Genomic DNA, 107,384 nt, shown 5'->3' on the forward strand with positions numbered 1-107,384 from the left:
AATTGCTGACAGCAGGGTAAACAATGTACAGAACTTCACTCAATCAAGGTACTCATAATGTAATTATGTTTTCGATTGGCCCCCAAACCAATCATTTTGTGCTAAAAACGGCTTCCAATTCCAAATCAAATGACTGTGATTCAGACTTTTATGTAATTAGCTGAACCTTGGGCCACTTGATTATGAAACAAGGCATTTAGAAAAATGTCCCCAAAATGCTAATCTCTCAGGCTAGTAAAACTGATTATCAAAAGAGCACATTTGATTAAGATATATGATGCTACAGGACAGCTACGAAATCCAGATGCTTTGTGCTTCCTTGAAAAGACACCACTGAAGAGGGCTGCAAATTGGAACCCTAGAGCATTTTCTCGTTTATCCATCAAAAAATAATCAAGCACAAGAGTCATCCTGTCCTGTAACAGTGTACGAAGAGGTGGGAGCATCTGTACCAGTTTCCAAATCAAACGTGTTGGTTGATAAAACATCCTCCGGAGTGTCCAGAGATTCGGCCACACGTCTTGATGACAATGTGGAGGAATTAACAATCTCACACTTGTTTCTCCAGAAAGGTTTGTGGAAGCAGAGCTCAGGATAATCTCTCTTGAGCCAGTACTTCAACTTGTCAATTCTGCATTGGAAGAAATAGTTAAAATTAGATGGGTTAATCTTTGATGAAAACGAGTTACTGTGGAATGACTGGAGCAGAAGAAAGAGTGAATTTATGAAATAGATCATGCACATGTTCCTGAACAGCTCATTTTACCTTCCATTATTGATGTCCATGTATAAATATTCTTAGCTTGAGAGTAGGCATCACAGACTGTCAAAACAACACCTACTCTTTCCAAATGCAATGTCACAGGTTGTTGATTTGAATATTTTATAGAGTCAATTTTGTAAGCACTGAGCAATATGAATAACTGTCAACCTATCATATCGGTGCAAATGAAGGTTAGTTCTGTCGTGCTTTTGATCACTGTAAAAAGTAAAAAGGTAAAATGAAAAGACATCAGTTTTATTAAGTTATATTTGCTTAATTAGCACAGAACTTCTAAAACAGTTCAATTCAGTGCCGCCAGCACACTGTTTCTACAGACCTTTTGCTTTAACCAGCACAAGTTTCATATCATTAATTTCAGTGCTTAGTTCATATGGTATAAACTTTAGCTAAAGAGTCTGCATACATGTATATCTGTGCAATGCATTTTGATATTGGTTTTTCTGTGTTGCTGGGACTGCTCTTCAGAAGAGGCCGCATCATTTCTTGGGGGTTCAGAGCACAGATCCCTTCTAAGGGCATCTAAACACTTCAGTGGTTGTCCTCTAGCCTCTACAGCTAGTAAAACCTGCTGAAAGTAGATCACAGTACCGTCATGGGCCTTGTTTCCCAGGCTATCTGGATTTGAGGGGTGTGGGTGGGTTTGTTTCTGCATTCAATTGGGGACCTTGAACAATAGAGGACAATAAGGTACCCGATTGACAGAGGGTCCGCGATTGACAAGTGTGTACAAAACATATTGCTGTACTTGTAAAAAAGTTAAAGTAGAAACAAAAGAGGAACAATAGGGGGTCCCCAGTTGCAGGCAAATACGCACTTGTGTGTGTGTGTGTGTGGGGGGGGTCTTGCCATGTGCCAGCCAAGCCACAACACCCCCTCCACCAAAGTAACACTTCAAAGACAGCCGCCACAAGCTACTGACAAGTTACTGACAGCTGTCACTGATATTATATGCTGGATAACATAGTCTGTTAAGGTATACTAAATAACAGAACATAAAACTTGTGCCAGTCGATTAAATTGTAAACACTGTGTGATAAAATTATGGGTTAACTTCCATTTTTATGGGTAATGTTTTGTCCTTTTTTGTAATGTGAAAAATGTTATGATTGTCATAGGTTGTTTAAAATAGCGCTCTATGCACAAAAGCTCATAACTTGCACTCAAAGAGCATAAATGATAAAAAAAGGTGTTTAAATTAAAATGTGAAGTGAAAAGTGACTTTAGTCTTTCTGTAGACTTGTGCAGTACGCCACTGGTAAGATACCGAATGGTGGTGCGCTTTGCTCCATTCGTGAAAAATAACTGCAATAAAAATATCAAATGATTTTTGTGACGTCACTCTTTTGTTCAAAGTGTAGACTATTTTTGTTTTATCTATGGTTACTGTAGATCCGTAACAAAGCTGCAGTTATTGTCGTTTCATATTAACGAGGAGATTACCCACATTGCCCCCCCCTATTTCAGTCAAATGCATTGTGACCGGAAGGGTGGAGTATAATGGCTTGGCGGCGTGACTTTCATTCTACCTGGCCGAGACGCTGATTATCCTAGGTCCTGTAACAGGCACAGTGGGCAAATTTCAGGGATATGAGGAACACCCACACTCCAGCCGTGTGTGTGTTTGCCTTTCTCCACAGAAAATGACGTTTATTTACCTCTCTTTTTTTCAGGATCAATGCTTTATAAAGCAAGATTTTCAACAAAGATTTGAACTAAATGTTTTCTATTTCTGTATCCCTTTAAGGTAAGCGTCGTCCACATTGAGCGCACAGTCTAAACTCCGACTCATTTATCAACGCTCTTTGAAGATTTATATCCATATCCATGGGAAACCAAGAAATATTAGAAAAACAAAGGGAGAAAAGTACATTGAGGCGCATGAGCTGTGTGAAAGCTTAGCAGACCAACCAAGAAAAGGTCAATGCAGCAGCTGTGCAGTGAGTTCATCTTAATAATTATGTCTTCATTTACTTTTTTATAATCTTTACTAAAAACTTTAAAGGCACAAATTTAGACTGTTTAATACGAATCATTTCTAGCACTTTATTTCATACTTAAGGGCAGAGACTACCTTTGTTTTTTGTTACACATCATGCCAAGACCTTGTACACAGGTCTGTCAGTTATGAGCCTTGTGTGTGCAGGCGTGGCATACTGTACACTGTACCTACATGTAATGTCATGTAGAGTGGACCTCTGCACAAAAGAAGTCCATGCTTAATTCTTGAGGCCGAAAAAGTCTCCGGTTTCTGGTCACCGCGTGCGTCGCCGTAGACCAGCACGTCGGCAAAAATAAAGATTTTTTAAAATTTGCATAAAACAATTTCCAAAAGCCGCCAAACTTACTTGATCGTCAGGAATTCTGTGACCGCGTAATTTTAATGTGTTTTGATGGGTGGAGTTGAGTAATATGTCAGTGAAGGAATCCCCCTAAGCTCCATACATTTAAGTCGGACACTCTTATCGTGTATCTTTACACGAAGGCCTTGTCCAAATGGGTTGGCTGCTTGATATTATGCATGATTCTATGGGAACTAGTAGTGGATGCATGCAGTGGCGATGGACATGCATCACGTTATGACAACTATACATGTAACAACTTATGCATTGTCACTTGCCACTTAGAGTGAGAGGAGATTTTATTTTCCGAGCTTAATCTTTTCCCCAGTATTTTATATGCAGCTTGTGTCTTATAAGCTAAAACAGAAAACAAGTGCACAGTATATCATTTACCTTCTTCATTTTGACTCTGGAGCTGAACTCTTTCATTTATATTTTTTCGTAGGCTACTTGACGTGCAATTTGTTTCCTCAAGCTAAAGAAAAAAAAACAAGGTGCAAAGAATGTCGTATACTGCTTTCTCGTGAGAATTTCATTTCAAACCGGAAACTGGAGCTGAACATTTATTTTTTCACATTTAATTTTTCCATGGTTGTGCTATTGTATTTTATCAAGCTTAATCTTGCCAAGCATAGAGGCCTCGTTTGAGTGAAATGACTGAAGCCATTGTCTCTCGTCATATTTTACGGTCTTTTTATTAATTCAAAGTTGTTAATTGACACTTTTCATTGTAACAAGGCCATCCGCTCTGAAGTATATGCGCATGTACACCCAACTTAAGGGGAAAAAAGAGGGGGGAAAAGCATCACCGCACCACTTTGGACTAAGCCCATGACCAGAAACCAGAGTCTTGTTTTGTGCTTTTGCTTTAACTTCATGTAATTTGAGCGTCATAGTGTTCTAAATTGTCCAAAGTATATTAGATTTCTTGAAGTCAGTCATCCTTGATAGAACCTCAGAGAGCCCGATTTGGTGAGCTAATTTTGCCCATTTTATTATCTGTTAATCTGAATTATTATTTTGAGAGCAAAGTGACTTTTGAGCCCAGTTTCTGCAAAGCTTTTGTGAAGTTTTGTCACTTTTTTTATTACTTTTGGGTGTTTTTATGTATTTACAGATTGCTATCTCAGTAACTTTATCAGTTGCACCCATCCTAGTCACCTGGTAAAAGTTACAGTGTCAAAAAGCTCAGTCTGCCAAGTGAGATTGTTGATTGTGAATATCAACAAGTTGGGATTTTTGAACTTGCACTGCACCTCATCTCAGAAGTCTGAGAGGTTAACTTCTTTGTTAGTTAGCTGTCAAAAGTTTGAATCACTGTAACTCCTCTAGGGCACAAGTGAGTCCAGAGGTAGCCACAATAGCAACCAAAAAGCAATCAAGAGCATTATAGAAAGTAGTGGACTACTGATGCAGTTGATACAGTTGTGGTCATCTATTCCTGGATCCAAGTCGGGGAGCCCCCCATCTGATATCCCACTTTGGATAGGATAGTCAAAAGACTGTTTGGTTTATTATCAGTATTTCCTCTTGACGCATCTAAACGGTTGTCAGACAGCTTTGGGCTTTGATGTTGTCTTGGTCTTGAAACTGCTCAGCATTGGTTGAAAGAGCTGATACGTCTGGTACTTGTGAGCAGTTCCTCTGTGGCTGTCAGCTTATGTTGATATTCTTCCAGCACAAATCTGGTGAAAAAAAATAAAGGTTTTGTTTTGCAGCTTGTTCCAGCGGTCTTGAAAGGATCTCTGAAGGTCCAGACAGTAGTGCAGACGTGGAGGTCGTACTCTGGTTTCTATGTATGACAGAGGTGTGGAAGTCTAGATGACCTTGGACAGGAATCAATCTTGTCAGGTGGGTGGTTTGAAATTACTGCATGGTAACACTACACACACTTGTAAAGTTGATGGTGCTTTAACACAGCTCTCTACACGCACTCAGGGGGCCAACTGTAGTCTTGCAATTGATGAAATGTCTGAACTCATAAGTAAGGTTGATGCTTCTTATAAAGAGAAAAAATGAAGAATGCTAACTAATAAAACATTCAGAAACTTTATAAACCCATCAAATGATTCCAAACTTGACAAATTGCTGCCTTTATTTTGCTGAACAAAGAAAGAAAAACAGTGACTGCAGTCATTAGAGGGTACAAAAATGCTTTATTCAGGCACTACATAAACAAGTAATGAAGGTTCATATTCTTGCAATGAAAAGAAAAAATTGTATTTGAATGAAATGTTCCAAGTCATCCAAGATTAATTTTCACAGAACTCAAGTTCAACAGCAGTTACTTCACAAACTGTATACAGTAGAAGTATTTTAATTCAGAGAAGACAAATGGAATGTGAACATCTGTCTGCCTTAAAAACCCTTAAACTATTCTGCTGTGAAATTAACCCCCAAGTGCTTTTTACTCAGATATTTTCAGGGGATAAAAGGGCTAATCCTGGGAGTTTTCATAGGGATTTACAGAGTACTGAAGAGTGACATCATTAGAAGTAGGAAGTTCAGTACAAACAAATGTAGTATGTGCACGTATTTGGTCACATTCTGTTTCTTGCACTAATGGTACTCTTTAGCTTTGATCAAAGTGTTAGGCTTAATGTTTTATCAGCCAATGATAAAAAATTCCTGGACGATACCTGTTACCACCATAACCTGCCAACTCGCACTGTGTACATGAGTGCCTTGGGTAGTGATATTTTTTCAGCGTTTTTTACGAACCGCCGGGCAAAAACCGACAAATTGCTTACATTTTTCGATTCTCACTTTTTCACATATAACATACTTATTACAATGTAGCATCACATGAAACTTCAACCCCTGAAATGCCATAGATTTTCAGATACAGAGCATCTTTAAAAAGTCTTGTGAACGAAATAAATCAATGTGTCGAAATTTCAACATTATGAAATGGCAAAGCAATAATATGGTCAGTTCATGAAACAAAACTGTACTGTTTCTCAGGGATGCTGTGCTTTCCCAACTGACAAAGTCACTATCAAACAAAAACGATTGTATATTATATAGATGAAGTTATCTAAAACCTGTGAAATGTGGAGAGAGAGAGAGTTTATTAATTTTATTTTAAAAGTGACTTTTACTGTGCCTCATCATCATGTGATAATATGATTCATAATGTTGCTGTTGTACAAGTAATAGATTATGCACACATTGATCCTTGTGGTAACCTTAAGCCTAACTTCTAACCTGATTAACAGTCGCTAGCCTTACCACTGTCTAATACTGAACCCCTTGAAAATAAGTGGCTAGTTTGTAAACTGAGGGAAAAATGCTTGAGGCGCATGCAAATCATGAGTTGTTTTTATACTGCAATCCAAATGATGTGCATTTCTACCTCCTTAAGAATTCCTGTTACACTACAAATTCATGAATCAAATTTATCTTGTATGTTCCTTTCAAATGACATTATTTTTAAATTATTTAAAAACAGTCGTGAAAGTGTGTGTAATGTGGACAGTCTTTAAAACATTTTGTCTTTTTTTGTGAGAAGGATATTCTTGCCTGTCACTATAGACATCAAGGTAGCAGCCCAACGAGAAGATAGAGTTCACCACTCCAGGTTGGTTTATTTTGATCTTTTTAAGGCACAAGGAGTTCCATATAATTATATTGTTAGTTTGCCATGTTTTTAGGAAATGGCTTCATTACAAATCTAAGCAAATCTATCCGTCTTAAACTAGTTTCAAATAAGAATTAAGACTTTGGTACAGAAACCAAAAAGCACAAAAACAAAAACAGAAAATTTTCTTAATGTCCTTGACTGTTGTATCTATTGTCCCATTTTGGAATCAAGCTGTCAAGTAAACATAAACATGTGAACTGGTATTGTATGGCTTTAGTGGATCGACTTGAAGATGTTTGTTAACTCCAGTTTCTTCTGTATTTTTAGGTTCTATATTATTCTATGCAGTTTGTTTACAGAAGTTTTAATGTCACTGAACATAAAACAGATGATGAAGCTGTGTCAATGTGGAAACTACATGTAATTTACAGAGCAATTTCTCCAGGCCATTTTTTTACTTTGGTTTTACACTAACTAGAAAAACAATTAGGCTTTTAGGATTACTTTAACAGCCATTAATTTTATTTTCTGTCTAGGTTCAGTTCCAGCCACACAGAGATGACGGTGACTATCAAGAGGCCTTTCTAATTGATAAACCCGTTCCAAGTGATTTAGTGCTTTTGTTTGAAAAGCTTGATGCCCCTGAGGAAAATGATATTATGCCATTTCATTTACTTAAGTAGAACCATTTCAAATTTATAACCAAAGTTTGGAAAATTTGCAAAATCCTTACTTGTATCTGATAGGCATCGCCATCTCTTGCCACCTCAGCATTACTTATATTTTTCACTACACTCAGGAATTCATACCAATTGGAACAGCTGAAAATAAGGACTCGCATATATGAAACTTCACCAATTCCGTCAATGATTTGCTTATTAAATTAATTTAATTTCATGTTTTTAATAGTTATTTTTTGACCCTTTATGTCAACTGAAGAGTATAAGTCTCTGGACTTCTTTTTTAGTGGTGTTTTATAATAAACCTGACTTGAATTGAATTGAAATATCCTAGAAATATCCATGAAATAATCGGCTTTGAAATGTCCCAATATCCTAATGGGAAACTCCTAAAATTCAGAATATTATGATGGAAAAAAGTGTTGGAATTTGGATGAGTCTTGATATATCTTACACCTGCAGCTCAAAGTTTTGGACTGCACGAAAATAGAGTAAATAAAAAACATGAGCAAAAAATAAACTGGAGGAAAAAAATGCAGCTCATTTTATTGAAATTATAACAGCTAAAATGAAATTATTACAGGCACATTTGGAAATTCCATTGCTCAAATAAATTATTTTAGTGCAAGAAATAACTCAATTGTAATGTTCTATACTGGAGTAAATAAAATGACATGGATATAATTACTTTGTCTGTTTATGTTTTGATGTATGTTAATGTTTGCTATATGAGAAGGGAATATATGTTTAGGCAATACACTTTGAAATTTTTCACCCAGTAATTTTTACGATGGATGCTAATGGTGGGTTGTAAACAAGAATTCAGCACATGAAAACGATCTGGCTGAATTTTCACTTGCATTGTCAGTTCGTAGTATATACCAGCATTGCATCACGATGTTAACACTAGTATCATATTAGTTTTACAAAGTGACAAAATAGTTCATGCGTCAGTTTGTAAAACAAACTATTGTGCAAAATTTTAAGAAATGGTTTTGCGAACTGGAAACCTTTCTTTCACTTAAATATCTTCCCTTTAACAACATTCATGAATCAACACAGATTTATTTTGACACCACATTTTATTACCTGCGAATGTGAACATTACCCGCTAAAATTTTTCATTTGAAAACTCACAAACGTTTCAATTTTTCTCAAAATCTTGTTCTCGTACTTAGTGCATGTTTTGCCGGATCATAAGACACCAACGATTTTACAAACAATAAACGTGCATGCATGTGTATATAAGACTAATCCAGTATGGTCTTTCAATTGCTAATTTCAATGAATAGGCTGGAAAATCTGTTAAAAAAAAGGAAAAAGTCTAGAAAAATTCATAACAAGGGTTTCCAAAGGGGAAATAGTCAACAGTGAGTATTGACAAAAATCTATTAAAGCAAGTAAAATGCAACCTATACATGTAATGAGGAGTGAACTGTCTGTAAGGATGAAAATTTCTCAATTGATTTATTACAGGTCTATGTACCAGTGTTGACAAAGTCAATTGTTTTACGCTGGGCTTTTCAGAAACTGGCTTCTGCTGCTCTACTGAAAGGGCAACTGTTCTGACTTGTGATAAGATGATCCCTATGCATGGAACATTAATAAAGCCTTTGAAAATTGTTTCTCAATTATGAAAACTGGAACTGGCAAACAGTACTCAAGTTTACTTTGAAATGTTCTAATACCTCCCTCCTCCCCTCTGAAACGATGTTCAATGAATCACGCTAAATCATACTGGTGATGTTATCAAGATTCATTTGATTCTCTTTCTCCCTTTGCTGCTGCTTGAACCTTGCTGTGTTGTGTCCAGCTTGGTTTTCTTTGAAGGTGGTTGACTCTCATCTTCTGAAGAACTTTCCTAGAGAGCAAACAGTCAGTATTATAGATCAAAATACATGTACATGTAAGTGCACGGTAAGACAATCTCCGTTAGCCACACTGTGCGGCTATGGGACAGTTTGAGAGAATATGCACTGGTATGAGTGATTTAGAGATTTAAACACGTACATGTACATATACAGTAATCATGAAACTTAACAGAATTGTGATGAGGCGACTTGTTACAGTTTGGGTTCATGGAAGAGTTGGTAATGAATGTGATTACTTGTGCAACTTCAAGCGTTTCAGAAGCTTAGTTTGCCTGTCACTTTTGTCGGGTACTAGCAAATAATTTGTTGCACTTATGGGGAAATAATCTCTTTCTTGGGGCTTGATAGGGGCTCTGGTGTAGCAATTATTACTGTGTGTTTACAGTATTTGTGACTTGGGCAATTTTTAAAAATAATTCTGCATGTTCTGAGTGCTTGTCCACATACCTATTTGTGTGCATTTTACAAATTGTATTATGTACCTTTCATGGTTTTATTTTCGTATTCCGGTGACTTGGCACAGAAGACAAGAAATCCATATTGCCTGATCACCTTGTATTTGTAACTATAACAAACACATGTAGTGTATGACCTATGAAGCTTTTCATGGTGAAGGTAGCAAGTTACTAATAGAGGTTTGCAGTAGCACCATGTGTGGATCTCTTTCTGGGCATTTCAGAACCACACATGCTCAGAAAGAGATATCCTTGCATGATACTACTGCAAACTTCTATAACTATAGCCTAGTATTTATTTTATTTGCAGAAAAGCCAATGGGACGAAATTTACAGAGGCAGTATTGTGGGAGTCATTCACTCACAAGTAACTGAAAGAGATACCCAAATGTTTTAGGCATGTTTAAGTTTTATTTTTAATTAGTCAAAAGAGGAGAAATTCTGTTGATGACACATTGACTACCCCAGTACATGCAAACTTCAAAGGTTTTCTGATTCTTAAGGATACAATTCAATTTGAGGGCAAAAGGTTACATTTGTGATTGACTGCCCCAAATTATTGCTAGAGACTAAGGAATATGATGAACATGTTTCTTGATGAAATACCTTGCACAAAACAAAATGCCCCAAAGATGCCGCAACATGGAAGAGTGACGTAGCCCTCTCCTACCAAAAGTTGAATAAGCTGCTAGACCCCAAACCTGGATATATGCAACTGGTTTGAGTGGTGTGGTAAAACTAACCTCTCAAAGAGATCTGTTGAGCAGATCATTTGGAATGCTGAATAAATCATTGATGGGGGATCTAATAGGGGATAGTTTTACAGCATCACAACATAAAACAATACAATACAATGCTATACTGAAGACTGCTATATCAAATATCCGGGTGTACCTTACATTCCCCTTGGCCCTCAAGTATTCCATACATTTTTACTAAACGTTGGAAATTTGCTTTGAAATAAAAGAAATATAAATGTATGCAGGACTAATGATGATGACTCAGAAGTTAATTACATGTGTAATATTTCTTGTGAAGGATCAAAAGCCATCACGTGGGGTAGTCAATGGGTGCATGCACAATACTTGTGCATTCATCTACAGGTGGCCATGTAAACCAGCTGCAAAGTATGTGCACCGAGGGTGACTCTTAGGCAGGAAATTTTGCTTCATGCCATTGCTACATAGTAAAAGACTACTACCTAAAAAAAGAAAATAATTAAAAAATAAAAAATGAAAAAATGCACATGCGGTTTGACAGATTAACATTCGTAATATAACCTCAGAATTCTTTGTTAAAGTTTTGATGGGTGTCATTTTAACCCTTGCTGGACATTTGTTGCATTTCTAAATTCCAACATGTATCACTAAACTGCCAGTGCTATTATATAAACCAGTCTCTGGTCAATTCATTAAAGCTCCAGTTTAGCGGTGGGAAACAAGAGTCACTATATAGAATGTCACAAGCAATGACTCAAGGAAAACTTATTTCACCTCATGACTAGAGAACACTCCACAAGGTGGAGAAGGGTAGGAAGAGAACATGAACTAAACCGAATGCACTAATTCCAGTGCTATCACTTCTTTACATATAAGCTGGAAGTTCTGGCAAAAAATTGCCACAATTTGCCACATCATGAATGGGGCAGAGCCAGGTGCTGGTACACCGCGGATTGAAAATCACTGTACCAAAAAACCAATATACAAAACACTTTGTGTAGATCCCATCATATTTGTTATACAGACATTGTATTCTGCATCCATGTTCTGTAAAACAGTAAAACCTTAACTGGTAGGTTCTGCAGAGTTTGAGAGAAACCGATCATATTGGTATTTCTATAAAAATGTTTTAACTCACAAGAGCATGCACAAAATATCCAAAATCCTGGGTGTTCATGACAGTAATATAAGATAATATAGCTGCTGAGTCTGCATTGGTAAAGCCATTTTTGGAGTTCACAGCATAATTGTGACCCACTCTGTGACTTAATTTTTCATAATTTTTTTTTACATTTTTTAAATTGTTAATCATTTTCCATACTCATTTTATATTCCCTTCTGCTGATATGTGAAGCCTTTAGATTATTGTAAATGGGATTTTATCAGCGACCCTGATGTGGCTTCCTACCCTGTTTATTTCAATTGAATAAACCAGAATAAATAAATAAATAAAATGAGTCACAAGTCCCCAGAGCCACTTTGGAGTAAAAAGTCCTTTAGAATAACTTTGCACAGTGTAAATCAATAGGAACCCACAGCGTTTTTCACCATGGTGTATCCACTTTCATCAGGATGCCAAACTGAGTGATACATCAAAACAAAAAACTCAATTTGTTCTTTCCAATACAAAAGAAAACTCAAAAAGTGGATCTGGCGACTTATGACTCATTTCCACAGAGCGGGTCACAAATAGTCAAAACCACACAATTTGCTTGTGGTATTTTTTAATCGGTACAGAATCTGTGGGAGATAGAAGGTAATGAAATGTTACTATTGCTGCAAAAGCCATGACACTACAGTTATGTAGATATAAGGAATACATTCACTTTTGTTGTCAGCTCGCCTGGTTCAAGGTCATTAACTTCTGTATTCCACCTCACATACATGTATGCTCAGCCCCTCACTTAGTTGGTGTGCATACGTACTGAATCCCACTACACTGGCAGAAGCCAGTAAAATGGCTCTTAACTCAGACAGGTGGACCCCAAGAGTAATGGATCAACAACAAGCTCAGACAAAGTTCTTTGCCCCTCTTTTCCCTACCAGTTAGAATTTAAACACTCAAAGTCCCTTTTACTAACTTGCAAACTATAAAAATTTATTTTCTGCCAAACTTTTGGCCGTCTTTGTCAGATACCTCCAAAGTAACAGGGTCAAAAGTGAAGGCAACATTTGTTTCAGTTTAGCAGGATTTTTCCTGACTATTCTCCACTTGTGAATGGAGAGGAATATCATGAACGCTCTAATGAGAAAGTATCATACAAGAAGGAAACCGTATGAATGAAAACGGAATATTTTTGTTTGTGCCTTTTAGTCGGGCAATTTGACGTGATTATACACATTTGTGCTATGCAGTAGGCCAAGTCATACCCAAACGCACACAGGGGTGTGTACGTGTACATGCACGTGTGCACCATGCCCAAACTCTGGACATCTCTTTTTTGACCGCTGCCAAACTTTTTCCAAGGAAATTTGAATCTGCATGAAAAACGAACCACATTTCAGACAAAGGGCTCTTGATCTTGAAAAAAAAAAAAAACGAGCTGATAGATACAAACAATTTATCAGTCTTCCAAACATTATCACTGATGATCTGAGGGGAATTCGACACAAGCGTGAAAATTGGGCACTAAGTAAGGTAAAGAACACAGAAAATGACAAAAATGGGTCCCAACGAAAAACGGAGTAAATTTCAAAAAAAAGTTTCCTTCCTAGAAGTGATAACCCTTTTTGTACATAAGAGTTACTAGTCATTCATGTGGCATCAAAGTTACTTGAAGGTAAACTCGGCATAATTGTGAAAATTAGACACAAAGCTAGGTAAAAAAACGATATTTTTTTATAATTATACTTTGATCTAAAATTGACATTTTCCACTTTCTTTGATTATTTTCTGGCGATCTTTCTTTCCAGAAGCTATTAAATATCATTGTTCGATAGACTCTTGGTAATGTATTCACACATGAGGTCTTCAGACCTCCAATTCGGACTTACATGAAATTACATAAGTCACGGCTGAGAGACCTTGAAAAGAGAATCTTGCCTGTGCACCATGCCCTTAATGCCTCAATACATTTTTCTGTGCCAGAGTAAGTCACATTGCTGTAACAGTGCTCTCACTACTCTGATGCTTCTTTAGACAACGTGTCAGTATGGAGCTACGCAATACACGTAGTAGTGTACATTTATCCCAATGATGCCCCCTAGAAGCTGATGTCCTGGAGCTGACGGCATGACAGCTCAAAACAGTCAATGAAATGGAAGCCCAGCAGCAAACGAATGGTTCCCAGAATGGTTTGTCAAGTGGAATGAGGCACTGAGAAATCGCAAACAATTTCTTGGCAAGAATTTGCCAATACGGATAAACTTGCCATGGCAAAAGCATTGGAAACTCTTTATATCAGCCATCCTCAATCCACCAGCCACAAAGAGATTATCCATTAGAGTGATGCCACAGGCCAGGAGGAGCAGCTGTTTTACAGTTTTGAGAAATTGAACTGGAGAATGCTCCAACTGCTTCTGCAGTCAATGAAAAACTGGCAATTGTCATAGACGAAACATCGTACATTAGTATGAAACAAGCTGCTTGAAGTCAAGGCTGCATAAAAGCTTCAAGCCCTCCAATGCCCTTTTAACGTCTACATCCTTGACTGTATACAAGTCAACCCAGAAACATGGAGTTTGTTAAAATCGAAGACCCAGTCACAGGATACTTAACTTCAACAAGTTCAGCAAGAGCTAATGAAGGGCGTAGTGCCTATTGTGGGCGTCATTTATTCCCTAATGGCGAAAAAGGTGAAAGTATCAAGTTACATCAGGCTGCTGCCATGCTTGGCCACACAAACCCCAAACTTAACATGTGATCATGGCGACGGCAACTGATTTACAACTTCGTGGCGGGTCTTTTTCAGCGTTGATGATGCTGGGCCGGTATGACTATCATTTTTTCCGTTTTCAAAATCCTTCAAAAATTCATCATTCCATTTAACAGTCGTTTATAGCCACACAAAGTAATCTTTAGGCACTACTCTAAGTTGACTGGTGACCTTCATTGACGCCCGAGTATTTCAGCCAGGCCTGCAGCCTTGTAAACAGAGCCCAGATTGTACGGTGTTATACAACTGTCTTTTGTTCACGAACCTGGCTCAGTGCACTGCTGACCTCTTTTCAATAGGGGCCAGATTAGTGTGCAGCGGTGCTGTGTGGCTCATCGCTGTGGTGGTGGAGCACTTTTGTCCCCGGTGGTAATCCGCTTGCTCTCAATGCCCCAAACCCTGGTATACGGTTTCAAAATAACGCTGGATTATCACCACTTTTGAGAGTGAAAAATGCCGGTAATGCCCAGCAGTCTGGTCTTTTGTTCGGAGTACGGTCTTTCATTATAGGGCCCTGTTTCCTTTGTCCGAGTTCAGAGACCCCGGCCACACATATAAACCATACGGCTCCGATTTCGGAGTCCCCGGCTGGTAGTGGTTAAACTGACCTCAATAGGCAAGTTTGCAGTCTTTGCTCTCCTCATGTCCAATTTCAATTTCTGTGATTTGAGAAATTGCACGTCAAACATGTATGTGCTTCAAGACATGAAGACTAAACAACGTGTGCAAGTTTATGAGATGTGCAGGACAATTTACAGGATAACATTATTATTGTGACATCAGTTTTCCCTATGACACATCCCTGTCTACCTACAAACCAAAAAATGAACCCAAGTGAATTTACAGCCCTCAAGTTATACAACCTTGAGAAGTGCACCTTTAAGATGATCTAACCCTTGATGAGGGTTTCATCACTTCAACTCGATTTTCACCAACACATCCACTTGTACTCACATGCTAAGATTGAACCCAATCAGTCTTTCAGTTCTCTAGTAATAGGACCTTACATGATCTTCAATATGTCACATGAGACAAAATGATGTCATCAAGACATCACCTTCAATTTAATCTATAATACACCTCAGCCTGCCTGCAAGTACATACCAATGAAAGAACCAAATTGGACAGACAATTCTCTAGTTATAGGACATCAAGTGATCACCTTTAAGATGACATCAAATGACCCATGAGAACATCATCATAACATAATCTTGATTTTCATCTGTAAGACATCCCTCCCTAGATACAAACAAAATTGAAACCTATGCATGGTTGTCTAGTTATAGGATACACTTTTGTCACGTGACCCCTGATGACATCATAACTTAACCTTAATTATCATATGTACAATGGTAAGACTGGGGAATATAAACTACTCACGAAATGATCACAGGAGGTTTTGAGAGCGCCACAGCAGTGTAGGGTCTATAGTACACATTTGTGTTTTCCTGAAGGTACCCCTCAAACTACATATTCCTTGTGTTCTATATCAACCTTTATACCGGTACATGGATTTTCAGGATTTTAAAAGAGATTTTTTGAAAAATCCTGAAATCAGGACAGTTTGAATGAAACTATCCTGAAATACAGAAAAATCCCAACAAATCTCAACCTTGTCTATAGAGGCTATGTGTTGCTGGAATCTCCATGGTGTCTCAGAGGCTGTATTTACACAGACTGCACAAAGGTTGACTTGAGCCTATCATAGTGATACAAAGCTCTTGCCCTCTGAGGAGGCTTTCACATGTTTAACTCATAACCTCTATATCGCATTCCCGTCCACATACATTCAAAAATAGAACCAAATAGGACTGCATTTCATGCTCCTGCACTTCACTCATCTGCATGAAAAGGAGTTCAGTTTATTGAATGAATACTGAATGGACAACACAGAAAAACAAAGACTTGATTCCATGTTTTATTACATTTCTTTAGTTCTTGATCCCATTATGTCATGTGACCCCTCCCCATAATGTCATCATGACGACACTCCAATTTTCACCCAGAGTACCTCACTCTTTGAGTCCATGCCAAGTTTCATCCAAGTCAGACTTATTAGTCAGGAGATATTGACATGCAAGAATTCAACATAGCAGGCTTGTCACATAACCTCTGATGATGCCATCATGACCAAACTATTCTAGAATAATCTATGTATAAAGATCATTCCTTGATGTAACTTTGACGGAGATGAAAGATTGCAGAGTGGCTAAAGTTGCCCATGAAAACTGTACAATGTCAATGGGTTTAAGTAATTATCCAAAATCTTATAATAAATTAAATGATGAGGCAATCACAACGTACTTGCACATGTCATTCTAAGAACAAGTTGTACCTACCTACCAATTTTTATGTCAATCGGAGATCAACTAGTATGTTATAAAAATTGTCAGTTTTGATCAATGATTTTGTCATTATGTCAGAAAATTGTTCAAACTACACAAACATCTATTTGGCCTACCTGAGTTATTGCAAAAGAATTTTGAAAAAACTTTCTTTCAGAAGATACACTGAAAAGAAGGTTGAATAAAGAAAATTAAAAATTTAAAAAAAAATTAAAATAATACTACGATGTCTAAGGGGTTTGTGTCTGTGGAAAGTTTCATCCCTGTCAGGCATATATGTCTGGAGATATAGGCTTGTAAAAATTCAACTTGAGGACATGTCACGTGACTTGTGATGATGTCATTAGGATGTCACTCTTCCATGAGGTCTCTTTAAGGTCTTACCTGGGTTAAGCTTCATTGGAATATGGGTTTGTTTACAGTTAGAATTCCAGGGAAGAAAAACATGTACACAGCAAATGAGTTTTGGGGGAGAAAAAGAAGGAAAAGGAGAAGGATCCTCATCTTGCAAAAAGGAAGGCTTTTCAGAAGTATGCAGAAATGCCAAAAAAAACAGAAAGCCATTTCAGCAGGAAAAACCTTTAAATTTCAGTAAAATACAGGAGCTAAAAAAGAGATAATCTTTGTTAACTTGTGTAACATTGAGACAATCCCATGGGCTTTTACATGTTCAGTAAGTCCTTTCTTACTCCTGGGCTTCAATATCAACTGCCTATGTACTTACTTCTTCTGAGGTCGAAGAGGCTTTATGTAGGGCCTCCTGCAGTGTTTGCTGGTTGATACGAAAATCCCTGGAAGTACTTAACTTTACATGTTGCATTAGGTCAACCTCAAAAGAGAAGACACAACATTCAAAAACTTTGACAAATTAAAGGCATACAAGAAATGACTGGACTACACAATGACTCAGCTACATGCATACTGTAAAAATGTAACTTATCATTCTAGTATCACCAATGCAAATGGTAAAACCCAAATTTCTTTTATCAAAGAGAACTCAACATTTGCTCACATTTATTTGTCAAAAAACTTATACTTTTATTAGTACAAAAAGCCTTGTAGGCCTGGGTATCGTCCACAAGCAAATAAAATACCACTTGCAGTGAATTTACAATTTTAGGAATATAATAAACATATTCAGAATCAAAACAATTATCATGACTAACTACAAGTATGAAAGGCAGTCAGATGAATAAACACTAGATGACTGTCCTAAAATCAAGGGGGTCATCTCAGCATAGTTTGCACTGCACTAAAAAACATGCCTGTGCACTGTAATGGTAAACCAAGATTTTCCAGATTTTGAAAGAGTTGGTTGAAAAAAAATCCTGAAATCAGGAAAAATCCCGACAAAAAAATCCTGAAATAAGGAAACATCATGACAAATCTCAGCCCTGATGAACAGTGCCCAAGGACAGAAAGGTGTGTGGCTGGGAAACCACCTATGACTACCTTCATGCTTGATCTTCCTTCTTAAGACAAGAATAAAGAACCTAAATGAAATCATGCTAGTTACACTCAGGTCAATGTGCTCCCTCTTTGTCAACTGCTCATTTTCTTAACTGCAAGCATCATTCCCGCTGATCCCTAACCACCAGCAAAAAATAAATGCTAGATTCCTTTTGATGGGGTGTATCTGCGTGTACTTACTTTGGATTTCTTTGACAGTTTGATAAGAAACTGTTCAAACTGTTCAATTGTAAAGATCAGTGCTGGAATTCCTCTGGTCTCTCTCATCACTCCCTTGGCTTTGCTATCACCCTCTCCTCTCTTCTTGTCCTTTACTTTGCCTAATTTCATTAGTCGCTCACTCTGCGATGTCTAAAAGATCACAAAAAACTTTAACAAGTCATATTACACATTTAATATTTTGATGTTAACCACTTCGGACCGGGGCATTTGTCAACGTTGAGGATGCTGGGCCGGCATGACTATCATTTTTTCCGTTTTCAAAATCCTTCAACAATTCATCATTCCATTTAACAGTCGTTTATAGCCGCACGGAGTAATCTTCAGGCACTACTCTAAGTTGACAGCTGACCTTTATTGACGCCCGAATACTTCAGCCAGGCCTGCAGCCTTGTAAACAGAGCCCAGATTGTGCGGTGTTATACAGCTGTCTTTTGTTCACGAACCTGGCTCATTGCACTGCTGACCTCTTTTCAATAGGGGCCAGATTAGCATGCAGCGGTGCTGTGTGGCTCATCGCTGCTGTGGTGGAGAGCTTTTGTCCCCGGTGGTAATCCGCTTGCTCTAAATACCCCAAACCCTGGTATACGGTTTCTAAATAACGCTGGATTATCAACACTTTTGAGAGCGAAAAATGCAGGTCATGCCCAGCAGCCTGGTTTTTTGTTCAGAGTACGGTCTTTTGTTACAGGGCCGTTTCCTTTGTCCGAGTTCGGAGACCCCGGCCACACATATAAACCATACGGCTCCGATCCCGGAGTCCCCCGCTGGTAGTGGTTAAAACTTGCAACCTTCTTGTTACCATAAGTGAATTTAAGTAAAGGAATGAAAGTTTGATGGGGCAGTTTTAAACTAGTACATTTAAAACTGAATAAGATCCATAAGATCCTGGGTACGCTAATGGACTGAGATGAAGGATGAAAAGTACAAAGAAGTCAAAAATTCATTTTTTTCAAACAATTTGTTCAAGAATTTTGTATAGTGTCTGGAACAACCGTCTGGCCACATCTTTGGTTTGTGCCTCATGAACGCAGCACAACCTCCTTACTTGAAAATTGGCATGCGCAGTATTTCAAGATATGAACTGAGGTAGAGAGGAGTTATGACTATGAAATGCAAACGTTGACATGTAGGTTGTCTTACCCATAGGTATATGTCAATGAGTGCCAATGTATAAAGATCAGAGTCCATAAATTAGGAATCCAAATTTCAAGAGAAACCAGGAAAGTATTCAAGCCAGTTGGTATCTTTACTGTCTGTTACTAAATAAAATGTATTTACAGGTCTTTCTTATATCAAAATAATTTCAGTATTATGCATGTAATTTAGACCAAAAAAGGCTAAAGAAGGCTAAAGAATTAATATGAAGTCTCCAAACGGATTACTTGAACCCGCAAATTTAGGCCACACCTCACTACTTTTGTGCATATATGCTTAGTTGCTTTACTTCAATTTTCTGTTTCTCTTTATTTCAACATTTGAGGATTTATAAAATTGATAAAATTCCCACTTTTGAAATTTGATACCTGAATGAAGTTGATCATCCCATATGCATGTTGTGTGAGAAGTGTTGCTACTGACTTGATGAGTTTTTCAAACCTTGCAGATATGTGGCCGGCTTGTTGACTGTACACAGCCAGATACTAAGCAAAGAAAAGCACACACTAGTAACTTGCTGAAATCGAGTTAGACAATGAAACAGAATTACCACTCAGACTTGGCAGACTGCCTAAGCCAAGGAAGCAGGATATATGCAAATTATAACTTCTGTTTCAAATAAAGTCTGTTTGACAATAATTCGTGTAAATCCAAATGATTATTTTCAAATAATTCAAATTTATATATACTTTAAGAAGTTTAAAAGTGGTTTTTGCTTCAACAACAAAAATAGTTTTTCATTTAGCGAAGTATTGTACATAAGGTACAAGAAGTAATATACAAGTATTTGTTCCCAGTAACAATGCCATCCAAAATTGCATTGGAAAACGCTTTAATCTTAGCTATATAAAACCTGTTGTTATTATTATTTATGGTAGGTAGGGAGAGATTAGTTTGAAAAAAAAAAAAAGACATGTCCTCATAGGATTGAGGTTATGGAAAATGAAGAATCTTTTTCTCTGCCAAACTAAAGGCAGATCATTACAATTTTTTCCCCAAGAAGGAAACAGCAGGCATACACCCATTGTACATGTGCAGAATATCTCATTTCGATCCCAGACCAAAGTAATGATAAAACTATTCATAAACACAATGAAATGGCTTTTTTCAAATGAAAGCTAGCCATTTGTATTCCAACTAATGTTGCTTACCCCAAATGTGATCATGCACTGACTGACATGGCAGTAAAGTATAGTATGTGCAGTACATGTATAACCTTGATATTACTTTTGTCAAATAATCCTCTCACAGCAGTGTAGGACAAGTCTACTAGAGAAAACTTACCCAAATAACATCTACCTGTGCATATTTCCCTAGTGCCCTCAGGCCATTTGCTAAAATTTGAGTAACTGCACTGTGCCTTTTATTTACCACAATGCATAACAAAGCCGTGCCCATAATCTCCCTCCTTTTTGTAAGCGCTCATCCTGCATCAGAGCCATATTGGGAGGTGGGCGGATTGCTACTTGGGTAGGTATTCTGAATTGGATACTGCTGTGAGGGAGGGGAGTCTATGATGTTCATCTTACCCAAATAGCATCTACCTATGCAAGCAGCACTATTACTTGGTGATGCTGGGGTACTGATGAAAATGCAAACCTTGTAGTTTCAATAAGGGTAGTCCTTATTGTCTCGGGGGGCATGCCTTGTTGAGGTGGAACCTTGTGATGTGGGTCTTCCTACCTTCCCGCTAGAGATGCCACCTGACTGTACGACATCTTATACATGTAGGTAGCAAGAGGAGAAAGTGGAGGATGTGTTCCGATATGCCGCCTTGCATTTGTCTGCAGTCAGTATGCCTTTGAAGAAGGCCCATGAAGTGGACAAAGCCCTGACACTGTATGCTCTTATCTGTCACAAACCTGTCTATCAGAAGGGGATGGCTAGTAAAGTTCACAAATATGATGGCTGTCACTACCTAGTGTGTTACAGTGTGCTCTGCTGCTGACCAGTGAGGATGAAACAGTGTCACAAATAGTAGGGTAGCTCCTCCGAGTTCTTTGGTTGGTGAAAAGGACCACTTTAGGGTCTTTACTGTGCATAAGAACTTGTCGGAGAGGACCTGAGAGTGAGACTGGATGCTCAGGACAAAGATGTTAGGGGGGGCAGTAAAAGGTGAGAATCTGGTTCTTTAAGTGTCCTATCAGAGAGACAAGGCACACCCCAACCTGCAATTCACTTCCTCAAGTTGATATTACAACTATCAGGAAGAAGGCAAGTTTCATGCAAATGTGCACGAGGGCTGCTTGGCTGATTGGTTCGCCTGGACGGTTTGATTGGTTGCATGTGGCCAGCATGTACATAAGGCTGAGATACTCCAGTTTTGGATGTAGAATCCTCGACAGCAGTTGTATGATTACATGTATATCCAGCGGGTGAGGCAGGATGATGCTGGCTGGATCAGGAGCCTAGCCAACCAGGGTAACCAGGCTTGTCATGGCTGGAGAAGGTGTCGAGAAAGAAGGTGGTATTGTTCTTGCTCTATCTTGGTTAGTACCCTGAGGATTTACAATATTGAAGGGAAGGTGTAGGCAAACATGCTGCTCCATTCTATCATCAGTGCATATGTAGCTCATGCTAGTGGGGTTTGGATATTTGGTGCAGAGTACTGCTATTCTGGCATTTTCAGTTGATGCGAAAGGGGCGATATGTGGCCTGTCCATGAGAGCAAGCACTGTTTGTGCCACTTCAAGATGTAGGGTAACCCAATAGTACTGAACGTAATCAGACTGTACAAGCATGGTTTGGCTAAGCTTAATCATAAGTGGGTATCACTTTTAAGTACAGTAGAAATAAAATAGGTGATCATGGCAAGAGGGAATTAAAAATTACGAGTTTCTTGCAAGCCCTAAGCCTAAGTTTAGAAAAACTCTTAGATTTAGTGACTGGAAAAAGCATTTGCTTTGCCAGTAGTTGTTCAGGGCTTAGTTGCTGCAGTGACATACAATGTAAATGTACATGCTGCTAAGTTTAAACAATCCCAGCATGTACATGTATGGTATGTTCAAACTGTACACATGTATATGTATGGGACATGTGCCTCAGTGCCTTAATGACATGGAAATTTACAACATCACTAGCACCTTGTTTCCTTGTATGGCCTCCCACCATTTCGTGCACATTTAATTTCAATGATAGCTTTCTCATTTTTATTGGATAGAATGCTCAAAGTATTAATCAAAGATCGTATAGCACCGCGTGCAAGATGGAGAACTTCACTGTGAATACACGTAAAACGTTTTAATGGCATGGGCGCCATTTGAGCAAGCGATATGCCTGCGCAGTGCACATTAATGCAAAGGCGCAAGTGCAGGCACGTACACCTAGTGCACCAGCGCATTACTGTGAACCGTGCAGGGGTATCGCTTGCTCAAATGGCACCCATGGTAATTACACCTTTTGGGCAGAGCTATCCATCTTGTGCCTTCAGGGCTATATGATCTTCGGTATTAATATAGGTTCCAGATATCTGTGCAATGGAAATATGTGAAAGATTTAGGGCAAAAACTTTGATTTTTGAAATTTTTTACATTTGATACATCATAAGAGTTTTATAAAGCGAAGTGATACATGATTGGTGGCGTTACTGCTCATGGCTATCTACTTGGACTGACAGTTGTAGCATGAACTCAGCAATTGTCAGACGGAAAAAGCATGTGACCATGAAAAATATTAGTAGTGACACTGGAATAAAGATACAAATGCAGTAAGACACATACACAAGAAAGAAAATAAGAAATCTCTCTGAAAGTTTTGATTGTCTCAAACTTTGCGAAAGCTGCATGTTGTAAACATTCTGTTACTGGACAAAGTCACTGGTTCTCAGCACTCCTATGTCCTTTGCACTTTTTTGGAATAGGAACCAGCATTGTCACCAATGTGAGAGACGAACTGGTTCCCTTTTCGGTTGTGCACCTGCAGATGTGAATCTACGTGAAACAAAGTGTATACCACACAATAATTGGAGCACTTGCATGCATGCAAACATGGTGCACTATCGCTTGGATGTCTGTGTGTCCTTGACCCCTTGACGACAGGAACTTTTTTCTGAAAGTCGATTCCAAGAATTGCAGCCTCGCTTGGCCACCTGCCAAACCGCAAATTCTCGGTTTGTGGCCCTGCGTGCTCTGCACGCTTTGAATTACACAGTGAAAAGGCTGATTGTTCGGTGGCATGCGGCTCTACTCACGCTTCCACATTCCTGTTGCCTCTTTTCAAAGTGGGGACTCTTGTGAGGCTTGTGATTATGATGCAAATTCGGTCTTTTCATTTCTGGGCTACACACAAAGGCAATCACCATATATACAAGAGCCACGGTATGCCTTCTTTCACCGTATTCGCTTGAGTGTAGGCCGAGAATAATAGCTGAAAAGCGGGCTGAGGATCTCAATTTTTACGGCAGCTCTTACCGTCATCCATCGCATAGGGGTTAAAAGAGAACTCAAAAACATTGAAGTTTGACCAACAATGGATCAACTTTTCCTTTTCAGAGAATAATCTATTGAATTATGCTAATGGAATTCCATTTAAATGAAGCACATTTTAACAAGGCTTTGATTTGAAGCTCTGCTTGAAAATTTTGCCCCTACTTTTTTCAAAACTGGCCGTGCTATCCCGCTTGGGATCCCACTTGGGATGGTAGTATGTTAACAGCACCGTGGAACTTTAAGTCCACAAGGCTTGGCATCAACCCCACTTAGTGTAGCCATCCTCTTGCTGGCACAGCCTGAACTGACAAGACCACCTCTATACAATGCTGAAGATTGATGATGCACTCCCTTTGTCAGGGATGCTACAGTACGCCCTGTGTGAGGTTAAGGACTGCCCCAACAAAGGAAGAATTTTGAGATGGGGTAGGGTTTCTTATGGCTTACAGGGAGTCGTAAGTGGGTGCATTGCTTCTGCGGTTTTGGTTATGGACTGCCAACCTACTAACCAGTTCAAGTGTTGAAAAAAGGATTTCTTCCTTGAGGAGGCACACTGTTACCACCTAGGTCACTCAAGTAAGAAACCCTTGGTAATGTGGATAGCCCAACGGGGAGGTTGGAGAACTCTTTAGAGTTTTGTACATGAATTGCAGGTATTCACTATCCTGTGGATGGACCCAGATATGTAGCCAGGCATCCTTCAGGTGTACAGACGAAGCCATGCTGATTCCATGAAGCACAAAGTGCGTCCATTCTAAACCTTGGTTGGTGAATGAACTAGCAGAGCAACCAAAGTTGATGACTGGCTGAACCCCTGTGTTGTTCTTTGCAGTTAGAAAGGAGGTTGACAGGAATCCACGGTATCCCTTTTGCTGGTCTGACTGCCGTGATAGCTTTCTTCTGTAGGAGGGAGTTTCACCTTCCAAAGCTGGGCTCTTTCCCCTTCCGATGGGGGTTGCAGTTGTGCAGAATATAGATTCTGGAGGCATGTTCATGAACTCTTACCAGAACCTCATGTAAGATCTTAGGTGGCGCCAAATGGTTTTGGAACAGGAGACCAAAAGGGAAGCAGAACAATCACTGTCACTTTTCCTTATGTATCAAGGGTCAGCTGCTTGTTCCTTCAATTCCATGTTGTTCAGCTGGGGATTAGGCCATGAGTGTTGGGATAAATGCTGCCATGGTTTCACCACTGCAGTCTTTGTGATTGGTGCGTGGGGTTCTGAAATGGCTTAAAATGGTTAGCGAGCCTTGGGACAAAGGCTCAGTTCTAGATGCATGCTTGGATATTGGATGGTCTGTGGCACTGACAGCACCTTTTGTAGGCTGAGTGTCTTGGGGTTTTTTTTTTGCCTCCGCCTACACATTTCTTGGAACTGACTGGGCCCTCCTCAAGCAGTGGCAGAGCCTGTAGTAGTCTGGCCTTGACTCCCTTGTATGGGATGTGCATAGCATCCAAGATATTTGTTTGTTGGGAGGAGGTCACTAGAAGCAAATCTCAGTGAATTGGTCAAAAGTGGTGTGTGTCCTTTGTCGAGGTATCTGTATACTGTATAACTAGTATTGCCTAACTAGTTCATCCATGACCAGTGACTGTTCCCTTACAAGTGCATATCAAGTACTCCGACGAGAATACATTTGTTTAGATTCTGAAGCAGAAGCCTGGTCCAGCTTTGCAAGTGGGTTGTCAATTTTGGTCCTTTGTTTTTCGATGAAACCTGACTTGGTAGAGGTCTTTCTGTTGAGCACATAAAGAGTGATCAAAATCTACCCTTGGAAACTGCAAATACCACAGTGCTCATTGCAAGTGAGGTTTCCATGTCTTCACCTTCACAAGATTATTTATTTGTTTGACAAAGAATTAGTTGAATGAAAGTTGAGGAAAGATGGGGCCTTCACTTCTGACGGGGCAATACAGTGCTTGAAGGACTGATGCCCTGAGTCTCCTTCGGGTTATGCTATAAACAACAACTTCAGCTCCTGTACCACATCTTGCTATAGTAGGTAAAGCTGGGTTTCACAAGAGAGACCACTCATGTCCAGTGTGTCTTCACAGTCTGAAGGGGTACTGAGTGAAAGATCCAATGAACAAAAGATCTTGCAGTGTCACTTCCATTCTTCATTTTTCTATCACTAAATCCACTTGGTGCTGAACGATGAATGGATATTCCGAGGCTCCCCAGGTACATGTAAAGGGGTGCATGTTCTCCACTAAAAGGAAGGAATGTTGACCACTAAAAGGAATTAACAGAAAGACTACCCTTCTTGGCAAACTACATATTGCTGCATCACCTTGAGGAATAGTAAAACATAACATCCACAAGTCTGCTAGTTTCACTCTTATGGTGGCGAAGAACAGACATTAAATAGCTATGCTCAAAGCTCTCCAGCATAACACTGCACAGTTAATATATAAAACAACAATCAGCAAAGCACAGAAACTTGAAGAATTTGAGGGTGTAAAATTACACATCCATTCATTTTGACGCTCAGAAAAAAGAGGGAAATTATGTGTGTGGCTCTGCTATGCATTGTGGTATGGAGACAGGGCATGTTAGGGTTGATCAAACTTTAGCAAATGACCTGACAGTGCTTGGGAAATATGCGTGGGTACATGTAGACGTTATTTGGGTAAGATGAACATCGTATGGAAACAAAGCTTGCACATGCTTTCGCTTAGGGCATGTGCATTCAAATGACCTTGGACGTGCTTCATTTTGGGAACGTGCTGATGGAATACCAAACCGGCTCAAAACAAAACACCTAAACTTATCTAAATCAAAATCAATTCTATGGGTTATGGCACATATAGAATAGCTCACATATTTGCAGAAAAGGGTGAGGGTGGTGTACATTCTGGTGACAGCTTTTAGAGTGGCATCTACACACGGGCCAACAGGAATAGCTGATTGGATTAGTTCATGAAATGCATTGGTTATCCTGCAGAGTCTTATACACACGGCCTTCTCACAGTCCTCCTGTTGGGTCAATTCACTCAAGTCACTGTCTGTTCAAAGAAATCAAACAGGAAAATAGAGCCCCTGAACCAAACGGTGGAATTATGTAAATTGACAGGTGTTCATGTCAAACCAGTTTGGAACTGATTGCTTCCATACTATGTAAGATCAAGTTGTGGGTTTTGTTTTCAAAGTCAGATCATAAAAAGAAAACTGACAGTCCATCTGCAACCTTCATTGTGACAAATCAAACTGATTTCAAACTTCTGCTACTTGGCTTTATTAAACATCTTTGTTAAACGATATTTTAAAGTTGATGGTGCTTATCTTCAAAAAAGTGTAAAAACTGAATTTTGAATTGTGACCTGATATACTTTATGTCACATTAACTGACCTGGTGCACAAATAGAGTATATCTCAAGGTAGACATTAAATTTCAATAAGGCATCATCATTATCGTGGAATAGATGAATATAGATGGAACCAGCCACTATTTAAGGTGGCTTCTTTTGTCTGCAATAACACGTTTGGCCTATTAAGCACACAATTCAGCCAATGAAAACAAGTTATGGTCGCTGATCATCTGCTTGCCTGCAATGTCTCTGGTGTGAAGTTTTTACTTGTACATACATGTAGCATTCTTTTGTCTGTGATCTCATATCATTTTTGCTATTGTCATTTACTTATGCTGCTAACATACCTTTATCAGAACTACTAACAAGTTCTGCTTTCATGCGATTTAAGACCCATTCTGTTTCTTCCAAACTCCTGTCAACCTGAGACATCAGCAGTAACTACATAACCGGATTAAAAGACAACATAGAGTTGGACCTTTAAACTGATTACTCTCATTAAAAAAAACTGATGTGGTACTTTTGGGTAGAAGCGCTAGAACATGGAGTCCGAATAATAAAAGCGAACTTCTTTGCCAAAAAAAACCCCCAAAACAATGGAAGACTTACATGTAAATTGCCGGTTTATAATGTTCATGTCATGTGTTATTATTGTCAAAGGTAAGATACAATGTGACCAACTGTAGAAACCCAGAGGTAAATTTACAAATGCCAAAAAATGACCTTCTCTTTTTTTATTTACTGTACATATATACACAATAATGTACATATGTTGGTGATTCGAATAGACTTGAGCAATAAATATTTTACTCAACTCGACTTTTTTGCCTAAAAAACTAAAAAGAAGTATGTAGTTCCGGAAATATGCATATCAAATGTCTGGTGCATTAGTCACTCAATAACGGCGTACATGAAAGTGGCATTTCAGTAGACTTTGACAATGTTGTGAACAGAAAGATGGCTATTCCAAGAAATCAGTGTTCTCTGATTTGGATTTGGCAGCATTTGAGAATAGTGCATTTTTTCCCAAGAGAACACTTCTTATTCTGATCAAGAGGCAGTCATGCTCTAGTTCTGCACATCCACTGTCCTGAACACTTTTTGTCTTTGTAAAGAATTGTGATTGGAAGGACAGTCCTACCAGAACTGTTGGAGCTGCAGTCCTTTGGCTGACAATGGAGTAATGCGTGCTAGATTCAACTTCCACATCCTGAAAACAAATTGAGATTTAGAAATACCAGGGCATGTATCAGCAGCATTGAAAAATTGCAAATGGGACATAAGGGATGAACAAGCAGGTAGTCCACATTTTGATAATGCAAAATAACCTAGCACCAAGAGAAATTAGACTGATAGCTGGAAAATCATAACAGCAATGACTGTGCATGTATGCTAGACATTCAACGTGTGTGAAATGTACAGTGGTACACAGCAAATACAAGTACAAGTCAAATCAACAATTTGATAACCACATGTAAACCAGTAGTCATTGGTTTCCATTTAGCAGAGAGGACTGTTGTAAGAAGCACAATACTGAACATCATGAATGACGATTATTCTTGCATGGCTGAATGTATTAGAGAGCATAGGCATAAGATTATATTGGATATTTCCCAAGACTTCTCTTTAGAAATAAAATTTCGCGATCCTCTGACAGATGTAATTCCAAGATGGTGCTCGTGCAGACTTACAACTAATAGGAAACTAAGTGACATGATACAGTGATACATTGCACGCCTGCCAACATTGGAAACTCAGAAATACAACACAAAGTGCAATGTAAATGTGTTGTCTCACTCATTGCTGCAATTCACTGAATGCATAATAAACATAATCAGGATCTTTTAGTCTGGAAACCAGACAGTGAAAACAAGTAGATGCCAACGACTGTTTTATCAGTGAATGGAGATGCAACTGGACAAGTGCGACGAAACTGTGTATTTATGCAGTGAATGTATTTAAATGAAACAGCTGTTGAGTGGTTTGTATCTAGTTGCGCATCAGTGCGTGCCTGTGCAGTCATGATTTCACACCTAATCCCAAGGAGTACATGTACTGCATATCACTAATGTTTAGTGTTCTTTGATATCACCATGCTCTGGGGATCTACATGTACATGTTCATCGGGGATGAGCAAACTTCCAAAAAGGTTGTGCAGTGTGCAAGACAGTTTTGTATTCCTTCTAAAAACAGAACATCTGATTTCTAGGTCTTTTAGAACTACAAAATATCAGAAAGGACCTGATGATGGAAAAGTTGGCATGCATGACACTGGGATCAGGATAACGATTTGTTCCATTTTTCACGCAATATCCTTCTTAGAAGAAAATCCACATAAAATTAACACAGGGCACAGTTCTTATCAGAAGTCACTTTATAATTTTTTCCTTTAATGCTAATGAATCTTTCAAGCTTACTAAAAAGACAACTGGTTTTCTGTTTCATTTTCAGTTTTCACCTAATGAATGCCAAAAATAATTTTTGTAAATGTTCATTTGTGTAGGAGTGAGTGAGAGGCCACTTTTTGGCATGGTATTTCACTTTAACGTCAGTGTCCATGATTAATAACTATTAACTTTTTACAAAGGCCTTCTGCAGTGATTTTCATAAAAGAAAAAAATGAACTCAAATACCAGTAAATGCTAATTTTCCTATTAAAGGGCTCTGGAAGCGCACCACCACAGATCAATTTCCAGGCTCTGTAACATTTACTGTGTTAAAGTTGGTTGGTCAACAAATACTCAAAAGGCAACTTTATGGATCAACATATTTATTTAGAGTAAGACCAATGGTTGACTAAAATTCATAAATACCTGGGAGAGTTTTTCTATTCCTATTGGTCGAAACACATCAAATGACTGTGTATTATCATTTGATAATGCACACGGAGAAGTGATCATGCCCACCATAAATCACATGCTGGCACATCATGGACCATTTAATACCCAGGGATGTGCAACTTAAGCTCAGAGCTGGTTCAGTGCATGTTACGGCTGGCACAATATCAAAGCAGAAATTAAATTGGATTATGTAACACTTTCTCTAATAATAAAACATATATTCCTGTCTACCATTTTGTTTTCTTGTAATATTTTAAGTCAGGGTACATCCTTTCTAAAAATATGCTGCTCAAGATATTTCATCCTATACATTCTGAGAAAAGTGTGCCACAAAATTTTGGAATTTTGCCTCCAACCAAACGGTCTTTTTCAAGACTACCATCTCTAAAAGAGAATATTTCTAGCCACTGCTGTCTTAAATAAACATGACCTAAATAAAGGAGTATAATCACAACCCTCAAGTATTCCCAAGACTTTTGCTCCACATATATTGAATTGAGGAATACAACCATATACCTGAATGACACTCCTTTATTACTACCAATCCAAAGTCAAAGCAATGGCTGAAGGAAAACTACACAAATTAAGGAAGAGAACGCACAGCCAACGGAAAAAAGAACTATGTCTCCACAACATGCTGAACTAAAGCCAAGATCACCAAATCCAACCGGATAAACCTATTAGCAGAACAATTTGAAGCCTTCGTAACCAACCTATCCAAAGCGACACTGACAAACACCGTAAAGATTGCTTTTGGAAAAGGCTTCAATCCCGTTTCCACTCCCACTGAACCATATGTCTGCCCCACTACAATATATGTCCACTCTTGGCTCACAAATTTTATCTTGAACCACATGCAAGTTCGTATGATTCCGTCTCCGGAATCACCCACATTGCAACTGATGAGTCCTACACGAAGGGACGAAAGCATGCTCTTGCTATCAAGAGGATTTGAAAACAGTCCTCTACTTGCACCACCAGTCAACCGACAAATGAACCAAAATGAATGATTGGTCTCATTCTTATGTCCGCTCATAATCCAACTCTCCGACATAAAAGGCCAGATTTCACACACTCCAACCAGGAGTTATTGCAAGTCACCAGAGAAGAAGTGTCACTGAATGGGAAAGTACCATCATCTTTTCACACTAAAAATATGCTGGTCAAGATATTTCATCCTATACATTCTGAGAAAAGGGTACCACAAAATTGGGAATTTTGCCTCATTAAAACTTCATTTCTTCTTCAAATCGATAAACGAGGAAGACTTATTTGTCAAAACGAATAGATTTAAGCACCACGTCGGCTTGTCCTCTCAGCATAACCATGGCTGCACTGTACATGCTGCATGACGCGTGTCATGTGGTCGCAAGTTTTTTCGAGAAAGTTGAGAGAGCTCCTGCGGGGGTAATAACAATCTGTAACACGCATAGAACCAAGGTTGTACATGTGTTTGCACTGGGGCCACTCGCGGTTGCACATCCCTGGGTAAATGGTCCGTGGTTTAATCGAGTCTGATTAGTCAGGGGTCCATGTGCACACGATGCGCCAGGCACAAGGCAAGTTCATTGAAGGGGATCCTATTGGACAATTTTCAAAAGGACATACCATAAAATGGACGGGGGTGTTCGGAAAAATAAAATAAAGTTTTAGAACATAATCATTGGAAATCCATCATATATTGACTTCATTTGACTCTCTGAAATGAATAAAAGATATTTATGAATGGGAATAAATATGTGCTTGGCCACATTTAAGACCTTGCTCAGGAGAACGAACGCTGATAATGCCCAGCCACGCTTAAGACCTGCCAAGTTCATACTGTATTTATTCCCTTATTAATAATCTTCTCTGGAGACAGAAGAAAACCTTTGCCATGTGAAATGCGATTTTAATTTGATACATGATGGTAGATGTAAGGCATAACAATCTTATTTACCTCATCAACATCACCAATTTGACTGTGTATATCTTGGGCCACATGAAGTAGGCAGCTTAATGAGCTGGTACATTGCTGAGTCAATGTGAATAGCATGTTCATCAGAGCCTTGACAAGTCCTGAATCCTCTGAAAAACACAAAAGTCAACAACCAAATTATAATTTGGATGTTAAAAATATTTCACACCAGCAGCTTGTTACTAACAAAAACATGTTAAAATATGTAAATGAGTCTCATTGAAAAAACCAAACTAAAGAAAACCCCTCAGTAATTCAGGCATTTCTTGCAAAAATCAAAGGGTCAAATTACATAATAGGTATATTGAAGAGAATTTAAATGCACATCACCCGACAATGCAGTGGCACTACAAAACGACATTTATACGTACTTTTAGTGACTCTTTACAATTTGAAAAAACATGAAGAAAATCTGGGAAATTTCTGGTAAAAAATAAAATGTGAAGAACAGGGATGAAATCATATTGAAACTTCACCATGACAAAAGTAATACTGACAAAACAATATAACTAAACTCACCAATATCTTGTTCTGCACATACTCTAGACACCCAGTCATGCAACTGTGCAAACTGGAATACAAATTGAAACAATCTGTTATTCATGTAAGGCCATGATGGCAAAACATTAACTGCAATCATGAACTGCAATGAAGTTAGATTTCTTTCAGAGTTAACCACTTCCCACCAGGGGACCCGCTTTCGGGTAACTTATGTTCGTACGCAAAGCCGGGGAGCCCAAAATCAGACAAAGGAGCCGGGTCTTGCAACAAAAGACCGCACTCTGAGCAAAAGCTGCGGGGGCTTGAAGAACATTTTTCAGTTGTCAATAGCGGAGGCAATCCATCCTTTTTGTTGAAACACTATATCACTATTTGTGGCATTCAATACAAAGGATTACAACCATGAATAAAAGCTCTCCAGCGCTGCAGTGCTGAGCAACACATTACCACTGCATGCTTAACTGACCCCACTGAAAAAGACGCCAGCAGCGAACTGCTCGAGTCTTGAGAACAAAAGAAAATTACGCAGCACCGCACAATCTGGGCTCTCTTTACAAGGCAGCAAGCCTGGCTGAAATACATGAGCATCAACAGATGTTGCCTGTCAGATTAGAGTAGCCACCAGACAGTTATTTGTGTGGGTGTAAACGTCCAGTAAATGAAATAATGAATTTTGGAAGAATTTTAAAAAGGGAAAATCATGAAAAACACCTGTATTTGTGCATGGCCATTTTAATTGAGCCCGGTGCCAGCAGGTTAATGTTGGACATCAGCAGGAACATGTTATTTAAAATGGTAAGATTTAATGACAAACCTCACAATGGGTCATATGAATAAAACCTAGCAAATGTTATGAGATCCAAGCAAGCAGCATTTACTGAGAAGTCAAACCATTAAGAATATTAAGCAAATGCTTGAATTTGTAGGAATAAAATATTTCTTTTACTATTCAGTATCTACTAGTGTAAATATTAGTAAATGCTTTATGTTTGTGGCTGACTGCACAGCCAAATGGTTTTGTACAATACGGCTTCCGTTGTCTGCACACTGCAGCAATGTGCTGCATTTTGAGACCTCAGTATGGCAGACAAGCACGATGGTAGTAATTTTGATCGCAAAACCTTGAAGAAAATTGCTCTGCCACTTCAAATTGGTACAACTGCTTGCATCTGGTTTCTTGAGATTCCCTCCTAAAGGCATACAGCTTTTCCTTTCAAATGACATTCATGAATGCTGTCATTTTGAATATTAGTAAATGCTCCTCGCTATTAAGCTTGCCCTGACCCAGTCTCGACAAATGTCAAGTAAATACTCCAATTCTGTAGAACTTACTCTTTTTTATTTATACAAAATGAAGCAACTGCTTATTGTCAAGCACAAGCGTTAAGAGTAAACTTACTTTTTAGCAAGTGCACTATATAAGTAAAAGCATTTGCTTCATTATTATTCATACAAACACGAGTAAATGCTTCAAAAATGGTAGTAAAAGTAAGTGCTACTTTTTATTCATACGACCCATTAACAGTTAAAGTTTTACATGTAGTACTTGCTAATCACATGGTTGTTTGGCATGTACTTCTCTTTTTGACAAGTACCTGAGCTCCATTTGACTGAAGATGCTTGGACAGAAGCATGATGATGTGACACAGATGCATGGCATCCTTAATACAGGAATTATCATGCGCAGTCAGCTGGTTCATCACAAGACGCTAGTGAGAAATCAATATCAGACAATAATTCAGTTGATTAACTTGTTAATCTCAGTAACAAGTAAAGAAAAATGGCATTTACTGCTGACTTGGGTGTACAGTTAAACTTTGCACTCAGAATTCAACTTAAATTGTAACAATAAATCCTACAAACACTACTTAAAAGAGGCACAAAATCAGGAAAGAACACAAGATAATGAAAATGAAGTACATAAAAAAGGTTTGATGTGGCAGTCATGGAAACTTATAGGTCAGCAAGTTCTGCTTACTTTACAACATGTATGATAAATGTACATATATTTGCTTTTTGCAGCAAGGTAGACTGCAACATTAGCTTAAGAATGCAGCACTAGTATGACTAGTAACTGCAATTCTTTGACCTGTTGAATAATACCATTTATGAATATCATGGATATGGATGTGCTTTCAAATAGACATCAGCATTATAGATTTCTAAGCATCTTCTTAAATAGGAGGTAGATAGGAATGTAAATTTCAAGTTAGAAAGCACTGTGCTTGCTGCAGAGACATTTATCATTTCTATGCACCTTGCAAAAGACATGCGCTTAGCATTTAGGGTCACTTTCGACAAGTGAATATGTTGAGAGACCCTGCCTTTATTTTGCTTGGAACTGTGTAAACACTTCTGTTGGTTGGCTGAATGGCCAGTAACCCCATATGGCTGCTTTCCCGGCTACATATCTTCCATAAGGGTTGTTATACCATGGTCATGAACAGTGAATTTTTATTGGTCGCGAATTGATCACTTAATATGCCACAAGCGCACATGTATCACTTAAGATTGAGTGGATTGGTGATGGTGTACTGCTACAAAAAATGATGGATAACGGTGATGTTTCCCACAGTTGATGTGTCATGTCCACTGTGTTGTAATTGTGTAACCTGGGGTATGATGATGGATAGATGCGCTGGTATTAGGTTTCAATTAATTTGTGCTGTGTGGGGGAAAGTGAAGCACTCTGTGCATTCGTATGTGCTACTCTCTATACTCTGACCATGACAAAGACCCACGGGTTAGACTTCTGTTCATGCGCCCAGCTATGCCCGCGCGATATGAGTAATATGCTTTCTTGCTCTAAGCCCTGTTTCTGCTGCGACTGCCATTGTTGTCTATATAAACACTTATTTTGTTGTCTCTCCTCGGCTACTCTTCAATCTTGCAGATATGTTTAACTAGAATTTCGTGTAAATACATGTAATGTCTTGAAATTCAACCAATCGACACAAACCCCAGTGCTTTATGAAATCCAAGTTTCTCTGTAAATCAGTTTGTTACAATTCCTAGATATCCCCCTCTTTCCAAAAAACAAAAACACAGCTCAACAAAGGATGGCACAATCAATTTTAATTTTCCTTGTCATTTAATATCTTATCTACTGCGCAAGTGTTTTGATTTATTGCTCTCTGGGGAAAATGGCACCTTTGGCTTCACCTTCAGTGCCATTTGCCCCCTTGGGTGTACAAAACCCCAATGACCCCTACATAGCAGGCAACAATGTTAAATGTTGTCAGAGAGGAAACATGAATTACTGTCGTTTTTTAATTCTAGTCAGTGTCAGTCATGTCAGTTTATCACATTTACATGAATTAATTTTACATTTTTGCCCCTTTCCATTGCCATTTGACGCCTTTATAACTCAATACTTCATGCAATTCCAGCAGCAAAATGCCCCATCATGTCCCATCAGCTTACCCATCAGCTTCAGCCCCCTTTAGAACAGTATAGGAAGATGTCACAAGATAAGTGATTCATAAATCATCTTTATGGAGTTTTATGTAGAAGTTGTTGAGGTAAAAAGAGCCATCATTAGAGATTTGTTTCCTCTTTTTCTGTCAACCCCCACTTTTGAATGTAGGGGACTGTTTAAAAGCAAATCTCTCTGGAGAATAGTCGTGCAATACAATGTTATGTAAATTAAGTATGCTTCAGTGACTTTGGTTCAAGGCACCAATGCGTGTGTGCTGATGGGCACTACCATTGCAGTCTGAGTGGTGTAAAGATGGGTAGTCCACCTGTGTGGTGAGGTACAAAATACTGAGTGTATTGTACCTAGGGCGTGGCCCTAAAGGAAAGCCAGTTTGGAAAACTGTATGTTAATTTCACTTATTACAGTATGTTAGTAATAATTTATTTTGTATTAAACAACTATGGAAAAGCTCAATCTTGAGATACATTTCAAAAAGAAAGGCTGCGTTTTGGTATGAGTTTGATCACAAACGTAAATTAACCCTGGGTTAAATGAAACTGGTGGGAACAGCCAAACTAGGTTAGTGTTATCACAACAGGGGTTACATTATGAATTATTTGGATTTTTCTTCAAAAGGCTTTTTCCCTGGGGGTAATCCTAAAGTCTTGTGGGTTCTGAGTGAACCATTTGGTTCTGCGTGAACAAGTCACAACTACTTGACAGTTCTAGATGAACCAGCCAGAGTGAGGTGACACAGGCCATTCAAGAGGGTTCTCACGCCCATTCTAGAATTTATGGGAACATATGCTCCGTTGACAGCCTGGAGATTGACCCCTGCTTCAGGATTCATCGGCTCTGAAGTCAAAGTTTTCACTGACCCAGGGAACTGGCAACAATCTGGACATCTGTCAAGGACATACAAGCTCTAAGGGTGTGGCCATCACTGTCACCATTGGACTGATGGACATGGGGTTCCTCAAGGGACCTGCATAATTGACTGGTTGGCTCGCAAATATTTTTTTTTCTTTTTTATTCTCTCCTAAAAACAGCCAAATTGTATACACATAGGGATACTGCCGATGTTTAAGGAAACTGGTGGTTGAAATCAGCATAATAATAAGTATTGGAATCTTATAAATCATTACATTTTGTGAAATTATACAGAAAAGGTTAACAATTTGATATTTTATTAGGTTTGTTTAGCCCCAAACTTGTCTGCCTGCTGCTGTACTATTTAGAAGACTTTTCACTGTTGGTCCACTGGGAAAATGGACCCCATGGTGCAACAGAGGGTCTATATGGCTCTTTATAACGAGTATTAAACATCAATCATGTGGGAACTTATATGTAATTCTATTAATTACTTATGACTTTTTTAAGTATCCGAATGAGTTGAATGTAAAATTTTATGAATGTTATAATGTACAGGTATATAAATTGGGAGGAAATGTCTGTCAGTCTGTGTTTTTTCATGTACTTTGTTCTACAATATGAAAAAAAGTAAATAAAACAAGTTTTACCACCATGAAAAGTAATGTCAGTGACATCGCGAGTGTCATGTGAGTGCATGTCGTGAGGCCTGAGGCTCATTTGCACTGACTGCAGCACCATGTACAGCCATTTTCCTAATTCTGGATCACAAAAATTATTCAATCAGATTTCATCTACAGAAAATCCTCCAATCAATCAGATTGCATCTACAGAAAATCCTCCAATCAATCAGATTGCATCTACAGAAAATCCTCCAATCAATTGGATTGCATCTGCAGAAAATCTTCCAATCAATCAGATTGCATCTACAGAAAATCCTCCAATCAATCAGATTGCATCTACAGAAAATCCTCCAATCAATCAGATTGCATCTACAGAAAATCCTCCAATCAATCAGATTGCACCTCACTGGAATACACAACCAATTTCTGGTTTCTCAAAAATACTGGCATTCTGGGTAGATATATATCATAGATTGACCAAGGCTGTTATTTACTTCCTTTCAAGTACTGGTATGATTCAAGGATTATTTGGCAGGTCCCCTTTTTGCGTGTTTTTTTTTTCAAACCAATGCACTGCAATGGTGTACCTTATCTCTATTTACACTTCCCTCACGTCAGTGTAATGAAAATATACTACAGTTGTGTTTGTTCATTGATACACCGATGTACCTATGATATACAAATAATGCAGTTACAGGGATCACCAAGATGACTGTACATGTACATTGGGGTGGTGCTGGCCGTAAACTTCACAAACACAAGAAGATATTTTAATTATTTTTCTCTATTTTTGGAGAAATTACATGTAGTCATTTTGGAATTTCCAACAGCAAGGTGCATGACCTGCATACTGGTTTGAATATAGAGCAATTAAAATGGCCCATGTGGATGCATCTCGGAGTTTTTTTCCTAATGTCATTGTCCAGGAATTAATGAAACTGAATTAATTACAAAGTCTTGCAGCAGTAACAACAGTGAACAGGGATCATTGCAACTGCCATAATCTACATGTACCTGCAATTTCTTGATGTGTAGATGAACAATTTCTTCCTCCGTTCTTGTGTTTCTTTGACTGCGTTCAGTACTGAGGTCAGTGTCAATCAGTCTGAGATAATCAGCCACTCGATTAGGGTAGCGACTACAGATCACATTCACTGCTGAAGACAGACCTTCCAGGCACAACGATGACAAGGCTTTTCCCTATTGTATGTATTAAGTACAATCAGAAAAAAATCATATGCATGTAACTGAGATCTAGTTGGAAGAATGAAGTGATTACTCTGACAACTAATGGTAATAACTCAAAAGTGAGGAAAAATCTTACTCAAGAAGGAACAATGGCCAACATGCAGTGTGGTCCATATCACTCATGGGTATATTTATAATGTACAGTGCATGTGCATGCATACAAGAAGGGCATGTAGTGTGGCCACTGAATAGGCCTATGTACAAAAGAAGAAAATCTTGCTTCATGTCATTGCTACAAAGGCAAGGATTTTTGGAGTGAAAAAAGTCATCGAAATGGAGATACATTTGCAAATAGACAGAATAACTTTTATGACTCAACTCACAGAAATCTTTAATAAAAATTTTGCTAGTTCGGAGGAACTTGATTTCACTTCATGATTGGACTTCCAGTGAGAACTACTTGTACCTTGAAATGAAAGGTAACAGGGAAAGAATATACATCGCACACAATGCACAAAGTGCAGGGTTCTTATTCTGATATTGAATTTTTGTGTGTACATTTAAGTTGGAAGTGTTGGCCTAATATCCTCATGCAGACACATCTATGAAGCACGCCACTACATGTTAGCCTGGAATGGATGCATTGATTCATATTTGTAACGGTGGTATTGTGCTGTATCATCTTTCAATCAAATTCAATCCTCGTTCAGTAGCCAGTTACAGGTCAGTGCACCCAGACTCCATCCTCTATCATTTGTTTCTGGTGGCACAGCCTGCTAAGTCATAAATTTTTTCAATTTCCCCCTTGATACAATTTCAAACACTAATGGCAAGAAAAGAAACTGTCCACATACATGGTGTATGTTGGCTTAATCTGAGTTGGCTACTGTCTCTCAGCTATCAGACATTTGTGTAAAAGCAATCTGGTTCCCGATCAGGGCAACATTGGGTCACTCGAGGCTGAAGTTATCAGTCATGAAAATGATAATACTGCTTCCATTATACAAGATCTGATCTTCAGCCCATTTTCTGCATTTTCAATATATTAATCTTCTTTCATGATTCACTTTTCAGGTAGTTTTCCAATGGAAGTAGAATCTCAAAATGAAATCAAGTTTTCCTTGACCTTGAGTCATTGCTTAAAAATTGCATGTGACATGTAGGAATGGTTTCACTGGTTCCAGTGGATAAAAATGCACTGTAATTAATGGGCCGTGCCAGGAACCATTCAAATACAGTAGCACTGGAGGTGCAATTATGTACAATACATGTCCAAAGTAGGCAACAAAATGTCAGGCAAGCATTTTTGAAATTCATCAAAATTAGCAAGACTTTAATCAAAGATTTCTGTGAGTCAAGTAACAAATGCTATTGTTTTACCAGTCATCACAGATAGTGAAATTTATCTGTCACGAATTGACCATGTGATATTATTCCAAGAAAATTAACATTCAACCTTGAACTAATTGCTATCGAAGGTTTTTCCTCAAAATGCATTTATGCTGCGTACCCAAAATGACCAGAAAAAAGTCCGAGCAAATCCGAGTTGTGGAAATATGCCTAATTTGCATATATTCAAAATGGCCGCCACTTTGACAGAGTTTGACCATATCTTGAGATAAGAGACTTGCAGGAGACTAATTTTGGTGTCTATGCCCATGTTTTCAAGGTCTCTGAGCACAATTATTACAGTAAAATTCTTGCTGGACATTTGGTACATGGCTAATTTGCATAAATCCTAATGGCGGCCATTTTAATGGATTTTTTTATAATATTACAAGATAGCAGATTAACTGGTTAAGAAATTTGTTACCTTTATCCATATTTCCGATGTTTCTGATTACATTTGTGTCACTGGAAATGTTGAAAAGCATTTTCCTCAGAACTGATACTGATATAAGTACAAATCCAAAGTGGCTTTCATTTAAATGTGTTCAAACGTTAATATGATGATGATAGTGACGAGGGAGGTTTCTTTAGTTTAATCTTCTGCTTCAAGATCAATAGCCGAATTTGATGAATTGCTGCATGTTGTACCATGGCATACAAGACATGCGCCTGTACATTCAATCCCGGAGTGTTTGCAGCTACATTTTCGTGTTGAACAGTCTGTCTTGCATCCACATTTCATGACCTCTAGTAGCTCTGTTGGTGCAGGTTTTCTGTCGCTGAGCCTTGAAACATACTGTATTTCCCATTCTAGAGAATCCAACCCCAGTCTTCGGGTAAAAGACCTGTGGACTGCTCTTTCCACTCCTTAATCTGATAGTACAACCGCAGACTATAGTACTGAGCTGATGATGATGTTGATGGCAGTAATTGTGCCGAAACAGCCATGATTCTAGCTGCCACTTTGGAACAAAATTGTTTGTATCAAAGCTGATCCAAGGATTCTGTCTGACATCCCTTGTACATTAACACAGACCTTCTCTCCTGCTTTAACAATGTTGGCCTTCTCATCTGACGTTAGTGCGTTGAACATCTCAGCTTGTTCACAGAAGAATTGGTTATTCTTCAGTTTCTTCAGAGCAAGGCCTTTGACCAGGCCAAATACCCTTGAAGTGGTCTCACACCCCAGGATGGCATGTATAAACAATATATTGCGGCATACTGATGTCCCAAGTTTGGTTTTCAACTGCTTTATGTCCCAAACTCTCTTCTGTTTGGAAGTTGCCTTCGGTTCAAGTGCCATGAATATATTGCAACCATTCATCTCAGTGTAGTAGATAAGGAGCACCAAGAGATCAGTGTTTTTTTTTCATTTGTTTCAGATCTTCCTGGAAATTTGCCAAGGAGCATTTTGATCTTCAGCTTTGTATGACTTTCCTCCTGGAGATGATTCTGGCAGTGTTTACACTCTATGCAACAGAACCTCAGAACAGTTCAAATTTCTAAAAGCACCAATAAAGAAGAACACTCTCTGAAGTATCACTGATGCATTAACCTATCATCAGATGTTTTGTCTCACATGGACACGATAGGGGTTTATATGACACATGTACCAGTTGAGATGTGCTTCTACTTGAGAACCAGTAAAATAACCCATGTAAGAGGTCAAGACAGCAATCAACTAAATGTACAATTGTTTCTAAATTTCCTTGACAACCTGCAGCTTCAGATTTTAATGCAATAAAAGTCTTACCTTTTCCTTCTTGCCTTGCTCTGTTGATGTAATGGTGTCGGTAGTAAATTTGTGAAGAAACGTTCTGAGGAATGACAAATATTAGTGTTGTTTGAAAAAGTCCTCATGGTATGTGCGTGCTAAGCAATGTTTGACAGAAACATAAATTGTAGTTTCTTGCTGGCAATTTAAAATATTATATGAAAGGAGACATTCATCAATGGGAAATGGTTGATTTGCATCAATCCTTAACACAAACTTTGCAAACAACTAAGAAAATAGGAATAGAGACCACAATGCAAGTACAACTGATCAACATCATAATAAATGTACGTAAGATTAGCATGTTTGAAGGTTTCAACAAACACACAGTAAACTATCAGTATACCCACAATTTTCCCAACGATCTCTTGTCATTTGTAGGTAAGTTTTCTTGTTGGTGATAAATGGTGCATCTACAGTACATCTAAGCACTTTTGTATTAGTTCTACATTTTGATTCAAAATGATCTCTCTTTCAATTGAAGAGGATAAAGTAGGTCTCCTTTATAACATCACGTGTCCCCTGGTTTTTGAAGTTCAAACTTATGACAGCAGATTTGATGAATGTGAGTTGATGAGTAGATAAAAATCACAGCTGCAGCCCACAATTTGAAACTTCTGTTTATACAAACAACACTACTGCTAAACTCCTGCTGCAGCTCCTGGCCATAATGTAATATAATATGATTATTGAAGACAACATCAGCTGAGCTCCCAGTCATTCTTTTCCACACAGAAAATTGCAACAACATGTACATGTAGGTTTGGGGAGGGAGTTACAGTTTTAACATACATGAACAGGTATACAGAAAGCAAGAGATAGGCAAAAATGCAATACAGGTACTCCACAGCAAGCTTACTTGGAGATTGAACAGCACAAGGAATACAATTTTTCAAGGTTACTTCCTTCTGGACCATCACAATGTCCCTTGTCACCCAGTTGCTGTATCTTCTGCACTGCGATACTGACTACATAGCGAACAAAGTCAGGTTTTTCACGCAGCATGTCGAGACACTCCTGATGGTCTGGAGCATCATCACTACATACAAAAGAAAACAACAAGATGCCAGTGGTTTCACGATGTGACAAGTCTGTCCACATGGAAAAGTTCTGAAAATTTATGTTTTGCCCTTTGAAAACATGCAAATAATTAATTTCTCTCCTGGTAAAAATTTGCTTCATTTCTGGGTTTTGTTAAGTATTCATAAGCTTTTATCTTAATATTTCATTTTGACCAAATTTGAAGTATTCCAGACCCTTGAATAGTTGATGGTAGCATCTTAATGCACTGTTTGATACACAAGGTTATTTCAACATCTTTGTAACAAGTCTGATGAGGATATGCTTTTTAAAAGTACAACTAAACAAAGTCCTGACTTTAAAAAAATGAAAAAATGTCTTTGGAATTTGAGTAAAACTTTAAACTTCCACAAATATCACAAGTTAGCATGAATGATGTTTTAGTTTTCATAAAGACAGGAATCTAGGTTTAATTAGGAAATTATTGATCATTGTTTCAGCCATCATAGATGTCACTGTCCATTCACATAGCACACACGTCAAATCAATGGTGTTTTCTCCATATGCCATTATTTTGCCACTAACTGCCATTCCTTACATCAGGTTGACTGCAACTTTTCAAAGACAAAAACTTCACCAGAGATCTCAAAAAAGTTTCACTGAGGCCAAAAAAATTGAACACCTATGACACTTGACATTTTAACCCTTGGCTCATCTGATTGATGGACTAGGACATCCATGAGGCAGACTGACTACTGACTATACCACTTTGTTGGACCAAGGACTTACCTGAATAGTGCCTCCATCATGGAAGCAACAAACTTGATGGAGAGAAGGCTACGTGTTGCCTTGTGACTGGCTTTGCTCTTTTGGCTGCTCTTCTCTTTCAGTATCTCAGCCAAACTGTGGTACTTGGTGAAGAGTTTCAGTAACAGCTCACCATGTGCAGTGCTGATAAGGAAACATCAAACTACTTAGGAGCTTACAGCATGGTCCAAGGAGAAAAATCCCAGACAAACCCATAAGTCAGCTTGGTAGCTCAACTATTCAAAGGCTTTCTGCAAAACTGCTGATAATGCACAGTTTTACTAATAACAGTCTCGGAAGCCTTCTTACCTTTTTCAATCCTGGGCTATTTGTAAATCCTACGAATGTAGAAATACTTGTTTTGTTGTGCTTGTTATCTACATGTATCTGGCTTTATGTTTGTCATTGCGGCTACATATTGTTGTTATGCCCACCTTATTGTTAAAGAGGCACAAGGTATTAATGTCTTTTTATTCTCTTTTCCCATATTTTGAAACAGCTCTGTAATCAGGCAGTTCTGGGTTCAAGTTACACTCAGAATTTTTTCTCAATATTGTAACATTTTGTTATGTCAGTGCAAACATGTTGTAACTGCATATTTTGTGAAATTGTTTTTTTTTCTAAAATTTGATTCAGATTTACCGAATTCGGATTTATCTCCAAGGCTTTCAGTGCATTTTTTATTTACCCAGTTGAGATTTTCGCTGGAGTAGTCTAAAATTTACAGGTAAATTTATTGAAAAATATTGCGTAATTATGTATCTTTATTAATTATGTGCCTTCGCATTCATGCTGAATGTCATATCTCAGTACACTCCACACAAAGTCCCATACGGCATGTATAGTCGTGTTTGTGTAAAATGTCAAATCTCAAAATTCATTGAAATTCATATTTTCCAGAAAAGCAAAATAAAATTGTATTAATGTTTTCCCCCTTTTCAAGGTAACTGATCACAATTCAAAACTAATCCCAAATCGTTCAAGTTTATAAATAAAAATGTGTCTAAATAGAAAATACAAGAAACAAACGTAAACTTTGTGGAAAATACAATACAGTATAAATGACCATTTGCCACTGATTCAGGTGCTACATGAATATCCAACGACAAGCTTTAGTCAGATGAAGGATATGTCACTCAAACCCAAGATGATATACTGGTAGGGCTTTGACAGTAATATTTTTGACTTAAATGAGATTTATCTATGTCCTCAGTAATGGGCCATCACGGTGGGTTAAAGCAAAAACATTGTATCTTAACAAGTAATGACATTCTGACCAGATTATGTGTAGAGGAGCAGAAAATGAGTTGAGATTTTTGTACAATAACATGTACTTTATAACCCATCTTTCTTTTAAGGTGTACCCCCTCCTCCCTATAAGTGTCCAACCTACCCCTATTGTTTATGCTGGCCCCAATTTCCTGTACAGTTATGCATTACTTTCATAATATAGAGGTCATTCAGCAGACCATCTCCATACAGACAAGACATTTCCTTGCTCCATTCTCCAACCCATCCACTCATTACAAGTGTCTGCTCCATTTTTGGTTTCCTAGTCTTTTCTTCTTTTTGAGAAGTCAACATTTAATTGATTTTTTAAAAAGTCTTTGTTTTTCTTTCAAAGTAAATTGCAACCTAATCGTTAGAACAAGGTTTTTCTTAAGTGAGCAATTTTCTGCCGCATATGCATAGCATGTCGTTTAAGAAAAACCAGTTATGTTGATCTTGTTCCTTTCAAAGTTCATTTGCATAACAGGGGTGGATCTGAAAATTTTTGGAGGGGGGTGTCAGGCTGAAGTTTGTTTTTAATATATAACTTTTGCAGACAAGTGGAAATGATGATGAAACATTCATATATGATATACAAGTACATTGTTCACAATGTTATTGGTATGCTTACTTGAATCCTTTCATTATTCTATTCCTTTTTACCTTTTTTTTTGTCTAAGAGTGTGTGTGGTTGAATCCCCCTCCTCGGATCTGCACTTGTATAAAGTAAACAAGATGCCAAAGCCTAATCCTGCGATTAATTGGGCAAACAAATTTACCGTGAGGCCACAAACCTATTTATGTATTTTTATCAAAACTACTGTACTCAAAAGCAAGACACAATGTTTTTGCATGACGATTTATTTTTAGACGGTAAAAACATAACGAAACAAGGAATTACACACTTTCTTTGTCATGTTTACATAAAAAGACAATTACTATCTCATGATTAGTGTGAGAAGCTGTGTAGTTGGTTGTTATACAAAGTGTGGGCAGTGACGAGTGAAGCAGAGTGTGGCTACATAAGGCACTGGAATGATGAAAGGTTTATTTGTAGTCACCACACCGCACAGTCCGTTTTTCTTCATTTTCAGAGAGAGGTAACTCTTAATAACTTTATAAGACATTAGCATTCTTTTGCAAAAACTAAGAAACAAACCCTGGAGCGTGTCATGCTTGATCACCATCAAGGGTCAGATAGGAATTTTCCTGAATTTTTCCCATATATTATGGGATCAGGTTTTATCTCTGTTCTTTTGGCTGTCTCAGGGTGTTGAGACTTTTTGCATTTAAATCAGAAGATGATGAGATATATCTATATAAATTTGAAATTGTTCCTATTTTGTGCAGCTTCAATGTAAACAGCATTTTAAACACTCACAGAGAAGCTTCACAAAGAGCGTGGGTGACAGTTACCACTGCAAGAATAAAACAGTTTTGAAATACAAATGCATTTTCCTTTTATTTGTATTCGATGAAAATGATTTGTCGGGGCTGAGATTATACATTTCCTTTTAAAGTTGGCATTGTTAACAACTTATCAAACTAATACAATGCATTTCATAATTTGGCTGTAATAATAACTGTATCAAACATTGCAGTATTTCAATGCATCTTGGAAATCCCTAGCTCTCTCCCCCAGTGTTTGGGCTGGCTGTGTCTGTGTCCTCTTGGGGAACAGGACAGAAGAAAGAAGGAGGCAAACCTAAAAACATCATGTCATGGAATATTAACAGTGGCTTCTGAAACTTGCTATGGGAATTCAAATTACCATTTTTTCTTTTTTAACCTGTGTTATTTGTGGTAGATGTATTTGCTCCAGTTTGTGCACAGGTTCATTAGCATGGACACCCTCTCAGATATCACAATGTTGGAGCATTGATTGTTTTACTCCTCAGTAGCAATGTCCAACACATTAAGCACATGTAAATTGCGGTGCTCACCTTTGACAACCAATTAGAAAGCTGTAACTTATGCAGGAGCACTGTTGACATTTTGGTAAAATGCATTATTCCAGTAGCTTGCAGTGACGAACTTCACAGTATTTTTTTTGTTTTACAGAGTTGCAATACACGTTGGGCAGGGCAAAAAATTCATTCAAGTTCATTAACTTCACAGTACATATAAGTGTACACATTGGCTCAATGCTTTCAAAAGGGTTAAACAATCCGAGAGCTTCAAGATTTCTCTTCATATTCACAGAAAAATTACAACTACGTATTTAATACCATCAGGTGCGTGTGAACATAACATGTGACATGTTATATACATGCGCAGTGTTAATCCAATGTAATGTTTTCTAAGTATGGCGCAGCCAATACGCGTCACGAAAATTTGATATCCGAAACACCAGGGCACATGTCAATCTGTAGGAAGTGACATCATTTACGAGATATGTACTGTGGGAGTAAATTACATATACATGTATGGTGCTTACTTCGTGTGTTGACTGGCCCAATCTATGCTTACAATTAAGATGAAGATAGGTGTAAATAATTCCAAACAAAGTGGTGGACAACTAGGATGAGGTTAAGTATATGTATAACCACATGTTAATTAAACTGGACATGCGACAATGGTATAATACATGTACATTGTCATAATGGTGTGATATTGTATGTTACCTTGTTGACAGAATGGGCCTACTGGTATTAGTGCACCAATATTAAAGCGACTGAAAAAAATGCTTCCAAAACAGCAAATGAATTTTTAGACTAACTTAATTCGTTTTTGATTGGTGTGAATAAATAAGTAATTCCATGCTGTTGCTAATGACAACCAGTGTCCCTTGTGTGTTATTTAATTCTTGTATCAGTTAGTTATCCTTTTACATCAAGAACTTAAACATCAGCCAACTTTACTGGCAGATGGGAGGAGCAATAAGGGAATGACACCTCCAAAAGAAGCAAGAAATGTTTTATTAAAAAATGATGAAATAACAGTTTTGTGTGTGTCATTTCTATTTCTTCTGAAATCGTGTAAAAAGCCTATGAATTAGCCTCACCCCTAAAGAAAGCTTTTAAGAGTAAACATAAAATAAAATAAATTATATCCCAATTTTTGGGCTGGTAAGTAACTCCCAACCCCAGAAAAGTTGGTCTGGGATTCACCTTTGGCCACTCTGTCCCACAGGATGTGTAAATTGTCCAACAATTTTCTTTGATAATTTACACAGAGGAATTCTAAAAATTTTCCGGCAATTTTTATTCAAAGAAAGGAGTAATGCATGTAACCCACAGAAGTCTGACTAGTCCACGGAAGACGAAGGCTCTGTGTGGTACCCTGACTAAGTGTTATGGCCAGTTGTCATAGCAGGCATTGGCTCAAGACTGTAGCAAAGATGTTACAATGAGAAATGTCAGACACAAACTTTGCACAAATTACTCTCAATAGAGAGTCAGCACTTCAGGTTTCCAATCTACATGTAGCTTTGAGAAGTAGCCACAGTGCAGATCTTGACTTTCAACCAAAATACCACCACACCCTTGTGCTCTTTTGCTTAGAAGTGGTTAAGAGGAACAGTTCCTTCTGCGAAATTTTCCTAACTTTGTTACAAGCAGTCTGCCATAAGAATTTTAAGCAACTGGCCCACTATAGGAGAGTCAGCTTATGCACAGCATTATGCATTTACATGTACAGTGTAAATATGTTCCACATTGGAGTGACTTGGACTGGAAACGTTGACAGTTGTCCTGCTTTCTCACCTCGCATAACAGAACTCCTTTTTCTTCACCACATCTCAAAATTTTGTACGGAATTATTCAGTAGGATTTTTGTTACTCATTTTAACTAAAGAGGAGTGAACATTCTATAGTCATTCTACACCACCTTTGCAGAGGTATTTTCCAGCATGTCATTGGTGTTTCTGCCACGGCAACACCTTTTGGGATTCATCTGAACTTTAATTATTACAACGTCTTTGTGCTTTGTCGTTGTCATCTTTGTTATTTTGTCTTTGTGTGTTACTTAAACAGGACAGAAACAGTAGGCATGGTGTACGTGTAGGCTAGAAGCCTGATGTACACTAAGTTAAGTCTAGCACTCTGCACTTATCATACAGTCCATGTGGATCTCTGGGCCCTGTCCAGCATGGACACTTTTACTGTGGATAAGTGTGTACTATTTTTGTCTATACTAAACTTCCACGACAGTCAACTTTAGTTTCTGCCTTACCTGTAATCAGTGTCAGTGAGGTTGTATTCCATGAGCACTTCATACACACCTAAGACTAAGATGGCAGAGATGGTATTTTTGACTCCCACTGTACCAGCCTGGGAGAAGTCAGCAGACTTGTCCTAGTGGGAGAAAATTGATATGGAAATGACTATGACAGTCAGTCAGTTAAAATGGAAGGAATGAACAGAAAAGCTCTCTGAACATTCACAGGGTCTGTGTTTGAAAATAAAATATATATGAGCACCATTTTATATGAAATATGATCTGGTGAGAATCACTTAATATCAAGCTGTGCACAATTCACCCAAAACTTACATGCAATAATAACCATAAGTATCATGAAAAACAAAACACAGGATTTTTTATTCCAGGAGGCAAGACTTAATGAAACTAAACTTCCAACTAAAATCTCTTAAACTGGCTCTTCATTCGGGCAAGTAAGAACTGGCAAACATGGAAATGCTGGCAATCCGAAACTTCCAAATCTTTGCAGATATAAATCAGATGCAAGAACTTTTTTTCAATTGATGAGATGTATCCAAATCCATAACACTGCTTCTGACACTTCACAAGTAAAACTACCAGGAAACAAAGTCATCTGTAAGTTTGTGGGCACATTCCGAGCAATGTTCAAGCATTCAAAACAAAGTAGCCACATCAACATAATAATGATAACAAGCTCAAGGCCAGGTAGTGGTAATCACATTGTTTCCCTTTGGCAATTTGATATGGTTTAGTGCTACCATGGTCATCCTTCCTGATTACGGTGATTATTCTTTAATGCAATGCAACTTAATCATAAGTGCTATCCCCAAAATACACCCTCAGCAAAGAGAAATTGTGCCAGCAAGGATCAAATCAAATTGCTGAATAAACCTACCAATTCAAAATCTTCCAAGTCACATTTGATCATGCGTCGTGTGAGGGAATCAAACATCTCCTCTTGTAGTTCAATAAGGTTTTGCATGTGAGCTTCAGCCTCGTCATCTTCTGCCTCATCCTTGTCATTAGAGGGCTCAATCAGTTTCTTACATTGCAGAACACAATGGCACAATGACAGCAGCAGGTGTGACTTCCATCAAAAAAAGGGAGTAAATTTAGTATCTTATTTACAGCGACCCAGCATCAACAAAGAATAAGGACTATTGCTCTATTTAGAACATGATGTAATTTTTGTTAAAATAAACACATTGAAAATGCCAAATTCTGCAATGCACCATGTTTGTCTGAAAAGTCGAAGTATTAAAAGCATGGTTTGTTTCTTCAGAGTATGTACATGTCATTTCATAAAAATGGCAAAATATAGCTAAACTTCATCTATACTTAGTGATTGTCACTGTGCTTCCTTTAGTGCATGTACATTGTACATGATTAGAGTGAGTTCCATGAAAGTTTTGTATAATCATACAATATTCAAAACCAGTTGGCCTTCACATTCTTTACTTTTCTCAAGTCAGAGATTTCCACCAATGAAATGTGCCGTTCCATGAGAAATATTTCATATGGGGGATGAGGCATGTTGCGGGGAAGGGGGTGTGTGTTTCTTACCAATGGTTCTGTGAGGGAAATCTGATCTGCCTGTCTTACGATGCACTCGTTCAGCTTGATTGGTGGATGTTTGTCTTCATCAGTTTCATAGTACCGCATCCACTGCTTGCTTAACATGTCTACAATTGTATCTGATAACTTGGAGTTGTTGCGTAAGACTTCATACAAACCCTGACAAACAAAATTACACAAGCAATGATTGATGGTAGGGAAACTGATGGCTTGCATTCAACTGGCAGTGTAGTTGTGTTGAACAATAGTAACTGTACGACAAACTTTTTTATGGGGACAAATTTTTGTCACAACTCAGTCCCAAATTTCCTAGCAAGAGAAATTGTCCCCTGAATGTGGAGCTAACCAGGGCATACAACACAGAGATGGACAAGGCAGACACAGAATACTTCTCTGGCTCCAACTGTGAGGTGTAAGTACTCAACTTGATGGTAGAACTGTTTTGAAATAATGCTACATGTGGGTTTTACTTCAGATTTCAGCATCCTATCTACAATTTCTGTCCGTCAATTTTCCCTGTTGGTTTCAAAGTTGAAAACATGTCTGCAAATACATGTGGATCCTGCATGTATGTTAAAAGAACCAAAATGAATTTAAAAAATATGGTATCTACAGTAGAAAGGTAAATGTAATACGTAATAATCCATAGAAACTGTAAGTAGGTGGGCCCAATAGGATGACATGCTTTGTGTCTCATGATCTCGTGATTTTTACACTTGATTATCAGCAGGACTTATTACCTCCCAAATCTATTCCGTGATCATAGTCCCAGCGGCCAGGGATGAGGCTGGATGGTTGTGATAAGAAACTGCTTGATACTGCCTTGTAAGGCAGACTGTGAGTAATGCACATGTATATATTTAAGAGTTCAGATGGAGCACAACCATTTCATCCTCTTCCACAGATGAAAGTGATGTCAAGCTTGACACGAGAGTATCTAGGGAGAGAAATCTGGTTTTTGATAAGAAAATGTATCTTTGGGAATAAGCATACACTACCAGATTCCTTGTAAATGTGGTCTGGTTCCATTGGTAAGGTGTGGAGCTCGCCTCTTGGAGACACTATAGGACTGGAGACACCATAAATACTCAGACACAATCCTGTAGAGTTTGGCAACAATCCTAAGTTGGAGTTACTTTGTCTATAGCCAAGCTGAAAACTGTCCCAAGGCAGGTTGTTGTTCAGGTTTAAGCTAGAAGATTCCTTTGTCTAGATTAGGAAGCCCAGTTTGATTGTTAATTGGACTGTCTGCTGGAGGGCCTTAACTGTGTCCTAGCAAGTAGGGTCAACTATAAGCCAATCATCCAGGTTCATAAAAAGCTAGACATGTCTTTAACTCAAGAACGCTGCAACAACACTGGTGATTCTGGAGAAGACTCAAGGAGCAATGGTAGTCTGAATGGTAGGCAGCAAAAAAGGTGCACAGTTCCCTGGTACACAAACTGTTGGAACTTCTGATGATCCATGTCGATAGACACATGGAGGTTGGTGTTCTTGAAGTCAACAGAGGTTGCCATCAACCAATAGTCAGAGACTGGTGAAGAATTGAAAGTGTCTACATCCAGAAATGTTTCAGCCCTATGTGATAGTTGAGCGGTAGCAGGTTGACAATGGGTCTCCACTCCCAAAACTTCTTTGGGACGAGACACAATGTCGAGGTGAAATCGAAGGCAGTTTCTTGAGGGACTACCACAGGCATTCTGTTCCCTCAGAGAAAGGACTTCCCTCTCCAAAGCAGCCTGGCAAGTGGGATCCATGGGGGAGGGGGTTGCTGGTGAATACCAGTCAATACCCTGATGAAATTATCTTAAGAACCCTGTTGTCTGAAGTTATATGGAACCACTGGTAACTGAACTCTGAGAGGCGACCACCTCCTAGACTCAAGGGAAGGGGGAAGAGCACTTTGTAATCGTCAGAAGCCCTTCTTGGCTTGAGACCCCTGGGATTTAGGGGGCCAAACTATCTGGGAAGTCTGTCCCTTAATGTAGACCGATGAGATGAAGACTGGTCTGTGTCCTTCTTGGGTTGATAAAATGAACCCTGGTTGGAAGATTTATTTCTTGGTCTGTCCCTTGCAGTTGTATGTTAGGTGGTAGTAAAAGGGCACTTGGCCAAATGCAAAACACCTAATTTGTTTTCTGTCTTTAGACATTTGGCTTCCTGCACTATAGCCTTGCTAAAGTTGTCAAACAAATCACCCACACCAGAGGAAGATCCGTGGACCAAACTGATAGGAGGAACAAGCTGTTAAAGGCAATGAAGCCCCACGAGTCATCAAGAAAATGAAAAATCGGTACATTACTCACACTAGTCAAAAAGATTTTTATGATATAGAGCAAGAGCACTGGACAATAAAGGAAAAACAATGTTGTTTGCCTTATGACATACACGTAAATAATAATCTGAGGCTAAAAGTCTTTGCCTAATGCCTTGATATTAGCATCAAATAACTGAGGTGAGGATTTTCACATCTAAGCAGATCCTTGGCCTCTAAAGTGGAGGTTGGAAAATACTTTCAGCATCAGATTTGCTTCAATTAAACAACTGGCCTGCCAGACTGCTTTCTTGCTGGGGTTGTCTGTTTATCCTGCACCTGCTTTAAAGCCGAATTCATAATATCTCCACACATTCTATCAATTGGAAAAATGGTTGGATGTATGTGTGTCCTGGGAGCCAGAGGGTCGAGACTTGCTCAAACGAGATGGAGGGGGAAATTGAAAGAGCTAATCCGCTTCTGCAAAGTTAAACTCGTCTCTGGAAAATGGAGAGGCTATCCTCATCAGTGGATGGATTCGAATAGAGATATGCCTCTGAAAGTGATCTTGAATGGGTATGTACTCCTGTGCCTCAGTGGGGACCAGGCCTGGTCACAAGAAGAATGAGCTGAGCTCTAATGAATGGGACAGGCACGTGTGTAGCATCAGAAGGCACCTGCTGCAAAATGGCTAGGGGCCATTGTTATTCTACCATGTTGGATACATACTCTTTGATACACCATACCACTTTGGTACACGAATATGATTGATTCCCTACTTTATCTACAGTGAAAGTGAAATGCATGGAACCAATAAAGTGTGTTCCTCATGGACTGGATTTCCACCACAGAAATATAACTGTATGAGTTTTGCACCTATGTATAACCATGCTTTTGAAAAGTATCAGCAAACAAAGGGCAAAATGGTGGATGGCAGCATGTTCAATGCGCATTATACGCAACGCACTTACATGTACATTGCCTGCATTTGTTGACATGTTCTCCCAAAATACATTCACTTTATTACTCTTCAGTACTGCCATTTCTTCTTTTCAAATGTTGCAACTACATTGTTTTGAGTCTACATAAGCTAGATTAAGTAAACAGAGGATTTTCTTAACGAAAAATGGCTTCACAGAATTTTATGGCTGGAATTCTTGAACTTTGTCAATTCCCTATATATATACCTACATGTAGGGGCGAATTTGCCCATACACGTAGTTTCGATTTTAGTCGGATGCCATGCAGATCATGAAATATTCATGTAGTTTTGAATGCAATGTGGCAGTCTATGCTTTTATATGTCTGTGATTTCCACATGTAATTCAAATGACTCTGCTTAATACATTGCCCTATGTTGTCTATTTCGAATTGTACACCTGTATTGTGGTATACATGTATGGTGAGGGGAAAGTGCTGTATCCTTTGAAGGTTTTAAGCAATATTAGGGTTTCAGTGTTATTTCCCAAAATTTGATAAAGCCAGAATTCAAACAATGGTAGGAAGTCTGGTATCCCTTAGTTCGGTCCTCAAGATAAGGGAACTCATGTCCGAGAACCATTCATACACTGTATGAATTGCATGTCATGTACATATTGTTGCGGACCCGCAAATCCTGGAATTCTAGCGCCCCCTAGTTTACTCATTCTCGGTCCTTGCATTCCTCAGGATCTATTATGTAGCTCAGCTACGCATTATGGACATGTAGCAGAGACTCTAATTTTGTATTAAGTTATTCATGCTGTACTCTGGCGTGATTGCGTGTTCCTTCACTCCTTTATCCTTGTGTTTTCTCTGCTCAGTTTTGGCATGTCGAAATTCCCCTCCATGTGGCTGCGTGGTTGGGCGTGGTAAGGTTCCCTGAAATGCTAATGTTCAGAAACCTCAAACTTTGTAACTGTCAATCATTCGCCACAAATGACCGGGTAAGCACTTTCACGCACCCGGCTCTACACTTAGTACACGTGACTTCTTATTCTGTATTTTACCTTTTACACTTAGATTCTTGCACACGACTCTAGCAGGAAGTCATGTGACCCTTTGAGATGGAAGATTTTCATTAGTTGAGCTGTTCAGTGACGCTCACATTTTATTAATTCCTAAGCCTCTAGAATCCTATAAATAGAGCAGATTTCCCTTAGCTCCCTTATTGCGAGAGCAGAACCTAACGTAGTGCGGCGGTTGGACCCTTACCGAGAGAAGTGCGATAGTAACCATTCTTATGGTGAAGAAATGTAACCATATGAATGGCTGGCTAGCTTAGCTTGGACCAATGTGAGAGCGGTACGAATCAGCCCAGGGTGCTCGTGAGAGTCGTAGCGGCCCGTCACCGCTACGTCCAAACCGATTGCCGGGCGAGACAACCCCGTGTCCCTCGCCACCCATGTCCTGCTAACTAGCCCAGTCCTCCCCGTCTCTATGCTGAGCCAATGGTACACATGGTGGCGATCTTATCATTGCACTCAACTCATTGTGGTCTGAGCGGCAGTGCGGTCGGTACATACCGGCGCTGGCCCTGTCCAGCCCTTGCTAGTCACCGTGGTGGTCCGGGACAGCTCCCACCATGGCCCCGCCCGATGAGTGTAGCCTAGTTGTGCGATGCTACACACACGTACCGTACCCACTCCGTCTGATTTGCATTTCCAATGGTCCTGCCAAACCGTAGTTTAGTTACACTCGTATACAACTTCGCCTTTCTGTAACTTTCCTTTTTGTGTGTTGTATTATGTCAAGCTACACCTTCTTCAAACCCACATTGAACTTTGATGAAGAGAAGTGAGAGCAATAAACCAACCATACAGTTTGACTGTCACCCAAACCCCTTGTTTCACGTCCACCCTTTAATAAATTGTTGACCCCAAATATCACATGCCGTAGACACTATTAAAGTCCATGCTACCATCCACTTGATATTTAGGGAATGCAACAATATGTATATATGGGCGAAGTAAATTTATTATTTAATGTTAATTGCCAAAAACGTGGTGCATACATTTTGGCATGAGGAAATTGATTTGGTACCCCACCATCCATTTTTTTCAACAGATTTACATGATTAAGGCTGTTTGACTTTTGAGGCCCAAAAATGGAATTTTGGGGCAAATGAAAACTTTACAACCTACACAATAAAAAAAAATACAACTACATGTAGGATCCGCAGCTGTGATGTTCAAAAATTGATATGAATTTGCCGTAGGTTATCATTGAAAGCAATTGAAACAGTCTTTCACAAACTGCAGTTAGCCACTCTGGTAAAGTTCTCAAAATATTTTAAGATAAGGAATAGCCAACTAAAATATTGAACAGAGTTGAATTTTGTTATGAGTTCATCTCATGATTTCCTGGCAAAAGCAAGGTGGATACTCCACTTTCTAAAAAGCAATTCATGTACCTCATACAAGATGAGTCTAACATCACCTTGTTGAGTAAAGCAACGCCTCAGGTTGCCTAGTATCTCCAGACATACCATGGTCTCATAGTTGTTGACAGGGTGGCTTCTGGTGTGGATGTCAACCAATGTCTGTATTATTTAGATTAAAAAAAGGACAACCTTGTATTTATAAAGGTACAAAACAAGATTTATATATTAACCAAGTTATGTATTTATCTAGTTCCTATCTACCATAGCACCCATGCCGTCACTGTGAGAGTAGAAATCTTCCAAGTTGAAGCAAATGCTCATCTTCATGAACTATTGGATACTTTATCCATTAACGTTTGACAAAACTTTTATTGGTGAACACAACATTGTATGACCATAGAGGAAGGACACTGGAGTAGCAATAAGCCACTTGCGAGTTAAATTTGAATAAAATCTGGTACACTGAGTTATCTGATTGCAAATGAACGTAACAATTTGAATTCCCCAAACTAAAGACACTGTTGCTATACCTCATGATTTGGGGCAAGCTTTTGCATAGCGACCACCATCTCTGGAATAGACTGGTTCCTTTGTGCCCTTCTTTTCCATTGAGAACAGTGTTTTGTTGCAAGGCGTCTCTCATATAACTAAGGAAAAGCTTTCCCCAAATCATGAGGTATAGCAACAGTGGCTATAGTATGGAGAATTCCAATTGTTATGTTCACTTGAATTTAAAGAACTCAGTGTACCAGGCTATTCAAATTTAACTCGCAAACGGCTTATTCTGGCTCAATGATCGTCGAGGCCAAGTCAGACAAATAATAGAATACATTCCAAAAATGCCCAATTACTACCTGCATCTCAGCTAGACAAGCGGGACCAATAATTTCCTTGCAATACTTGTGTTTTGCTTGCAATCAAATACAAATAAATGCTGTGACTAGGAAATAGAGAGAGAAAAATCCCTGATATTAGACCTACCTTTGCCACCGTGAATAACTTTTTTAAAATTTTGATACACTGTTCCATCACCCATGTAAATTTGTAATTTTTTTCTCCTCCCTCCAACACATCAGTTTTCAAAAAGGTGCCAATTTGGCTAAAGATGGCAAACAAAATGTTGACCACTACTGGGAAGCTAAGTACACAAGGAACAAAATGACTGAAAATGATTGATTTTCCAAAATGATTTAAAATGGGATAATACAGTTTTTCGAAGCTCGTCTCCGAAGAACATCATTTGGGTCCAGGGGGAGTGAGAAGGGCGTTGTAACTATGGCCCACACCAATCTGGATCAGCTGGTATGCGGATCAGACCAATGACAGGCTGGGCTTCCTCGAGCGCTTTCCCAGTTTGCGTGGGAAGGCCGTCACTTTCTTGGTTTTCCCCACCATACGTGTTCGGTTCACATCGCAATTTGGTCAAAAATCCTGCCTATCAACCTAACTTCTGGATTTCTTGATGGTGAAGAGCGGCAAGGTCAGAAGAGAAAGGCTCCCGAGAGCTCCGGAGCGGCCGCAAAGAAGAGAAATTCGGTCAACACTTCACGTCCTCCAAGTCAGACTCGGTCACAGACTTGGGCTATGCAGGCTTTGCTCACCCCATCATTTTTGGCTGCACACCCCCCAGATGTATGTGTTCACAGCAGCCCCGATGACCCCGTGGTGACAAGTCGGCCGAGCCAGATGATCGTAACAGTGCCCTCTTGTGGCCAGAGTTCGCAGAGCGCGAGCACTGCAACATGTACACCATGCCATCCTCAGCCAATCTCGTCGCCCGTTCCGGCCCCAGGTGTAGCGTCTTCGTCGGCCCTCTGAGCTCTGTTCAGCCTATTCCAGTGCTGGTATCTCAGAGGCCCCTTCCTCAACGTTCACTCAGCGCTCCGCTGCCAGAATTAAGCCAACTTGGTCCCTCAGGAACTTGCCAATGCCAGTTGCAAACGAGCTGTCTAGAGTGCCTGCCAGCCATTCCAGCACTGTCAGCGCCAATCGCTTGGCCGATTAGTCATCAATCAACTCATCCCAACGGGCGCAGTCATGATGCTCTTCCCCTTCAGCAGGTCGTTTCTGGAGCCCCAGCTATGGTGACATCCCAACCCACAGGCGTACTGATGCATGGAGCATGTGAGGCTGGATCCCCTCCAAGTTCAGTGGTGCCTGGCTCGAGTCACCGCCCTCTTGGTGAGTATGGCATTCCTATTCAGGGGCCTCCTTTTGCTTGGCACAATACCCTCTACATAAGGGGTGGACGAGGGTCCCTTAGTTTTAGTTTGTGATCCCTTGGGGGCTACAATTCTAGCTAGTACTAGAGAGAAGATCATAAAAAAGTGAATTCATTGAATGAGATCTGCTTCTGGAGCACCACTTTCACAGTTCCCCCAATTCAAACCTCACGCTTAGTTTTGACAATTCTGGGCAGTTACTATTGAAAGACACCAAGAAAAAGCCCCGAATTACATCTATTTTGGGCTGGACGAATGCCTTTCTTGTCTTTTCCTCGATAATTATCGGTGTGCACCCCGAGCGGGCCCAAGAACTCCTTAAGTACATACATGTGATTAGGATGGCCGCAGCGCGATTTGCGGGTAAGGGCTGGATAGAATACAATCACCAATTCAGGTTGCGCCAACAATTCCACCCTAATAGATCCTGGGCTATCATTGACGGCGAACTGTGACCGCCCCCGCTGGCCCCAGCTTCGGCCTTTGGGCCCAAAAAGGGATCAATTCTAGCTTTCCCAATCAGCGCCCTTTCAACTCCTTTTGTTGCAGGGCTTCGTCCCGTGGATCCGGGTTTTGTTTCACATTCAACCGCACAGGGTGTACCAATTCCCAATGCAAGTACGCCCACAAGTGTTCCTCCTGCCAATCCCCCGAACACGGGGGTGCCTCATGCACAGCACAAAACAGCAAATCTAGCTTCTCCCACCGCTAAAGTGCTACTTCCCACTCCTAGTCCTTGTAACCCGAACATCTCAACAACTTGCATTAATAAAACCCAATGTTTATGCTGCCTTGCATATACTCCAGTACTGGCCCGATCAAACTAATAACTTCTTGGTTCAAAAAATTAGGGAGGGATGCCGCCAGCAGCCTCATCAGTCAGACAGCCGTTGTCCCATCACAGTTGGCCTCTTGCAAAAGATCTGCACCATATTAGGCCACATCACTTCATCGGATTTTGAACGTTCCGTGTTTTGTTCTGCTTTCCTTTTAGTGTTCTATGGGTTTTTACGGGTAGGTGAGTTTACTGTAGGCAGTAAACATGCCGACAGCTCTCGCACTCTGGGGCTCAATGATGTTTGGTTTAAGGGCTCCGATCCATTAGTCATGACTGTAAGACTCCGTTTTTCTAAAACCGATCAGCGGGGAGAGACTGCAATTCTCCGTTTTCATAGTACACTCCCCCTTCCTTCTGCCCAGTACACTCACTAGCAGGCTATCTGCACAAGCGGCCCACTTCAGGGGGCCCTCTATTCACCCACTTCGATTGATCTCCCCAAACCGCCTTTCAGTTCCGTCACATGCTTAAAAAGTCATTGGAAGCAGCAGGAGTTCCCTCAGCAGGCTTCAGCGGTCACAGCTTCTGCATAGGAGCCGCCACATCCGCGGCCCTTAATGGTATTTCAGTCTCAGAGATTCAGACTCTGGGTTGTTGGAAGTCCCCAGCAGAAAATCTCTACATCCGTCCCCATAGGGTCTAGTTAGGAAAAAATTTCATTCCTTTATTGCTTAGTGCAACACATCGGGTATTTGACTTTAATGCTGGGTTTTGGAAAGGCCTTTGCTCTCATTCCCTTATTTTATTTATCCACAGGCACTACACGCACATGGGTAATTGGAGACAGCATCGTCTTCAGAGCCAGTCGGTCCAACCCTCGATGTTCAGCTACACAGTGCCTCCAGTGGTTTGGCGTGAGGGGAGCAAAACTGATAGAGTTGGTTCCCATGCTCAACCGTCATTTAAAATCAAGGCCAGTGCCAAAAACCCTTGTCATTCATCTGGGTACAAACGACTTGTTCTCAACCCCGGTCAGGGAACTACGTCGTAAGATTAAAATGTACCTCTGTACTGTTCGGGAAATACTCCCGACCACTCGTATTGTTTGGTCAGATATCTTATATCGATTGTTTTACTATGGGGAGACAAAACATGGTGTTGGCAAGACCAATGTTCGCGCTTCAAACAAGTTTGCTTACAGGGTTTGCCACCAAATCGGCAATGCCAGTGCAATCATTCATGCACACAACATAAATGCATCAGATCCATCCCTATTCTGGCGCGATGGCCTACACCTCTCCGCTGTTGGCAATATAAAGTTCTGCGAGAATTTGTACAATGCACTGGTCTTCTTTCACTCTATCCAGATGCACCTTGTTACCCAGCTTAATGTTTAGAGGTTTCACACCCCTCCCCTGGAAGTCAGTGCCAGTTTGGCCATTTAGTCTGGTTAATTTTTGGGGGTTTTTTTGGAGGGGGGGTTGGCAAGTTTCCTGAATGTCTACTTGATTGGTGGTACGTCTATTCAATTTGAGTAGGAAATGCCCCTTCTCAAGCCTGGGGACATCTTCCCGGGGCTAGCCTCCCTGTACCTTGGGGAGGTGGTTGTGGGAAGGGACCCATCCGTTGGGAGGGGGAGTCAGCCAGATCGCTACAGGTTAGCAATTTTTCCAAATGGGACCTCTTTTGTTTAGTTTTCGTTGAAGCACAGGGCTGTTCCAGGCGACAGAGCATTCCTTGTTTTGACCAAAGTGTTGCTTTTTTGTTTCAAGTAGAACCAGAAAACCGGTAAATCTGATCATCAATTAAAGCCCAGCTGGCAGTTTAGTTCGAACTTCATCTGATCTCTTACAGATTTTAATACTTAATACTTACTTTTAAAGTGTAATTTTTTTTATTTTTCTTCAAACTGCTCAAGGTAACTTCTTTTTTATTGTAAATCGAACATTGTAAGTCATGTGACTTTATGTCTGATATTCTGAATGAGATAAACTGCAATGAATGAATGAAGGGATGATCATTCCTTTTTAATCCCTTGAGGGTGCATTATTTTGCACATTATAACATTTGAGTGTAACAAAACATTTTGTTTAATATTGGTGTGTTTTGCTTGTCTTTTCAATCCTTTACATGTACGTGTACCTTGCTTTTTTACCCGTTTTCAAAAATTCGAGTGAAATTTGGTGACACAAAAAAGTACATTTCCAGCACCGCTACAGGAATGCGTGTCCTACAAACAGGTTATGATCAGACAGCATGTATTGTGAGTGGCACAAGAGTGCTGCAATTTGGCAAACGGCAGCCAGGCTTTAGGCGGGGCATTCACAAAACTTCTTTCAGTGCAGTCACATGGCCACCATAAAGAATTAACAACTGCAAAAATACAAAGTGCACTTTGCAGAAATAACTCTTTTTCCACTCATAGTCAGTGATTTGGAGGCAGTCTTTTTGGATTGGCCCTTCAAAAACTTGGAGTTAAGCAGATTTACATGTGGTGGTGAACCTTACTGTGGTTACAGAGGTGTTTTTGCACATACATGTAAAAGCCTATTCGTTTGGTGGGAATGGAGAATGTCTTTGAGATAAATGAAGTTTCAAGTTAACCAACAATACAGACACACACAAACCAGCCATGCTGGCATGACCAGCCCAAAACGATTTTTCTCTCCCTCAGTTCCATGAATTTTGCCCATTTTCTCTTTAATGCTAAAATATTACACTCTTATGATCAACTAAATAGCTGACCATCAATGAACTGCATGTAACTGGAGTACAAGTTTGGTATCATGAGGCAGTACAGTCAAATCACAGATTTTCAGATGCCATTTTGTTTTAATTTTTTGGTGAAATGACGTTCTGCACTGTCTCTTCCATTCACTTCAATCATGTGGCAACCAGGCTTAACAGGTGGGTACCTGTAATCATTATCAACATAAAATCATAACATGGCAGTCGAGTAGTTTCCATGGCGTCCCCACCCACTCTGGCTGCCAAACTGCTGGATCAAGTGCTACACTGGCATGCTCACTGGAGAGCCTTCAGGAACTTAAAATGCACTGATTACTTTGCAACTTAAACTTTATAGACTACGTTTCTAGTGTGAAATAAAATACAGTAAACTCTTGACAACTCGAACCTCAATGGGGATGGATTAAAAAGATTTCAAGTTACATGTAACAAAAGTTCCTGGGTCATGGATTCATACCAGGCCTTCACATGAAATATATAATCGAAATCAACTCGCTCCATGGTGGTACATTTTTTAAAAATTATTTCCCTTTTCTTTGTAAACTGAGTATAGTTTTGTTAATGAACTCTTTTTTCTAAGATTTTACGTTGTTACTTAACACTTCGACTGTCGCCCATAATTTCAGAGGGCATTTCCATTTGCCAAGCATTGTACACATGCGCACAATTTAAAAGGTACATGTACCTTTCAGGTGTCTATCTGAACATGAGCACTTCACAGACGTACGTCCTGAACACTGCCAGTAGCATATTTGTTGTATTCTTTAGTGATGCCAGTGTTACTGTATATTCAATTTACAGTACATCTGTTACTACGAGTATATTCGTAGTCAGCAGTAAAGGGTTAAAGTTTCTTTTCTACTGACAAAAACAAATAAAATCAACAATCTCAATTGTTGTTAAATAGACTCAAAACATATTTTACTCAGATTTTTCCAACAACTTATTGCCAAGTAAGCAAAGGAAAAGGGTGCATGCCTTTCTGAAATGTTGTGTTGATATTTACAGAGGCAGTTTCAGGTAACAAAATTGACAAATGGAACTGGGTATCCATAATCAGTGGTTGAATTGTGGGTACCTAGGTACTAGGCATGGCCCTAGGAAGGTGTGATTTCTTCTCCTGTGAGCTGCCCAATGAAAGCCAGTGGGCAAAACCATTTGTGCTACAAGCCCATGTTAGGCCCATGAGCACCTGCTTGATTTTGTATATTGACCTTGCCAGAAACTGCAGCTGATAGGCTGGACAGCAGGTTGATCATATGTCCAGTACTGATGACTTGTTTGGTTGATTTGTAAATGTCACACTAGAAAGAAATGCACCAATTTATTTGTTCCTATTCCTTCTTCTCTTCTCAAAGCTAAATGAAAAAACAAGCAATGGAAACAAAGGGGACTGCTTTAACCACCCCCCACAAAAACAGCTGGCAAGACTAGCCTGCTATGTGGTTGAACACAGGAAACCTACATGGCAATGAACGATGTAAATCTAATACCAAACAGATAAAAATAACTGACAAGTAACGTCAAAAACCTATTTTACTCTTACCAATTCCCAAACAGAGCAACTGAACAGTGCCACTTGATTCTGTAAAGTTTTTATGCTAGGGTATGCACTTGATCAATTATTGTAGATAACATGGTAATACTCAGTGATAAATGGAAACAAAGAATTTGAGAGCGTAAAGATACAAGTCAGTTACATGTAGATCTGATGCTAAGAAAAAGAGACTGCAAAGCATCATGGCAAAAAGCACAGACTAAGGGTGCATTGCAGTTGATTAAATTTAGTGAATGGTCCAATGGCAAAAAAGAAATATGCATAAGTAGATGTTATTGGGGGGATATGAACCAAATATATGGGCAATTTTTTCTGGTAAAAAGATACAAAAGTATCTATACCATTCCAGTAAATACAAACATTTTGACATGGCTACTTGATAACTATTTCTTCTGGCATTTGACATCTTACCTGACTTGATGATGACATGTAGGACTGGCTTGACAGCTGACAGGATTGTAAGCACTTATCTACTTGAAAACTTTTTAGAATCAGTAGATATCCAGATACAGCAATTTTACGAGCATCAACTTGCCTGTAAAACAAAGCAAACATGAGTTTCTCTAAAGAGGCAGCACTTTTGATTTCCTGTAAACCGTTATACTATTCAAAGTCAAATACACATTCAGAAAATAGCCTGTAGACCAGTACAGCATGACCAGCCACAAACATGAAAACAAGTTTCTTAGACCGAATGAAGACCACATTTCCTTCCAAGAGTGTACATATTTACATTATCACTGATAGCACTGAGCCTTCCTTTCTCTTAAGGAGTGTGCCCATTGCAATTATCTCTGTATTGGGGAACTGAAACATTGAGGAGTACATAGTGGCTTCTTCAATTTTGAGTTGTAAAAATTATCATGCAGACGTACTTTTCTTTGTGCCATTTCATCATAACAAAGATCTTTTAGTATGCAAATACGCACCCCGTGAAAATAATCCCTACGACCAAATTATGAGTAACAAACTACTGTATCGTGTACAACATGCCATAAAGGGGTACAGCAATTAATGGTATTTTGTAACACCAAACTAATTTAGTACAGACAAAAAACCACTTTTGATTCTTACACTCTGACTGATGGACTGATGGAATTAAATTTAAACCATATGACTTTTGTAACACATATACAATGACTAGAGTGGACTCAAATTGGAAAATACTTTTTGCTTCATTTCTAAGTTTCAGACTAAACGTATGATTGGTTACAATGATTACAATATTGCAACAGATATTCCGCCTGTCCAGTGACATGCAGCGCAAGCATATTCAGGAGTGATGATAATGACTCAAAAGTTCATGAAATTCTTACTTGTGAAGGAACAATTGTCAAAACATGGCAAGATCCATAGAATTTGTGGCTACACATACATGTGCGTGCATGCAACTGTAACTTTGGGCGGCCACGTAGACCTGCCAATACTATGGTGTAAACAATGAGGGTGATTCTGATGTGGATAAACTTGCTTTGTCATATCGTACCAAAGAACTGCTCCAGGAAATCCTCAGCAATATTTTTGCTAGTTTTGATGGTTTCCAACAATCTTTGCCAACTTAACATTGCTGACTTCATTCATGTACATGTATCAATGTTACTCCTGTCATAAAGAATTGTTTTTGCCCTATCTATTATAGTCCCAATTTAGCAGTGGGAACCAGTGCGGCCGTACTGCAGGCCGGCAATTTTTTAAGTGAGGAGTGAAGCAAAAACTCAAGGGAAACTTTGCTTCATTTTGCAATTTGACTTCCGTTATTTTGGACACAAATCAATCACTCTAGACCTGCAAACACAAAGCTAAATCACTTTGAATATGGTTAAGATGACCCTCCCCAATTTCCACTAAACTCCCTGTAGTTGTTGTCCATGTTGCTGTTGCTACAGTTGATTGAGATCAGTGGAACTTTGAGATCAGTGGAACTTTCCTTGTTTTGTGACTGCACTGATTGCTCATTGTTGTTTTCAGCACTGTTTTCATTTTAGTAACAATTTGTGATAACAATATGACATAGAATTATTCTAATAGGAAAAAAAATATTGTTAGACCAAAAAAGTCTCCCATGGCACAATGGGTGGTCACTGAGAGACACCTTACATGTCCCATTCTCCATTTCATCCGATGTAGCTACATGTATCTTCCTCTTCAGACCTCCAGTCATTCCATTTCCAGTTACAATATGGCAATGAGCATTCCATCCTAATTTATTTCATAATAATAACAGACTATAATCTATTTCTGAATCCTATCTAGAGTCTCTATTTTGCTGTTGGGCATATCTGATGCCAAAAAGAGTCTTGAATCACCTTAACCCCATAGAATGTGATTTTTGTTTACAAAACAATGACTTTTCTCCCTTCGTTTTAATGCATTCTGCATTCAAATATTCCAATTTGAAAAAAAAAATTGAAATTTGATAATCAATTGAGTATTTGGCACAGCTTTAGACTGAGACTGACCTTGAAAACATTGCCTTCCGCAGTACCAACATAAGAGAATCTTTCAGAGACACACTGAGTATCATTAATGGTTGCACAGCTTTCAAGAGACCTTCTGCCGAGGATGGAGGTAGGAATGCCAGGTAGTCAAATGCTTCTCGCACCTTGGGTAGAGAGTCCAGAAGAATCTGTGGAGCAGAGTTCACTGTGTTGGCAAGAAGACCTGCAGGGAAGTGTAAACACAACAAGACACATTTTGTAACCGCTTACAAAAATGTAGCAAACTCTTTATGATCAAAATGCAACGTGATGTTTTCGTCAGTCTGTGTTACATTTTAATTAAATATTTGAACCGGCAAAAACTATTCAAATCTTTGGTTGATGATTGAATATCCAAACGCTTTGCATAATCACAGCACCAGGAGTTGTATTACACTCACTCTTGACCCCACAAGGTCTTGGATGCTTTCTTCAGCAACGCTTACCTTTTTCTTCATTTTTGGCAAATGTGGGAAGAATTTTTGAGGGATCCCATCAGCAATTGAGTTTGAACTCAATTGTAAATTATTTATGCAAGGTTAATGACATCAATCGACCAAAACAGAAAACAACATGGCTTCTGAAATTCAAAAAATGTTAATGTAAAATGCTGATGTAACATTTAGGTGTTCATACCATACATGTTCATATTCAAGCTATTAACTGGTAAGCTTTTATATAAACTCTGCTTGTGGTTTTTTGATCAGCAGTTTTATGCTTTCACTTGCAATTCAGACATAGATAAAGAGGCAAATGCTTAGTGCTGAAACAAGGGCGACATCAGTTGAACCTACAGTAATGTGCCACAGTGCAAATGTCTATGGGCCTATCCTCAGGACTTGATGCAGATGGAAAAGTTGAAAATAGTACAATTTTTCCCACTATATGCATCCTTATTTGTGTCAGTCAAGATGTTTTCATGTATTGTTAGGGACTCCTTGGCGATGCTCTCATCAATTTCTTAGCATGATGTGCATGCAAATGTTAAACAGCACAGTGATTGTGGGCACTTTTCATGTGCTGATTATACAATTCAAAATGACTTTGGGAAAGTTTGGCAGGCTCACGGCTCCACTTTGTGAGTGATGTTTAGTGTGTGTGTGGTCAATGAAAAGCATCCCAGGAAACCATGTTGTAATTTGATGAGCCAAAGTCGTTCAATATACTACAGATGACAATTGGCATAATTACCACTGATTGTCACTCATGTGATATGACTGTTACATATCGTGTATCTTTTCCATAATTTCCACAATCTGGTCCCAAACTTTAAAAGAAGTTATCCAAGATTTTACCACAGAACTGTCATCAGTTGAAGCCCCTTCTGGTTGATTTTATAGAGGTTGACAATGGAGATAATTTGCATGAATATAATATGGTAACATTATGGCCCTAGACTAGGACACCTAGGGAAGCAACAGTTGTTTTTCATTGTGCAACCTACTAACAGATCATTCAGGATACTGAAGGATGTTTTCCCATAAAGTGCAATACAAGTACAAAACAATACAAATATGTTGCATTCTTTATAACCTTGTTCGGAATACATGAATTTTGGCAACCAAAACTCATCTTAAAGGCAGTTTTAATCAGTGGATGGCAAGGATACTGGACACTTCCCAAGCACCGTACTCTAGATTTTGAGTGCTCTGCTTATATGTAAATCCCAGTTGAATTTGTTAGTCTTAATTCTTAGCACTGCTGCTATTCATTCAAAGCACCCAAATTACAAAAAATTAAGCCATAGAGCTACAAACTGGTCATTCACTGATTTGGGGTGTGAGTGAAGCACAACAAATGCCAGAAACGGCAAGTGCAAAGCGCAAAGCACGTATAGCATGGGGCCCAGGGGTCCTGAACAAAATTTTGAATTACATGATTACATGTAATCTTGCATTGATACATGTTTTTAGGTAACTTTTGTATTCCTACTGGCTTGAAACTGTCTGAAATGAACAGCTGGTATATAAAAACTGTGTGAAAATTGAGGTTTGTGGTGTGAGCCAGCCATCCCCCCCATTAAAAACCCTTCTTCTCAATCTAGCTCTCACTTAAACTTTAAGTATGTCACCCCAAGACAAGTGTCATACACACTGCTAGTTGGTAAACATAGTAAATGCCTGCATTAATAACTGAGCTAGACTGGCAATCATACCCAATAAAATCTGACACACTCAGTAAAAAAGCGTAAATCTGCTAAAATCAGAGATTTCCCTCCCCTGATTTATGAAGACTTACCGATGTAATGAGAGACTGGTGCAGAACTCTTTGTAACAATACGGTTCAGAAGTTGCTCCAAGATGTCTGGGCGTACCATTTCATGAGCCTTGAAGGTACTGAGAAGGATCTGACAGCCCAACGAACATGCCTGATGGTTGGGACTGTCAGTACAAGTTTGGTGCTCTGCATGAAAAGCGAATCAAAATGAAACACTCAGAGAATGAATGCGCATTATCAACACTTTCACATAATTGAACCACACCAAGAATCAAACTTCACGCTTGATAAAAAACTGAACTGCATTTAATATACTGTAGATGTGCCCATCAATTTGAAAATTTCAGAGTGAAAGTGATGAGTCACAGAAGCAAGGTTGATAAAAATTTGACTTGAGAATTTCATCAATTACATGTATCATTTGCCCATTATGTTCCTTTGATGCAACAAATTTACTAGAAAATCTAAACAAGGGAGTCAAAGCTAGAACCATCCTGATGAAGTTTCAGCTCAGTGAATACCTTATATTCAGAGAAAAACAATATTCTATGATTTTGATTTCAGATAAACCGTTGCTCAGGCATGTTCTAAACTGCACCTAAATTCAGCAACTGGCACACGTTCTCACATTCACTTTGTTGCAGTATTGGGACCCCCCCCAATTACATGTACCTCTCCCCCATTTGCATGTTTTTATTCTGTCATACAGTGACTACTGTTTCATGCGAGGTATCCCATTTCTACATGAAACAGCTGTTGGGCATATGTATAAGGAGATGAGGCAACTCCCTGTGGGACACTTCAGGGTTGTGCGGTGGCCTTCATTCTTGGAATCATTCTGATCTAAGACTCTGATGACTGAAGGGTGCAGTCTATTAATTTAAGTGAGTATTTCTGGCCAGCTCATACGCATTAAAAGTGCCCCACAGTATCTTTTGAAAAGGAGATGCAGGCTCCAAAAATGGAGTGAAATTGTGTAAATCGTTGCCAGGATCAACTCCCTGGGTCTTTGGGCTTTCATCTGGGAGCAGAATGGCTACATAAATACGGTTGAAAATGGTCTTAAGTGCCGGAGAAAGTTGAGGGTTGCCACTTGAAAAATGGCTGCAAGCAGACTTCGGAAAAAGCAGTTTTTGAGGATGGACTGAATGAAGCCTAGGAAAGATGGATTCCAACTGGCTTTTACCTTAACAGAGCTTAACCCTAACAGAGGCTCACCCTAAGGGGGGGTTCAATATTGGATCTTGGATGGTCAAGTATAGCCTGCACACATCAAGCCATGGAAATGCCCAGGTGACTAAAAGGTCCCCAAATGCTCTCCTTAGTGATTTGTTTCACCTCTGCTGGAAGTGCCCTATTTCAGGCTCAGGTTTTCAACTCTTGGGCTGGAGCCTGTCAACTGGGGCAACTTCTACGGTCAAGCTTTCATGTCAATTCAAAGCATGGCTGAAGTTGAATGTCCTTGTGCACTTGGACTCTGTTGTTTGCAGTGTCTGGCCAAAGGGGGCAACCCTCACTTATTGATAGGAAAGCTAGTTGAAGCTATCGGTACTTCTGTGTAAAAGGGTGATTTTCAGATGCTGACTGCAGAATGAGTTTGCACTAGCAGTAAGTACAGGCACATGTCTGTAGTAGTTTTTTGTGTACAAAGCTATTGCTGACCTTCAGCATTTTCTTCGTACATACAGCCATTGCACAATTTTTTTTTCTCACTTTTTTTCTCTGGAATGGAGATTTTGATACATTCTCAAACATTCATGCCAAACAGTCAAAAGTAGGTGTACATGAATATAAAGGGTGCAGTCCACTAATTCAAGTGTGAATTTCTGGCCAGCTCATTAGTATTAAAAGTTCCCCCACAGTATCTTTTGGAAAAGGAGATTGTATGACCCCCCAAATGCTGACATTGTGTAAATCTTCGCCAGGACGCGGGTAGAGCCGTGTAAAAATTGAGATCCTCAGCCCGCTTTTCAGCTATTATTCTCGGCCCACGTTCGAGCGAACACGGTGAAAGAAGGCATACCCTGACTCTTCTATATATGGTGATTGGCTTTTGTGTGTAGTCCAGAAATGAAAAGACCGAATTTGCATCATAATCACCAGCTTCACAATAGTCCCCACTTTGAAAAGAGGCAACGGGAATGTGGACGCTTGAGTAGAGCTGCATGCCACCGAACAATCAGCTTTTTCACTGTGTACATGTACAGTGTATGTATGAAAAGCGTGGATTGATCATGCATGTGTACGTATTTGGTTGCAATGTGGTGACTGCAATCACTTCACTGCATGATGAAATGTTTACTTGACAAATTTCCAGCGTTGCATTGTTGGAGGAAACACAGAGCCATGGAAAACCTACATTTTTGAGGGCCACAACCGGTCTGCAGATCGACCTCACCTGTGCATTATCTAGGCTCTCAGGAACATTCTGTGGCACACAGATTTTTGCGAGACAAATTACATGTACATGTACATGAGCTACTGTTTGAGTGTTAAAAATGAAAATTATTTTTCTTGATTCTTCTCAAAGCAGTTAACTCAAAAATGAAGCAAGTCCATGTAATGAAACACAAAGTGAATAACAAATTCCTATTGTCTGTCTGTCTGTCTGTCTGTCTTCTCTCAAGGCATTTCAGTACAAGCCCCCTGGCTTTTGATTATGCCTCTGTAGTGCATAATGTCATCTTAGTTATTATCGTATTTATTTGTATTCTTTTATATCCTTGATTAATTTGTATACATTCATATGACCTGATTGTTACATTTGCACTATCAAAATAACTGTTGCTTGAAATTGAAAATTGAAATTCCCGGTGCATGTACTTTTAAACTAAGCAGAATCTGCGGGAAAGGAAATAAATATTGACTGCTTTTTTGTTACAATAAAACTAACCATAGCCTTTGTTGGTGATCCATGGAGCATTCCTTTTACCCTTGGCTTTTTAAAAGGAACAAAATGCTCCATTCATTGCATCACATCAACAGGCCAGTTTTACTACACCCCTTGATGTAATCAGTATACCGTCTGTATGTGAAACTAACAGAGGTACAATGCAAAGTCTGGTTTTAGAGGTTTCTGCATTGCAGTTTGGACTGTAGCGTGTGAGCTAGTCTGTAGTATACATGTACATTTAATGATGTGAACATGGCATCACTAATGTGTGATATCCAATAGTGAGGGTAATATGCATTTGCATACTCTACATGTGCATGTAGCCCAATCACATGATTGTTCTGTGTAGCATGGATTTCTCTATGATATCACGATGTGAACATGACATCACAACCGGTAATGTGTGATATCCAACAGTGAGGGTAATATGCATTTGCATTTCCCGGTCACGATTGTTATGGGCCAATGAAAATACAGTATACTAGAGGTTTAAAAAAGCTGAATTTTTACATGCACACTGTTTTGTAACAAAAGATAAGAGCTCAGGTTATATTTTAATGGTGCAGGCACAGTTACAATATTCAAGGCCTGGCATTGCTAAAAAAATTAAGGAAAGAGAACTCCTTAAACATTCCAATTTGAGAAGGGAAACAGATGTTGTTTATAGCCTTTCTGTGAACTGAAGTATTAAAATTTCATGACTTTTACGTGGGATGGAACCGAATTCTCCCGCACAAACAATGACCATTCTCTGATTGAAGACAACGGTCCTGGGAGGGGCAATGGATGGCCCAGGTTTTCCCCTCCTCAGATCTGCCAAGGTATCGGTACATGTAGCTCCCAGGCAGGAAAATGGAATGCGAGTCACCATGGAATTGCTCTGATCTCTAATAAAAGCTATTTCAAAGTCAATTAAATAATCCTTTTTTATGAACATTGTAGTGGATTTCAGAATCAACTTGTAACCTGGTCACTCTCTACATGTATGAACTGAAATGCATTATTATAGTAGTTCCTTGACCTCCATTATACTTAAGATAAACTTATTATTGCTAAATTACTGACCGTGAAAATACATAATTTATGCCTGTATAGAGGGGTACTTGTACAAGTATATAAAATCCAGTGTCCATTGCAGGTACATGTAATGACTTTGAACTAACAAATGACCTACCTGTTGATTTGCCAAGAGGTCCTGCTCTAGGCCCAAAAGCATCCATAAGAGTAAAGCCAAGCTGTACCAATCCTTGGGTGACATGATCCCAGCCATATGAACTATTCCAAACAATTGAAAAAATAAATTGGTCCTTTATGATTAATTAATCAGTGCCTTTTGACATCTCATGGGGCAGGATGGCATAATCACACCCTGTATATATGAAGGAAGTAAAGAAAGAAGAGAAATAAGCTCATAACAGCAATGGTTTATACCCAACTAAGGAAAGTCTACATTTCATTTCAGTAAGTGAACCAACAGCTTTTACACGCAGCTCACTGTTAAAGTGTGAGCCTGCTACTTTATAAACTTCGTACAAAAGATGTGTGTCAAATCAAATGAGAGGTCACTCTGATCCAAGATCTTCAGGTGAAAATTCAAATCGGATCCAAATCTTACAACCTCAGTTCTGTTTCATCCAATCCACATGACCTTTGTGACTTAGGCTGAATCTGATTTGAAACCAGTAACAAATGCCAAATCCAATCCAAATCTGACAAAATCCAAACTTAATCAATAGGAACCTAAGTCACTAACTTTTATTGTAACATCGATAAACTGTACAGTGCTTTTTAAAAACCTAAACATACATGTTGTTTGTCAATGGGGTTCAGGTCATAAATGGAGTCGTAATGGAGGGAATTGAACATCTTTACCTCATGGAATGGATAAGATTCAGACAAGGATGGAAGTGGACATCGGGATTCAGACAAGGATGGAAGTGGACATCTTTACCTCATGGAATGGATGGGATTCAGATAAGGATGGAAGTGGACATCTTTACCTCATGGAATGGATGGGATTCAGATAAGGAGGGAAGTGGACATCTTTACCTCATGGAATGGATGGGATTCAGATAAGGAGGGAAGTGGACATCTTTACCTCATGGAATGGATGGGATTCAGATAAGGAGGGAAGTGGACATCTTTACCTCATGGAATGGATGGGATTCAGATAAGGAGGGAAGTGGACATCTTTACCTCATGGAATGGATGGGATTCAGATAAGAATGGAAGTGGACATCTTTACCTCATGGAATGGATGGGATTCAGATAAGGATGGAAGTGGACATCTTTACCTCATGGAATGGATGGGATTCAGATAAGGATGGAAGTGGACATCTTTACCTCATGGAATGGATGGGATTCAGATAAGGATGGAAGTGGACATCTTTACCTCATGGAATGGTGTTTTGGTCTTCAGTACCAATTATGCCACATTTTGATTTATGTGGCTATGTTCAGACAGCGTTTTAGCTAATACTGTAAGAGTTAAAAATGGATGCTTGCCACAGAGGTCAGGGTAATCTTAAAACAAACCAAACGTTTAGACACCATTTTAATACTGCGAGTTCCACTTGGAAATATTCATAACCATTTCCTGCCAGGTAACAAAGAAACTCAGCTCATTTATGTGTATACATGTAGTTCTGTTATACTCTGAAATATACACAACTGTGTACTTGTGCCTTTCAACCCATGAAGTGTTTGTACCGCTGGAAAATTCTTCATTTTTTTGGAAATGAAATGAAATGTTGATTACTGATTCAGTACTTCACATATTCCATAAAACTGTTTTCGTATCAAGTTGCAGACCTTCAAGTGTGACCAGTACAGTATCTTTCAGAACTAAATTGAACACATGAGATCAATTTTAACTGTAATTGCACAGTAAGACAATTTTTTACCAATTTACAGCTCACACATTTGTAGTTTTAAAGTGATCTAGGTATTCATTAAAGCAAATTAATGAATAAGGAGCTAAATTTTCAGTGTTACAATATGAGACGACATGTTTTCATGGCAGAAGTAGAGATGCAGCACATGATTGCTCTGCCAGAGTTTGCCTAGGGATTGCTGTTTGCTCAACATAGTATAGACCCGTTCATCTTTGGTATTAACAGAAGCCTTGGCCATGATAAAAACTGTTTTAGAGTGATTCCTATAAGTGCTGTAGTTCACCGATCAACAAATGAAAGAGGAAGCGGCTGCATGCAAATACCAACCAAAAGAGTAAAAATTAAGTATTGGCACACGTACAGGGTACAAACTCTGTATGACAAAAGCACATGGTAGCCCTGTCATGTGGGATAATGAACACGCTTGTTTACATACAAAAGTACATGTATGCCACAGAAAACTCATAATGTAACACTGGGTCAATGACAATGGAAGCATTTTAGTTACAACCATTCAGACACAGTACTAAGTTGTACTTTCCTATGGTGCTCAGTGGACTGCTCCCCCCAACATGTCAGAGGGTAACTGTAACAATGTGATGATCTATGGGCCCCTCAGCACGTGGGATGTGAACACTGATTTTTCACTTTGTGTTATGCCATGGAGGAAGAATTTTCCTTCCTCCATGGAAATGCAGAGCATGTGTGTGTTTGATTGAGAACATACATGTATGCAAAAGGCAATGAAAAGCACAGTGTGAGGCACGACAGGAAGAATGAGTCATGTATGCCGTTTCCAATTCTTGCACTTTCAAGATATCTCTTACAAATAAGAGGAATAGAGAGGTATTGTTGATAACTGGATACCTCATTAAAAGGTAGGCCCAACTCTATCATTTTGGCCAAAGAGAGTTACCGGTAATTGATTTCCTGTGCAACCTCTCCAAAAGATTTTCATTGCTTTTCTTTTGAAAGGTTTTGTTGGAGTTGGGTCCTTCTTTCAATAAGGTACTGAATTGTCAGTAAATGATTGAATGGTAAACAATGTACACAATGCTCAGAGCGGCACTGAGTCTGGAACATTTTATGCTATAGTTTATGTGAAACAATATGAAAAGCTCCTGACCAGCAGAAATGGTTAAACAGTTTGAGCTACAGGTATAACAATGAATGAAATGAAGCAGGCACTGGTATTCATAATAGTATGACACAAATAGATTCTTCACACATGTAAATACTTACCTATTCTGAACTGTATCCAAGATGAGTTCACTTACATCCATTGACGAGGGGGCTAATTCTGTTTAGAGAACAGAATGTAAATCATTCAAGTCCTGAATGTGAGTTTAAAGTCTAGAATGTATGAAATACAATATATGGAAAATAGCTGTTTGAATTGCCTACACAGCATACCCGGTATGACTGCTCCTCTGAACATTCATTCAGGTACATGTACACAACATGGGCACTTCCAAGTTATTTCTTTTATAGAAAAGTCAAAGCATGAAAATCATTGTTGATTGTTGTTAATTTGGTGGTACAGGGACAGCCACCTGCAAAGAGACGAACCTGGGACATGACGCTGCCTGGGAGGTCGTTTATGTGACACAGAAAGAGCAAGGGCCCCAACACAGTTCCATCAGGGACTTCAGAATCAAAAGGTACTTGCTCTAATGCTATGCCCTTCAGAATGACTTGCATTTTGCATTGTGTGAGAAAGGAGGTTAGCCACTGGTGTAGTGCGCCCCCCGATGCCATAACTATGGAGTTTGTGAAGAAGTTTTCTGTGCGGTATGGTGTCTAACGCTTTCGAAAAATCCAGGACATCAAATGATTAGTTTAAAAACGACCTGACTTGCAGACTTGACTCAGCTTTCTGCCAAAAGTTGATGCTCAATTTTGCTCCATGCTTTACAGATCTATGTTACAGAAATGTATTACTTTAAAAAAAAAAAAATTACCACTATTAACCGGTAAGTAACCTCCGACCCAAATCTGCCAGGACCCTTTGTAGGACTCCACACAGATAATCACCTGACCAAATATGGCTGGAATCAGCTGAAGAATATGACAGAAGGAGCCGCTTTATGATTTTCACCAAATGACCACAAGTACCACCACCGGTAGGTACCCTTTGGGTAAATTCTAAAGCCAGTTTGGTCAAGGGAATTTTACATGTATGTACTGATACATGTAACCACCTAAGTTTGGCTTTCTTCAGACGAAGACTGAGGAAGAAGCATTATTCTGTAATTTTCAATAAAAATGACTGCTAGTGACTGCTTGTAACTGCTTGGTGACTTTTAATCCTGGTCAGAGTGCACCACAAATTAAGCCAAACAAAAGAAAGTCTCCAATTTCTGTTCAGGGACTGGCTCCAAAAGTGGTGTTGCAACATATTTTTCTTTGGCCTCACTTTTTTCCCCTAGAAATGATGTATACTGCACGATGTTCATTGCGACTGCATGTGTACACACCACCACAACCAACACTGAAATAGATTGGCCCCCTCACTGTTTACTGTTTAAAAGTAATTTCAGCATGTAGATGTACGCAAGACATAAGACCAGTGCATTTGTCTGGTTCCTAGATTTAATACAAAATGACATCATGAAAAAGAGTGCGCGACTAATTAAAATGAATGGGGGCCTTTACTGCACATATTACTAGACCGTACCCCATCTAAAACTGTTAAAATTATGCAGTAGCAGAATTCCATTTGGCAGCTTTTTGACATCATATTATGCCAAATAAAAAACTTGTTTATTTTGCCGATGAGCAGGTCTACAACGATGCACTGACCAGAACTTCCTTTGCACTACGATTCTTGGTTGAAAATGATATCATAGTACTCTGTAACAATGAGACATGTCAAAACTGGATACAGTTTGATTGCATTGTTGCTAATGCTGGTCAAACATGTATCTTTAAAATTTGTTGACACTGTTAGATAAAATGTGTGCGAGATTTTTAAAGTGCTATCTTTCAAACATTGTGATTTTCACTATCCGCTGCTTTGTTCAACTTGTACCATAAGGGCCAAAAAAGACAAAGATGTGAAAATTGCACCGTATGAATAATCTGTAAGTAATCTCTGACATGGTACAGAATTCTAGTATCTATCCACATTACCTGCAATCCAATGAGATGACTTCTGTCTTGCAGCATCTTTGAAACTTTTCAAAATAGCACTCTTCAAGAAATCATAGATCTGAAATTACAGGACCACAGAAATAAAATATATTTCCTGTCAAAAACTCTTACTGCAAACAATTTAGGAAAGGTGTCAGAGACTTCTTTCTCTGAGGATGATGATGATATTATTAAACTGGTAAAGTATATAAAAGTCTAATATGTTGCAAAAATATGTTTACTTTTACAAAACGTAGTTATAAAAAACAAAGGTAAAAAAGTGTCAACTTGATATCTTAATTGTTTCCTTGTTTGAGCCTCTAAATATTTGGGTGCAATGCCGATTTTTGGTACACTTTAATTGCTCGTTTTGGTAGCAGCTTTGAAGACCTATTTGGAAGGCTGAAAACTGGTGTTAAGGCTATATCTTACCCATAGTTTTTTAGCTTTTATGATGAGATTTTAAAGTTTTTTTATTTCAGAAGAAGTGGCCCCATCAGGTCCTAAACATAAACATGGATGCTGTTTAACTTTTTTTCAGATTTTCACAACATAAAAATTGACCGAGGATTACCAATAGTTAATATCTACATATTTAGGAACTTGACCATGTATCCAAATGTACAGTACCCACAGTACCCAGACAAAAAATGACCTGAAGGATCTTTTTCAGGCCACTGTTTGACCCTGTGGGCACGTATTGAGAATGTCAAGTTTTGAGTTTCTGAAGTACATGTATCATGCTTTTATAACACACATGCACTTCAAAGTGAGAAAAAAAGTGATAAGGCATCCAGCTGAGGCTGCTGCAGTAAAACAATCAAAGACACCAAGCTGATACTTTGTGCTTGGAATAGCATTTTGGAATGATCTATACTTTGAATGGAAATTTCAGGTACTAAAAATAGAAATGAACTGCCCCTTTCCTGTGGTGGGAGTGTTGGTAAAGTGGGAAAGAACAGCAACATTTTGACATTTGGTGAAAACACAAGCCATGCAACTGATCCAGAGTATTACAGGCTGTCAGGTTTGGTATAATGAATGCTTTTTCACCTTGGAAGAACAGTATTGACTAATACATGTATGCCAGGTATACATCTCACATGATGAACAAAACAGGATTTTAAGATCACATTGTGATTAATTCTAATTCAAGTGTCCAAGGTACCACTCCTTTTTAACAAGATATTTATATACTTACTGGTTCTTCAAATCTATGAATCTGTGCAATGGAGAGTGCCAATGCTACCGTGAATGGTGAAAGAATGGCCGTGGTATCACTCATCAGACCTGCCTGTGACACACATACAGATATAGAAGACAATGACAGGCCAAAAGGACATGTGAGGCAATGGACTGTGGTATATTAACCCTAACCCTCCTCAATCCTCCAACAGGTGAAGGATTCAGGAGGGTTAATATAATCAAGTATTTAGTTTCACTTGAAAACTGGAGTATTTAATTTCCTGTTTACAAAAAAAAAAGCTGAAGCATATGCTAAACATTAGCTTCATGTATCTTCTACTCAATGTATGCAGTACTTGCTATTAATATTGCTTTTACTCTATAAGTAGGGCTTACTTCAGTGCATAATACAAATGGAGTACAAAACTGGAAACATAGTCAAGATTATCAACTTTAAGCTCCAGACTTATAAACCTTGCATGTCAAATACATTGGATAATGTGCAAGCTGGAAAGACATTTGGCATCAGCTTAGGTGAAGATGTTAGGAAATCAATTATCAAAGTTGATAGTTTTGTACAGGTTTTACGCAATGGCATATCCCATGGAGGGGGAGGGGATAAATTTGCCCCCTCCGAGATTTGATTTAGGTTGGGTTGTTGGTTGGTTGCTTTCTCTATGGAACTAAAAGCAGTTGGAAGGGATGAGGATTGTCTTATGGGTAAAACTAATAGTCATGTTTGAAATAAATGTAATTTGCCCCCCTCCCCACTTGGACCCAATACCGTTGATATGCCACTGGTTTGATAAGGTAATAGTGGTATGTACAGCTGAATGTTTTAGTACCTACAGTCATTTTAGCTACTTCGGGAAGTTGATAGTTGCTGGGAAGTGCACTGTTTTTTCAGCTTCTATGTTCTGCTTGTCAAAAGTTTCTTTTCTTGACTGTTTTGGTTCTACCCTGTATATGTATATTTCCGTACAAATCTCTGCAGTCTGGAGTATGTGAAATTAATGCCCACCGAATAGTCCTTAAAGCTAGGTTTACACTATGCTAAAACAAAGCGGGGGGGACAGGATGGGCAATTTATACCTACATGTAGGGTAAAAGTATGATGACATCACTGAGGTGGAATTGCATCTGTTTCCGATATTGTGCCAACATTTCTAACAACTTAAGGCGTGCATAATGCTATCGTTAAATTTTGTGAAAAAATGTAAAATTTGATTCTGCTAAAAATTTGGAATTAAAATGGAGTTACTCTTACAAATATTACAAACACCCACAACCTGTCCCCCACAACTTTTTTTTTTACTTTGAACAGTCACATTGATAATCAGTAGAGTGACACTTTAGGCTCATTTTGTCATGATGGGTCACAGACAACAATAGAAATGTGACATTCTGCTGTTACCTTCAGAAACTTGATGAATTCACGGCCCAGGTCTTGATCTTGCTTGACAGTAAATGTCACATGAAAAATTACAGTGCCTTCCATATGACGCAAAGCATCCTGGGAGATGGTGTTTAAGGCTTCTGCATTTCTATCAATTCATGGAAAAAAAGATATGTAAGTGAAAAATCAAAGTATTTACAATTAGGATGTACATGTACATTTGCCATATCTCTGTCTTGGATACCGGCTGTTCATTGGCCCAGAATGATCACATGACAGGGTGATATGTCCACATCACACTCATCATGAGACATCTCATTCTGCCGACATGTACGTGCAAAAGTACGAGGCAGAAGAACTTCAGCAAGTTCAAGAGTGACCATTGTTGCTCATTTAGTCATTTTTGCTTGGTACCCATGATACGTTTCATGCACAGGTTACGTGGGAATTTGATCAATGGTCGCGCTCGTATAAAGGACTCGTTCCTGTCCCCTTAGCATACATGTATAAGGCAATGCAAGGACCACTAACCAGACTACATGAGAACTTGTACTCACTGGTATCCGCACTACTATCACATCAGTTAATGAAAGTGAGGGAACAGTGCATTCACAGACAATATCAGTTTACACCCGTTACATAATACAGTTTGACAGTAGGCCTATCGTCTTCTGAAATTCAGAGATCGTTACTTTGGATAAATTGCTAAGACAGAGGTATGATAAAACAATTGTTGACTGCTGTGCAGGGATCTGCCGCTGCCGGTCGGCGCCGGTTGGGCCCGACCGGCACGCAGAATTGCCGACCGCCACAATCTGCCAAATCAACTTTTCCGACCGGCACGTATTCCCGATAAGAACCCAAATAAAATAGCATCTTAGTCGAGGGATCGATCGTGAAGATATGAAGATCGTGAAGAAACCGTAAAATTTCTTCGTAAATTTCACTTTGCACTGCCATGCATATCGTCTGCGCACCCACGTACGTGCATATGCAACATATCTGGACCAAATATTAACATGAACCAATAGGAGGCTTTGTTACGCGCAATGCACGTGTACATAGTGCGTAACGAATCTTTCCATTGGTTGCAAGGCCACACATAGGCTTGCATATGCAACGCTCTCAGTGCGCGAAGATCGGAAAACCCCCTCTCCATGATGTACAGCGTTGTTTGTCCAGTTCCGCATTTTACCCAGTTCCACAACTTGAAAAGAAAATTTGGCTTAACTTTCAGAAAGACAAAATTGCAAATGCCCCAATTCACACTTCGTTTAAACACTTAAAAATCTGGCAGAAAAACAATTTTACATGTATTTGCAAAACTGACAATCGACCGTGACTATTTTTCGCCGCGCCGACCACGGTTAGCAACATTCGGCGCATGTATTTTCTGCTCGATGTTGCATAAAACGATCACTGCGATCGTTTTTTAAACCAACGATCGCACCGCATTCGTTAATTGTTGTTTATCCCACGGTGAAAATATTAACTCCGCAATTTTTTTTATTCAAAAGTAACAGCATGATTTTGCCTTTTCCATAAACGAGTTCCATATGGCAAGATACACGCGCTCAGTATGCACGTGACACATGGCCAGATGTGTCAGAAAAGCAAATGGCCAATCTACATTATGTTCATGTAGACTTTAAAATGACTGTTCAGAAAATCCCTGCACACATTTATGAATGTCGTTATCCCATATGCATACTGTACGAACTTTCGTACAAAGAAAATAAGGAAAATATTCCGCCAAGATTTTGCATGTTTCGCCTTATTTTCAACACACCAAAAAAATGAAAAATGATTTGAATAGCAATTAAAAATTATGGGCATCATAGAGATAGAAATTAATTCAATATTTAAAGGATTTACAGAATAAAATCAATATTTATTTCTACTCTTTTTTCTAATTCAATTGCCCGTCTAAAATTATCACCTCATCCTAGTTGACCAAAATTACAAATTTTCAATTTTTTTATTAAATTTCAGAAATTTCAGACATGAGATCCCTAATTCTAGGCTGTGTATACACAGCTGAAAACACCCATAAAAGTGCTGTTTCCGGCCATCTGGGGGCTTTTAGATTCCAAACATTTTCAGGTACGCTCCGCGCCAACCGATGGTGGCGCTCCGCTTAGATAGTCCTGCCGGCACTAAAACCATCCTAGGCAGAACCCTGGCTGTGATGTGGGAAATGACTTTTTTTATTGCAATTATGAGGCAAAACTTATTATTGACATACTCTTATCAACAAGACCGATATGCATTTATTACTAAAATCTTAAAATGCATTGGCGACTGTAATGTTAAGTGGAGTTTAAACTAAACACGTTGCCTACTTTTGCCAACTCCAAGAAAAATTTCAATCTCACAGATTTTGCTGTTTGTGTTGGTCTTTGCACTGTTGATCCTGTTCACTGATGTATGATGTCAGTCCTTCCAACACCAGTTTCTTATGGCCCTGTATATAAAATGATGATGATAGGGAGAATAGTTTGAAATCAATTTCAGTGATATGTCAAGGTCAAATTACACAGCTCCGGTGTAACAGGGGACACAAAATGTCACACTTTTGAACCCTGAATTTATACAATGACCCAATTCCTAGCCACTCAAGTCATACTTTGTTCCTAAAAAGTGTGTCATACTGGTGGTGGTATGTGAAGAGCAGGCTACTCATTAGTATAGACTGTGATTGTTGTCTTGGTTACTTATACATGTTTATTCAGTGAACGTAGTACAGGTAGTTGAGAGATTTCTCTATCACTGAAGCCTCCACTCAAATCTCCATCTTCATGCATTGTTAACATTTCGAAATTTGAAATGTCTTTGCAGCCAACAACACTGCAAACCATTCTGGAGATGTGTTTCAGGAACAGCATGTGTTTGCTGACAGTACCGGTACATTTTTGTTGATAAAGTTACGAACTATGATTTGCTAAATTTGGTTACCTGACGATATGAAAATCATTATTTTTAAATCTTATTATTCTTGAGAGAATGTTATTCCTCCCACCATGTTTTGATGTAAAAAGAGTACAGCAGCACATAGAAGAAAACTCTTAATCAAGAGAATGTTTTTTTGCCTTGGCAAGCTGCATTTTTCTGAAGCTCAATTATGAGGCACATTGAGCAGACTACTTGTACAGTACCGTATATGTACATGTAACTTTTGAGAGCTGTAGAGGTTCCAACATGCCGCTGTACCAACCAAACCAAAGACTAACTTTGCAACAGTGCTTATCTTACATCATCCAGCGAACTGACGTACTTGACGAAGCATGCATTTATACTTGTCATATCCATCCCATTATCCTGCAAATGCAACTGTGTATGTTACTGAAGGAGTACGCGTGTTTGTATGCCACTTTTGTTATTTCTGTCCACAGGAGAATAAGGAAATGAAGCTTATAGGTTAGTTCCAAATTAATGAAAATAAATTTATGCTTCAAAATGTACAATGTACATGTACCTTGGTTGATAAGAGAAGAAGCTGGTAAACCAGTGGTGGTAGTTCCTGCAAGTCAACATCCTTACACAGCCTCAGAATCTTTGTGATGACAGATTTCAGCTGATCACTGCTTAGAACAACATCCCTGTAACAGCAAACAAAGCATTCATCAGCTGGTGTTCAGACTACAATCAAATCACATCTACTTTTTTGCTTTCTGATCAAGAATATCTCAATCCAATCAAGTCTTGCTGTGACTAGACGATACTGATTTGTAGGCTGCATACTTTGACTTGGTAGAATACCCTGATGATGAACACCCTTGAAAGGGATAACTGCTCCCAAACTTTGTTTACTGCAGAGATATACCGAGAGAGCATACGTGTACTCCCCTTGTACGGCCCTGCATTAGATGTGGCAGTCTTGGAAGTGCCAAATATAGCTGAGGTATGGGTGCTACCATGTTGGATGTCTGTTGTTCCGTCACATTTAGATTCGCGCTCAACAGGAAATTCCATTGTTGAGCAAGGAAGAAAGACAGTCCTGCTTGATGATGAGAGACAACCCAAGGCATGGTATGTACAGGCAAAATTTTCTGCAACCTGTTGAGCCTGTGTGCGTGCAGCACGTTCCAAGATGGAGGAAGAGGAAAAGACCCTCCTGTGTCAGCGATGGAAATTGGGCAAGGCGGTCCTCTTTCCAACTCTCCGGCCGGAGGCTCACCAGCCTGAGATGGGCTGGGGCCTGTGATTTAAGCACTCATTCAATCAGAGGCGAGGTTGACAAGGCCGAAGCCATACATGTACATGTAGGTTTCAAAGGACCAGCAGGCATATCTTTACCCTTCTCAGTTGACATATTGACAAACCAACAGCGAGAAAAACCATCAGAAATAGCAAAGATGAGGCAAAACACATGGAAACGAAGCTGAAGAATGAATGTACAGGTACTGAGTGCCAAACTGTATTACAAGAAACAAAAGACACACTTTGATGCTTCCTTGGGTGGTTATACACTGTATGCTAAGGCCCATTTGCATATTATGCCTTAAAAATCTGCCATTTCTTCAAAGGGTGGTGCAAACCGCATCACTAGGGACAATAATAAAAAGTGAGTCTTGACGAGGACAAATGTTATTCATGTTGTATAACATCTAGTACTCTACATGTATCTTGAAAGTCTTCCAATATAAATGCAAATACACAATTTCCAAGAAGTACACATTTGTAAACATTATCAAGCCCCCATTTTATGTTTTCCTTACTACATTAGTGTTACAAGAGCAGCATTACCTTCCAGATTGCTCACCATGGCCTAGCAGTGCTGACTTCACTTTTTTACGCATGAACCTGTAATTTACTAGCTAACACAATATCAGGTGATTAAACTCTGTAGCACTAAGGTACATGTTACTTGTAAGCTACGTAATTCAAAAACAGCAATGCATCTGTAATCTGATTTATGTGTTTTAAAAAATTAACAACTACCGGTAGCCGTTTTTAGTGAAACTTTGAGCAGAAAATGTCGTCAATTTTTAAAACTGAAAAAATGTTTTATTTCAATACATGTATATTTATATTTCAATATTGTTAAAAAAATCGGGATTTTGATTTTCTGTTAGAAAACACAAGAAAATAAAACTCCATAGTCCAAACACACACGTGTACATGTAATTGCATGCATGCTTTTTATTACTAATGCTCCCATCAATACTGCTGGCAAGAACTGAAACTAACCTGAACATTGAAGCAAGATGTATGACACAATGTGGATCCCATCTACTGGAAGTCAGAGTGGTTATCACACTGTTCTTATATTCCACTCCTGACATCTTATTGTTTCCATAGGTTATGGTTTCCTTTGCAGCAAGTGATGACAGGATTTTGGGCAGTAGTTCAAATGCCCTACAAGGAGTTAAAAACATACGGAGCACATGAACATGTACATTCTCATGAAAAATCATTAAACAACAGAGGGATGTACTGAATGATGGTAGTCTGGTTCCAAGACCTCATAATTCAACCGACGTACAAATTGTGGGTGTGGTAGCCACTATTGACAAATATGGAGCATGATGCAATATAAGATTCCTTACATAATGTTTCGAATGCAGGGTGCACATGTTTTTTTTTTTAAATAACAATTTCAAAATATATAAAACCAGCAGTAACAATCAAAAACAAATTCAGAGAACTTGAAAGAAGTTGTCAGAAACATGCATACCATGTCAGGAAGTCTGTGAAGAAAGGCGCTCAGTACTTATATTGTATACATTTCCAAATATTAACGACATTATCTGAAAATCGGCAAACACAGCTTCCAGAAACTTTGGTCAGTTTAGAATTATTTTAAACAGGAAGAATTCTCCCATTCTTGTTACATGGTCATGGCGGCAGACAGACCTCAGATATCTCTTGGGGTACATACAGTCCATATCATTTGGTCTGGGAACCAGGCTAAGGATGCTGGGAGAAAAAGGGAAAGGTGGAAGACTGGAAAAGGGGAAAATAACATTTGGCAACAAAATTTTGGCTTCAATCTTTTTACATGCACATGTATGTGATGTGTGAGTTATTGTACGATATTAACTGTGTAGCTTCACCTTTTATGGACTTACTTTCCAGAAGTTGGATCCCTTGATCTAACAGCATCGGTAAATGTACCAGCCAGCTCAGCCAAGTGACTGGTTGGGAGATTATCTGTCTGTTGGGAAAAAGATTGAGTATATAAAAGCATATTTTGCACTCAAACCAACTGATAGATGAAGTTTTTATTTCGGCATCATCGTATCACTTCATGATAGGATTAAAATCTTTTTAACACAATATAAAATTGTATGCTAGTATGTACACATACATTTGCATTTAGGGTATCCAGACAATTCTTCACAACTTTCCAAGGTGGAACTGATGAGTGAAAACCTGCTCATACGTCATGTTTGTAAACGATGAACAAGGCCTAAGATATTGCCAAGGTCACCTGCAAAGTGCTAGTGCACAGGTACATTTATGTTCCAAAAAAGAACAAAACCAGGCAGTAAAGTTTTCAATTTCTAAATTGTGCCGATATTCCTGCTTGTAGTCCTTGACCTAGTCCCCTTTTTATCTACTTCTCTCAATGTCTGACTGCATAATGGTACCATTTTGTTCACAAATAACCACTGTGCCCAAGCGTAAACAGTAGGGATGAATCCTTTTTGGCAGTCTGTTTCTCTGCAATGCCAACTTACTTTCACATTCCAGGACCAGAAGTTACCTACAGTACATGTGCATGTATATGTACAGTCCTGACCCTTAGGTTTAGGTACAAGATACTGGTGCATGTACATGTATGATACTAAACATTGCTCATCTTTGTATTTTTACAATTTCAAAAGTACGTTCTAGAAATTCTGTATTTTACATTGTAATCTCCAATTGTAAAGTTTTCTTTTAACGAAGCAGTTACGCCAGTTACTGATCATGTATTGTTTTACTTCAAATGTGATTGATGAAGTTTTGGGTGATTCAATGGGTAATCATGGTAATGTGTTCATTAAGGGAAAGAAAACCTGCCATGCCTGTTTCCCACCTTAACACCACAGATATTGTTTGCCTACTACAAATGCCCTGTCATTCATAGATTTTACACAAGATAAACTACAAGATCTTTGATTTAATCACTGAAAATGCCGCACTGTTTTTCTCGATTTTTCACAAAGCAGTTGACTCAATCATGAAACAAGTCAGTGGAATGTAAGTTGCAGTGAATATTATACACTATGATCAGCCAATCTTATGAAATTATGACAAAACACCAATGGTACAGTGCCTTTAAGTATTATGTGATCTAAAAAAAGCCTTCATGTGGTGAAATTTGTCATTTTTATATCATATTAATCAACTTGGTGAGAGCACTGAGCAATTTCAAATCTGTTTAATTCATCATTTTAGGTTGTCTATAACTCAAGTTACTGTATATTCATGGGAAGTTATAAAAACCAGTCAGAGAAATGAAGCTTTCAAATTCCACGTAAAGACTTTCATTGAGATTACAACAAAACTGACTGACTGAAAGATTGGAAACTGACTTTGTAATTGCCTCAAATAAGAATTATTTGTACATGTATATCAACGACTGAAAAGGCCACAAGTAATGTTAATATTCTGTGTTTTACTGGCTAAAACTGAGGGCAAGTTTCTCATACATGTAGATGTACAGTATATGGGATACTCAGTTAGTGCAAATAGTCCATAGACCCTTCGTGTTATGCTTTAAGTGAGGTCAGCTACATGTACCATTTCCACTGGTCAAAGCCTGAATACATGAACTTAAAGAATGTAAAATAATACCTCCATCAGCAGAATCCCAACAATTTCTGATGCTACTCTTTTGGTTAAATCTTCCTTCTGCAGTAAACTGATAGCCGTGTTATAAACATTCAGCCTTCTCCTTACAGCCGTCTGTTCATTGGTAGGTGAAGCCTGGAAGATAGCACGTACTAAATCTGCAACATTCCCTTGGTCCTGCCTGGATGCATACAAATGTAGCATCTCAGATATCTATCCAAAAGATAAAAGAATATGAATTTAAAAAAATCTCAGGTTAGAATGATTTGATGGCATTATATTTGTACAAGGTTCCAAAGTATTGCTCTTGCTATTTTGCTAAAATAATGCTACATAACTCCTTACAGGCACTAAGGAAAAAAAAGGAACATTCCACATTCATAGCTGCCTGCCAATATGTTCTATACATGAGTACATTTACATGAACTAATCAATTTCAAAATTTGCTGTTATACTCAACCCACAATGATAGCAAAACACTCCAACATATCGATCAGCATCTGTTTTTTAATTGCACATTGTACATGTACAGTACTTGATACAGCTTTGGCCTTGTGTACCCTCTTTACTTAAATTTTGCACCAACACATTATAAACACCATGTACATGGTGTGAGATAGTATACCATACCCCACAGTGACCTGCATGCATACTCTTGTGAAGCTTAAATTGCTTGACGCAAATGGAAATTTATGCACAGTAAACTTGACTTTCTAACTACATGTACACTGTACATGTATCGGAACATACAATACAGTGAGCTGCCACAATGATGACAGTTTCTGTGTGGGAGGGGATCAAACATGTCAAATACATGTACCCGTACATGAATGGTGCTTTCCTGATAAAATCTGTACATATATGAAATTTCATGAGCGGCAAACTACAGTATACCAACACTGTTAAGTATGGGATATTATTGAGATTTACGAGCCACAGCTACATGTACATGTATATCTATACAACCCTGTAGTCATTTTGGCACATTTGTGAATGATGATCTTAGTCAAACTCATCAACTTGTCTTCATTACTGCATGAAAATTCTCTTAACATTGGAACTTCCTGGAACTTACATTTCCACTTTTACTTTTATGAACATGCCACAAAATGTACCAGTTAATGAATTAATGAAAATGACATGATCAAACCATTCATGCAGGAGAAACTTTCCTGTACGGTAATGCCTGTTATTAATTCTGAACTGCACTCGCCGCTCTACTTGTCATACTTGTACATGTGCTCGTACACAAGTAAGTTTTTTGGATACTCATGGAAATGTACTTGTACCCACAAGAAAAATTTCCATACCCATGTTCCTACTCATGTACATGTAATAGTACTCATGGAATATGTACATGGAACACGTACTTGACTACAGCATTGATTGGAACTAACAATCACACTGTGCGCCTTTTCTATAGAGTACCAAAGTAAATATGCCATGCGCACAATCATGTAAGAACCAGCACATCAACCAACAGGCATGCATATTCCAATTGTTTGCACTACACTTCCTTGTTCAAATGGCGTCACACTTTGGTACTCTACATTGATTTGATTGATCACAATTTTACTTGTTTGCTGAATCATTCACCCATGAAAGCATGGGTACCATTAGATTGAATAGAACTTCATTTCATTTCCCTGGTTCCCGCCCCCCACTCCTCACATATTTCATTCATGATAAGAGGAAAATAATGTAGGGACGGGAACCAGTCTACAAGTACCATTACACAAAACTACTGGTACCTTTGTGTGGTGCTTCAGACATGAATCTGTTTCACAAAATAGCAGATGTAATATGTGAGGACTTGTAATTTTTTCTCCAAGCAGAAGAGGATTTGCAAGTATTGTATGTATATACATGTAAAACCAGTAATGAATGTTTCACATTCATGCAGCGGCAGGAATAGTTTGGCCCAGTGGAACAGAATACATTTCATCTGACACTTCATAAAATTATTCTTACCTTTGAACTCATTAAACGCTCATTATTTGTCTTCAATAACATTCATTACACTTTATGTGAGTACAAATAACATGTGAAAATGAATACCACAGTCAAACTACACGTACATATATTGACTAGTCTGTACTCTGTACATACATGTAAATGAGTTTGTTGAAACTTTAAATAGTAAACACATTTTGTTCTGACAATTACAGCAAAACCATATAAAAAAATTGTTCTGACGAGTTAGTCAGACATGTACCGAGTTCAAGTGAGACCGCACTCAGTATGCATGCCATAAGAATAAAAACAAGAGTTCCATGTACACATGTAACATACATGTACATACACTATAAACAGGTTATATGGCTTTTGGGACTTTAACTTTTTTATTTAGTTTGGCCGTTTTATCTACATTTAGTCTGACAAACACCGGTTGGAAAATGTCTGTTCTCTAACCATAATTTCATGCTCTGTTGGATTTTAAATATTTTCCAGAAATCTCTTCATTGGCATTTTACTGTTCTTAACAAACAAGCTGAGTTTGAACTTATGAAAAGTGACCTACATGTACTCATATACTCAAGTGAAAGAAATTCCATGTACATTGTACATGAACAGGTGTACCTGTACTATGGTGAAGCACTTGCACTTGTGTAAGAGTACATGTTCTCAGGCAAACATACTCCACTAGAATGCAATGCAATACAAAATATCACCTCTTCATTTGTTGTGTTCTGTAAGCACCTCATCACCTGTTGCTTGTCTCCCTTTGCAATGGCATCTAGTATGTTCTGGCCAAGACTCATCATGCATCTTATGATCTCACAATCCTGAGGAGAAACCAGATTTACAACGGTCAATTGTCTTTGATGTGATGATTCTGTACATTTATTTCGATGTCATGTACTCAATCACGTCAATACAAGTTACAGAATAAGGAAATTGACGACATTAGGTTCTTCATCAACAGCAATGAATTTCACCATAATTAAGTCCCTACGACATGTGATGGTGATTAAGGAACATTTGGTACATGTACTGAGTGAAACAAAATGCTTTTGTTTCCAAAACCTTTAGAGGGAATACAGACAATTTTACAGAGGGACAGAACAAAAAGCAACATAACATACTACATGTAAAAGTAATTAACACAAATTGTTTACAAATTATGATACAATCTTGTGATTAATTCATTGATAGGTAAGCAACAACAAAACTAAACCAAAACAAAACAACAAATCAAGGACAAAGGAAAACAACAGACCAACAGACAAGCAGGAGTATCATTAGCTCACTGTTGTGTGTAAATAAAGTTTCAAAATAATACATAGAAAGCAAGAAGTTGTGCTTTCAATTTTGAGATACATGTACATGTATGGAGAGCATCTGGGATGTTTTAAGAGGAATACTTGAATTATTGCAGAAATTGGTACCATGTTAAATCAAACTGACATTGAACACTAGTATACTGCTAAAGCCCACATGAAGATTTTTCTTTGTGATATTTCTTGTATTACAACATCAGATGCAAGAACCCAGTACTGTGTTAAAGCATGACGGTAACTGGCCATTCATAAATTTATACATGAATTTACCAAGGCTAAGATAAGTTTTGTAACACTTAAACATTTGCATTAATAAGGGCAAAGTATGATCTCGACAACTAGCACTGGAAAATATTTGGATCACTCGCTTCTGTAGAATAAGTTTAGTTTGTCACACAATGAGGATCCACCCCAGGTGATGAAGGTATAATTTAAGTGTGGCAGAACAAGAGAATTGTAGAGTTAATAAGATGTGTTTACATGTAGTACCTGTACAAAAAACTGTAAGCGGCTCATTACACTGATAGTTTAGATATTTTACGTACCACAACATCAACGTGTGGTTCTTTCACATTAAGTTCAAATTGAGAATAATGCCTGGGAATTTAGTGTTGCTTATTTTTTGAAGATTATTGCCATCAGAGACTAAGGATACCAATTCAGGATACAAGTTTCTTTTGTCTCGAAGAAAATAAAACATACTTTGATTTGCATATATCAATACATAATTTGTTTGCTTGTATCCAAATCTTCACATGTTCATCATTATGAATACTAATAGCTGTGTCTACATTAAATTAGGCTCGTATCATCTGCAAATAAAACAAAGGATATTAGGTTGCATGTATTGGTATTACAAATATCATTTACCGGTATATAAATAAGGAATAAACGAGGACCTAAGGCATAACCTTGAGGAACCCCTCAAGAAATTGGTTGATGTTCTGACTAAGTTGCATTGAACAATACAAATTGTTTCCTGACAGACAAATAACTTTGAAACCAATCTAAAGTTATAAATTCATTGGTCTAGAACAGTCACTGGCCAAAAGTCAGTTTTTTGTACATGTCCATGGCCAGTGAAATGGTTTTACAAGACAAATTCAGCGACTAAACCTAAAATAACTAAGGTAGAAAGGAAGGCTTTTCTGCCTTTTTAAAAAGCATTTTTAAGACTTCTTGCTGGTTACTGTAACGACAAACATATAAATGTCAACAGTAGTCAAAATTTAAACATTAACAATTAATGTAAATAACTGCAGACATGTATGTAATTGCTACGTTATCCTGGTAGCTCCGAAGTTTTAACTAAACTTAACTTGGAATAGTAGCAAAATTGCCTTTGAAATAAAGTAACAGAATAAAAAAATCAACCAATGACATCATCATGATGGTATTTCAGATTTGCAATGCAGATTATATGCATACTTACAGTAATTGGACATGTACAATGTAGATCAGAAGATAATGGCCTTCAAACAAAAAAAATGACCATTAACAGTCTTTCACTTTACTTGTGAAACTGTAAATTTATGACATTTATGAAGAGAAAAACAGTGTGAAGAATGCACTGTTTACCCCTAAGGATCATGGTGGCACTCTTTGGCATACATTTCTTACCATCTTGGAAGTAAATGTCTCCCTTACTGTCCAGGATTATGCAGGGAGACTGTCCATGCTCACAGTGGCTAAATACATCATATAAAGGGTTCTTCTTTGGATACATTACATGTATGTCCACGTAAGGCCAAGTCACACAATCATAACATTACTTGACATGCTTAGTTTTCAAATAACATTTACTCTAAGACAAACATCTGACGAACAGACTTTCTATTCACAGAATTTAACATAGGGAAAATACACACAAAGTCAAAGGAGGTAGGGTAAAAAATTAAAAATCTATATAACATCACTTGATGTCATTATGATGTCAGTGACATTGTCACCGTAATAGATACTTTCAATCTCAAGGACTTTATAATTGTAAATTTATTTATTTTTTGGTCAACTTAAACTTATGTAGGTGGTACCAACCAAACATAAAAATTAATCTTGGAACAGCACGAAAATTACTGGTGTTAGAAAATAATACATGAAGGTAGTCCATTTGTTTTACGGGTATTTTTGGAACGGGGTACCTGTTTTTGTCAAAGACTGAGTACCTGGGTACCAGTGTTGTATTCAAAACCATCACAAGTCCTTGCAAATCCCGGCAAGTCCATTACAAGTCAGTCTTAAGCCAATTCACAAGCTATTCAAATGAGCTGTGACAAAAGCATTCTTTTGTTATTGTTCACCCTGTTACTTATGGCTGGCCTTGTGACTGGACTTTTGACTGGACTTGTGATGGAGTCAGATACATGTACAACACAGCTGGGTGCACGTACATGTACAATGTACCTGCAATTAACAATAAATAAATGCCCAACCCATCAGTAACACCATAGTTGCTGTATTTTTCCCCAAGCTGAGCAATATAAACTGATCTGCCACAATACCCAAATTCTGGTAAACTTGGAGTGAAATTCAATTTTAATTGGTACGCACCTTTGGGGTAATTGTTGTTAGCTTTAGGTTAATATTATAAGTTTCATTGGCTGATATTAGTTTCATTAGCGATAGACAGAAGATATGGAAGGGACATACTAAACTATGAACCCCAAACACTGTGGGCGGTACCAACCAAACTTCATTTACTGCAGGAGTACGCTTCCAAAATGTACATACATGACAGCAGTTCTACAAATCGTACTAGGGTATATCTCATGTACAGAAGTCCTATTAACTTGGGCCTACCAACCTGCCGGCCAGTTCAGCATTCATCAGGCCCGTAGCATAGGCTGGGGGTAGGGGGTTGGAATGAAAAAAAGAAACCCCAGTTGGTGGTGTTTTGTTTTTTGGTTTTGTTTCTAATAAATATAAATTTTTAATAGAATTATGTTCACGTACCTATGATGTAGTGTTCCAAGGCACATTAATGTTAGGCCTTGTAATAATACATGTATGTGTTCACACAGTGCCAAAGTTCCACTTTTGGGTTAGCAGGTTGGCCTAACCCTAGCCCAAGTTGGATGTTGTCTTCATTTACACTACGACTGACGTCCACGGTATAAAGTCCTCCTGCCTTAAAATTTTTTTTCAATTTTTTTTCATATTTTTACCTGGCGGAGGCAGCTCAAATGTCATTCATACGTGATATGTATCCTGATTTCCATAAATGCTGTTTTGAAATTACTATATGCCCACGGAAAACGTAATTTCGCAAGAAATTTTGCGAAACTCTACACTTTCCGTCATGAATCGTGAATGATCTATGTTCATCTAGTAGTACGCATTTGTGCTTGCATGAAATGGCCTCCAAGCTCGGACCCCATTCTGTCAGTTATGTTGTCTAGAGCTAGGTTTAGGTCTTCGCTCCATTGGAAATGCATGGAGATGGCAGACAAGAGCCCAGCTGTAGGCATAGCTTTTTGCACATTTGCAAGTACGCGAACTAGATGGACGTAGATTGCTCACAACAGAAAGCATGGAGTTGCACTAAATTTCCGCGGGCGTATTTAACAATTTCAACACAGCATTCATTATTACAAATACAAGGCACTTGTGACCGACATTTGAGCTGTTCTCACCAGGTAAAAATGTGAGAAAAAGGCCTAAGCACGCCTACCCTGAACGTTAATCACAATGCAATGTAGCCTACATTGGCTAGACGATGTCCAACCCAGGCTAGCCTATCCCCCCATCCCCAGCTACTCCCAGAACTGTGGGGTCCGACGTCCACTCCACTCCCATGAAACGGAGCAGACGTCGGACCCCACAGTTGTGGGGGAAGGGCCCCACTACTAGTAGTACTACTAGGCCTAGGCCTACCCCCCCCGCATCAGTCTAGCCTAGGCCTAGTCTCGTAGAGTCGTCGGCAACGGGCCTGTTCATGTCATTGAAATGGCAATGCCTCTTTTTGTGCCAGACGAAGTAGAAAGTGCACATTTTACTTTAGTCTACAAATACTTATTCACAATCTTACCTGTTAGTGTTAGCGAAGTTTTATCAGACTGCAGACTTCCTGCTATAACTTTTTTAAGAAAGAAGGCCGACCAACTCAACCGCGGGAATCACGTCCGTTGCCTTTCTTACTGATTGAGGGCGCTGTTCAAACTATGTAGCAGTAGTACCTCTTTTTAACGGTCGATATCAGTAGTATGTAAATGGACAGTTCTGGAGCAAACGCCCCTTTTTGCCCGGTTTTTGCTCAAAACCCTTGGGTACCTATACGACCCAAAAAGCCCTCGAAACCCTTTAAATGTGAAAAAATGAGAAAATGCTGGAATTGTCGTGAACCCCCAGTTTTTGATCAAAACCCTTGGGTAGTACATCGACCCAAAAATCTCGGGGATTTCCACTCACCTTTTGACCCCGGCGCCGCTCGCTAGCTCGTGACCCGGCAATCACTCGCAAACAAGTCTCGACTTGCCAGATCTGACCTCGTGACTGGCACCGACTGGCACCGACTTGCACAAAAAAGGGATTTCCCTTAACTGACCTTGGCTCTGTTCAAATCAAAACAAACCGCCTTAAATAAATGCTCTTTATATAAAAATAGTAGTAAAAAAAAAACATGTTGAATAAAAATGAGAAAAATTTAAGAAATCTATACATAAAAAGAGACATGAGCAATCCAAAACACAGACCAATATTATCGAACTTTGTTCGATATAAGAAGGCGTTTTTAGAAGATTTTGTCAAACGGTATAACGTACCGTTATCGCCACCTAGGCGCAAACATCATACACGATTTGAACTAATAAACGCCATCAGAGAGGATCAAAAACAATTTAGGCATCTACCGCGTCAGTCGTATCGGCAGCTGTTGAAAACGGTACAAAAATATAATATTCCTTATACAAACAAAGACAGATACGTCAAACAGGACTTTATCAATGCGATTAAAGCTTATACACAACCTAAAGAACTCGAGGAAGTAGACATTAAACGTATATGGCGTTTTAAAAATAATTTTCGTAATTGGGAGTTGATTCCTCGCTTCTATGAAGACGATTTAATACATTTTTTTGATTTTTACAAGCAGTTGATAGAGAAAACAGCGTTGGCCGAACTCAAAGAAATTGGAGGCTACAAATTACAAACACATCTTAAAGTGCGGTTTAGATTGGAAAAACTTGACGAAACGATTGACTACGGCACCTTTCCCTTTCAGAGCGATCAAGACGTAGTAACAAATAAAGCTGACGTTAAAAATGCACTTGCTAAGCAACGCGAAGAACAAATCAAACAGGTGGAGGCTCATACACAAAAAGGTTCGGGTTGGATCTTTGACAAAGTTGTCGCTTTTTACATCAACGTGGTTAAATATAATCCAGTGGGTTCTTCTTACATTCCGTTGCCTGAGGAACTGTTAGACAAAAAAGCAATCATAAACGTCGAAAATAAAGATCAAGAATGTATCCGATGGGCGTTGAGAGCAGCTTTAAAATTATATTCAGACGGAGTCAAAAGCCAGCTAGAAATAAATCCAAAATATAAAATTAATAAGGAGCGACCTTCGACTTATGTGTCAGAATCAGATGGTTTAAATTTTACAAACATAAGCTTTCCAACACCGATTTCACAAATCCCTCGTATCGAATCGCAAAATAACTTGGCGATCAATGTGTTTGGTTACACCAAAAAAGACGGTATTTACATTCTCCACAAAAGCAAGCGTTTAGAAGAACCTATCAATTTACCTTTATTTAACAAGGGCGAGAAGAACCATTATTGTTGGATTAAAAATTTTTCTCGGCTGACGGGCGATATCAATCATCACAACGGCCAAAAATACTGGTGTTTGAAATGCATGGCACATTTTCAAACGGAAGAAAAGTTAGCCAGTCACAAAGAAGATTGCCAAGGCTTAAACGTTCCTACGTGTAAAGTCGAAATGCCGGCCGAAGGCGAGAATATACACAAGTTCAAAAATTACAAAAATAAACAAGACGCGCCTTTTGTCATTTACGCCGATTTTGAGTCGGTTTTAGAAAAATTACCGCAGACTGATACAAACACTCTCAAAACACAGATTCACAAGCCTTGCGGGTACTCGTACGCTGTCGTCAGATGTGATGGAGTTTGCACTAGCCAAAAGACTTATAGAGGCCAAGACGCAGCCGTTGATTTTGTAGAATCACTTTCTCAGGAAGAAGAAAAAATAAACGAAACGTTTAAAAACAAAGCGAAGTTGATTTGGAACGATCAATTACAAAAAATCTATGAAAAATGTAATACCTGTTGGATCTGCGAAAAGTTCGTAGATCAGGCGAGAGAATCTCACTGTCAATGTGATATTCCAAAACCACCAAAGACAATAAAAGAAAAAATCAAGTTTTGTCGTAAAGTTAAAGTAAAAGTTGGGGGCAAAGAAAAAGAGTTTGAAGAACGGAAATGTTTGGATTGCAAAAAGCCAATAAACAAATTTAGAAAGGTTATAGATCATTGTCTCGTGACGGGGAAGTACCGAGGCCCAGCGCACGCCAGTTGTAATTTTCAACTCAAGATTACTCCTTATCAAACACCCATTCCGGTGATCTTACACAACTTGGAGAAATACGACGCACACTTGATTATGCAAGGCGCTCACGAATTTTATGGGAAATCAATTAAGTTGATAGCTAAAAATACTGAAAATTACATTTCGTTTTCTTTTGGCCAACTCAGATTTTTAGACTCCTTTCATTTCATGGCGGCTTCGCTAGATCGGTTGGTTAAAAATTGTTCGCCCGATGATTTTAACTTACTTTGCGAAAGGTTTCCAAATAATAGTCATTTACTCTTGGAAAAGGGAATTTACCCCTATGAGTATATAGACTCCTTTGATCGGTTCCAAGAGAGACGGCTCCCACCAGTAGACGCTTTCTATAGCTCTCTGAAGCAGGGAGGGATAACCGAGCAAGAATATGCTCGCGCGGAGACAGTATGGGAAAAATTTCATTGCCAAAACCTAGGCGACTACCACGACCTATACGTGGAAACGGATGCGCTATTGCTAGTGGGTGTATTTGAAAACTTCCGGAAGGTATGCAAGAAGAACTACGGCCTTGACCCGGCCAACTATTATACGGCGCCGGGCCTGTCGTGGGACGCCCTCTTAAAATACTCTGGCATCCAATTGGAACTACTGACAGACATTGACGAGCATTTATTCTTTGAAAGGGCAAAAAGAGGTGGTATCTCGAGTGTGGGTGCAAAGCGATATGCAAAGGCCAATAATCCAGAACTACCCGATTACGACCCCAATAAGCCAAAGTCACAGATCATGTACCTAGACGCAAATAATTTATACGGCTGGGCGATGAGCAAATATTTGCCCGTAGGGGAATTTACCTGGGAAACAGACTTAGCAAAATTTAATTACTATTACATCCAAGAGTTGCGACTAACTGACGACTACGGTTACATGTTTGAGATCTCTTTAGATTACCCGGAACGTCACCATGACAAACATAATGACTTTCCACTTGCACCCGAAAATATGTTGGTGCCGAACGAATGGTTTTCGAGCTATCAACAGGATTTAATTGGTACTGGTGAAGCGAGTACGAGCGAGCGGAGCGAGCGAGTTACGACCGAAGGGAGAACGAGAGTTGACACCTCGGTAGACAAACTAGTGGCCACTCTCAACACCAAAGAAAAATATGTGGTTCATTATCGTACATTGCAAAAATATCTCAAACTAGGGTTGTGGATCAAAGAAGTTCACCGGGTACTGCGTTTTCGTCAAAAGCCGTGGATGAAAAGCTACATCGATAAAAACACGAAATTGCACAAGAAAGCAAAAAATGATTTTGAGAAGGACTTTTTCAAATTGATGAACAATTCGGTCTTTGGCAAGACGATGGAAAATGTGAGATATCGAATTGACGGCCATTTACTGAGGGACGTACAAGACGCAGACAAATACAAAAAATTAACTTATAAACCGAATTATAAATCGACGGTACCATTTGGGGACTGCTCCCTTTCGTTTGTGGAGATGTACCTAACCAAAACAAAATTAAATAAGCCAATATATTGCGGTGTAAGTATTCTCGATATTTCAAAAACGTTAATGTACGATTTCTACTACAACGAACTAAAATCAACTTTTGGTGAAAAAGTAAATTTACTTTACACAGACACTGATTCTCTATTAGTTCAAATCGAGCGAAGCTCCGCCGATTTAACTGGTTACCTAAACGAAAAGCGCAATTTATTTGACTTTAGTAATTACCCGCCAGATCATCCGCTTTACAGCGTCAAAAATAAAAAAGTTATAGGCAAAATGAAACACGAATTTGGTGGCAAAACAATTTTAGAAGCCGTTTGTATCAGACCGAAAATGTATTCAATCTTAACTACCGATCACAATTTAAAGAAGGCGAAAGGGGTTTCCAAAGTAGTAACCGAGAAAAGCTTGACCCACGAGATGTATAAAAGCTGCCTATTTGACAAAACGCATTATTGCAATAAACAACAACTATTTAGATCAGATAAACATCGGGTGCTCACCATTTCACAAAATAAACTTAGTCTGTCACCTTTAGATACAAAGCGCTACATATTACCGAACGGTATCGATACGTTAGCTTACGGGCATAAGCGAACGAAGTGAGCTGACGGGAATTACCTACTCCGGTAATTCGGTGTCTTCGGGTACTACCTGAAGTTCCTCTTTGACGAAACTCCTATTTGGCCCGTTTAACAGATAGTATAAAGTTGGGCCCGTTTTTACCCTCTTGCCTTTCACTCGTTTAAATTGACTGGTGCGCTTTTCAATTTGGTAAACGTCCACGGACCAAATCGGATCTGTCGCCCTTCTGACGGTGCCGCCCTCTTGCTCGCCTGGGTAATAGAGGTACCTGACGACCGCGTCTGGTGGAAGTTCTCTTTGGGTAGTTCTTACAGGTGCACTCGGTGCTTGTTTCACTTCGCTCGCTAATTTTATCGCTTCTGCAGGAACGGCATCTATTAACCGCGTTTTTTCCTCGTTTAACGATTTCACGACCTGGGGCAAACGCACCACCCATTTTACGTTACGCACACCCACGTTTAACATTTCTTGAGCGTATTGGTGGCCAAATAACCTTTCGGCTAAAGTGCGGTTAAACCTTTCCACGATTCCTTGAGATCTGTGTACCCCAGGTTCACCCACTTGAATTTGTACTTTATTTTTTGTCATTAACCGTTTGAACTCACCTTTGAATTAAGACCCCGAGTCTACCATTACGAATTTGGGCCAGGTTAGAGGTGATCGCTTGTAAATTTTCTTGGTCTCTTCGCTCACTCGCTCGGCGGTTTTACTGGTCAACGGTTCTGCCTCTTTATACCGCGAACCCACGTCTACTACGGTTAAAGCGTCCTTAAACGTTTTTCTTTTAACTTGGTCCCGGGGTAAATAAAGTACGTCCATTTGATGCGCGTAATTAGGTTCGACCGATTCTGATTGCAACATTGTAGGTCTGGGTACGTAATTTGGTGCGGGTAAGTATATTTGCCAAACGGCCTGCATTTCAAGCCAGTTTCTGACGACCGATTTCTCTGCACCGGTCTTTTCGTGGAGACGATCGACAGCACTTTCTCCTCGCCAGTAACCCTGTGGACTGTAAAATAGTTCTTTAAAAGTTTGGTTCATTTTAAAATAAGTTACGCAAATCGATAAGCCAACAATCCGACTATCGCAGTTTCACCTATAATCCAAACAAACTCGCGAATTTTTTGATTTTCGGAAGGCTCGTAAAAATCGGATAATTTAGGCTCTGGTGGTAATGGTTTAATGTTTTTACCAGTTACTCTCGCATAAGCTCGTAGGGCTTCGTCTACGTTTACAAATGTTTGCTGACTCGCGCGTTCTTGTCGCATTCGTTCGTTTAAAAAGTCTAGCATGTGTACGCGTTTTTGTTCCCATTCTTGTTTTGCTTGCGCCAATTGCTCTAACGCGAGGTCGTGTCGTTTTCGTTCTTCGTCGACTTTACTTTTTGATAAACTGCTGAATAAAAAATTTGATCCCGTGAATGCCAAGGCGTTTACTATCGCTCCTCCAACCATCATTAAAGCACTAGCCATTTTTAAAATAAGGTTAAATAAAATAAGAATAGTATTATATAAAAGTAAGATGTACACCAAAAAACTTAACCCGAGTCGCAGACTTAAAGTTCCTCGCGCGATCAAAGGCGAAAGGCGCGAAGTCACCATTACGCACAACCCGAGCATCATAGCCGAGGGTCACACGTTGAACGTAAAATTCCCCGCTTTAGGCACTGACGACGTCATTGCACCCGTAACGGCAAAGTTGGCTTTTAAACTGGATCTAGACGGCGCCTCGGACATCGGCAGGACGGTTTATAACAACGTGGCGAGAAACCTGGTTTCGGAAATAAATATATCTCTCCAGGGAAACAAGATCGTAAGTTACCGGGATGCTGACGTATTTCACAATTTCAAGGACAATTGGTTACCCCCGTCGCAGACCAAAAATATGGCGTACTTTGGACTAGAGAAAGAAAATGTAGCCAAGATACGTCTAGGGGCTGGTGACAAAAACGAAGTCGCAAACGACGGTAAGGACAAGGCAATCGCCGACGCTTTTAAAAACAGGTACGCGATTCCACTGGACACGCCTATGTTGACGGATCATACCCCATTTTATCCTTCGTGGTTTAAAGAGCCTCTGACATATCAACTAACTTTTAACGGGCACGACAAAGTGGTTAACTCTTCAGTTACCGCCGCAGAATACTCCATTTCGGATCTTACCTTGGAATACGAAGTCGTCACCAGACTTGGCGCAAACACTAAAAAATAAAAAAAACGATGTATTACCTATTTGACCGGATTCACTCGTGGAAGAAGCAAGCGGTAAACAAATCAGACACGCTGTGGAACATTAGCATCGACCAGACGATCAAGAGCTTGAAAAGAATTTTGATCCTGTTTAAAGACCCGACGATCAAGAACCCGCAAAAATTTTATAATCCGCATATAACTAAAACGGTTGTGACAGTTGAAGGTAAACCGAATCAATTCTACTCGCAAGGTTTGTTTGAATACCAACATTGGAACGAAGTTACAAAGTATTTCGGAGACTCGGATAAAGAATTGGCTAGAGGGGTCGTCTCGGACTTATCCTTGTTGGGAGTAGACATGGCCGACTACCTAAAAGACAAGTACGGTCTCTGGCTCGACTTCAGAAGTTCTGACGACAATTCTGCCCACGGATCGGGTAGGCCTCTCTCTCGGGAGAAGCGGGCGAAGCGAGTAACGAAGAGAGCAACCAAAATAAGATCTATCAAACGGTTACAGAGAACAGAAGCTTTATACTCGGCGGATTGGGGGTCGCGGGGGTTATTCTCTATTTTATTTGGAGAAACAAGTCGAGCGCCCAGCCTAGTGCACGACAAGTTAGCGCTCAACCAAAACGAGAACTGAGTAAAACGACAATTCCTAACCAAGAACCAATTTTAGATATGGAATGAATATTCCTTAATTTAAAAGTTCTTTATATATAACTATGAGTAACGCTAAATCAATCGACGTAAACGGAATTGCAAATACGGTTTATCACGGTGCCGTCGTCTCGGGAATCTCACTCGGTTACGCTATGCTATCGAGCAAGCTATTTAAAATAAAACCACCGGACCTAAATAGGTTGTCCGCCGAAGACGCGTAAAAATTAACCGCTTTGTCCAGTGGTGCATTGGCTACCCAAGGTTGGTTGGTAGCGCAGGGTATTCTACCCGCGAGCCTGCCAACCGCTTAAAAAAATATAAAACATATACTATAAAAGAAATGGCAGAAGGGGGATTTGAACTAGACGATCTAAACTTAAACGACGTCCCAGAAGAAGATGAACAAGAAGAGCTCACGCGGGATGACAATGACATCTCGACTTTATTAACCGAAACAAAAGTGGATACGATGGTGATCGATCCAGAATTGACGGTAACGCACATAAGTCCATCAGCTCTACGGCGGGAGTTAATTGAAGATAAGGTAAACGACTTTTACGACGCGATTGAACGTAATACTGGGTACGTACCGTTAATTAAAGACCCAAATATTTTTAACATAGATGGTAAAGATCGCCTGTACATAAAGTTTGATGGCAAAAAAGTTCTTTTAACTAAGGAAAACAATAACAAAGTGTTTCTTAAATTAGGTACCATTAAACAAAAAACAAACACCGATTTCATAAGACGCGTTTTAGGCTTACAAGACTACGTTTCTGGCAAAACAAAAGAAGAAGCTGCTCAGGTGCATCGTAAACTCGCAGAACTTCATCCCACGAGCATAAAATTGGTAGAACTACCCACCGCAGCAGATCAAGCGAGCAACATCGTGGAAGACCTCACTCGTGACGTAGACGTTCAAACCGAAGGGTTAAATTACAGAGAACTCGTCGCTTTAGATAAATCGTTACAAACGGTAAAAGGAGAATTATTTTAAATCAAGGTAAATTAGATGAGTTAGAACCAAAAATTCAACAGTTTGAAGCCAAGTTAGAAGAAGCGGCGTCTGAAGGAGAACGTACAGAACTTCAACGGCAATTGAACGACTTACGAGTCGAAAGACGGAATAGATTAGAAGCCATCAATATAAACGCTGATAAATTGAGGAGTCAAATTAATCGTGTATGTACTCGCGTGACCGGAGCCTTCCCATCCAAATCCCATGTAAGTAGATCCCGCGTATTTACCGTTGGTCACGTGTAGGTCGTGCGCGTCGTAGTTTTTACCCGGAACGGGTACGTAGCTCGCTCTGCTCGCTTCATAATAATAAGCAGTGCCTCATCCGTTCGACAAAGTGTCTCTCGTTTGTTTATACGATTTATTCGGGTCTACTCCGTATAAAAGACATGTGTCGGTAAACTTCCGATGGTCGTAATTATTGTGTAACGCGTCAAATACGTCGTCGCTCGGAATGGGCATCACGCAGTCGTAAAATATTTTTCGTACGGTGTAATACACGTGAAAGTTAAATAAAGCCGAGACGTACGGATTAGGGTCAGGCAGCAGGTAAAACGATATCGCCTCCGGACTAGACCACCTATTTACCGCTTCATCCGTAGTTACTTTCGGTAATTTATACGCTACGTTAAATTTGGAAACTCGGCAGTAAAGGAATTGTCTTCGTTTACTAAAATATTTAGACTACTAAAATTGCCTCCCATTTATTTTAAATGAATTTAAAAAAAATCTTTACCAGTCTTTTACAGGTGCCGTCGGAATAGTCGCTTCTCGATAAGTGGGTGGATTCTCTTCGTACTCCCTCCGGTCGTACTCAACCGACTTTGTAAAACTTATTCGCCAAGTTTTTTCATAAGATATTTTTTTAAAACCGCCGCTAGCGCTTCTGCTCTTTCGTTAACTTGACGTTCTTAGAAGTTTCGCTCGCTTTGCTTGCCTCCAATTTTGTAGACGTACGTGATCTAATCTTTTCTTTCATCTCGTTAAACTTTTTCAGCTCGGATAAAATAAGGACAAATTCTTCCTGGGATATGTCGCCGTCTTCAATTGCGTGAGATACGTAATAATGGTAATGATAATGGTATTTAATTTAGCGTCTGCCAAAATTCGAATTTGATCGTGTTTTTTTAGTTTTGTGGGTGAGTCTACGGGAAGCGTACTTTAGAATCGCGTAAGCGCCAAACGCACCGATAGCGATTCCTTCCATCACGAGCCCAATGGGACCGGTAATGACGCCCAAAATGGCAGGAATGCCTGAGGCTGCCGATGTGGCGCCCAGTGCTTCTACTCCATATTCCACATATCCGAGCGCGGTTAAAAGTCGTTTTATCTTTTTGTAACTCTTTTCCCTCGCGTCGCGTTCTCTTTGGATTTGAGATTTAATTTCTTCAATCTTTCTTAGCCTGTAAATGTTGGTTTCACTCACTCCGCTCTTTTCAGCCGAGTTTAAAGTCAACTCCGGGTGTTTACTTAAATCTGGGTATACGTTAGTCGTCATCTTTTATAATTACGCGTTTTAAAAAATGTCTAACTCGATTAAAAGTTTGCCGATGTTATTCAAGAGCTCGCCTCTGTCGTTTTTAACAGAAAAAGTCAATTCACTGATGTTCCTGTCGATTAACTTTTTAGGCGTTTCACAGTGATTACAGGTGCGAGGCTCGGTAGCTATCACGTACAGCAAGTCTAAAGTCCGCCCGTTATAAAAGTTGTCAAATGTATTTAATTGTTTGCAATGAATAAACGCGAGTTTCAAGGGGTTTAAATCGTACTTGCCTTCGTAAATAACGTTGGGTAAAAGTTTTATTTTGGGTAAGTTTAATAGCTTGGACACTTCTTTGTTTAGTCGCAACTTGAGATTGGGGTCCGTAATGGCCAAAGTCACCCGTTTAGATTCTGAGTGAACCTTAAAAGAAACGCCCGGGATCGAGTTTAAAAAAAAGTGAAAACCAGTCTATGCCGTAATAACCGGGAGATACCACGATGCTTCCTCTTTGACCCTCGGGTAATGGTTCGGATGAGCTTCGCGAATAAAGTCTGTCGTATATAGGCCCAGTTAGCCCCGTCAAAAACAGTCTTTTAGTTAATTCTCTTCTGGGTCTCCTGGGGGAGTTGGTGGTGGTGGTAGGTCGAGTTGGTGGATTCCCTTCGTAGATTTCATCTAAAGCTTGTCTTTGCCCCTCGAGCAGTGAAGCTGATTTAATTTTTTTATCGTCGAGATCAAAAGCTAAATGAACTCGCGTTTCTGATGGTTGTCTTTGGTTTAACTGATCTTCTAAAGCTGCGATTTCTTTAGCTGCTCAATTTCATCAGCAATGATTCTGATTTCTTCCGCTAACTCGCCTCTTTTATTTGCTTGGATCAATCTGGATTTAGCTGTTTGTACTAATTCTGGATTGGGAGATGAGTCCGTTCTTTGCACTGAGGGTATACCGGGCGGTCGTTCGCCAAGTACCCCCGCTGGCCTACCGTCCAAGTTTGTATCCCACTCAATTTCAGTGGCGTTTGTTACGTTAAAATATCCAGCTTCAAACTGAATATTCTTTACTCGGACGACTTTGTCGCCTTTGGTGTTGTTGATCTCGTTTTTCAATCTAAACGTCTGCGGGTTCTCGGTCAAGTGAAAAGTGTGAGTCTCCATTTTATTATATACGTTTTATACGTCTTGTTTTGCGAGGTTAAACTTCTCCTTAGCGTTTTCCCAGTGCTTATCCGAGACTTGAAAAAGGTCTTTAACTTTAGATTCGGTTTCCCCAGTTGTGTCTTGATAACACACCGCGATTAAAGCCTTCAACGGTTTACCTCTAGAGATCTTACCGTTTAAAACTTGGTTCAGCTTGTATTCTATTTCACCCGCTTCGCCGTTTTTAAAACAAATGTTATATTTTTGTAGGGTTTTTCTCGATTTTGGTGGCTTGGGTTTTTTCCAAACGTGATGATTAAAGTACCGATCTCCCACGTCTGCGGCTCCGAACGAAGAAACCCACCCAAAAATTTAGCCGCAATGTTTACACACAAATCTTTCGTCCATTTCAACTATTTGGTGGTTACAAGGTGGCGTCGGTTGTACATTTCTCGTTGCCCCAATTATGTGTACTTCCTTTCTATTCAACAAGTGGCAAAGTTCCGCATCAGTCATTTTATATAAGGGTTTATTTATTTAAAGTAAAAAAAAAATTAACCCCGGTTAATATAACCGAGGTTAAATTGATTTTTCAAATTTAATCGTCTTTTAATTCAAATCCGCTGAACGCTTGCAACGCCGACTTACTCGAAATTAGACCGTCGTTTCTAATTTTCAACATTGCCGCTGTCACTCTATACCTGACGCTGGCTCCGCAAGACAGTGAACCGTGGGTACCGTAGTATACGTCTTTTGCACAAATAAATGATTGCGCGTCGCATCTCTTATTGATAAATTTATCGATATTTGACGAGTTGATAGATCTTTTTTGGTGATCAAATAGCGAAGCAAAGGGATCTATTTTAACGTACATTTGGTTTTTAGCCGTATAAGGCGGTTTAACTACATATTCGATTTTGTTCAATTCATCGATATCGTGACTGGCTTTGTAGGCATTTACGGTGTTAGACGGGAGATTAGACCCTTGAGACTCGATAAATTTATAAACGGCCAAATTTATGTGATCGAGTACGCTTGCCGTAGGTGATTGTATCTGGTAACAAATTTGACGGCCCTGGGTGTTTTCGGGCGTTTTATCTCGAGTGCCATATTTGTAAAGTGGGTTTATACCGTAACAGGGTTCTGTCGTCATAATCAACAGGCGTTTGTTTTGGTCGTTGTGATGGTAAACAATGGGTGACGTGTAGATCCCTTCTTTAACCACGGGATTTGAAATGATTAATTTACTGGAGTCAATGGGGCCATAGGTAACATTGGGATCGCAGTTGTCGGCATTTAGGCGCTCGTGGTCGTCTGAAACGATAAATACTTGAGTTGACATGGTTCTGATTTATAATTAGGTTTCTAAAATTTTTTCTCATTTTTATTCAGTCGGGATTTACATACTACTATATCAGGGTTCAATCCATGGCCACCATAGCCATTATTTTGCTCCTTTGTG

At 39.1% G+C, this 107,384-nt stretch overlaps 1 protein-coding gene and 1 pseudogene across 1 annotated transcript; one reads left to right on the forward strand and one right to left on the reverse strand.

Moving 5' to 3' along the window:
• Positions 1–5,259: 5,259 nt before the first annotated feature.
• On the reverse strand, positions 5,260–95,234 carry fanci (FA complementation group I). The gene is given in 34 exon segments (XM_087144693.1): positions 5,260–9,166; positions 9,168–9,247; positions 17,376–17,480; positions 18,302–18,472; positions 19,867–19,983; positions 26,748–26,932; positions 27,583–27,676; positions 28,377–28,445; positions 32,015–32,142; positions 32,552–32,603; positions 34,129–34,242; positions 38,459–38,644; positions 41,775–41,838; positions 42,655–42,834; positions 43,605–43,766; positions 49,065–49,186; positions 49,948–50,139; positions 50,616–50,786; positions 56,273–56,401; positions 63,960–64,083; positions 66,008–66,209; positions 68,264–68,428; positions 72,310–72,410; positions 75,272–75,329; positions 77,162–77,240; positions 78,363–78,455; positions 79,761–79,890; positions 82,118–82,206; positions 83,218–83,341; positions 84,933–85,100; positions 85,814–85,899; positions 87,528–87,737; positions 90,197–90,310; positions 95,213–95,234. Coding segments are annotated over 33 exon segments (4,074 nt in total). The 5' UTR covers positions 90,290–90,310; positions 95,213–95,234; the 3' UTR covers positions 5,260–9,135.
• On the forward strand, positions 58,358–60,125 carry LOC147796974 (uncharacterized; annotated as a pseudogene).
• Positions 95,235–107,384: the final 12,150 nt, after the last annotated feature.

Source organism: Acanthaster planci, linkage group LG13 (assembly GCF_054643075.1).
Source record: "Acanthaster planci isolate LZ-2023a linkage group LG13, COTS_SCS, whole genome shotgun sequence".
NCBI classification, from domain to species: Eukaryota; Metazoa; Echinodermata; class Asteroidea; order Valvatida; family Acanthasteridae; genus Acanthaster; species Acanthaster planci.